The 140,244-nt window shown below is 43.0% G+C and overlaps 1 protein-coding gene across 2 annotated transcripts; it reads right to left on the reverse strand.

The window, feature by feature from the left end:
- Positions 1-2,714: 2,714 nt before the first annotated feature.
- Positions 2,715-119,612, reverse strand: FRMD6 (FERM domain containing 6). 2 transcript variants are annotated; one of them, XM_063440085.1, is made up of 14 exons: positions 119,180-119,612; positions 30,469-30,717; positions 29,416-29,506; positions 25,861-25,940; positions 25,489-25,565; positions 17,165-17,351; positions 14,159-14,314; positions 9,695-9,760; positions 8,472-8,540; positions 6,803-6,977; positions 6,148-6,483; positions 5,500-5,619; positions 4,114-4,205; positions 2,715-3,086 (listed from the first exon to the last, which is right to left on the reverse strand). In XM_063440085.1, the coding sequence occupies exons 2-14, from the start codon at positions 30,565-30,567 to the stop codon at positions 2,802-2,804; spliced, it is 1,833 nt and encodes a 610-aa protein (XP_063296155.1). In that variant the 5' UTR covers positions 30,568-30,717; positions 119,180-119,612; the 3' UTR covers positions 2,715-2,801. The 2 variants fall into 2 exon arrangements, with proteins under 2 accessions (XP_063296155.1, XP_063296154.1); XM_063440084.1 differs by lacking the exon at positions 119,180-119,612 and adding an exon at positions 53,319-53,463.
- Between the last annotated feature and the right edge of the window lie 20,632 nt (positions 119,613-140,244).

Here is a 140,244-nt window from a genome sequence, read left to right on the forward strand (position 1 = left end):
GGTGGATTGGTCCATATTTAGAACTTTGCCATTAATTTCTTTTCATACAGAATTCAGGAAAGCCACATTAAACTTGCCATATTCTGCCACACAGTTACTACTAAACCTTGGATATTGCCATTATATCTGAGAAACAAATGGTTTTTGGATTCATTGCTTCGGTATCATAAATGAAGTACGATAGCCATCATTACACTAGGCTAAGATATAATGAGTGCTGTCCTATCTTTGGCACCCCAAATGTTTGTAAGAACTACACTACCCACAATGCCACACTTCTAAAGCTAGCTTAATTGCACGTTTCTAAATTATATGTGTTTACTTCCTCTATATCTCAACAGGGGGCGCTGTCCCACATATTATGGCAGATTCTCCCATTGCAAAGACCAAAACAAGTTTGCATAGAATCACATCAACTCACATAAAGCCATATGGGCTGAATCACACAAATATGTGATTTATCAAATAATGTTCCCGTTTTGGCCCAAGAGAAACAGATAATTTAACATTTTACTTTGCAAAAGTAGACAAAAAGGATACTGAATTGCAGGAGAGTCTGTAATTCTCAAATTAATCTGTGGAAGTCCATAAATTAGGACTTCTCTAATCTGAGATGCTTTGACACAGTCGCAGTAGAAACATTTTACGGCCATAATGTTTCCAATTGCTATGTGAGTGGCTCGACTAACAAAAACATTCTGATTGAACTTCCAATAATGGAACGCTTGTACATGCAAACACATCATTTAACATGACAGCCATTCATACTATTCCCCAGGGCGCACAGATTGTCTAAAATAATACAAACGCAAAATATATTAACCCCGTCAATGCATCCTGGTATTGAAGGGGTGAAAAAAATAGTAATTTAATAAAGGGTCTATAAGATCCATAGATATATTATATATATACACATATATACTACATGGTTTTAGAAATGTCAAAATAGCATCTTTTAACGCAGACCGCCAAAATTAAGAGCAAAGGTTTTATTTTGTTTACACGCAATCCGGAGAGATTTCAAGACGTGATAAACTAAACAAGTTACATGGATGTAATTACTGGGATACGCGCACAGAAACAGGTAGAGACATGAAAATCTGCGGCCTCTGTAACAGACATTTTATTACGATCGCACTCAGCCTGATGGAAAACTCACTGGGGCTAAAGGGTTAAACATCCGGCTCAATAACGGAGATCTGTATGTAATTTAAATTTACTCTCCGAGTTCCAGAGAGGTCTTACTCACCATATGGCACTCTAAGATATAAACCTTTGGCACTGACATAAATACACTTGTGGCGCTGCCGTCACCTGTCCCAATTCTACGTGCCAGCCTTGTGTTTGATAAAAAATCACCGGCTCATTCCTATAACAAAATGTGGGGCAAGTTATCAACCCTAGAGCCTAACAATGCTGTCGCTTCACACAGGGCATTTGGGGGGGTGCTCTGGCACAATAATTAAAGGGTATTAGGAAACACGATTAATTTTATATATATTTTATATTATATATATTGCCAATATTGTGAAAACTCTACACCTATCAGTATGCATTACCTGTGTCATGTGACTACCAGCTAGTAGCAAAATAATACGCATTGGTTATAAAGATGAATGGGGCAATATTAGACTTCCATTAAACAGTACCTCTAGGCCCGGGTCCAGGTATTAAAAAATAAGAATTTATTTTAATGGTGATATTTTAATATTAATATAAAATGGGAACGGTCAATGGGATTACAAAATATAGCCTAAAATAGCTGAATTGGTCGCAGTTCTCCAAATCAGATATTCTTCCATCCTGTTTTGGTGTAAAATTTACAATTTGGTTTGACACATCAATGGGTCTTTACGCTCTGACTCCTGCATGGCCCACCAACAAGCCAGGATTGATGTATTTCCTCGTTTTATTCCAATGGAGAACCTGGACTGATGGTGGGTCTTGAGGACTGGTTTGGGAAACACGATGTCAAACTATTCATGATTTGTGAGCACGATTCTGGTCATATTGGTGCAAAGTGCAAAATGTAAAACAGTCAACAGAAAGCTTTCTTCTCTATGGAACCTGTTTTTTGTAGAATGTGATTAAGAAACTGATCACTTTGCCCCAAATTGATTCCGGTTTTATACCGTTATACCGTCATTGCTGGAGCCCTCTTTGACCATTTTTGGAGCTATCCTTTGTCAATGCATACCGTAGTGCAAAGGGCAACATTTAATTATTTCCCAATATTGTCATCTCAGTATGGAATACAGAATGTGCTTTATTCATGAGACGACTAGGCAATGAGTATATATAGTGAGTCCAGCCTCGGCTCTTTCTGCTGTCTGTGGATAATACATTTTCCTTATTTCCAGACGAGAGTTGAATGGTGAACTGTGGACACCCCCGCCAGGATACGTCTTCTCTACGGTAAAGATTGTCGTTTCAATTTGTGACAAGTCCCTGGCTTTTTCCATTTGTACTCTTCTTATCCCTTATTTTGTTAGTGATATATTCACTAATCTTTGGCTTGCGAGGTAACACCTCTTATAATAGTACACTCGATCCCCCATATCTCCACCACGATATTCTTAACGTGGAACTTGTGTCAGAACCTTCTTCTCAATCCTGTAAACAAAAGGCGCACCTTTTCTGATACAATGTGTAAAAAAAATACAAAGCTGTAAAAATTTGACTTATGAAAAGTTTAGATTTTTGACTATAAAAAAAAATTCATTGACAAATGTTTGTAAGAAGAGGTGACCTCTTTTTTGATACTGCAGGCAACCAGGCCTGCACATTATAGAGTCTGAGTCTTATACAACAAATTCAGGAACATCATCGTGAGGAAGGTCCAGAGAGAAGTATTTGCTGGCTTTCTTGGCTGAAATAGGTTCCTGAATGTTGACACATTGTTGGGCCAGGCAGCCATTACAATAACGTCCTCTGTCACCTACATCATGACCACAACCAAACGTGTAGCTCTGGGCAGTGTCTTGACAAAGGCCAGCTATCTGTAAGAAGTCCTTTTGATACAAACGGATGTCGTCCAGACTCAAACTGTGACGGTCCGTGGAAGTCTTTGGTTTCCTGCTTGCAGTCTGTAAAATAATTTAGCAAAAGGATATGATCAACGAGAAATGTCAAATAAGATTAAGGCATGGAGACAAATTTTAACATGATCTGGAAGTATCATAAAAATGTAGTTAACTTTATCTGTAAATCTCTTTGAAATGTTTACATAACACTTCTATAGAAAAACCATGATGAAAACACTGCTTGTCAATTAATTCTGATAGACACAGAGTTAATTCTTCTATCTCCCATCATAGAAACTAAGAGGAATATGAATCTGAGGATTAATGTGTGTGGTCGTTGGTGGATCGTCGGCTCCAGGTTAATGTCCACCAGAGGTCATCTATCTCGTATCTATTGTACAGTTACAAACCCCATGATTCTCAGCTGACATTAGAATGAGCATGGAGTCGTGGTGGCTAATGTTGAATTTTTTGAGATATCTGTAGTATCTCTACACACTGCCATTGTGGATACGAATGGGGTTGATACAATCTAATGGTGTATATCTTTAAGGTTTGATTATCCAGTGTTGTCAGATGTGTTGTGTTGTGTTGTCAGATGTTCAGTAAATATTCTAGTTTTGTTATAATTATAAGGAGCATACTGGGAAGTGGAAACCACATTAGGTTTAACACATTCTTTGATGGATGATTTTTTAAATAAAATCTGCAAATTAATCCTGACCATGAAGCAGATCTTGGAATTTGGAGAGTAAATCCAATGGTTATGGATTATACAATAAGAGAGAAAAAACTAACTGCTCTCCATTAACATGAAGATCCGGGTGCTAAACTGGACCAAGGGCCAGCACCAGCCCCAGGGAGTTGATTTCAGTGGTAGAAAGAGGATCCAGGCACTCAAAGTATCTTCAATTGTATTTTTTTGGATAAGTGAGAAACCACAACGTTGCGACTCCTGAAAGGGTCTTTGTTAAGCTTGACAATTGAAGATACTTGGAGTGCCTGGATCCTCTTTCTACCATGGAGTATACAAAACATTAATCTAGCAATCATATCATAATGTCCAGCTTTTCACTGGAGTGAGTCTTACCTGTGGAAGAGAATCGATGCTTTGTCCGCGAAGTTTCACAACCGTTTCCGAAGAGCTAGAAGTCGAGGAGTTTATTTCTTTTACAACCAGCCCTAAAAAACAAAAATTACAATAATCTGTGATATTCTAATTACAGTTATAGAAGCCAACGTTCCTGTATTCTAACACTCTGGGAAACTCGAAATACTAGTGACAAGCCTTGAGATATTATTCTTCATTACGTTTTATTTTATAAGCCTTCTAATGTAACCAGAAAAATAACAATTTTCCTATGAATCATTAGTGACTCCCTGTTGCAAGAACAGAACATATATTAAAAGAGTGTGATAAATCCATGACGAGGAATAATCGCCCCAACCAAAACCCAAATTACACGACAAAGGGCACGTCAATGCACAAAGCACGATGCCCTCTCAAAAGCTCAGAATTCATCTATACTAAAATGCAAATGTTGTTAAACCCATTTTAGCCCACGTGCAAGGGTTAATACCCACAGATGTGAAAAACGGGCCCATTTTTCGACTATTTTCATGAAATCCAAAAGGTCATTTAGTGAGAAAGTGAGGGTGTATCGGTCCCCCAATTCCCCAATCTTTGGCTCACTGCTGCCCACCATCTTGGCCCCAGTCTTCATCACTGCCATCACCATCACAAGCTGCCATCGCCATTTTATATTTGGGGCTCAGAGCCCACTGGGGCGTTGAGTTTCCTTTATTTAAGTTATTCTTAAATTATAAAATTGCCAGAGACATTTATTTCCCAATCTGTGGGAATTGGGGTTATATCATTTTGTTTTCCAAGACCGACAAATACGAAATTAGAGTTTTTTTTCCTTCAGAAAGACACCACATGTCATCTCAAAGGAGGAGTTATTAATTCAAGAGGGCACAAACAGCTTGGAGATCCAATAAATACACACAGCTATCATTATATCACCACGGGATCAGAGATCATTTAGTATCACAAACTCGATTTTACCCAGCAGTGCCATTTTTCAGTTTTCCAGTTAAATGTAAACTCTGGATTTTCTTACACTGTATGGATCTACGAATATTTAGGATATGATCCTATAACATGCTGCCCGGGTGTATTTTCCACATTTTATCTATGAAAACTCTTTGGTTGAGCAATATGTCAGTGCATTAAGATAGGAACTGTTGTTTTTTGTTTTGTTTTTTAGTATTTACACAATATTTCTTCTCCCTTGTTCCCTTTAAATCTCTATGCCTCGATTGTGGCTGTGGAGATTAACACGTAGGTTTGTTATAATATTCAGTGATTATTAGAGTCTGCTCACGTCTGAGGGCACATAACTACAGCACCATGTTTAAATACCTGTTAGACCAAGCCTGGCATGAGCCCGGTACATCTGCCTTCACAACTCACCTGAACGACCATTTATCTGCTGGGAGAGAAGCATGTCCTCCGTGATGTAGATACACAGTTCAGGGCTGACATCCACAGGGAGATCAAGGTCCTTTGGGTCGTCAACCAGCATTTCTATCTCTGTAAGGAATCAGGAGGAGTAAGGGTTAAATATTATAAATGAACTTTGCAGTACGATAATGAATGTTACATTTCATCGATTTATTTTCTTAACGGTGCCCCGGGTCGGTAAATGTTTCGCACGAGCCATTTAGACCCAGCTGTGTTTGGGCTAGAATTTAAATCATAGCTAAATTGTCAAGTTACAGTTTGTGAACTTGTCTAGGTAGACATAGGACATAAGACATAGGACAGTTGGTCCCAGTGCAAAAAGATTTGCAAGAATTTAGGAAAACCTCCAGCCTGATTTGTATTGGGTGTTTAGGTTCGCTATTAGTGACCAGTTTAAGGACAGGGCCGGCACAGGTAAAATCTTTGTTATCTGCCAAATTTATTTATGGTTTCATTGTGTCCGCAGTCCATGTAATGAAGGTGCCAAACAGGGCACTTTACCCCAGGAAGCTCCAAATGGGTCAGAGTATCCCTTTAATAAAACAAAGGATAGGTGAAACATATCGAGATGGAGGATCATGCAATCGGTTAAATTACCATCATCCTGTGAATCATCGTCCAGCCTATCCTTGCCGGCGCTCTCTGCCCCGGAGGTGTGGGAGCTGCTATGGCTGGTCATTGAACTACAGGTATGCAGCTTCCAGTGAAGTGACGACCCAGAGAAGCTGTCTTCTGGTCCGATGTCCCGGTGCTTGGTATCGGCCTCTATCCCAGAAGTGTGTGAACTGCTGTGACTTGCTGTGGAATGCCTCGAGAGACGTTTGTGTTTGACGCTGCCTGCACTGCTGCCACTTGCCCGGGACCTTTTCTCCAGCTGGTCCATATCCTGGTCCAACGTGTCACTGATATACGACTCACGATACTGCTTCTTCTCTGAAAACAGAAAGACAACATTACATCACACGTTAAACAGAACCTCAAACCCTCATAGATTGTAAGCACACCTGATCAGGGCCTCTAAATGCTCTCTTTGTATAATTCTTCAGCGCTGCACAATTTGTTATCACTATATAAATGCTTCTAATAAGAAGGATAATCACCATGCAATATACAACCTGGTGTGACCACGCACCTTGGAACTAATACAGGAGAAGGTTGCTGACACGGGTTCAATACAATATAGGTTGTATTGTGATGTATGCCTATCACAAACTGACTTGGGTTAGAACATTTATAATAAGCCATGATGTACCTTCGTTTTCCTCCAGGGTCCTGACTTGTCGCAGTACCGGCTGCAGGTTCATGAAGAGACGGTGGCTATTGCTGAGGAGCTGAAGGAGATGGCGAGATCGCGACGAGCAGCCGGTATAGTAAATTAACTTCCTGGCTGATGGTAAGCCGTCTGGTAAGATCTCAAACTTTTTACCCTGAGATAGAAATAGAAATAGAAATAATGCAATGTACATATTACTATTACTCCAGCTATTAAACTCTGTAATGGGAATGTGTTAACAATGAAACATGAAACGAAAATATAATTATTTTATCTCCTGCAGTCATTAAAACAGATAATATCAGTGATGTTACCGGACTGTCTAAGTATGATGGGAATTGGAGATCACCTAGATCTGGGATGCCAAGTTAAGATATTAACAGAACGTATATACTGACAGACTCTTACATTGTCCAGCTATTGTTACATTATACATCAATCACCCTGAGCTAGCCATGTGAATGAACAGCCTGATACGAGGGACAGTCCAAGTATAACGACACAGACAAGATACAATATAGCAGAAACAGAAATTTCCAATTTTCAACCAACTATTTTGGATTTTTTTAGGTCAATTCTCTACCGTTCTCAATTCAGTCAATGAACCCCGGTGGGTCAGTAATAATAATAATAATAATAATAATAATAATAATAAAAAAATATATATATATATTTTTAAAAATCTAAGCCAAAAATTCTCATTCTATTTCAAAACGAAAGTCGTATTTGCAAATTTTAGGCCAGACTAAGACAAAGTGTCAAAATGAACTGTTTAGTGAATAAATGTTACAGATACATATTTAGAAGACATGAGTCTGTATTGGCTGACGGACGCCATGATAGATATATTATGTTTCAGATTCGAATACCTCCAACACATCTAATGACCAGCGTGGGTAATCTGGGTTTACATAACAAAATACAAAGCAGAGGAAATAAGGTTGTGATGTAGAGAAGTTAGGTTGCCAAAATGTCATAGACAAGACTTCAAAATCATATCCTTGAGCGAGTCCCCAGTTTTATCTTGTTTTCACTTTTTAGAGCAGAATGGCCAGCAGAGGGGCTAGAAGGGCTGCGTAAACCAGGACTAAAAATGTCCATCTGCCCACTAGCCATTTGCGAGTAATAGTTCAGCTCTGGTTCACCCCCGTTGAGTATGCCATGGATCCTGAAGCCCTCAAAGCTTGCATGGCAAGTAACTATTAGGCCTGGCTAGTAATGTACAAGTTTAAATTAAGAGCCCTGCTCATAAACTATTTCCCATGATGCTTAGCCAGCGCTCCTGGCCTGTACAAAATACATTAAGAGTTCCATCCTCTGTAATTCCAATATCCAGAAGCCAATCCATCCCCTCGAGACAGTGAGGTCAAGAAGACGAGATATATGTAGATATCGACCTCAGACTCATGGAGCCGGCGATGATATAGATCTGTTTAATTAACAGCAACATGGATCTATCACAGAATTAAAACTCCCATAACCCCCGGCCTGCTGGGGCCTACCACTGATTTATAAAGTTATAACAACATAAAACGTATAAAAAGAATATTTGGGTTTCCAGATCACATCATAACCCTTTTTGTCATTTGTAAATTCCAACCATTAACCTGTGATTTACATATTTATTTTGTAACTTTGAGCCACTTACCACAAATATCAACTTCCCTACATTTGTCCAAGGAAAGTCAAAAAGCAGCTGTTTTTCTTCTCCTGTACGCTGTGAAAAAACAAAACAAAAACCAACATAAATAACATGCGCCACAGAATGTGAATCAGAGCTCTCTGAGGAACTTCATCCATTCAGATTTTTTGGGTCTCCAGGATACATCCAACCAAAGTACCAGAAACAGTGAAAATGCTAATAGACTCTAGTAATGGCCAGTCCCTCAAACACTGCTCCCCCTCCAAATCATCAAGGACCCCCCAGCTCACCTCCTTTATCTCGCTCATTGTTCTCCCCATCCTGGCTCTGACTGTTGTAGCTTTCAATTTTTGTTTTTGTTGCCATTGAATCAAACTCCCGACCCAAAAATCGCACACAGAATCTTTCTTATCTTTGCTCCTCTCTCCAAATACTCTCCCCACCCGCCCTCCTTGTTCTGCAGTCCATCGTCTTCGCTCAGAATTTCCATTGACTCCCGTCTCCAGGGCGTCTCCCGTGTTGTATTTATCCTGAGGAATCCCTACATCACTCTGCCAGACTCTTCTCCTCAGCTCTAAATATTTCCTAAAAACTCCTTTATTCACAGAATCTTCAATAATAACCGCCCATACTAATTCTAAAATAATGACCAATTCCTTCATCTGTCTCCCACTGCGACCATCCCATGTCTCCAAGGAATCTCCTTGTGTTATCTGATCTTCCTTCATTGTAGTCCTGCACCCTTTCCTCGTCTATCGTTCAGTGTATATCATGCCGTACTATGGGCAGCACTCTCTGACCATAGTACCAGACAGTATCTATGTATTTTATACGGTCCTACTCGCACATTTGCCTGTCATTAAAATGTTGGGTAATACAACATTAAATTAACACCAGCCGCTTCCTGGTGTAGCGAGAGGCAGCGTCACAAGCTTGGGGACTCGCAGAAGATAACCTTTAAATGTACTTCATGTTTTTTAAATCTGTTAACTCATAAAAAAAAAAATTGGTGAAATTCTGCCCAGAGTGTGCCCTTCGAAGACTGGTTTATAATTTGGATGGTCTTTTTGTTTTAGTGACCCAAAGTGATTCCAAACTGAAACTATCTTGCAAGAGGAGAATGGCGGCTGGGATCCACATTGTACATGGATTATATTATATACAGAAGAATTCTTTAATTCATCACAAATTCAGCAATTTTCCCTCTGAAAAAGATTAAATGTAAGAACCTGAAAAATCTGAATTCCTCGTAGCGTTAACCCAAGAATCAAGGAAGCTTCTATCTCTCTTTTATCCTGAGGGGAAAAAACAAAACAGGAATTAATACTCTACAACCAGCATGTATGACTTTCAGATCTTTATAAAAGTACTGATTTATCATCTAATAAGGGATAATATATCATATTCCAAGGGACATCAAATATCTCTACTTAAATGCGGTCTGCATATTACAGCCAAAATGTTATAATACATTAGACAGATTAATTAGGAAGTAACTTGGGTTGGAGGCAGTGGGACATTCAGAAAACACTTTCAAATAAAATATTTGGGCTACAGTCGGTAATAACGCACCTCACCTTGTACAGTCGGTAATAACGCGGCTCACATTGTAAAGTCGGTAATAACGCAGATAACCTTGTACAGTCGGTAATAACGCGGCTCACCTTGTACAGTCGGTAATAACGCGGCTCACCTTGTACGGTCGGTAATAACGCGGCTCACATTGTACAGTCGGTAATAACGCGCCTCACCTTGTACAGTCGGTAATAACGCGGCTCACATTGTAAAGTCGGTAATAACGCGGCTCACCTTGTACAGTCGGTAATAACGCGGCTCACCTTGTACGGTCGGTAATAACGCGGCTCACCTTGTACGGTCGGTAATAACGCACCTCACCTTGTACAGTCGGTAATAACGCGGCTCACATTGTAAAGTCGGTAATAACGCGGCTCACCTTGTACAGTCGGTAATAACGCGGCTCACCTTGTACGGTTGGTAATAACGCGGCTCACCTTGTACGGTCGGTAATAACGCGGCTCACCTTGTACAGTCGGTAATAACGCGCCTCACCTTGTACAGTCGGTAATAACGCGGCTCACCTTGTACAGTCGGTAATAACGCGGCTCACCTTGTACAGTCGGTAATAACGCGGCTCACCTTGTACAGTCGGTAATAACGCGGCTCACCTTGTACAGTCAGTAATAACGCGGCTCACCTTGTACAGTCGGTAATAACGCGGCTCACCTGGTACAGTCGGTAATAACGCGGCTCACCTTGTACGGTCGGTAATAACGCGGCTCACCTTGTACGGTCGGTAATAACGCGGCTCACCTTGTACAGTCGGTAATAACGCGTCTCACCTTGTACAGTCGGTAATAACGCGGCTCACCTTGTACAGTCGGTAATAACGCGTCTCACCTTGTACAGTCGGTAATAACGCGGCTCACCTTGTACAGTCGGTAATAACGCACCTCACCTTGTACAGTCGGTAATAACGCGGCTCACCTTGTACAGTCGGTAATAACGCGGCTCACCTTGTACAGTCGGTAATAACGCACCTCACCTTGTACAGTCGGTAATAACGCGGCTCACCTTGTACAGTCGGTAATAACGCGCCTCACCTTGTACAGTCGGTAATAACGCACCTCACCTTGTACAGTCGGTAATAACGCGGCTCACCTTGTACAGTCGGTAATAACGCACCTCACCTTGTACAGTCGGTAATAACGCGGCTCACATTGTAAAGTCGGTAATAACGCGGCTCACCTGGTACAGTCGGTAATAACGCGGCTCACCTTGTACGGTCGGTAATAACGCGGCTCACCTTGTACGGTCGGTAATAACGCGCCTCACCTTGTACAGTCGGTAATAACGCGGCTCACCTTGTACAGTCGGTAATAACGCGGCTCACCTTGTACAGTCGGTAATAACGCGGCTCACCTTGTACAGTCGTAATAACGCGGCTCACCTTGTACAGTCGGTAATAACGCGGCTCACCTTGTACAGTCGGTAATAACGCGGCTCACCTTGTACAGTCGGTAATAACGCGCCTCACCTTGTACAGTCGGTAATAACGCGCCTCACCTTGTACAGTCGGTAATAACGCGCCTCACCTTGTACAGTCAGTAATAACGCGGCTCACCTTGTACAGTCAGTAATAACGCGGCTCACCTTGTACAGTCGGTAATAACGCGGCTCACCTTGTACAGTCGGTAATAACGCGCCTCACTTTGTACAGTCGGTAATAACGCGGCTCACCTTGTACAGTCGGTAATAACGCGCCTCACTTTGTACAGTCGGTAATAACGCGCCTCACTTTGTACAGTCGGTAATAACGCGCCTCACCTTGTACAGTCGGTAATAACGCGCCTCACCTTGTACAGTCGGTAATAACGCGCCTCACCTTGTACAGTCGGTAATAACGCGCCTCACCTTGTACAGTCGGTAATAACGCGCCTCACTTTGTACAGTCGGTAATAACGCGCCTCACCTTGTACAGTCGGTGATAACGCGCCTCACCTTGTACAGTCGGTAATAACGTGGCTCACCTTGTACAGTCAGTAATAACGCGCCTCACCTTGTACAGTCGGTAATAACGCGGCTCGCCTTGTACAGTCGGTAATAACGCGCCTCACTTTGTACAGTCGGTAATAACGCGCCTCACCTTGTACAGTCGGTAATAACGCGCCTCACCTTGTACAGTCGGTAATAACGCGCCTCACCTTGTACAGTCGGTAATAACGCGGCTCACCTTGTACAGTCGGTAATAACGCGCCTCACTTTGTACAGTCGGTAATAACGCGGCTCACCTTGTACAGTTGGTAATAACGCGCCTCACCTTGTACAGTCGGTAATAACGCGGCTCACATTGTAAAGTCGGTAATAACGCGGCTCACCTGGTACAGTCGGTAATAACGCGGCTCACCTTGTACGGTCGGTAATAACGCGGCTCACCTTGTACGGTCGGTAATAACGCGGCTCACCTTGTACGGTCGGTAATAACGCGGCTCACCTTGTACAGTCGGTAATAACGCGGCTCACCTTGTACAGTCGGTAATAACGCGGCTCACCTTGTACAGTCGGTAATAACGCGGCTCACCTTGTACAGTCGGTAATAACGCGGCTCACCTGGTACAGTCGGTAATAACGCGGCTCACCTTGTACGGTCGGTAATAACGCGGCTCACCTTGTACGGTCGGTAATAACGCGGCTCACCTTGTACGGTCGGTAATAACGCGGCTCACCTTGTACAGTCGGTAATAACGCGGCTCACCTTGTACAGTCGGTAATAACGCGGCTCACCTTGTACAGTCGGTAATAACGCGGCTCACCTTGTACAGTCGGTAATAACGCGGCTCACCTTGTACAGTCGGTAATAACGCGCCTCACCTTGTACAGTCGGTAATAACGCGCCTCACCTTGTACAGTCGGTAATAACGCGCCTCACCTTGTACAGTCAGTAATAACGCGGCTCACCTTGTACAGTCAGTAATAACGCGGCTCACCTTGTACAGTCGGTAATAACGCGGCTCACCTTGTACAGTCGGTAATAACGCGCCTCACTTTGTACAGTCGGTAATAACGCGGCTCACCTTGTACAGTCGGTAATAACGCGCCTCACTTTGTACAGTCGGTAATAACGCGCCTCACTTTGTACAGTCGGTAATAACGCGCCTCACCTTGTACAGTCGGTAATAACGCGCCTCACCTTGTACAGTCGGTAATAACGCGCCTCACCTTGTACAGTCGGTAATAACGCGCCTCACCTTGTACAGTCGGTAATAACGCGCCTCACTTTGTACAGTCGGTAATAACGCGCCTCACCTTGTACAGTCGGTGATAACGCGCCTCACCTTGTACAGTCGGTAATAACGTGGCTCACCTTGTACAGTCAGTAATAACGCGCCTCACCTTGTACAGTCGGTAATAACGCGGCTCGCCTTGTACAGTCGGTAATAACGCGCCTCACTTTGTACAGTCGGTAATAACGCGCCTCACCTTGTACAGTCGGTAATAACGCGCCTCACCTTGTACAGTCGGTAATAACGCGCCTCACCTTGTACAGTCGGTAATAACGCGCCTCACCTTGTACAGTCGGTAATAACGCGCCTCACTTTGTACAGTCGGTAATAACGCGGCTCACCTTGTACAGTTGGTAATAACGCGCCTCACCTTGTACAGTCGGTAATAACGCGGATCACCTTGTACAGTCGGTTATAACGCGGCTCACCTTGTACAGTTGGTAATAACGCGCCTCACCTTGTACAGTCGGTAATAACGCGGCTCACCTTGTACAGTCGGTAATAACGCGGCCCACCTGGTACAGTTGGTAATAACGCGGCTCACCTTGTACAGTCGTAATAACGCGGCTCACCTTGTACAGTCGGTAATAACGCGGCTCACCTTGTACAGTCGGTAATAACGCGGCTCACCTTGTACAGTCGGTAATAACGCGGCTCACCTTGTACAGTCGGTAATAACGCGGCTCACCTTGTACAGTTGGTAATAACGCGGCTCACCTGGTACAGTTGGTAATAACGCGGCTCACCTGGTACAGTCGGTAATAACGCGGCTCACCTTGTACAGTCGGTAATAACGCGGCTCACCTTGTACAGTCGGTAATAATGCGGCTCACCTTGTACAGTCGGTAATAACGCGGCTCACCTTGTACAGTCGGTAATAATGCGGCTCACCTTGTACAGTCGGTAATAATGAACGGCGACGTCCTCAAGTCTCGCTGCCTCTTTTATATACATAAGATGCGCTTCTGATACGGTCAGAGCAAATTGATCCCGGTGGATGTTAGGAATGTGCTTTAAGATATAGTCCTTTCCTCGCTTCTTTATGACCTGCAGCAACAAACAACACATTTCAGAGCGTCTTTATTACGTAATCTATACATTGATATTGATACGCACAGCCCAATATTATCCAGGGACAGGGCTGTCTATGTGAGTTGGATTACAGCAGCCTGGCGAGGGATTATGGTGACAGCTCGTAGAAGCACATTTAAAGTTACACTACAAGCACCATAACCACTACATCACACTGTAGTGGTTATGGTGCCAGAACTGCCCTGGCATTCTCTCAGTGTAAGTAATCAAACTGTTTGATTGCTCTCAGCCAATGAGATAAACCCTGCACTGCAGGGCTCAGCACTGAGCAGACAGCTCCCAGGCCACATAGAGGCCATGACATGCACCCAGCGGACCCCAGATAGCGAGTCAAACGGTTTGCTACCTATATTAGGAGGGGCGCGGGGGTGTCAGGGTACTTCTGGCACCATACCTCCTACAGTGTGTTGTAGTGGTTATGGTGCTTTGAGTGTTGCTTTAAATGTCTCTGATAGGGTCGTCACAGAAAAAAAAGCAATCTAAACAAAGACAAAAATAATAAGTATAAAATGCAGAGTTTTATGACTGTGGATTATAAGGTTTTTGTCACGCTGCCAAGTACATGCCGTTACGTTTGTTTAAGTCACAGGCAGAAACTGTCCATTGTTAAAGAGACAGGCTCATTTTGTCATTTTCTCACACGTATAGGAAGGGAAGTACAGCTATCAGGGTATAAGGCTAATAGGCATTTTATAATGTAACAAAGTATTGGGGGTTTAGGATATATCTCTACCCCCACCCACCCGAATCCATCCCAGTACAAAGGGTAAAACAATGGACAATCATTGATAAGGGATAAGGTCCCTTGTTCCAGTGTGACCAACAGATTTATATTAGAAATTGCAGCCGCCGTCAGACGATGACTCCCTGTAGCTATAAAGATGAAAATCTCCTGAATTAGAGTAAATTGAAACCATATTTTATCCAGAGAACAAATTACTATTAGATCAATGGCAGAATTATACATCGTGGCCGAATTACCTGCCGTGTAAAGTATCCCAGCTCTGAGAGCCAGAGAAACCGCTTTTAAATCAATTTTCCATTAAAAACAAATAAAATGAATAGATGGCGGTGCGATACTGGAGATTCTCGATACGTTAAATCTCATCACATCAAACAGAATAACACGCTTTACATCGCTTTACGAATCCACCAATAGAAGCTTTAGATACAGAGATTAACATGCAATAATCCATTGTACAGCGCTGCGGAATTTGTTGGAGCTTTATAAATAATAATAATAGTACATGGCAATTAACATTAATGATCATTAACATAAGTGGAACTTTCTCTATAATCTTGCCGTACATCCTTACTTAATAAACTCCAGTGCATTCATCCCGAGTGTCCCGATTTACGAGGGACAGTCCCTAGTTTATTACCATTACACATATAGTGGGGATTTATAAATACATTAGAATTAGAACAGGTCTAAAATGAGATTGTTCAGTGAAAAGGGCTCCAGCTACTGTATCCAACAGGTGAGAAATATTGGGAATTCATCGTGAATTTCAAGGGACATTATAGTCACCTGAACAACTTTAGCTGAATGAAGCAGTTTTGGTGTATAGAACATGCCCCTGCAGCCTCACTGCTCAATCCTCTGCCATTTAGGAGTTAAATCCCTTTGTTTATGAACCCTAGTCACACCTCCCTGCATGTGACTTGCACAGCCTTCCATAAACACTTCCTGTAAAGAGAGCCCTATTTAGGCTTTCTTTATTGCAAGTTCTGTTTAATTAAGATTTTCTTATCCCCTGCTATGATAATAGCTTGCTAGACCCTGCAAGAGCCTCCTGTATGTGATTAAAGTTCAATTAAGAGATTGAGATACAATTATTTAAGGTAAATTACATCTGTTTGAAAGTGAAACCAGTTTTCTTTTCATGCAGGCTCTGTCAATCATAGCCGGGGAGGTGTGGCTAGGGCTGCATAAACAGAAACAAAGGGATTTAACTCCTAAATGACAGTGAATTGAGCCGTGAGATTGCAGGGGAATGATCTATACACTAAAACTGCTTTATTTAGCTAAAGTAATTGAGGTGACTATAGTGTTCCTTTCAGGCAAAGAGTAACCAGTCAGGAAGTATAGCAGACTTTCCAGTTTGGCTACTTTGCCCTTAAATTTAAAATTGACTTTGAATTCTAGACAATTCTCCATTTAGTGAATAACCCTGTTCGCTTTGATTGGTGGCAATGCCAACTCATCCTTTGATCATGGCGAGATCGATTAAGTGAGTTCCATTAATTTGGGTAATCAGACCATCCAGACCCTGGGATACACTTGGAAACTAGCCATGAGATAAATGTATCTTTTGTAGGTAAATACATTCTAACTTCGATCCACTAACCGCTCCCTCACAACAGAGATAGTCCTGGTAACGATGTTACAATATACAAAATAATCAGCCGTCACCCTAAGGCTAGCTTAGTTTTTTAATGTGTGGGAGTGAGTATTTATGCAGACAGGGTTTATCTTATTTAGTTTTGTAGAGCTGGATTGGATTGGAGTTTTGCGGGCCTCCCATTGCCCCTCACTGGGATGACGTATTGGGGTCATACTGTTCATATACTGGAAGCTATGTAGACTCCTGTTTGTTTTGGCAATATTAAATATGCTCGAGTGAAACATAAACAAAGTTATTAATGTGATGCAGCAAACGGTAAAAGATAAACAAGTAACGTAACGGAGAAATCGTAGTAAAAAGCCTTTGTTCTCTCTGTATCTCTCGCCAGTCTGAGAAATAACCCACAAAACGTTAACACAGACTGGAACAAATAACATCAAAGATTTAAAGACCTTACCCACGGAGGAAAGTACGCCTCAGGCTCAAAATATTTGCCGTAGTGTTTATTCCTTTTGTAGTTCCCCAGATCAGCTTGTAGAGCGAAGGCCGCCAGGAGGAAGTAAGCCTCCTCCCGCTGCGTGCACGCAGACAGCACGACTTGTTTCCGTAGGTGGCAATAGTAAAAGTATCGGGCGGTTCTATCGCTGCAATGGGAGACAAAAACACGAGATGTTGGATAAACATTCACATTGTATCGAAAAAAATCAGCATTAATATTCATGGTCAATACATCTCCTTAATGAAGTGAGAGAGGGGGAGATACCCCAATGGGGCATTAATATATATCAATATACCTGTATGGGTGTTACGTCGTGTTACCATACAGGGAGTGATGGAGAAATAAATGAATGGAGCGATTTATAAATGTGTTGCAGTCAGGTGCAGAGAGCCCTAAAAATGGGGCCCAGCCTTTCTAATCACAGAAATGTTATACATCGAACCCAAATAGGACTCATTCGGTCATAACATTACTGCATTGCACGCCCGCATGGTTTGTTTTAAAAAAACTTTGAATGCGACAGTGAAAACGGCCACAATTGGGGTATTTTTGTTTTCGTTGTGACTTTTGGTTTCATGGTGACTGGGATTTATAAAAGGGGATCGTAAAACGAGTCACAGCTGCAAAACGTGAGATATCACCATGGGAACCAGCGTAATCAAAAACATTCCATTGGTTTCCACGACGACTGCTCCACTTTTTGAACGCTGGTCTGAATTTTCGGTGGCCGATCCTTGTAGAAGTCTTCCCGTGGGGACACATAACGCTAGACGCAAGATGGCGGGAAAATGTAGCCCAATAAACAAATTTCAAAATTGTCACATTGTGATCACTTTTATACATTGTAATAATTATTTTAACCCCTTAAGGACACGACATGTGTGACATGTCATGATTCCCTTTTATTCCAGAAGTTTGGTCCTTAAGGGGTTAAATAATAGGTAATTTATTCACACTTTTCACCCTATTCTAACATCATGGTATAAATGTGGAAAACAAACCAATATCCGGTAAAGGTGCGCAGTGTGCATTTGGAATGCGGCTGGCCCCCGGGCTATGTCCCTTGTAGCCGAAATCCCTATCTTAGCCTACAACAGGGCTGTGTTAAAGCTGCAGACGGATTCTCCCACAGAATGAAGTTGCTGGGCGGCCTCTGCTAATGGCGTTTCCTTTATTTAACCATTTCCAGATGTTTGCAGAAATAGGAGCCCTTTGTGTCTTCTATAAAAAAAAAAAGAAGAAAGAAGGGCTGGGCCGCGTGCAGGCCATGGATGGTACAACGTGTGAGCCATCACCGCAGAACATCTGTAATAAGGCCATAATGGGGGCAACACAGAGATTGTGGTATGAGGTCAGAGAGGAAGGGTTAAATCTCAGCATTTATCACATGTGGAGCAGATAGGTTAGACATACAGACTGTGTATTGTACAGCACTACGGAATCTGATGGCGCTATATAAATAATAATAATGTACAGCTACGATGCTCACGCAGAGTATAGGGCACAATGGGAGTTTGCTAGTACGGACAAAAAACTGAGAACTCAGAATTCAATGCAGCAAATTAGGTAAATATCCCATTCTTTGGCACACCGGCTGCTATGGGTACATTGAGCTACTGGTGGATTAGATTCCACGTCTACATTGAGGTATTGGTGGGTTACATTCCGTGCCTGCTACGGGTACATTGAGCTATTGGTGGGTTACATTCCATGCCTGCCGGCTACCACGGGTACATTGAGGTATTGGTGGGTTACATTCCATGCTTGCCAGCTACCACGGGTTCATTGAGGTATTGGTGGGTTACATTCCATGCTTGCCAGCTACCACGGGTACATTGAGCTATTGGTGGGTTACATTCCATGCTTGCCGGCTACCACGGGTTTATTGAGGTATTGGTGGGTTACATTCCATGCTTGCCAGCTACCACGGGTACATTGAGCTATTGGTGGGTTACATTCCATGCTTGCCAGCTACCACGGTATCATTGAGCTATTGGTGGGTTACATTCCATGCTTGCCAGCTACCACGGGTACATTGAGCTATTGGTGGGTTACATTCCATGCTTGCCAGCTACCACGGGTACATTGAGCTATTGGTGGGTTACATTCCATGCTTGCCAGCTACCACGGGTACATTGAGCTATTGGTGGGTTACATTCCATGCTTGCCAGCTACCACGGGTACATTGAGCTATTGGTGGGTTACATTCCATGCTTGCCAGCTACCACGGGTTCATTGAGGTATTGGTGGGTTACATTCCATGCTTGCCAGCTACCACGGGTTTATTGAGGTATTGGTGGGTTACATTCCATGCTTGCCAGCTACCACGGGTTCATTGAGCTATTGGTGGGTTACATTCCATGCCTGCCGGCTACCACGGGTACATTGAGCTATTGGTGGGTTACATTCCATGCTTGCCAGCTACCACGGGTACATTGAGCTATTGGTGGGTTACATTCCATGCTTGCCGGCTACCACGGGTTCATTGAGGTATTGGTGGGTTACATTCCATGCTTGCCAGCTACCACGGGTTCATTGAGCTATTGGTGGGTTACATTCCATGCTTGCCAGCTACCACGGGTACATTGAGCTATTGGTGGGTTACATTCCATGCTTGCCAGCTACCACGGGTTCATTGAGGTATTGGTGGGTTACATTCCATGCTTGCCAGCTACCACGGGTTCATTGAGGTATTGGTGGGTTACATTCCATGCTTGCCAGCTACCACGGGTTTATTGAGGTATTGGTGGGTTACATTCCATGCTTGCCAGCTACCACGGGTTCATTGAGCTATTGGTGGGTTACATTCCATGCTTGCCAGCTACCACGGGTACATTGAGCTATTGGTGGGTTACATTCCATGCTTGCCAGCTACCACGGGTTCATTGAGGTATTGGTGGGTTACATTCCATGCCTGCCAGCTACCACGGGTACATTGAGCTATTGGTGGGTTACATTCCATGCTTGCCAGCTACCACGGGTTCATTGAGGTATTGGTGGGTTACATTCCATGCCTGCCAGCTACCACGGGTACATTGAGCTATTGGTGGGTTACATTCCATGCCTGCCGGCTACCACGGGTACATTGAGCTATTGGTGGGTTACATTCCATGCTTGCCAGCTACCACGGGTTCATTGAGGTATTGGTGGGTTACATTCCATGCCTGCCAGCTACCACGGGTACATTGAGCTATTGGTGGGTTACATTCCATGCTTGCCAGCTACCACGGGTTCATTGAGGTATTGGTGGGTTACATTCCATGCCTGCCAGCTACCACGGGTACATTGAGCTATTGGTGGGTTACATTCCATGCCTGCCGGCTACCACGGGTACATTGAGCTATTGGTGGGTTACATTCCATGCTTGCCAGCTACCACGGGTTCATTGAGGTATTGGTGGGTTACATTCCATGCCTGCCAGCTACCACGGGTACATTGAGCTATTGGTGGGTTACATTCCATGCCTGCCGGCTACCACGGGTTCATTGAGCTATTGGTGGGTTACATTCCATGCTTGCCAGCTACCACGGGTTCATTGAGGTATTGGTGGGTTACATTCCATGCCTGCCAGCTACCACGGGTACATTGAGGTATTGGTGGGTTACATTCCATGCTTGCCAGCTACCACGGGTTCATTGAGGTATTGGTGGGTTACATTCCATGCTTGCCAGCTACCACGGGTACATTGAGCTATTGGTGGGTTACATTCCATGCTTGCCGGCTACCACGGGTTCATTGAGGTATTGGTGGGTTACATTCCATGCTTGCCGGCTACCACGGGTACATTGAGCTATTGGTGGGTTACATTCCATGCTTGCCGGCTACCACGGGTTCATTGAGGTATTGGTGGGTTACATTCCATGCTTGCCAGCTACCACGGGTACATTGAGGTATTGGTGGGTTACATTCCATGCTTGCCAGCTACCACGGGTACATTGAGGTATTGGTGGGTTACATTCCATGCTTGCCAGCTACCACGGGTTCATTGAGGTATTGGTGGGTTACATTCCATGCTTGCCAGCTACCACGGGTTCATTTAGGTATTGGTGGGTTACATTCCATGCTTGCCAGCTACCACGGGTACATTGAGCTATTGGTGGGTTACATTCCATGCTTGCCGGCTACCACGGGTTCATTGAGGTATTGGTGGGTTACATTCCATGCTTGCCAGCTACCACGGGTACATTGAGGTATTGGTGGGTTACATTCCATGCTTGCCAGCTACCACGGGTACATTGAGGTATTGGTGGGTTACATTCCATGCTTGCCAGCTACCACGGGTTCATTGAGGTATTGGTGGGTTACATTCCATGCTTGCCAGCTACCACGGGTTCATTTAGGTATTGGTGGGTTACATTCCATGCTTGCCAGCTACCACGGGTACATTGAGCTATTGGTGGGTTACATTCCATGCTTGCCAGCTACCACGGGTTCATTGAGGTATTGGTGGGTTACATTCCATGCTTGCCAGCTACCACGGGTTCATTGAGGTATTGGTGGGTTACATTCCATGCCTGCCGGCTACCACGGGTTCATTGAGCTATTGGTGGGTTACATTCCATGCTTGCCAGCTACCACGGGTACATTGAGGTATTGGTGGGTTACATTCCATGCCTGCCAGCTACCACGGGTACATTGAGGTATTGGTGGGTTACATTCCATGCCTGCCAGCTACCACGGGTTCATTGAGGTATTGGTGGGTTACATTCCATGCCTGCCAGCTACCACGGGTTCATTGAGGTATTGGTGGGTTACATTCCATGCCTGCCACGGGTACATTGAGGTATTGGTGGGTTACATTCCATGCCTGCCGGCTACCACGGGTACATTGAGCTATTGGTGGGTTACATTCCATGCCTGCCACGGGTACATTGAGCTATTGGTGGGTTACATTCCATGCCTGCCACGGGTACATTGAGCTATTGGTGGGTTACATTCCACGTTTGCCACGGGTACATTGAGGTATTAGTGGGTTACATTCCATGCCTGCCACGGGTTCATTGAGGTATTAGTGGGTTACATTCCATGCCTGCCACGGGTTCATTGAGGTATTGGTGGGTTACATTCCATGCCTGCCACGGGTACATTGAGGTATTAGTGGGTTACATTCCATGCCTGCCACGGGTACATTGAGCTAATGGTGGGTTACATTTCACGTTTGCCACCGGTTTATTGTGTTACAGGTAGTCTGCCTGTTTTCTGGGTTCAGAGATACTTTAAGCGCAAATGTAACACTTCTCACTTCAAGTTTTAGGCTGAACATCAATCCATATTTTTCATTGTTGTCTTTTTTAAAATATATTTTTTATACATCACATCTTCATTCTCTAATGGCAATAACCAGACCATTTTAACGTACTTCCCACAATTCCAAGTTATTACTGAAGACAAACTCATCTTCTCAAACAGGAGAAATTATGAGAAAACGACGTGGATTTTCATAAACAAAAGGGAAATTTAAAAATCCCTTGTTAAAAATGGCGGCCCGATGGGTTTATACAAGATCACATCAATAGTGTTTAATTTGGGAGTATTCAGTCATTTCATTAAGTGGATGCACAGCTGTATGGCTATATGTATAGATTTTTGGCGATATATGGTTTTATTTAGTCTCACAGACACAATGTACACATTCAGGCTTGAACCAGTCGAACCCCCATTAAAGGCACATTACGGCCGGCCGTACAGCTGTTACATTCATGCAGTGACACATTGTGTTTTCCTTAGCAGTAAACATCTTGTGTCACCTTGTAGCAGACCTCTCTGAGTGTTTATCTTGGGCTGTCCCCAGCAGGACACAGAGAGACCATATTGAGGTCTTACATGGGAACCAAGTTATCCAAACAATCCCTTAACGAGGTCATTTAAGAGATTCGTTCAGGTCGAAATTGATGCAAAAGGAGTAATTACTACAACAGTCAAAAGAAGGAATCTTTCTGTAGATAAATATCTGGAACAGTGAATAATCCAAGCAGATATTACAGAAGATGAGCTTGTTAGCTTGTTTGTTTAAACTCCTGTTATCTTCTTGTGGTATTATTGTTTTAATGGATCAATACTTCACGTATGAAGAGAGGGGATTGGGGGCCCATTTATTGGCAATAGAGGACAATGGGATTACGTCCTAAATTAATACATTTGGAAACAAATTGCTCAGATTTCAATTATAGGCCAAGTAAACGGCCAGATTATTTTTACTTTCCTAAAAATACAGTATTTCATAAAGCCATGATATTAAGATTATTTAGCACGTCATTTTATAAATTAACGTATTTTGTATTTTAGATTTACTGCCATCGCAAAAAAAGAAAAAGGAACATAACCCGTGTGGACTTGCTGTAGAATATATATATAGATACAAGTCCTAAGGGAATGTTTGTAAGATGTAGAAAGGATAAGGTATGTGTGGTGTGTGCATGACTTTGTGATAATAGTATGTGTAAATAGTTCGGTTCTGTCATAATAAAATACGATGTCATTGTTCATACATGTTTGGTGCCTGAGTGCGTTTTGGGGTGCGTATGTGTAGGTACACGCGTGTGGGTGCCGTTGCTGGTACAGCCACCTCCCTGAAATTAGATTTTGCATGTTGGGATGTCTGGTTTTAACCTGCACACTGTGTGTATGTTACAAAACAGGACCGGTTATTCATTCTCACCCTATTAACCTGCACACTGTGTGTATGTTACAAAACAGGACCGGTTATTCATTCTCACCTTATTAACCTGCACACTGTGTGTATGTTACAGAACAGGACCGGTTATTCATTCTCACCCTATTAACCTGCACACTGTGTGTATGTTACAAAACAGGACCGGTTATTCATTCTCACCTTATTAACCTGCACACTGTGTGTATGTTACAAAACAGGACCGGTTATTCATTCTCACCCTATTAACCTGCACACTGTGTGTATGTTACAAAACAGGACCGGTTATTCATTCTCACCTTATTAACCTGCACACTGTGTGTATGTTACAGAACAGGACCGGTTATTCATTCTCACCTTATTAACCTGCACACTGTGTGTATGTTACAAAACAGGACCGGTTATTCATTCTCACCCTATTAACCTGCACACTGTGTGTATGTTACAAAACAGGACCGGTTATTCATTCTCACCTTATTAACCTGCACACTGTGTGTATGTTACAGAACAGGACCGGTTATTCATTCTCACCTTATTAACCTGCACACTGTGTGTATGTTACAAAACAGGACCGGTTATTCATTCCTACCTTATTAACCTGCACACTGTGTGTATGTTACAGAACAGGACCGGTTATTCATTCTCACCTTATTAACCTGCACACTGTGTGTATGTTACAAAACAGGACCGGTTATTCATTCTCACCTTATTAACCTGCACACTGTGTGTATGTTACAAAACAGGACCGGTTATTCATTCTCACCTTATTAACCTGCACACTGTGTGTATGTTACAAAACAGGACCGGTTATTCATTCTCACCTTATTAACCTGCACACTGTGTGTATGTTACAAAACAGGACCGGTTATTCATTCTCACCTTATTAACCTGCACACAGTGTGTATGTTACAAAACAGGACCGGTTATTCATTCTCACCTTATTAACCTGCACACAGTGTGTATGTTACAAAACAGGACCGGTTATTCATTCTCACCTTATTAACCTGCACACTGTGTGTATGTTACAGAACAGGACCGGTTATTCATTCTCACCTTATTAACCTGCACACTGTGTGTATGTTACAAAACAGGACCGGTTATTCATTCTCACCTTATTAACCTGCACACTGTGTGTATGTTACAAAACAGGACCGGTTATTCATTCTCACCTTATTAACCTGCACACTGTGTGTATGTTACAAAACAGGACCGGTTATTCATTCTCACCTTATTAACCTGCACACTGTGTGTATGTTACAAAACAGGACCGGTTATTCATTCTCACCTTATTAACCTGCACACTGTGTGTATGTTACAAAACAGGACCGGTTATTCATTCTCACCTTATTAACCTGCACACTGTGTGTATGTTACAGAACAGTACCGGTTATTCATTCTCACCTTACTAACCTGCACACTGAGTGTATGTTACAGAACAGGACCGGTTATTCATTCTCACCTTATTAACCTGCACACTGAGTGTATGTTACAGAACAGGACCGGTTATTCATTCTCACCTTATTAACCTGCACACTGAGTGTATGTTACAGAACAGGACCGGTTATTCATTCTCACCTTATTAATCTGCACACTGTGTGTATGTTACAGAACAGGACCGGTTATTCATTCTTACCTTATTAATCTCCCATTTTCGACATAGTATTGCACTCGGAAGTGTATGATCATAGGTGGACCGAACTGGTCTATACCCTGCAGGGAGAGGGGGAAAGGGTTAGTAATATTAAAATATGGAACCGTGAAAGATAAATGGATCTTGTTACAATTTTCCAGGTACATCCTGGATTCTAGATCACTATTATTGGAAGTTATTCAGTAATAATACTTGTATTAGGATTTGTGTTTTGCCAGAGATATACAGCCGAGGGGCTGACTTCCTGCAGAATAATAATAATAATAATAAACAGATCACTTTCTCTTATTACAACTGCGGCAAAAATTCCTAAAGAGCAAGAAATCTATTGAGTAAAGACAGAGAGGGACGTACCTTGCTGGCCTCCTTCTTCCACTCCTTGGGGCAGTATTTGTAGACTTTCTGCAAAGGTTCCATGTAAACATGTTCATTGTCTGCGAGACAGAGAGAGAGAGAGAGAGAGAGAGAGAGAGATTCAGCCAATGTACACAAACTCCATTCTTAGACAGCCCAGTGCCAGCGGAACTCTGTCTTTGGGAACTGGGATCGCTCTGGGTTAATAAGAAATCCTCGCCAGCTCCAACACAGAGAATCGCATTTATTCAGATGGGCAGAGCATGAAAAATGCTGGCTGGCAGTATGCAGAATTCACATGCCGCAGGAGGGAAATCAGCTGCTTTCAGATTTTACCTTCACTTACTAATCTCTCCCAGGCAGCGTATGAATTCTGTATATCACCCAACAGCATGAAGTGATGACATTACTGAAATGCGAGATGCATCACTAACACGTCCGGCAGTTAAGGGGTTAAATCAGAGATTGCGTACACTCATATCTTAACTCGACCATTTAGGAGATTAGAAGCGGCCAGTAAATGTGCAAATTGGATGCTGATTGCTAAGCATTAAGGGGTTTATTCGCTAAACTGTGGTTTGTAGTGAAATTCTGCAAATTCTCTATAAAATTAGCTGATTAAGAAGCACTCTCTGAGTCCGCTGCGGTCTCAGCTCGGCTGGTTTATACTGCAATATGCCATTGGGAGTTTCTTTCCCCTACGATTCAACGTTTAATGAATAAACCCCAAACTGGACAAACGTTACATGGAGACCGGTCACTGGAAACAGGGCAAACAGGGTATATATCAAAATGCAACCTTTAGGATTATTAATAAAATACATCAAAAACGTGTCAGGAGCAGATTTAGAAAAAATGCTAAAAAAGTCACGCAAAATCACCATGGAAACCAACGCAATGTCATAGCTAACCGCACTGCTAATAGCACTTTGCCGTTAAGATGGTCCTGTATAGAAAATCTCCATTATTTGATGTACACCTTGATCTACTGGAAGCATATTACTTTCACGTGTCGATGGGCAGCACAGGAAAGGTTCTGCCCTGCAATGTGTACCTGATACATGACTGAGAAACAGCTAAGTCTGGAAATCCTAGTGAGAACAGGGGGCCACATATGGACAGATCAGGCAGGCCCATCCAGTTAGGCTGGAGCACAGACTGGATGATGGGGTTAATGAGGGTGTGTCACTCAGACAAGTCATCTCTGGAAAATCAGACACAGTGCACCCAACTCCCAATACTCGCAGCCAGCCTAGTGAGGATATTCCAAGATCCCAAGTTTTCTTTTTATGGCTCTGATTCTTGAAATACATGAACTATTATTGCAATACGCCACATATAGGGGCACAGGACCAGCCCTGCAATATGATTATTTCGAGGGGCTCCTATTGTGTATTGCAGACGCCATGCTTACATATTAATGGGTTTTTGGTTACGTTTAGCTATTCATTTCCAGGATTTTTTAATACAATGTTTGCTTATGTAACAGCTTAATCAAATTGAACTAAAAAAAATGATATTGCGGTTTCTTCTCCTACAGTGTAACGTTTGCCGTGGCTGAGACGGGAATGAACCGGATTGTCAGAACAAATAGGAAATCTTTGATATAAATCGAATAGATTGTCACACATTACGCCCGCTAAACGTTTCTCATAGAAAGCCTTCGATTGGAGGAAATCAGCGCTTATTAAGTAAGCGATTCTTATCCACAGACAAATCCTGAAACCCACAACGGCTGCTGGGACTGGGCAAAAGATGGTCTGCTTTAAAACGTTTTCCCTGAATCTAAACAGTAAAGAGAATACGTTTCCATTCCTAACGCTATCGCGTTCCTTTAACCCCTTAAGGACCAAACTTCTGGAATAAAAGGGAATCATGACAGGTCACACATGTCGTGTGTCCTTAAGGGGTTAATACAGAGTAAATTCCAGAGAAGTCATAGTTCCTTCTCTGAATACAATCATTGTTATATTACTGCCAACGAATGGAGGTTTCCAGTGAGCAAGCTATTTGGAGATTCTTATAATTCGGGTATTTCTCATTCAATGTAGGCGGATGTCTGCAGTCTTCATATAATCTGAATAATGTGACAATCTGCTGCTGTGTTCAATGGGCGATCGGATACCCCGGGAAACCCAAACTAAGGAATTTATATCAAACAACAAGAATATTGCAGGTTTCAGGCTAAAACGGCAACATTCCTCCAACTTGATTAGTTTGACCTAAAATGTGCGATTTCATAATCCCATGAACTGGATGGCATTGTTTAACGGTGACCCTCACGCAATACATGTTCTAGTCACACGGTGTACATTGAGATGGAGTATTCTCATGCTGTTGTGTATCACATGAAAACTGCTGCCCACTCCATTCAACCAACGTGTTATAGATTGTGGATTCCACAAACTCAGATTCTTCTGGCAGACCTGGAACTGAACATACTTCAGGGAAGCACTTTTCATGCACTGCCCCTCAATGTGTACATGTATTATAGATCCAGGAAGACACGGTGAACCCCAATGTTATATAATACAGGGCAGCACTTTTCATGCACTGCCCATCAATGTATATATGTAATATGGATGTAATATAATACAGGGCAGAACTTTTCATGCAATGCCCATCAATGTGTACACGTATTATAGATCCAGGAAGACACGGTGAACCCCAATGTTATATAATACAGGGCAGCTCTTTTCATGCAATGCCCATCAATGCATATATGTAATATTGATGTTATATAACACAAGGCAGCTCTTTTCATGTACTGCCCACCGCAGGAATGCGTATTTGGGGAAACCCGTCACGAATATCTGGAATTGCTGTTTTGCATGGCGCGTTCTGATCCCCGCAGCTAATTTACTTCTTCAAATCGTCATGTTTCTTGTGTTCTCTGAAAGAATCGCAGAGTCTGTGTCCATCTTGTGAGTGAGCGCCATTAAGTGACGCCCCGGTTGGTGGCATTTTGTTCAGTTTGTTACACGCTCTCTGTGTAGAATATTCTCTGAGTGTTAGCAGGAATGCAAGGAGCGGCTCATCAGCCTCGGCTGTGCTCGTTTATCAGAAACACCGCATGGGACGCTGCCGGTTTAACCCCCTGAGTGCCAGCATGCAGGCAACGCACAGCTAACACTTCGACACTATTTATAGTGCTTTATTAATTATTCACTCTGTGGGGCAGGACTTCGAAAAGCTTCCAGACAGTATGCGGAATTCTTATACTCCTGATGGGAAACTAATTTAGTAATCACAGAAGGAAAACCGAAAAGGAACTACAGCGATAAATTGATTTCACACCGGGAGCACAATAATTCCACATACTGCAGGGCAGCACTTCAATCCCTGCAAACACAGAATGCAGAATTCATGAATGACATGGAAAAAAAAACAGCAACATGTCAGAGTTATAAAGTCGTTTCTTTAAACGGGTGCGGACTTCTACCTTTTTTCATTTTATTTTTCACACCTCACAAACACATATTTATTAAATATAGAAATAAACACAATATAAACAATCCTGAGACGTGACAGCTGCTGTTTGCTGCTGCTACTTACTCTGTATGACGCTGAGCCCGAAGAGATGACAATCTTTTAGCCGGAGCAGGTCACACACCTGGACTAGTAACTCCTGGCAAAGTGCTTTAACCTGAAACATACAGACATATCGTTTAGCAGGAAGAACGATGCGCATTTTAATGTTTAAATCATTGTCAATAAACTCTGCGTCAGAGCTCAGTATTTCCAAAACCCTGCACTCATACAGTCTGCTTCAGTCCCACAGGTATATACTAAAACATGGACTGCCGAGAATTATTAGTACTGACATTTATAAAGCGCCAACATATTCTGCAGCGCTGTACAATTGGTGAAATGGACAGTAAAATATATAGAAAAACAAGAAAAAAAACTCACAGGCACTTCAAATGTGAAGCCGCAGGCAGATTTATTGCAACAAAATGCGCAGCAACGTTTCGACCTGACTAGAGGTCTTTGTCAAACAGTACAATATAGAGACACCAATAAATCTCGCCGCTGAAGCTCTTTCATACAAAGTATTGTGGTAGACATCCCGTGAGCTTACACTCTCAAGGTTCAAAGGATTCAAAGTAAATGTCACGTTTTATGCCAAAATACATGAATTCGAACACCAGGTTTGACTATATTGTCCTAAAATGTAAAATTCTTTTCAAACAAACTTTGAATTTGTGAGTATCGGTACATCTACTCCAGAGAGACAGATACAGTTACTGTTCCATTTTGGCTTTATATTTGTTAAATAAATCACGACGTGGTGTAATATGCCATGTGTTGTTCATCTCAGGTTGTATTTACCCAATTCTACGACCTGCTAAGGAACTGATGAATGTTAAAACCATAGAATTCAATGAGAGTGTACTTTCTTTTTCCCCCTGTACCTTCTGCCTCACACAACGCATTAGTGTATGCCACGTTTGTTCACAATTTGATTGCAATTTACAATTAGCTGCAGCAGGTGTGGGCATTCAGTAAGCACAATGTTCTGCAGACATTCTAATAAAGTGTGCAAAATCTCTAACCCACAGAGCTTACAATCTACACACTGGAAGAGAGGTTGCAGAACATACTTACATTTATGATGATATTTAACGTGTCATCATTGGGTAGGAACACGCAGACGCTCCGTCGATCCTGCATAACTCTGTTATTGTGGAAGCTCAGTTGGCTCATTTTGCAGTGGGTGCTATTAGGGTGTCACTGTGGCGCTCTTTGCCCACTCTGGCACCTCACATTCTCAGAGCACCCCAATACCGCTCGACTTTCCAGAATCACCATCTTCATTCTAGGTACAAGCTCGGCCCTCTGAATCCAGAATAAATACTGCAAATAAAATAGAAGGGAAAAGCGTAAGTCAAGTCAGTCAGTACATTTGCCACAATGCTCAGCGAGATACGGTAAGAGATCACTGGTTTACAGCCGCAGCCAGAAATGGCCACAATACAAGTACATTTATTAATCCTTTATCTCGGATATCACGGACTCTCAATCACAATCAGCTTGCCAATATCGAGAAGTTAAGACTGTTTTTTACATTTTTTTTTATAGATTCATCTAAATAAAGAAAAAATAAATAATTGCTATTGATTTTTCCTGTCGTTCAGCTAATCAGAAAATGTCAGAGAAGGTTTCCTGAATAATTGATGATTGGAAGAATCGGGGAAAATGCAAATGAAGTCTAATGGGATCACAATGTGAATGGAATATCACTTTATCTGCAAAAGATTTTTTAAAAGTACATTTATTTTTGAATTTGTGGAACTGAAAATCTGCAAAAAGCCTCTTTGTGTAACAAGGGAACGTTTTACCTTACAAAAATGCACTATTCAAAATTCGACCTTTTAAAAACCAGCTATACGTATCTCTACATGTATTTCACAGATAAATAGAACCCCCGAGGAGTTGGCCATGGGGCTTCTGACATTGCATGACTTCGCACGACTCATAACTTGGAATTTTGCCCATCTGTGGTAGTGAATACCGGAGTATAAACTTCTCAGTCCCAATGTCTCATTAGATGAAGATACATGTTACCATTTATATCCATTCATAAGAAAATAAACCCCCTCCCCCAAGTAAATAGCAATCCTGATCGTGGTTACACAGAAAGTATTCCAGCCCTGCAGTACTTGGCCGTAGTGATGTCGCGGACATGAAATTTTCCGTTCGCGGATGGCGAACGCGAACTTCCGCAAATGGGCGAACCGGGCAAACCGCCATTGACTTCAATAGGCAGGCGAATTTTAAAACCCACAGGGACTCTTTCTGGCCACAATAGTGATGGAAAAGTTGTTTCAAGGGGACTAACACCTGGACTGTGGCATGCCGGAGGGGGATCCATGGCAAAACTCCCATGGAAAATTACATAGTTGATGCAGAGTCTGGTTTTAATCCATAAAGGGCATAAATCACCTAACATTCCTAAATTGTTTGGAATTACGTGCTTTAAAACATCAGGTATGATGTTGTATTGATCAGGTAGTGTAAGGGTTACGCCCGCTTCACAGTGACAGACCAAACTCCCCGTTTAACGCACCGCAAACAACCGCAAACAGTCCATTTGCACAACCGCAAACTCCCCATTTGCACAAGGTTGGATACCAAGCTAGTCATGTCCCCTTCCTTGTCCTCACTGATGTCATTGAAGGTCTCTTCCTCCACCCAGCCACATACAACACCAAGGGTCCCCGAAAGGTGACAACAAGCCCCTTGTATTTTATTTTTTTTAATGTACACTACTGTTACACCAGATATGAGTTGCACTGGTGTGACACTGTGCCCTGGCAGGCCCTGAAACGCACACGTGTGAAGGAAACTGACTGCTATTATATTACAGTCAAAAACTTTTTTTTTTTTTTTTTAAATGCAAGCTATTGTGCCCCCCAAACGTTCGTGTGTGGGGGTGCTGGAATTACGTGGGCCAATGGGAGCCTGAATCAACTTTTGGCTCCCACTGCCCCTTTAAGAGTTAAGTCAGAAGAGGAGATCAAGCCGCATGCAGCTCGTGTGGAGGCAGGAGTGATCCAGCCACGCGCGGCTCAAGCTTAGGAGCCAGGTCGGTCCCAGGATAAGGTAAATACAGCCACAACCACTTATCCCAATCACACACCTTTCCTAACGTCCTATCCCATTAAAAGCATATTACCGCGTATTTAATAAAACAGATAGACCCCCTACTTCATCCAGGTTACCGATAGATGGTTCGATATTCTGAGCCCTCTCTAATTTACTGTACACGACTATTCGATATTCTCACAAATTTTATATAGCATTTTATGTTTGTTTGAGACCACCTTAAAAATATTGGATATCGCTAAAAATCATGATCACTATATACTTTCTCTACAAACCTCTAAAACGAACCAAACTACTCATCCATCCGCTATACCACTTTATCCCACCTAGAACTTGTGCCCAGTTAAAATACTTGACTCTTACTTACCCACACTCAGTCATGCCACACACATTTCACCACTACTCTCACTGAATCCCTCTGAGTACGGCTAAATTCATCTTCTACATCAGAACACTACTCCTAAGATTGGGTTGTATCCATGTCTCGGGTCTTTCATTTAGAATAGGGGCAGCTTCGGTCTCCTTCAACACTGACACTCCAGTGCATATTATTAAAAGATTGGGCAGATGGAAATCCTCAGTCTACAACCGATATATTCCTCATCCCGAGAAAGAAATGAGGAAAGCTTTTAAAAGTTTGGCTTTGTAAATTTGATGCAATAAGTGTGTTTTTCTTTAATACCTTTTCACCCTCTTTGCATGAACCCGATTTACATATATTACTAATATGTTTCTGATCATATATATTATATTATTCACTCACTCACTCTCTGGGCCGGCCAAAGACATCATGCTGCCTAGGTCCAACGATAAATGACTATGGGGGATAATGTATAATAAACACAGGTTACTGGCTATGGGGGGATAATGTATAATAAACACAGGTTACTGGCTATGGGAGGATAATGTATAATAAACACAGGTTACTGGCTATGGGGGGATAATGTATAATAAACACAGGTTACTGGCTATGGGAGGGATAATGTATAATAAACACAGGTTACTGGCTATGGGGGATAATGTATAATAAACACAGGTTACTGGCTATGGGGGATAATGTATAATAAACACAGGTTACTGGCTATGGGGGGGATAATGTTTAATAAACACAGGTTACTGGCTATGGGGGGGATAATGTATAATAAACACAGGTTACTGGCTATGGAGGGATAATGTATAATAAACACAGGTTACTGGCTATGGGGGGGATAATGTATAATAAACACAGGGTACTGGCTATGGGAGGATAATGAATAATGAGCACAGGTTACTGGCTATGGGAGGATAATGTATAATAAACACAGGTTACTGGCTATGGGAGGATAATGTATAATAAACACAGGTTACTGGCTATGGGGGATAATGTATAATAAACACAGGTTACTGGCTATGGGGGATAATGTATAATAAACACAGGTTACTGGCTATGGGGATAATGTATAATAAACACAGGTTACTGGCAATGGGGGGGGGATAATGTATAATAAACACAGGTTACTGGCTATGGGGGATAATGTATAATAAGCACAGGTTACTGGCTATGGGGGGGATAATGTATAATAAGCACAGGTTACTGGCTATGGGAGGGATAATGTATAATAAACAGAGGTTACTGGCTATGGGGGGGGATAATGTATAATAAACACAGGTTACTGGCTATGGGAGGATAATGTATAATAAACACAGGTTACTGGCTATGGGGGGGATAATGTATAATAAACACAGGTTACTGGCTATGGGGGGATAGTGTATAATAAGCACAGGTTACTGGCTATGGGGGGATAATGTATAATAAACACAGGTTACTGGCTATGGGAGGATAATGTATAATAAACACAGGTTATTGGCTATGGGGGGGATAATGTATAATAAACACAGGTTAATAATGTATAATAAACACAGGCTACTGGCTATGGGAGGATAATGTATAATAAGCACAGGTTACTGGCTATGGGGGGATAATGTATAATAAACACAGGTTACTGGCTATGGGAGGATACTGTATAATAAACACAGGTTACTGGCTATGGAGGGATAATGTATAATAAACACAGGTTACTGGCTATGGGGGGGATAATGTATAATAAACACAGGTTACTGGCTAAGGGGGGGTAATGTATAATAAACACAGGTTACTGGTTGTGGGGAGGATAATGTATAATAAACACAGGTTACTGGCTATGGGGAGGATAATGTATAATAAACACAGGTTACTGGCTATGGGGGGATAATGTATAATAAACACAGGTTACTGGCTATGGAGGATAATGTATAATAAACACAAAAAAAATTAAAAAAAAAGGAATGCAGCTTCAGAATTAATCTAAATTGTATGCTGTCTAGGAGGTGGGAGGGTCTGCTGCTGATTGGCTGGAATGTGTCTGCTGCCTGTGAGGTACAGGGTAAAAGTTTACTCAATGATGACGAATAGGGGGTGGACCGAACATCGCATATGTTCGCCATCCGTGGCGAATGTGAACACGCGATGTTCGCCAGGAACTATTCGCCAGCGAACCGTTCGGGACATCACTACTTGGCCGTTATAGGATTGTAGGAATTGTAGTCCCAGCAATGCTGGACTGGGTTCTATCCAGAGAGCCTTGAATGTCGGAATGTTCCTTAAATTTACCCTGAAAACTTTCCATGAAATATACCGGGTTATGTAATAGAGGGAGAATTCAAAGTTAATTTAAATTTAAGGTTAAAACAGCCAAACTGGAAAAACTCTCGACACCAGCTATGCTCTCGGTTCGACTAGTCTGGCCTTTATTTGAAATTCACCCTGAATTCTCCCTTTAGTAAATAACCCCTATATTATTTTACACGGTTATTACAGATGAGATCTTGCTTGAATTGTTTGTCCTGATAGTGCGCAGTAAGTGCACGTTGGACTCACAGACTCCTTTCTCCCAGACTGCTGCTTGTGCAGACCTCGCATTCTCCAAACCCTTAATGGTAGCAGCCACGTCTTTTTATGGTCCAGGGACAAACGTGACTTGTTTAGTTCTCATACATGGTACAGATGGAAAACATACAGTATTGGTTTAATAAATAAGCCCCCAGACCCTCATTCCCACAAGTATTGCACTGCAACATGTTCCTAAAACACCTGCCTGATGGGTTACTCGGCTTAAAAAAAACCCTCAAAGGAATCGATCTAATCATTTCAGGGATGGTTGTGGTGTGAATGTGTTAATCATTTCGGCAGAAATCTGCAGGTCAATAGGAGCCAGGAATGCCCGCCCTGAATTATATCTCAAAACTTTCTCCCAAACCCTAAAACCCAATGCCTTCCACCGACACAGGGCAATAGGAGCCAGGAATGCCCTGAATTATATCTCAAAACTTTCTCCCAAACCCTTAAACCCAATGCCTTCCACCGACACAAGGGAATAGGTTGGGCAAATCCCATCACAGCAGTCTAGGCAAATTGAATCCCTCACTGCCAACCCTATTGCCACTAACCTTTATCCCACTAAACTCTGTCTATTCTTAACCCCTAATTAAAACTTCTAACCCTAAAGAATGTCACCCGCTAATTGTTAACCCTAACTACTAACCAATACACCTCCAGGCTACAGTAAAACACCCATCCTAGAATCTCCCGTCCCGGCCATAGACACCCCATTATAACAGACTATAACATTTTTCATGGGGCACGCTGATAATTCCTAAAACTAAACTCTGTACCCACTCAATGAGCAAAATCCCCCAAACCAAAGAGGGCACCAGGTTTTGGCTTTTTATTGGTTTTATACCCAATGATCAAAAGGTAAAAGGTGGACGTGCAACTTTTTACATTATGATTTATAAAACACCAACATACTCTGTGGTGCTGTAGCTGTACAGTGAGTACAGGAGACCTCCAACTAGCATAATCTGAATGAAGGAATTATGACATTTAAACTCCTTTTATCTAGATAATTGGTTGCGGTTTAATTACTCCCATGATTCTTTGTCCAAGGTCCAAATGACAAAGGTTTGCCAAGCATTGTGGGAATTGTAGTCAGTTAGCATGTTGGTGTCACAGTTAGATGCCCCAGTCACAGACAGCGCTGCAGGTGGACATATTGGTAGCTACCACAATAGCGGTCATTTTTAATGAAATGTTTTGGTTTTTCAATCACGGATGATGCATTGCAGAGTAAGGCATGGCCGCAGACTAACAGTTCCAGAAAGCACTGAGCACACTGTGAGCTGAGTTTAACATTATCTGAAGGCTCTCTTCTCTGCACAGCAGGATGCCCTGCGTGTGTTTCATCCAATAGCACATGAAATGGAATGAAATAGCGCCATCAGAATATTCATGATCTGATCCATTTCAAAGGAAGGCCAGCAGTCAGATCACCAGCCATGTTCAATTATGCTTCACGGAAACACAGGAGGAAACTTAACTTCTGTGAATATTACATTCTCTCTGGACAGATCCAGGTTAACAGAGTTTTTGGAAAGAAAAACTTTTTTCTGGTGCTATGTCATAAGTATATTTAATTCCCGAAAAGAAGATTAAATTATTATATGTTTATACACACGCATACAATAGGCAGATATCGTGGCTGCTAGCAGTTCGCACACAGCGAGGTGCACAGTTAAGTGGTCTGGCCATGCTAAGCTCTAGGCAGAGATCGTGGCTGCTAGCAGTTCGCACACAGTGAGTTGCACAGTTTACTGGTCGGGCCACGCTAAGCTCTAGGCAGAGATTGTGGCTGCTAGCAGTTCGCACACAGCGAGGTGCACAGTTTAGTGGTCGGGCTACGCTAGGCTCTAGGCAGAGATTGTGGCTGCTAGCAGTTCGCACACAGCGAGGTGCACAGTTTAGTGGTCGGGCCACGCTAAGCTCTAGGCAGAGATTGTGGCTGCTAGCAGTTCGCACACAGCGAGGTGCACAGTTTAGTGGTCGGGCCACACTAAGCTCTAGGCAGAGCCGTGGTCTGTGCAGGTGCAGTCCGTGGCACCGCGCTCTATTCTCGGGAGCGTTCAGAACACGCAGAGTATGTGGCGTACTGTGGTCAGAGTAGTCGGAGATTTCAGAAACTCACAGGGTTATTATCTATAATCTGAGAATTGTTATGAAATTAAAGAGAATTTAAGATTTAAGGTCATAATAGCCGTACTGGAAAATATATCTCCAAATCAGCTTGGCTTCCAGTTTAGGTACTCGGGCCTCACCAAGAAATGTCACCTTAGTAAATAACCCGGACAGTGACCTAGCCAGTGAGGTTTCAAAATATGGTAATACAGGGTCAATGATTTACAGATCAACTTCTGAATCATATCGCAAATTACCAGTGTGATACAAAATGGTAATTAACGATAAAATGTCCATCACGTGAAATGCCGGTATAGCGTCAAAATGTCCTTTAATGAAAATCATTAATTGTGCGTCTCATTCACAAGGGTTTTAATAAATCCCTATAACACACAGTTTACAGGGTTATTTACCGAATTAAAACCTGAGTTAGAACATTTAGGGTTCGGTAGCCAAGCTCAGTTGGATAATTTGCGATTTTAGTTTTCATTTTCCATTTAGATTTTAATTAGTTAAAATGTAGAGTTTAGTGACTAACTCATTGTGTTAATTCAGAAAGTTAAGAAAATGGTGCCGTAGAAGGTAGAGATGGCAGCTTGAGAAATGTTTAACTTTATTAGAAAGTACGCATAGGGGAGGTTGGTTGGTACAATCAGGACTACTCCTCAATTGCTACAAATTCCCATCCTTGGGGAGCAGTTGACTCACTCCAGGTTCACACTCCTCTCCTTCGGGCCTACTTCCAGACCGTTACTCACTATTCCCAGTTATAAACTTGCAGCAACATTCCCAAACATACCCCCGTAACAGTGGACAAATGTTCCGAACACCTTCAGATCTTCCACTAGTCTGAAATTCTCTGTTGCTACTTCGAAACAGCTTGAAATACCTACAAATAATAATTGGTTTTATACCCACATGAAATATTTAACCCTAGAGTATTTATTTGCTCTCTGATTCAATGATTGAACCCAGGACAGAATCTTAAAAGCCCACTTGCTCCTGGCATAGTAGTATAGATTTGTTTTCGAGCCAGTTATAGTTAGTCATGCTTAGTGTATCAACTTATCCAAGTAAATTCTTCCTCTGCACAAATGTCAATCTCATTGCTCCCAAAATAAAGCTGAATGCTTCAAAACATGATAAAATTGTATTTTAAGACTAAAGTCAATATTCAAAGGCATTCGAGGGCACTTCATGCAAATGACCTCAACCCACATGACTTTTTGAATGTATGTAGACCACTTATAGGGAATTCGAGTGCAAGCAATGATTTGAACAAGGTGCTTTAAGATAACATACCCCATAGTCAAGGTAAGTGGGCGTTTCTTACTAATCACTGTGTGTTTTGTTCAGATTGGCGATAGTCTCTGTGTACGTGGCTCCGTCTTTCACAAAATGTGTGCCTGACAGATTCAGCTTTAGGTGGGTTATAAAATGTAATCTAGACATTGTACTAACAATGTACTATGCATCTCATTTACATTTTATCTCAAGAAACAGTAAATGAGGTCAGGATTTCACCTTGCAACTGCCTATCAGCCTGACATGTGCTAACAGCTATGAATAATCAGACGTTCTATGCTTTAATATTCAGAGGACATAAAATCTGAGCATTTCCATTCCCCATTCATTGCTGGCTGTAATCTCCGGACATGTGAGATTCGGCAAGTAGGCATGAAAGTTCTTTGACGTGTAACGTGTTAAGGCCCTCAGTCTGCAGAGAATGGAAGTGCTTGTGTAAGAGAGTCTGGGACACAAAACCTTAACAGTTTGCATTGCTACAAAGGAGCCTTTAAAACGATCGAACAGTGACTTATCGGACAGAACCCAACACACCTCCATCAACAGCTAGATTTCACACTGCCCCTGTTTAGATGTGGCATTCCCCATGGTTCAATTCTTAGCCTGATCTATTCTCCATATTTACTAATGACCTATTACTAGGTAGACAGCACACGTGAATGCAGACCCCGCCATAGTGAAAACAAAGAAGACAAACTTATAGGATGAAGAATAAGACAAGCAATACAGGTGTTCCTTAAATACTGCCATAACAATTATAACCTAAAATTGCCCAAAATCGATCTGCCACCTGACAGACGAGCAATAATTAAGGCCATATTTACTACAAAGTCCTATAAAGACATTTTCTCCACCAGCTCTTAGAGGTCATGCTAGCTGGAGACTGTGTCACCAAAATGGACAATTCTGTGACGGACTCCAATGGAAGGGCTTAGGTGATACCAATGTACATGAAATATGAAACACTTGCATACACAATGGGGATGCTATAAATGCACTGTATTGGAGCAGTTCCATAAAAACTGTGGATCTTCCTGCCACCCATAGCCCCGCCCCTCTGCTGCCATACTGATAATGTGGAAATTACACTTCCTCTTTACCAAGTAGGAATGTGTCCAACCTGGACTGCAGTGATAGGCTGAGCGCACTGGGGGCGGGTCTCTTCCTGCCACCCATAGCCCCGCCCCTCTGCTGCCATACTGATAATGTGGAAATTACACTTCCTCTTTACCAGGTAGGAATGTGTCCAACCTGGACTGCAGTGATAGGCTGAGCGCACTGGGGGCGGGTCTCTTCCTGCCACCCATAGCCCCGCCCCTCTGCTGCCATACTGATAATGTGGAAATTACACTTCCTCTTTACCAAGTAGGAATGTGTCCAACCTGGACTGCAATGATAGGCTGAGCGCACTGGGGGCGGGTTCTTTCCTGCAGATTTTCAGTTTTCACAATTCATTGCTGAGTGAATAAACTCCACAGAGAGTCAGAGATCAGAAATAAAAATGGCCGATTAACAGAGAATATTTACAACTTGCTCACACATTGAGACTAGTTAACTAAACTAGAAATTATGGAAATCACAGAGGTTAATCATTTATTTCCATTTGAACTTCAGTTTTTATGCCAAAACAGACACTTAACAGTTCTCCTTATTTCTAGATGTTACTGTACTTTTCTACACACATAACACACTAAATATATCACTGTTTAAAGAAGGAAAACTCCCTTTACCTTCGATACATAGAAAAATAGATCTATTTATAATAGGCAACGCCAGGCAGGACACATTGAAAGGTGTAGTAAGACAGTGTTATTTATATATAATCTATATATATTCTGTATAAAGAGCACTCTATGGAGCCTGAACACAGTTCTGTCCCCAATTTCCTGTGATTTAGCTCTAACTATGATCTATTAGATTATTCAATGGATTCTAGGTTTCGAGTAGACCAAGATGGACTATCAGTGGATCTCTGGGTAGCAGAAGATTGGGCCGCATAATGTCAGGTTCTGCTCCTCTTGGAATGGAGGAGCTGGAAAAATTCTCAGAATTCTCTGTTTTTCAAACGTGGCTATTTTAGTCTAAAACTTCTAAATTCTCTTGCCATAATTTGCAGGATAGCGAATAACCCATGTCTGACATAAGCAGAGGAAATCGGACGTCATAAATTCACATTTCATTCCCTCCTTGTACGGCCAAGATAAGTCACAGAAACAGCGTATCGATTCGTTACCTGGAGCTCTGGTGTAGCTCGGACAGACTGGATGTAAATGTGATAAGTCAAGGAATCTGCAATACGTCACATGGAGCTCTGGTATAGCTTGGACAGACTGGATGTAAATGTGATAAGTCAAGGAATCTACGATACGTCACATGGAGCTCTGGTGTAGCTCGGACAGACTGGATGTAAAAGTGATAAGTCAAGGAATCTGCGATACGTTACCTGGAGCTCTGGTATAGCTCGGACAGACTGGATGTAAAAGTGATCAGTTACTGAATCGACGATACGTTACCTGGAGCTCTGGTGTAGCTCGGACAGACTGGATGTAAAAGTGATCAGTTACTGAATCGCCGATATGTTACCTGGAGCTCTGGTGTAGCTCGGACAGACTGGATGTAAAAGTGATCAGTTACTGAATCGCCGATATGTTACCTGGAGCTCTGGTGTAGCTCAGACAGACTGGATGTAAAAGTGATAAGTTACTGAATCGACGATACGTAACCTGGAGCTCTGGTGTAGCTCAGACAGACTGGATGTAAAAGTGATAAGTTACTGAATCGACGATACGTTACCTGGAGCTCTGGTGTAGCTCGGACAGACTGGTTATGATCCGGGCTGAGCTGAATATGCATCAGCCAAGATGTGGTTTAAGGTTAATTTCCAAGAGCAACACTATTAAATCTTCAGGTCCCAAGAGAGTGAGGATGGTATTCACACAGCGGTGTATAAACATATTTCCGGATCTCCAAAATAAAATGCACAGTATGGAGGCTTCCGAGAGCCCTAAATCTAGCCCTATAATAAATCCTATAAGTTGGTGAAGTTTTCAGTTTTCAACAGTTTTTGCCTAAACTTTGAGCATTCATGGTTTACGAAATAAACCCCAAGGATGTATCTAAACATCAGACAGAGATACAGGATCCAACAGAAAGAAACGGCTTCGCACTGATATTGTTCAGCGATTAAAGTCCTTTTAGTGAAGCCCCATATGCCGTGTATTTGATTTGTGCATTAGGCCATATGGGGCTTCTACGAAAGGAATTTTATCGCTGGATAATCTCGATGTGATGCCCGTTTCTTCCTGCTGGATCCTGTGCTGAGCAACCCTGCGGGGAGCCAGAGTGAGTGCAGGGGGCAGTTACTACTTTCTGAGTGAGTGCAGGGGGAGCCAGAGTGAGTGCAGGGGGCAGTTACTACTTTCTGAGTGAGTGCAGGGGGAGCCAGAGTGAGTGCAGGGGGCAGTTACTACTTTCTGAGTGAGTGCAGGGGGAGCCAGAGTGAGTGCAGGGGGCAGTTACTACTTTCTGAGTGAGTGCTGGGGGAGCCAGAGTGAGTGCAGGGGGCAGTTACTACTTTCTGAGTGAGTGCTGGGGGAGCCAGAGTGAGTGCAGGGGGCAGTTACTACTCCTGAGTGAGTGCAGGGGGAGCCAGAGTGAGTGCAGGGGGCAGTTACTACTTCCTGAGTGAGTGCAGGGGGAGCCAGAGTGAGTGCAGGGGGCAGTTACTACTTCCTGAGTGAGTGCAGGGGGCAGTTACTACTTCCTGAGTGAGTGCAGGGGGAGCCAGAGTGAGTGCAGGGGGCAGTTACTACTTCCTGAGTGAATGCAGGGGGAGCCAGAGTGAGTGCAGGGGGCAGTTACTACTTCCTGAGTGAATGCAGGGGGCAGCTACTACTTCCTGAGTGAATGCAGGGGGAGCCAGAGTGAGTGCAGGGGGCAGTTACTACTTCCTGAGTGAATGCAGGGGGCAGCTACTACTTCCTGAGTGAATGCAGGGGGAGCCAGAGTGAGTGCAGGGGGCAGTTACTACTTCCTGAGTGAGGGCAGGGGGAGCCAGAGTGTGTGCAGGGGGCAGTTACTACTTCCTGATTGAGGGCAGGGGGAACCAGAGTGAGTGCAGGGGGCAGTTACTACGAGTGAGTGCTGGGGGAGCCAGAGTGAGTGCAGGGGGCAGTTACTACTTCCTGAGTGAATGCAGGGGGCAGCTACTACTTCCTGAGTGAATGCAGGGGGAGCCAGAGTGAGTGCAGGGGGCAGTTACTACTTCCTGAGTGAGGGCAGGGGGAGCCAGAGTGAATGCAGGGGGCAGCTACTACTTCCTGAGTGAATGCAGGGGGAGCCAGAGTGAGTGCAGGGGGCAGTTACTACTTCCTGAGTGAGGGCAGGGGGAGCCAGAGTGAGTGCAGGGGGCAGTTACTACTTCCTGATTGAGGGCAGGGGGAACCAGAGTGAGTGCAGGGGGCAGTTACTACGAGTGAGTGCTGGGGGAGCCAGAGTGAGTGCAGGGGGCAGTTACTACTTCCTGATTGAGGGCAGTGGGAGCCAGAGTGAGTGCAGGGGGCAGTTACTACTTCCTGAGTGAATGCAGGGGGAGCCAGAGTGAGTGCAGGGGGCAGTTACTACTTCCTGAGTGAGTGCAGGGGAAGCCAGAGTGAGTGCAGGGGGCAGTTACTACTTCCTGATTGAGGGCAGGGGGAGCCAGAATGAGTGCAGGGGGCAGTTACTACGAGTGAGTGCTGGGGGAGCCAGAGTGAGTGCAGGGGACAGTTACTACTTCCTGAGTGAATGCAGGGGGCAGCTACTACTTCCTGAGTGAATGCAGGGGGAGCCAGAGTGAGTGCAGGGGGCAGTTACTACTTCCTGAGTGAGGGCAGGGGGAGCCAGAGTGAGTGCAGGGGGCAGTTACTACTTCCTGATTGAGGGCAGGGGGAACCAGAGTGAGTGCAGGGGGCAGTTACTACGAGTGAGTGCTGGGGGAGCCAGAGTGAGTGCAGGGGGCAGTAACTACTTCCTGATTGAGGGCAGTGGGAGCCAGAGTGAGTGCAGGGGGCAGTTACTACTTCCTGAGTGAATGCAGGGGGAGCCAGAGTGAGTGCAGGGGGCAGTTACTACTTCCTGAGTGAATGCAGGGGGAGCCAGAGTGAGTGCAGGGGGCAGTTACTACTTCCTGAGTGAGTGCAGGGGAAGCCAGAGTGAGTGCAAGGGGCAGTTACTACTTCCTGAGTGAGTGCAGGGGAAGCCAGAGTGAGTGCAGGGGGAGCCAGAGTGAGTGCAGGGGGCAGTTACTACTTCCTGAGTGAGTGCAGGGGGAGCCAGAGTGAGTGCAGGGGGGCAGTTACTACTTCCTGAGTGAGTGCAGGGGAAGCCAGAGTGAGTGCAGGGGGAGCCAGAGTGAGTGCAGGGGGCAGTTACTACTTCCTGAGTGAGTGCAGGGGGAGCCAGAGTGAGTGCAGGGGGCAGTTACTACTTCCTGAGTGAGGGCAGGGGGAGCCAGAGTGAGTGCAGGGGGCAGTTACTACTTCCTGAGTGAGGGCAGGGGGAGCCAGAGTGAGTGCAGGGGGCAGTTACTACTTCCTGATTGAGGGCAGGGGGAGCCAGAATGAGTGCAGGGGGCAGTTACTACTTTCTGAGTGAGTGCAGGGGGAGCCAGAGTGAGTGCAGGGGGCAGTTACTACTTCCTGATTGAGGGCAGGGGGAGCCAGAGTGAGTGCAGGGGGCAGTTACTACTTCCTGAGTGAATGCAGGGGGAGCCAGAGTGAGTGCAGGGGGCAGTTACTACTTCCTGAGTGAGTGCAGGGGAAGCCAGAGTGAGTGCAGGGGGCAGTTACTACTTCCTGATTGAGGGCAGGGGGAGCCAGAATGAGTGCAGGGGGCAGTTACTACGAGTGAGTGCTGGGGGAGCCAGAGTGAGTGCAGGGGACAGTTACTACTTCCTGAGTGAATGCAGGGGGCAGCTACTACTTCCTGAGTGAATGCAGGGGGAGCCAGAGTGAGTGCAGGGGGCAGTTACTACTTCCTGAGTGAGGGCAGGGGGAGCCAGAGTGAGTGCAGGGGGCAGTTACTACTTCCTGATTGAGGGCAGGGGGAACCAGAGTGAGTGCAGGGGGCAGTTACTACGAGTGAGTGCTGGGGGAGCCAGAGTGAGTGCAGGGGGCAGTAACTACTTCCTGATTGAGGGCAGTGGGAGCCAGAGTGAGTGCAGGGGGCAGTTACTACTTCCTGAGTGAATGCAGGGGGAGCCAGAGTGAGTGCAGGGGGCAGTTACTACTTCCTGAGTGAATGCAGGGGGAGCCAGAGTGAGTGCAGGGGACAGTTACTACTTCCTGAGTGAGTGCAGGGGAAGCCAGAGTGAGTGCAAGGGGCAGTTACTACTTCCTGAGTGAGTGCAGGGGAAGCCAGAGTGAGTGCAGGGGGAGCCAGAGTGAGTGCAGGGGGCAGTTACTACTTCCTGAGTGAGTGCAGGGGGAGCCAGAGTGAGTGCAGGGGGGCAGTTACTACTTCCTGAGTGAGTGCAGGGGAAGCCAGAGTGAGTGCAGGGGGAGCCAGAGTGAGTGCAGGGGGCAGTTACTACTTCCTGAGTGAGTGCAGGGGGAGCCAGAGTGAGTGCAGGGGGCAGTTACTACTTCCTGAGTGAGGGCAGGGGGAGCCAGAGTGAGTGCAGGGGGCAGTTACTACTTCCTGAGTGAGGGCAGGGGGAGCCAGAGTGAGTGCAGGGGGCAGTTACTACTTCCTGATTGAGGGCAGGGGGAGCCAGAATGAGTGCAGGGGGCAGTTACTACTTTCTGAGTGAGTGCAGGGGGAGCCAGAGTGAGTGCAGGGGGCAGTTACTACTTCCTGATTGAGGGCAGGGGGAGCCAGAGTGAGTGCAGGGGGCAGTTACTACTTTCTGAGTGAGTGCAGGGGGAGCCAGAGTGAGTGCAGGGGGCAGTTACTACTTCCTGATTGAGGGCAGGGGGAGCCAGAATGAGTGCAGGGGGCAGTTACTACTTCCTGAGTGAGTGCAGGGGGAGCCAGAGTGAGTGCAGGGGGCAGTTACTACTTCCTGAGTGAGGGCAGGGGGAGCCAGAGTGAGTGCAGGGGGCAGTTACTACTTCCTGATTGAGGGCAGGGGGAGCCAGAGTGAGTGCAGGGGGCAGTTACTACTTCCTGAGTGAGGGCAGGGGGAGCCAGAGTGAGTGCAGGGGGCAGTTACTACTTCCTGAGTGAGGGCAGGGGGAGCCAGAGTGAGTGCAGGGGGCAGTTACTACTTCCTGAGTGAGGGCAGGGGGAGCCAGAGTGAGTGCAGGGGGCAGTTACTACTTTCTGAGTGAGTGCAGGGGGAGCCAGAGTGAGTGCAGGGGGCAGTTACTACTTCCTGAGTGAGTGCAGGGGGAGCCAGAGTGAGTGCAGGGGGCAGTTACTACTTCCTGAGTGAGTGCAGGGGAAGCCAGAGTGAGTGCAGGGGGCAGTTACTACTTCCTGAGATTTTTAATGCAGTCGCTTAGTGCAGAATTTAGCAGACTGTGTAGCCATCACTACTCGCTCGGGTTCTAAAAGTGTTTTTCTAAAGGCCTAAATCAGCACAAGAAACCAGTTTAGCACAAATCAAATCCTTGAATCTGCAGATTGGGTAACCACAGCTATAATCTGTATATTCCATCTGGGGTCCCTGCACTTACAGAAAACCAGCTGAGATCATCGAAAATGTCGGAGTCACATAGAACTCTGCATCTGTTACAAATTACGGCTAACGTAGGACTGACTTTCCACAAACGCTCACTTTTTCCAGATCTTATTTGATACAGTTCATGCCTACAGGACAAATGAAAAACTATTTATTTTGTGCCAAGTAATCCCCCCCCCCCCCCCCCCCCCCATGTCCCAGTGAACATAGCGCTCCAAGTAACACAATATGGCAAACATTCCTAAGTAGGTACATACCAGCGCTATGGAATTTACTGGCGCTATATAAATAATAATAACAATAATAATAATAATACCAGTGACCATAATAAAGTTACTCTGTAAGGCCTGCAATGGCTAGTCTTGGCATGATAGCTGTGGTGGGCTATGTATCCAATGGGGCTCTACAAGACCAAATGGATTAAGGGCCACAATTTCTGTCTAATTTGGACCCGTCCCTTTCCGGTTATTAAATACTAGTCGAGAGTTTGCCGCACTAAGCATTCACTAGAACACGTTGAAGATACCGGGTTGGAGTGCCACTAGCAGTTGGTGGTTCTATGAATCCAAGAAATAGTTGGCACACGGTTAGTCGCCGGCTTTGAATCTTCTGGCATTCTTTAGAATTTCTTGGCAAGAAGCAGAAATTAAACACTTTCATATCCTGGTGGAATTAGTCTTCGCCCAGGCACAGTATTGTTCCCGGGACTCTGAATTGCCTCCAATTAATATATTTAACAATATGACAATAATAGTTACTGTAATATTGGGGGTTCCCAAATGTCTAATCTCCTATAAGACAGGCATTGTTGCACAAACGCTTCTCTAACAGGACACAGTAATATGGATTCTACGCTTGGTATAATTCCTTCAAGCAAACTGGTCCAACAAAGATTACCGGGAGTCAATACGGAACATGCCAGTGGGATTCAGTAACGCTTATTTATAGGGATTTGGGGCCATAACCTTCATGGGGACCCTGTAAGGTCTGTATATTCTAACGAGAAAGACAGTCACGCCTCCCCAACAATCATTCTGTGACACTCAGTGGCGGATCCAGAGCCTGATCTCGGGAGGGGCACTTGTAGATTATTTAAATAAATAATCCAGACACAATAACCACTACAGCTCAGTGTAGTGGTTATTGTGCCAATAGTGCCGAGACCCCCTCCCAGAGTAAGTAGTCAAACTGTTTAAGAACAGTTTGACAACTTACCTGAGGTCCTCTAGAAAATGGGGCTGTAGTAGGCTGGCACTTGGGCAATGCCAGCCCTGCACTAGCCGGCGGGGGAGAATCTCGGGGGGGGACAATTGCCCCGTTGCCCCCCCCCCCCTGGATCCGCCACTGGTGACACTCAATGGATACAATGTCCAATGGTTTCCAACATTCTCATTCTGCTTTCTAGACAGATACATTAACACGAAGAAACAAATACACTCATTTACAACGGCTGGTAAACTGCAGACACTTCCAACATCACACGCAGGGCGGGAGGAAAGTTATATCACAGGGGAATAAAATGAATGTGACAAACTTCACAGCTCACTAACCTTTCGCTAATTGGTTTAGTGCATTAAAATAATTGCTATGACCATGTCAGGGTAAGTGATATGTCGACACCAATTAAACAAACCCAGAGTGAGTAATGCCAATAAACCCATTCTCCACTTCAGTAAACTTGTAATAGAATTACAGTAACTAGGTTTAATATCCAGAGCCGGGTAATTCACAGCACTGCAGGCAGCCGGGAGCTCGCCTAGTTAATATGCAGCGGATGGTTCCTGTATCCGAATCCATCCTGACATATTCCATTCTACAGTCAGAGCCTCGATGGAATGTGCTGCAAAACTGCTGATGTAGGAGCTGAATGCAGCCATGGTCTGGACTGCCTGTACCATCACTACACCCTAGGTTCTCCTGACTTCATGTCCATGCGCAGTGTATTCTCAAGCATTGTATTGGCTAATTACAGCAATAGCCGCACATGCGCAGTGAATTCTCAAACATTGTATTGGCTGATTACAGCAATAGCCGCACATGCGCAGTGTATTCTCAAACATTGTATTAGCTAATTACAGCAATAGCCGCACATGCGCAGTGTATTCTCAAGCATTGTATTGGCTAATTACAGCAATAGCCGCACATGCGCAGTGAATTCTCAAGCATTGTATTGGCTAATTACAGCAATAGCCGCACATGCGCAGTGTATTCTCAAACATTGTATTGGACAATAGTCATCAGGATTGAGGATTTCAGAGATAGCGGATCGGGTTGCTATAAGGAGTCTGACTTTGTGCGAGATTACAGGAAAGTTCAGCTGTGATTTTATTTATTTATTTTAAGTTGAGCTTGTAAATCTTAATTGATTAAGGAAAACAGAGAGAGAGAGAGAGAAAAAAAGTATTTAAAAAATTTTTTATTAGCGTGTTTTTTTTATTAGCGTGATAATTCAGCCTTTTAACTGGAAACACTCATCCCCAATAAAGGGCAAAAACAAATAGAAATGGTTGGATAAAAAAAATGGAAACTATTTTTATTATAAAGGAGAATTAAAAAAAAAAAAAAACAATATAACTTGGTATTAGCAAAGCGTTTCTGCTAGCCTACTCATTGTAGTGGTTATGGTGTAAAACGTCTATGGGCACTATCCTTATAAACCCATTTGGGAATGGACTGGCACAAAGTGGGGTTCACCCAGGCACTGCCCCCTCTCCAGCTAACCAGGTTATGTAGAATTCACACCTCCTAATTACTAATATCAATACAGTACAACATGGACGCAGTTATAGGCTGGGAGCGCAGTGGGCACCATTACCACTACACGCAGATATAAATAGTGATTGGTTGGTTAGAGAGTCCTTTTTATAATAATATGTCCCACCATCCCTATCCATTTCCTAGCGTATTTACAGCTTTCTATGTTCTTACAAATCATTACTAACTTAGTAACAGTAACTCAATATGAATCCCTCTTCCAATTCACCCAAATATTCTGCTGGATCACATTGAGCTGGTAACCCCAAAGATCCCTTTTATTCTCCTCTTGGCATCTGTAAAACGTTAACTAATATATTCAGTCTTTGATGTCACAACTTGAGAAAAAGGAAAAATGTATTCTCTTCGGTAAAAAAACACAGTAAATGAATTGGGAGCAAAAATCACAAACTAAATTGGAGGCTGTGAAATTCTGGCGTATGATTCGCTATATAACAAACATCAGATATATATTGTAACACGGCCGGGGAAAGGTTTGTTATAGATTCTGTTCAGTAAGTGGGATTATTTGTGCAAAACATTAAAGGGTTAGTTTAGGAGGTTTAATTGGGTAGCTATGGGGGGTTACCTAGGGGTAGCTATGGGGGGCTTCTTGGAGGTAGCTATGAGGGGGTTACCTAGGGCTAGCTGTGGGGGGGGTTACCTAGGGCTAGCTGTGGGGGGGGGGTTACCTAGGGGTAGCTATGGGGTGCTACCGTGGGGTAGCTATGGGGGGTTAATGACGGCCCTAGATTCTTTAAGCTGTAAAACTCTTCATTCTTAGCTCGGTGACCTTGAAGTTAAATTCCCCACCATCAGCACTGCATATAATGGTTATTGGATACACTGCTGTCTTACCCCAACACATGCAGTTAATGGGGTACCACATGGGCTCTGCGCCCCACACTATGAAGATGCAGTACTGACACTACACCCTTATAAACACCATTATGGTTTCACCACTGGAAACCCTTCAACATCTTGAAGTTAAGTTTTTTGCATTTTTTTTGCCTTAAATTTTAAAACAGTTTGTGAACTCACTATTACTAGTCACCAAAACAGTTATTAACGCACAAGAGACTCAACGTGACATTCCTGATATACAGAGCCAGAGCGTGTTATAAACAAGATCACGTAGAAAAAAACTCACTAAAATATACAGTTATCAAGTAAAAATACGTTCTTGTTTGCCTTCTAGCAATCTGTATAAATATTCTTTAAAATGATGGGGGGTTTTAAGGAACCAGCCATGAGCCATACCGGATTCTAAGTGTGTTTTGATCCCCAGATGTTCATCTGAAAACACTCTGTTTGGACTTAATGTCTTTAAACACAAGCGACCAGAAAGGAAATTACTAACATTCTTGCGCAGTGAAACAGTATTCTCAGTGCTTAGTAATCCTGCAAACTTCACCCTGTGGCTAAAACTCAACAGTTGATGCAATAAACATTACATTGAAATACACAACTAAAATAACACCAGAACTCGGAGGGATTTATAAAAAAAAAACGGGACAGGAAATGGCTCCTAAACCGGCAGATTCATTCTCAGCACAAATTCAACTGCAGATGGCTACAGGGTTATTTGGAAACCAGTGATACAAAAAGAAAACAAACAGAAATCTCAGGAAAATTTTATATTTTGTTTTTTTGTTTTTTTTTATACCATAAAAAAATGGCTTTAGGAATTTGTATCCAAAAAGTAGTTTTTCTATTTATATATTTTTAGAGGGTACTCGGATCTACAATTCTGGTTTTTATTCGATTATTGAAAGATAACAACAAACAGAAGATGGAGAGTTTCTTAGAAATCGTGATAAACTTGTCCAGATCCCATCAGTTGTGAACATGTAATCCTCGTGACGTGCGTGTTTAGATAGGAGTGTGCGTGGCGTGATTATTATTATTTAATTATTTATATAGTGCCATCAGATTCCGTAGCGCTGTACAATGGGGGGTAATGTAAGATCCAAGTTAGGCTCGCTGTCCTAGGTACGACCTAATGCAAACACATTCCCAGGCGACAAAATGTAAACCAGAACACCAACCAAAAGCTGAAACCCGGATCAAAGACGGCTCATTCTGGAGTCAAGTCGCAGACCATGATAGAGACATTGTTTACAGTATAAAGCCCCTGCTTTGCCTCACTTTCTCCAAACATCTAATTCTCTGAGTAAACGTTACAGTAAAGAATCCAGTCTGTAATCTGTCGCCACCCACAGCGCATTTCATAAAACAGTCTTTATTTCATAAATAAAATAGCACTTAAAAAAATAAAAATAAAATAGAATACATTCTTTATTTCCCTGGGAATACTTTGTATGTAAAATATTTCAGGTGATAAAAACTACTAAAGCAAGTTAACATCTGACTGAAAATTAAGATTAGTTTTCATGCAGGCTGTCAGTCACAGCCAGGGGAGGTGTGGCCAGGTCTGCATTAACAGAAACAAAAGTGATTTAACTCCTAAATGGCAGAGAATTGTGCAGTGAGACTACAGGGACAAGATCCATACACCAAAACTGCTTCATTAAGCTAAAGTTGTTTTGATGCCTAAAATGTTCCTCTAAGGGAAATGTACAGTTATAATTATTTGTATAGCGCCAACATATTCTGCAGTGCCGTACAATAGGTAAACCAGGACACACAATGAATTATATTAATTATAATTTTATTAAATAACACTGTATACCTCCCAACCCTACAGCATGGGGTACACAGGGATTGGGTGTCAATTTTGGGTGCTAAGTTTAGTAATCAGATCTAGGTATTTAGATATCTAGCGGGAGCAAAGCATATTAAATGGGTTAAGTCTACATTAGTTCTGTAAAATTAATCCCAATCACCCTTCACAGTCTGTGCAATACTACATAGCAAGAAAATGCACCCTCTAGTCTACATCATTGCTGAAACTGGGATAATACACCAGCCGTGATGTCATACACCAGCCGTGATGTCATACACCAGCCGTGATCTCATAAACCAGCCGTGATGTCATAAACCAGCCGTGATGTCATAAACCAGCCGTGATGTCATACACCAGCCGTGATGTCATTAACCAGCCGTGATGTCATTAACCAGTTGAAGAAATAAAGTCATGATGCAGTGAAATCCACTGCTTTGTATCTGGTTTTCCAGTAAACAGAGCAGGTCGCACAACGTCCATATATAACCAGTGATATAAAAGGAGGGGATTAGAATGGACTGTGATGTCCTCTATATCCCCCTACCCCCCATTCATCGCAGCCAGTGGCAAACAGTAGGTACATCAGTGGATGCTCTGTGCTGCCAGTATACTATTCCAACAGACTGTGTATTACAAGTGGCAAGATTATAAACCTGACTCTGTATTACAGCATGCTAGGGGAGAGCAGAGAGCCTGACTCTGTATTACAGCACATCACAGGACAGACTGACTCTTTATTACAGCACATCACAGAACAGACTGACTCTTTATTACAGCACATTATAGGACAGGCTGACTCTGTATTACAGCACATCACAGGGCAGACTGACTCTGTATTACAGCACATCACAGGACAGACTGACTCTGTATTACAGCACATCACAGGACAGACTGACTCTGTATTACAGCACATCACAGGACAGACTGACTCTGTATTAGAACACATTACAGGACAGACTGACTCTGTATTAGAACACATTACAGGAGAGGCTCTGTATTAGAACACATTACAAGACAGGCTGACTCTGTATTACAGTACATTATAGGACAGGCTGACTCTGTATTACAGCACATTATAGGACAGGCTGACTCTCTATTACAGCACATTATAGGACAGGCTGACTCTCTATTACAGCACATCACAGGACAGGCTGACTCTGTATTACAGCATGCTAGAGGAGACCCCCAGCTGTCTCCCAGACACCCCTTGTTTTTCTGCCTTGCTGAGAGTTAGTTGATCCCTGGGAGACTTGCAGGGACTTCATAAATCCCCCAAAATGGTAATAAATTCCTGAGCCATACAGCAGGACAGACAGCAAAACCAGTTTAAAACCTGTTTAAAATCGGTTTACAAAGCACCCGGCGATAAGAATCAGTGCCCCCCACCCCAGCATCACACATTAAATACTCACTGGACTCCTTGCTGCAGCAGATTGGGGGCTCACACTCTCCAGGTCCCCCAGCAGGATCTCACAAAGTTCAGCAATCCCCAGCCTGTCAGTCCCTGTGTCTGAGTGCTCAGTGAGCCCTGCTCTGTGTGGAGCTCTGATCTGCTCCATCCCACTGCCCTCCCTCCAAACTGGAGCTCTGGAATGAAGACAGGAGGTTTTTTTTCCATTTCAAAAAATGCTTTATTGATAAACAACAGGGGGAGTAAGCTCACACTGTTTGAAGATATTGTTACATTTAGCAACTTTACACAGTGTGTTAGTAAATAGGAGAGCAACTAAGTAACTATTCTACATGAGATACTTTATTAAGAGGTACATCTGGGATATTCTCCCTCATACATTAGTGCTTGGATTTACAGTGTGAGGTGATAATCATTTTAAATCTGGCACTGAATGGGTTAAATGTGCTACTAAAAATAAATCTAATGTTAATTCTAAAGGTAATAAGGGTGAATATGATAAACCTTCCTAATATTTAAAACCCAGAATATCCTGAAATGTTTTACTGAAGTTAAAATGCAAAGATATCAGGTAATATCATAGAAGGTTCAGCTGTAAAGCAGGATAATAAAATATCTCTTCAGCCAAGCCCACATGGGCAAAATACACAGCACTGGTGGGGCAATGTTGGCTTACACTTCATATGACACTCAGCCAGCCCTTACAAGCAATGTCTGCCCTGGACTGTCTCATGTTGGTCCCCTGAGGGCTGGGTGCAAGAGGTGTTCCCATCTGTCATCAGACAGAAACATATAGATTGTTCTTTTTTTTTTTTTTTTTTTTTTAAATTCTTTATTTTTGGTTTGACGAAGCAGATGGTAAACATTGTAAGTGGTTACATTTATGCAAGTGACAGCGCAGTGTCATATAATGGTTTACAGAAGGCAGATGACATAGATTGTTCTTTTTAAATTAAATTATTAGGTGTATTATTGCGTAGTGTATCCCTTTAATATCACTGCTGTCTGCAGGACACATTGCTAGAAGTATCTTATCTGAAAATCTCCCCTTGTTTCCTGAATAGGCCCAACCATTGTACAGCGCTACGGAATTTACTGGCGCTATAGAAATAAAATAATAATAATAATAATATGGTAACCCTCATTGGAACCAACAGGTTCAGATAATACAATAAAATACAGTTTAAATAAGCACTATACATAAATATACAGTATATATATATATATATATATATATATATATTATGATGTATTGTAAGATCCATTGTTTTCAGCTAATAGCAGGCGCAGGGAATGTGTGCTGGAGAAATCATGGGCACAGGAAAGTATTTATTCCCAGTGGATCTATTTAATGCTGGAACAAAGCCTCCCCTTCTTTTAACGCCTTACCCAAACAAACAAAGAATTCTGCTCATATCAAGGAGCCTTTCATACTGCACTTACTGAGTGTCCCACACACAAGGAGACCAAGTGCACAACAGGCCCACAATTCTACAGAATGGTTCATATAATATTAACCCCTCGCATGCCATGCTTTAAACAGAATGGTTCATATAATATTAACCCCTCGCATGCAACGCTTTAAACAGCATGGTTTATATAATATTAACCCCTCGCATGCAACGCTTTAAACAGCATGGTTTATATAATATTAACCCCTCGCATGCAACGCTTTAAACAGAATGGTTCATATAATATTAACCCCTCGTATGACGCGCTTTAATCAGAATGGTTCATATAATATTAACCCCTCTTATGCCATGCTTTAAACAGAATGGTTCATATAATATTAACCCCGCGCATGCCATGCTTTAAACAGAATGGTTCATATAATATTAACCCCTCGCATGCAACGCTTTAAACAGAATGGTTCATATAATATTAACCCCTTGCATGCAACGCTTTAAACAGAATGGTTCATATAATATTAACCCCTTGTATGGAACGCTTTAAACAGAATGGTTCATATAATATTAACCCCTCGTATGGAACGCTTTAAACAGAATGGTTCATATAATATTAACCCCTCGTATGAAACGCTTTAAACAGAATGGTTCATATAATATTAACCCCTCGCATGCAACGCTTTAAACAGAATAGTTCATATAATATTAACCCCTCGCATGCAACGCTTTAAACAGAATGGTTCATATAATATTAACCCCTCGTATGGAACGCTTTAAACAGAATGGTTCATATAACATTAACCCCTCGTATGAAACGCTTTAAACAGAATGGTTCATATAATATTAACCCCTCGCATGCAACGCTTTAAACAGAATGGTTCATATAATATTAACCCCTCGCATGCAACGCTTTAAACAGAATGGTTCATATAATATTAACCCCTCGCATGCAACGCTTTAAACAGAATGGTTCATATAACATTAACCCCTTGTATGAAACGCTTTAAACAGAATGGTTCATATAATATTAACCCCTCGAATGGAACGCTTTAAACAGAATGGTTCATATAATATTAACCCCTCGTATGGAACGCTTTAAACAGAATGGTTCATATAATATTAACCCCTCGAATGGAACGCTTTAAACAGAATGGTTCATATAATATTAACCCCTCGTATGGAACGCTTTAAACAGAATGGTTCATATAACATTAACCCCTCGTATGAAACGCTTTAAACAGAATGGTTTATATAACATTAACCCCTCGAATGGAACGCGTTAAACAGGATGGTTCATATAATATTAACCCCTCGTATGGAACGCTTTAAACAGAATGGTTCATATAATATTAACCCCTCGTATGGAACGCTTTAAACAGAATGGTTCATATAATATTAACCCCTCGAATGGAATGCTTTAAACAGAATGGTTTATATAATATTAACCCCTCGTATGGAACGCTTTAAACAGAATGGTTTATATAATATTAACCCCTCGTATGGAACGCTTTAAACAGAATGGTTCATATAATATTAACCCCTCGTATGACGCGCGTTAAACAGAATGGTTTATATAACATTAACCCCTCGAATGGAACGCGTTAAACAGGATGGTTTATATAACATTAACCCCTTGTATGACGCGCTTTAACCCCTTAAGGACCAAACTTCTGGAATAAAAGGGAATCATGACATGTCACACATGTCATGTGTCCTTAAGGGGTTAAACAGAATGGATTATATAATATTAACCCCACGTATGGAATGCTTTAATCTGAATGGTTTATGTAACATTAACCCCTCATATGGAATGCTTTAAACAGAATGGTTTATATAATATTAACCCCTCGTATGCAGCACTTTATAAAGAATGGTCTCTAAATCCTGTATAGTTACATTTTATAATAATCAAAGTATATAATAAGAATGCTATATTTACCATTTCACTAAAGTTCACGTCTTTCTTTTTTTCCCCTCTGTAACCCACAGGCAGTGACCTATCATACCCATTGCTCTCCATTCGCTGTAACCCATAGGCAGTGACCTATCATACCCATTGCTCTCCATTCGCTGTAACCCATAGGCAGTGACTGATCATACCCATTGCTCTCCATTCCCCATGATCTCTAGGCAGTGACCTATCATACCCATTGCTCTCCATTCGCTGTAACCCATAGGCAGTGACCTATCATACCCATTGCTCTCCATTCGCTGTAACCCATAGGCAGTGACCTATCATACCCATTGCTCTCCATTCGCTGTAACCCATAGGCAGTGACCTCTCATACCCATTGCTCTCCATTCCCCATGATCTCTAGGCAGTGACCTGTCATACCCATTGCTCTCCATTCGCTGTAACCCATAGGCAGTGTAATGCTCAATTATTGACAAGATGGAACACAACTGCAGATAACTGAAACTGAGAATTTTTATTACTTTAAATAAAGGAATAATCAATTTGAACTGTCTCTTTAATTCCTGGCAAAATTAAGCAGCAGTAGAATTGCGGAGGATACACAGTAGAGGTAATAAGCAATTGCTGTTTGAAGTTCGCGGGAGCTTTCAAGTTGATCCAGCACTGTGGCGTTGACGCGGTCTCCCTATGTATCCTGGGAACGACTGCGTCAGAGGAGGGGGAGTGGCCGCGCTCCGTCTACCCGGAAGTCTAAGGGTAGCGGATGCCGGAAGGTCTGACAGGCAGTGACCTCTCATACCCATTGCTGTCCATTCGCTGTAACCCATAGGCAGTGACCGATCATACCCATTGCTCTCCATTCGCTGTAACCCATGGGCAGTGACTGATCATACCCATTGCTCTCCATTCCCCATGATCTCTAGGTAGTGACCTATCATACCCATTGCTCTCCATTCGCTGTAACCCATAGGCAGTGACCTATCATACCCATTGCTCTCCATTCGCTGTAACCCATAGGCAGTGACCTATCATACCCATTTCTCTCCATTCGCTGTAACCCATAGGCAGTGACCTCTCATACCCATTGCTCTCCATTCGCTGTAACCCATAGGCAGTGACCTCTCATACCCATTGCTGTCCATTCGCTGTAACCCATAGGCAGTGACCTCTCATAACCCTTGCTCTCCATTCGCTGTAACCCATAGGCAGTGACCGATCATACCCATTGCTCTCCATTCGCTGTAACCCATAGGCAGTGACCGATCATACCCATTGCTCTCCATTCGCTGTAACCCATAGGCAGTGACCTCTCATACCCATTGCTCTACCAGCACCATGGTTTACAGAGATCAGGTTCATCTTTAAAGCATAAAATGCTGGCATCACATGAAATATTGTAATTAGGCCCACGGCAATATTTATCGCTGGACCCATAACACCCCAAACCAGCATTGAACACAGCTCTCACAGCTAGATGATACGGCAATTAATATGAATTTGGAGCCTTCCTCAGCCGCCTGGGTGGTGAGTAATTCAAATCGCTGATCCCCAGCAAACAGATTAAAGAACAACACTTCATAAGCATTTCTGCTTCCTATTCAGCCCATTCAATGCTTCCCAAACTGCAATCATCAGTTTCTCCGACACACAACTGTCTGTCGTACTTTGTAAGTAAGAACCAAACATATAGAATAAAATACATTGACAGACAGACAGTCAGACCAAGAAACAGACAGATAGGTAGATAAACAGACAGACAGGCAGACAGAAAGACAGGCAGACAGACAGATTTACACATGCAAAGCTGATTCGAAACCCAAAAGGTAGATCCCCAGATGTACAACTCCCATGATGCTTTGCATGCCTTTTTAATGCCTTTGGAATGACAAATCTGTAGTGTTAAAACATCTGGGAGTCTTTAAAGAATCATCACGTTGGTTTTGCTTTATAGCTGGGGGTGACATTGTTTAATGATGTATTAATAGGAGCCCCTTTCTACCCATGTTAGAACACAATAAATAAAAGGCTGGTGATTATATTCAGGAGAGGGCAGAGGCTGAAGTGCCCGTGGGTGAGTTTTTGGCCCAGACCTGCTTCCATCTCATACTAATAATTAGCATAATTCCATCATGAAATTCCAGCTGAGCCGAAACCCAAGATAAGAGATATGTTCTGATACTCTGTAAATATGAAGCCACTTGTTATCAGTTACACTGTATAGATCTACTTAGGAAGCATTACATCTACACGCCCAGTAATAATATCGTTTCAGGAAGTGCAGTACGGTGAGGGTCAGAGGCAGCTGAAGGTAGACCCCAGCTATTGTAAAACTACATCTCCCATCATGCATTTCTGTTATGAACTGCACAGCATCATGGATCATGTAGCAGGGATAGGCAACCTTCGGCAATCCAGATGTTGTGGACATAATGCTCTTACACCCATAATGCTGGCAAAGTAGTCCAAAACATCTGGAGTGCCGAAGGTTGCCTATGCCTGATGTAGAGCATCATGGGTGATTTAGTCTTCCAACGCCTGCAAATTTCCCTTTGGTCTCTCCTGAATTTTGCAGTGTATTCCAGTCATGTTATCTCTTATTATAAATGTGGCTCGTGAAGGGATACGCTGAACCATGAATGTAACTTTCTTCACTTTCTTCAGTTTTGACAATAATGAATTCATAAAAAGGTAGAGTAATCCCAACAGATTAATTGAACATTCCAAGCACCATAACCACTACTGTGTCCTGCTCCCCGTCTCCACTGCTGACTGAGTAACGTTTCTTTCTAAGCTTTACAAGAAAAAAGTAAAATGTTGATATTTTTCAAATTAATTTTCCTCATATTTTTGTTTCTGAATAAACCTTCTGCAGAGCAGTTTGTTTTTCCCCGACGCGTTTTCATTTAATAATATTTTCTCAGTGGGGATTAGAATTACTAAGCAGAGTTTAACAAGCACTCTGCCACATGGGCATAATTGCTCACAACGCAGCCTTTCCTGAATAACGAGCAACAACAATTAAGGATTTTTCATTTTTTAGACATAGTATTTTATTTTTATTTCTCGCCATTCGGTGAGAGGTTAAAATATTTAGTAAAATTAGCATAAACCTCAATATTAATTAGCGAGAACTCCAAATTATTATGATGCGAAATCCTAAAACATCCATAAGAATTGTCATCCTTCCAAATGATTCATTCAACAATAATGTCCTCTAATTAGGATAAGCGCATTGTTTTAATCAAGGGGGTTTTAACAGAAAGTATAATTAGAGGCGGCAATCAAGAAGATTCCATTTTACCCCTTTCCCAGTCCATGGAAGACTATCCGGGTAATTCACTGCTAAACTACAAATCCTGGGATTTGGGTCCAAAACAGGGACTATCCCTCCTAAATTAGGACACTTGGGAGGTATGAAACGCCACCTGCCTGTAGCCTGATCATCCCTTTCTCCATAAACTTATCTAAAGCCCTTTCAAAACGTAAAAACACTCTTTTGCCTTAATTCTAGGTTTAACTCTTCTTAAAAACTAAACACCCCAATGAAGACCAAAACGAAATTGACCCCATTCTAATCTAAACACCCTGGACCCAAATACTAAATGTAACCCCTCTATAACAGTAAACCCAATAATCCTAAACACACCTTATACAACAACGATGACTCCACTCAAGTTTCACATTTTCTTAACTCTAATCACCCTAACTCACCCATTACCATTATCCCCCCTCTACTATAACCACTTCTAACATTATCTTTAACCCTTTTACACAGCCGCAGACACAAACACAATACACACATTTACATTTATACATATTCACTTATCATTATCCTTCACTGCCCAATTAATTCATTCACAAAACTCACTTTGTCTGCCTTTTTTTTGGAGGTGGGAGCGGGGAGAGGAATGGGGGGAGGGGAGAGGTGGGGTGATGTGTGGCTCCAAATGACTACATACCCAGATCCACACCATTCTCTACCTGTCCTTTGCCCTTTCCAGTTACCATGTTATTTAGGGGAAGTGGTCATGGTGCCTAGAGTACACCTTTAAGGATCCATGATTTATCCCCTCCCTCCCCTCACCCATTCAGGTTACTTTGTTAATGATTCTATGGTGCAGTAACTGTCTCTTTCATTGAAAATCCCCGATATATTTCCCAAGAAGACACCTATGTGGAATTCGAGAGGAACAAATGTTTTCAGCAGATGTAACCTATAAAAAGTGAGAACAAAAAGGGATTCTTTCATTTTCGGACATCAAATCCATGTGTTTTCTTTGGCAAATCTATGCAACCATTGAGCCATAATATAGAACATGTTCCACAGTTTCAGATTGCAAAACGGCTCTCTTACTTGGAGGGGGGGGGGGGTTACCATCTGACTTCACAATATTATAAACTGCATGTATCACGTACAGGGTGGCGGTTTAGTTAGTGGTACTAGATGCCTCCATTTACGTTCTGTGCAGTGAAAGAAAGTGTTGTCCATAATATGTAGCATTCATATGCTATATCACTAATCAAGGTGGTTGCTTTAGATCAGAGGTGCCCAGAAGGTAGATCCCCAGATCAGCTTCCATGATGCTTTGTCACTCTAAAGCATTCTAAAGGCATGCAAAGCATCATCGTTAGAAGTCCAACCCCCAACTCAAGTATCTTTCAGTGGAGTTCTGTGCTTCCTCCTGGCAGTACAAGTAGTTGTATGATTTGTACCTGCATAGCCAAGTCAGTTATATCCTGATCCAACAGGATATCTCACACATTTCTACAAATAAACCAGTGCTTCCACCATGACTACTTCCATTTATTCAAAAATATAAATGGAGCTATTCGCCAAGCTTAAAGAAGCCATATTGCATCTTCTGTGTGTTGGCCGTTAATTTGTCTACAAAACAGAATTATAACAAAACAACAGAAATGTATTATTTAAACATTTTAGGCCATGTCTATATATTAAAAGGAAGTAAAAAAAAAAAGACTAAATCGATGGATCTGATCAACTTTGTTGGTCGCGGTGGAGTTCTCGGTCTCTGATTAGGCAGAAGGTTTAGTGCCGTTTTATGAATGTGCTAGACCAGTATTTGGTGACCCTTTGAACAGGCAGACAGATTAAATAGGATTTTATCATTGGAGCTACAACCCTTTATTGTAGTCAGTTACCTGCAGCTTATTGAGTATAATATGTCTGTTCCCACTAATTGTGTGTGGATAGAGAACCCAGTTTTGCTTCTGGATACCCAGTAAATAACTATTTAGGACGAATAGGAATTATCAAAATATTGCAAAGTATTTTTGGGTCTTGTGATTATTGGCAGAAATTAATCAGACCCCAAACTCCAAAAACATGATTTATCACAATTTATGTATGCTGGTTTGAGCAGGACCCTGAGCACTCTCTGTTCTTGTGTGTCCAACTCGTCTGCTTGCAAATACTTGTCTGTTAGTACATATATTGTACAGCGCTGCGGAATTTGTTGGAGCTTTATAAATTATAGTAATAGTAATAATAATGACAGATTAGAAAAAAAATGTTTTTTCCCAAAGCTGTGATTAGCTGTAAAATCTTCTCAGTTCATTAATTGTAAGAATTGCCATTCACTGGGGGTAAGGTGGGTTAACCCCCCTGAGTGCGATAGATGACAGCATTAGCCCCTGACTGTCAAAGCTTAGAATTTGCCCATATGTAAGCAGTGTTGGATCGTAGTTGCAGTGGAATTTTTCCTAACTTACAAACTGAGTGGAAGCTGAAGACATTTCTAAAAATGATAATTTTTATGACACAATTCAAGTCTGCACATTTTGACCTTATTTAAAGCACACACATGACAGCGGATCTTGCCCCTAGCTATCACTTCCACAACAAATGACAATTAAAGGAAGGACACTTTCTTTCCTGTGAGTGCCCTGCGGCAGCGCATGAGGATCTCGTCTGCAAGGAAATGACTACATCTTTAATATTTCCTGGAAGCACAATAAATAAGAGCATTTAACAGGACAGGCTTGGTTAAAAAAAATAAAAAACCATAGGCTTTTATTTGCTCGGACTACAGACATACACACGGTCAATGCAGGCTGTAAACTTTCAAGCAAGGTGAATGGTTAGTGTGGGACCCGCCTGAGAGGTCTGCCTTGACGTGGCAGGTGGGCTAAACGCTCATGGCCATTGGAGAAACTAAATAGCCTCCGTTTGTTTAATTATACATAAGGATTTGGGAAGAGCGCAGGTAACTTTTTTCTTTGGTTTTTAGCCCGTAAACTTGCAGACATCACAGAGGGGGCTGACACCATGGAACAAATAACATCTATTCTCAAATTTCCCTTCAGAACCCTGTAAATACAATAATATTGATTTCCCATTATGTGTTTTAACTTGACTTTACTTGTCCTCAGCGTGCGATGCAGTTAGATAGTTTAGCTCAATCGTTTGGTCATTACGCATTTTTTGAACCCGAACGACAAGGCCAAGACCAGGCATTTAACCGGCGCTGAAAAACCTTCTGTCATTTATCCATGATCATAAACATTTTCATTACCATTGTCTATGACAAGGTCAAACGTGCGACCTTCACAGTCAAGCAAATCCTGGCCTTTAGCATCCGGTCAATAGCAAAAGTGTTTTCCCTCCTCAAGTAGCGATGAAAGGCGATGTGTCAGCTGGAGTTACTATGGTAGAGACAGACAACAACTCAACTTATATCCAGGCAAAAATGCAAGCAATGCTAAACCCGCCGACCCGTCATATGTGTGCTAGAACCTAATGTTAATAACCGACACAACAGGGGAGATGCAGACAAGTGTCACAGAAGAATCTGTACAATGTTTCTGGTGTGAATTATCATGTTTGGTCTTTTTTCACACTATTTATGACTTTTGAGTTTATTCTTTTTTAAATTATTTTTATTTATTCCGCATTCAATTTATTAATATTTATAATAGAATTTCCTCCCAAAAAAAATAAATCAATTTGCAAGCGTTTTCTTAGGTTTACATTAGATTAGAAAACCCGCCAGAATATTTGAATGGTAGACTTATTGGGACAAACGTTTGGAGGTGCAAAACCTGTCGTAATAGACAAAGGATAAAGGCAAATGTTTGCAGAATACTTTTAAACCACTTTTATAAATAGGAACATATTTTATATCTCAAACAGAATAGATATGTTTCAGAACAAATTGATCCATTTCCCATTTTGTATCATTGGTAACATTAATTGGTTGATATTGGGGTACGTGGTGTGGGTGTATGGAGTTACACTGAAGATAGATTAAAAATGGTTCTGCTTATTTCTTCTCCTGCATCATTTTAATGTTGATATTAAAAGTCAATGCATGTTCTGGGTGTGCCCCCAGATTCCTGGAGAAATAGAAATAGAAGGGTTTTGTAACATGTAATGCCTGATCATTAAAAGCCAAATCTTACACTCAATTTGGCAACACATGTAACAAACAAATCAACACAAATGTGGGTGTTTCTGGGACGGAGCGCAGTGTTTGGGAGTGACCGCATTTTTGGGAATTTGGAACAAAAATCATGGTTTCTATGTTCACAAAGGACATTGTGCATGAATCAGGCTATTCACTAAGCTGGGAATTGTCAGGATCCGGGCCAGGGAAATTTACATTTTACACCAAAATAGCTGAGCAGGAAAAATGAGATAGAACATTTTCATTTAAGCATTTCTGTAAAAAATAAATAAAAAAATTGCATTTGTCTTTCTCTTCAATCCCCAGTTTAGTGAATAAACCTCCAAGTCCCTGGTGACAAGGCAAGTCATTTATCCCCCCACTCAATCCTGAGCTGTTATGCAAATCATCATCCTTAGACATTAGTCCCAAAATAGCTTTTTCTTTAACCCCTCGCTCTCAGTGGGGAAATAATTCAAGATTAGTGATAGTCTATTAGTTTAGGTCTCTAATCGTGACCTTGTAGAGGTCGTTGTTGGTTAAAGTTTAGCTAAGTCCCCCAGAGGATTGTGGGAGATTCAGTCCAACCCCTGACTTTCCATATTTTACACGTTGTGTTCGCTTACTGTTTCACTAATCTATGAATTGACGAAAGAGTTGTAAGATTTAGGCCAAGATAGGCGAAATGATCCATCGGTGCCACGTTTCTGATTGAGCTATTTTGGCAATGAGGTTATCATTTCACAGTTAGTAACACCCGAATAAGTAAAACAAGGTCGAGGGGAGTAATACGCTGCTCTCCCCTTGTGAAGTGTCAATAAATGACCTTTAAGGCTCATGGTGTCCAATGTTTTGCTCACCCTTTTGGCAGTTGAAGGGTTAAACGCCATGTTTATTTTCTGGGCCTGGAGTGAGATACCACTGAAGCGTTGTGCCGCACATAATGCCTGTCTGTGTGACTTTGTCATCGCCCTCCCTGAGGGGATTGAAATCATTCCTTTCTATTTCTCGGTGTTACCCGGCTGAGTCACATCTATAAACGTCCCCGGAGCTATAAATAAACTCCTGATACAGTGTTACATTGCAGTATCCCCCCTCCTGTTAACGCACAGTCATGTTCTACTTAACAGAATGAACACGTCCCCAATAAAGACCATCACTCTTGTACGTGGTTTAAAGGGTTACTCCAAGCTCCAAGCGCATTTTACTGATTTGAAGTGGTTATGGTGCCTGAAATGCTGCACGTACATATATTAACCCCTTAGCTGCCAGAAGTGAAACCTAGCCTTCGGCAGTGTCATAACCCAAATTGGAACAAGAGTTCCCGGTGGCTAATGTCAGTTCTGTGCAAAATTGTCCCCCTCTCTGTGCCACCCTCCCTGACCTCCCAATCCCTCCAGCTAGGATTAGCAATGTCAGCCGAGGAGGGTCAAGCTTCAAGGATAACTTGGCCTCAGAGCTGTAATGGAGGTAAGGTTTAGCATTTTGTTTTTACATTTTTGGGGGGGAGGAGGCGGACCACCTCAAAAAGGGTTATTCTAACCAACACCAGTGTTTAATGAAAATGTTTGTTTGAGACCATCTCTCCTGTATTGGGGCCAGGAAACACATGCTTTTTGCAGTAAGTGATGGCTTTACAGGAACAAATTAATTCTTTTCGGAAGATGTTCTCAGACACAGATAACATGCAATCAGAGCTGCCCATACACCGAGGGCTGCTGACGGATTTACACATAGTTTTCGCACAAAAGGCAGAGCGCGCACATTTAAACATGCGCCGCACTGCACGTTGTCCCAGTCTTCCAGACACCATGCGACATAGCGGCTCTGCCACACGATAAAATCCTGCGATATAATGTGTCTAAACTTCTTAGCAGAGGAATCAGCTAATCATGGTTGTTCGGATAAGATTGAGGGATTTACATTCTAAAAATCGTACAGATATTAATTACATCTCAGTTACAGATCCATGACAAGTTCCTCCAATTTGAAAGCTCCTTCTAGAGTTAAAGAGCCCTCGGATGGCCTGCGTCCAATTACCCGCTGTTAGAGTTTGCTGGTATGGAATAGGGTAACATGAGATGTACAGGCGGTGAGGGAGGGAGTAGTTACAAGCTTGGCATAGCATGGATACCAAACCCAGCCAGCATGTGTCGCTCAGTACACTGCTACATTGGCTGCATTCATTAGCTTAACCCTTTCAATGAGAGGGAAATATCTGATTTTTTTTACCTGTACAAAAATCCGCATAATAAATTTGTAAAAAAACAAAGCGAATATTTTATGTTTAAAATAAGTTTTCAGCAGGAGACAAAGTTTTACTGTTAAAGAAAGTGTGTGCACACATGTATAATAAGATGCTTGATCGCAGTTTGTCTTAGCAGATGCATAGACATAGATATATCTCAAAATTCACCATACCAATCAGTCTCCAAATCCCTCATCCAAATCTGTCCCCAAATCCCTCATCTCAAACTGTCCCCAAATCTATCCATCTTAATCTTTCCTCAACTTCCCTCCATCCCAAACTGTCCCCAAATCCCTCCATCCCAGTACGTCTTCACGCCCTTGCCCCCGGCAATCCAAGGCGTCCATTTAGAAGATTTTCAGAAAGTGGATGTTGGAGGGGGCCAGAGCGAAATAGTGCTAATAAGACTTTGGTGTTAAACCATTTGTGAACCGTTTAACCCTAACGGGTTAATCTCGTGCCAGCGACCTCCTAGCACCATAACAACTTCATTTTGAGCATTCCTTTAAGTTTGTAAATGTAAAATAAAACATTACACATGCAATTGTTTTCCATATAATTTCTTCTGGAGTTACTTTATTTCAAAGCACTTTGTACGTACCAACCTAAGAATGTGTGCCCCCCAAAGTCACAAGGGTCATCCTTTAATATATTCATTAGATGCCATAGAGTGCAACAGAGTTTAAAGTCATGCTGAGTATACCCCAACATGACAAGGATGGGGCAACCGGCCTATTTTTCCCCATAAATTTGGCATTAACCCCTAAATTGTCAGATTTTTCTGGAAAACTCTGGCACTTGGTAATTTCTCGCAATCTTAGTAGCAGAAAATGAATTATTTTGGAGAATGTGTGGTATTCCTATTGCAAAAATCTGTTCCTATTCTGGAAATAGTCTTACATCCTTCTCATGATGAAACAAAAATATGGGTTTAATTAATTCTCTAATAAAAAAAATTATAACCAGACTAGCAAACCTTCCAAACCATTTCTTGAAATTCGCACAATGAAACAACGCTTCACAGAAAACAAAAAACAAAAAGTATGAAATGTAATTCTCTCGCCACTAGAGGTATTTAAAAAAATATGTCGATAAGTAAAAGAAAATATATTTTAAAAAATCTACATTTTAAAATATTACAAATTTTTTCATAATAATAAACCATTTTAAAAGTGAATCCAACAATATTAAATCATTTGAAAAGTTTAATGAAAAACATGAAATCGAGGTCATAGCCAGATAAAAGCGGGGGGGGGGGGGGGGGGGGGTTATGAATGCAATAAATGTGGATGCAAATATTCTCAATTCAAAATGGCAGCAGGAAGACTTTCTGGGGACTGTTACCTAACTTTGGTTCTTTTACGGCACAAGCCTCACTGAACAAACGCATGTAGTCAGCTACTCATCCAAGCTCACCCGGGTTAACCACTCATCTGACTAGCTGATCCCTTGTTGTTTCAGGCACATTTAATTTACATGTGGCTTCTCCCCCATGCATAACTTGCAGTCTGACCCCTCTTGCCATAGACCTAAGCCTATCATAACCTGTCTTATGTAAATCCCCTTATTCATATCAGCACACCAGGCAGACTCCTGTAGGCATATTCTTAAAGCCAACTCACAAACACATCGAGGTTCTCAACATGCTTCCCATCAAGTGAGGATAGATATTATAAAGCCAAAATGCTACGCCCACACTATTATTGCAGGTATCGAACCCTGCTATCCCTAGCCTGCAACCCCTCGAGCTGACATTGCATGCCACAAAGTGTTTTAACTGTTCTTCTCTTTGCTTGCACCTATTGATGTGGTAGCACAAGCGTGTTGTTTAAGTATGCATTGCAAATTATCTGTTACTTTACTTTATGCTCCTACAGATGACGAATCGCCTCAGTTGAGATTATATCTTACAAGAAATGCCTTTTAGTACTTGTTAACTAATTTAAAGCACCAGCTGTAATCAACCTGTTTTCCTATGTACACAAGCTGACTATAGTTTGCCTAACTATTACTCTACAAAAATTGTGCAGAATATTCTACATGCTACCCAATGGTTAAATATTTCGTTTATGTGCTTGTCAAGCTGTTGGGGCATGGCGAGCCCACTTGTTATATTTTCATGCACGCAAAAATAAAGAATTGGCAGCAGGAAGTAAGCAGGGGGTCATAAAAATGATTGACTTTTGTAAATTGACAAGGAAATGTAACTTTTTCATGTTAAATTACCAAGCTGAAAAAATACTCAAGCTGCCTACCAGTACTAGCACTTTACTTAGTCTACCCCAATACAAAAAGAAAGCAGCCCGATCCTCCTTCTCCTACAGAGCACCGCAATTGTGGAACGACCTCCCGCACAAATTAAAATCTTCCCCAAGCCTAAAGTCCTTTAAGAGATCCATCTCTACATACCTCAAAACAGAAGGCACCTGTCATGGTTGATTATATATTTCCTACCTGCTCTTTGTTAAATTTTGTATATATTGTGTATTAATATTGTTTTTATATTTTATTGTACACTAACTGTAACAATGCAATGACTTGTGGACCCAGGACATACTTGAAAACGAGAGAAATCTCAATGTATCTTTCCTGGTAAAATATTTTATAAATAATAAATAAATAAATAAATTTACAATCCTATCCTATACATTACTGACATTTTTTATAAAATTCCTTAAATTTGATCTTATAATTTGTAGTACTCTTGTCAGTTCTCCACAGTTCGGTTTGTTGAATAATTGTAGATAAGATGTTTATAAATAAAGGATTAATGGAAACAATTCAACAAAGGACATTGTTATCATTTGGTCCAATACAATGTTTTAGAAAATGTGCCGCCATTTATTGGGATCGATCTTATTCATAGAGACCAGCCATTGTACTCTCCCAGGTAGACATGCGCAAAAATGTGTTTTAAGTGATTTGTCCAAATAAAATTCCAGGCAATCGTTTTCGGGTATCGATTAAAAGGAATATCATTCAGACAAATCGCTTCAAATTCATTTTTGTACAAGTTACTGTCAGGGGAGAGATTTATGTAGCAAGGATAATACAGAGATTAACAAGGCTGGTCACTAAATTGTCAGGAATTGACCAGTAAATTTGACATTTTAGATGAACATAGGCGATCAGAATAATTCTTGAAATGGGTTGTTTTTTCATGTTATCTATAATTTGAAATTCACATATCGGTACCTGATAATTTAACATTTAGAGAATAAGCCTAAAAATTGCCCTGGAGACCTCATTACAATAACAAACGAGGGTCTCAAACAAGCGAAAGTGTCTATTGTATTTCTTTGCTTACCACATCTAATCATATTAATATAAAAATATTTAACCAGAATAGATACATTTAGCTTGACGCTGGTTTACAGATACATCCCATTGTTAAAGGGACACTATAGTCACCAAAGCAACTTTAGCTTAATGTAGCAGTTTTGGTGTATAGATCATGTCCCTGCAGCCTCACTGCTCAATCCTCTGCCATTTAGGAGTTAAATCCCTTTGTTTATGAACCCTAGTCACACCTCCTTGCATGTGACTTGCACAGCCTTCCTAAACACTTCCTGTAAAGAGTCATCTAAAGTTTATCCTTTCTTTATTGCATGTTCTGTTTAATGAATTAATTTTTGTATCCCCTGCTATGTTATTGTTTGTTAGACCCTGCAAGAGCCTCCTGTATGTGATTAAAGTTCAATTTAGAGAGCAAGAGATAAAGAATGTAAATTACATCTTATTAAAGAAGCAAAACCAGTTTTTTTTTTCATGCAGGCTCTGTCAATCATAGCCAGGGGAGGTGTGGCAAGGGCTGCATAAACAGAAACAAAGTGATTTAACTCCTAAATGGCAGAGAATTGAGCAGTGAAACCTGAGAGGCATGATCTATACACTAAAACTGCTCCATTAAGCTAAAGTTGTTTAGGTGACTAGAGTGTTCCTTTAATACCAAAGATAATTTTACTAATTTTATCAGCCTTAAATAAGTGATTCTGTGATGCTTCAACAGGAGCCCTAGCCACGGTGCTGTCTCACCAGCTCCATAAATTATTAAATCCAATTAAACTCAGTAAAATACAATAACCAATACAATACAAACACAGTAACCTCAATCCGACTCATTGCTACTCCTCTGTAGACATGAATGATATTAGGATTAGATTATAAAAACAACTCGTACATATTACGTTTTATTAATTGTGTAATATTGAAACGCACACAGGGAGCCCTTTGGAACTTAGATTATTGGTATAAAGAATCCAGAAAAAGAGGGTTTATTAAAGCACGCTTCAGATCTGCTCCAGAGTAACCATCTACACAGAAAACGTTAAGAGGAGACAGATGGAAGAAAAAAGTTCATCTTTGAAATATGACCCCGTGTTTCACTTCATAAAATCAAAGCCATTAATAATTTATGTTGGCGAGGGAGCCAGCAGTTCAGAATCATGGAAAATATTCCGAAAATACAGAGAGAACAATCTATGCGGGTTAATAAAAATCCTGTGCATAATAAATATAATGAGAAATAGGAGCAGTTTAATATGGATCTTGTGAAAATGAACTTTATCGGGAATATACAGAAAAATAAAATATTCACTAAATGGCACCAAAGAAGATTATAAATCACTTTTTCAGTACAAAAAGACACCTCACAGATGGCAGGCACCACTTGTGCTCGCAAATCACTGTGTCATGCCGGCATGCCTGACTTCAGAGAGATCACAACATACAATGAAACGAGATACAGCGTATAGCATTATCTACTAAACGGGGACATGCGCTGAGCTGACAATCCACGTACAGTTTGGGTTAGAATGGATAAAAAACAAAATACAAAAAAAATCACTGATAATAATTTGATTTTTTTTTTTTCTGTCTGGTTATGCAAACATACTGAGCGAGCGCATGTCCATGGTGCAGTAGGCGCACATGCTCTTATGCATAAAATAGTATATTAAAAAAATATAAACAGGCGAGAATTAAAGAAAAATAGCACAACACACAGCCAATGGGAGGTGTAAAACTCTCATCATGAGGGAATACTATTTTAACCCCTTAAGGACCAAACTTCTGGAATAAAAGGGAATCATGACATGTCACACATGTCATGTGTCCTTAAGGGGTTAAAGGAACGCTCCAAACAAGCACGCTGTAGTGGTTGTGGTGTCAGGAGTGCCCTGCCCCCATTGTAGTTAGTAAAGTCATTTTGCAAATAAAACCTTTTTGTTGGTAGCATCCCTTTAATTTGCTGCTCTCCCTTATAAAACCACCAAGCCTGTGATAGTCGGATAGTATACCGTCTGCATTGAGTGAATGGAATACATTCTGATGAGACATGACTTACTCTGTGTTTTCCAGATCGGTTGTGATGCTGATTCTGATGGTCCGGTTAGATAAAACGTACAAATTCATTCACATGTGGGTCAATTCATTTCAAACATACTGAAGACAAAACAGTTACACCCAGCTAGCGACCCACATAAACAGGAATGTTGTGTCTTTGGAGGGAATGTCTGATAGAAATAGTGATTACCAAAATGGTGTCATATCAAAGAATGGTGCTCGGAAAATGTTCTCATTAACGTGTGTTAATTCTCCTTATCCGTACTTTCATTAGACTAAGATATGAAGATAGAGAATATTTGTGCTACTGTGATTACTATCCCGTAAAGAGGCTCATAGAAAATCGGACTTTACAAAACTCTTAATGTGTGGTCAACCAACTCTCTAAAATACATTTTTACCTTAAATTACTACCTAGTGCTAATCTCGAGGAAAGGAGACATTGTGTAACGTCTATTCTTTCTCTGAATTAGTACATTCCTCCCTAAACACAACGTAAATAAACACAGCCAGCCATTAAACTCATGTGGAAGTCATTGTTAAGACACTGAGTATACCGCAGAGGGCGAAAGGGCGTGTTAAAGGGCCTTTATAGGCACCCAGACCATGTCATCTCAATAAAGTGGTGTTGGTACCATTCCCCCTGCCCGATTTAACCAGGAAGGTTTACATTACAGGTTTAACCTGTTTTAAGTGGCTGTAATACCGATAACCACTAAAGAGACCATCTGATTGGCAGAGCACGGCATTCTGCTTGGCATGTGCACTAGCCTTCCAATGCTATCCCACTGGAATCTTAATGACTTCAGTCAGGGTGCAAAGGAGACACGTAAGTAAATGCCCCTTTTTCTCTCCATGCAGGATGGGGGCCAGGGACCTAAATGTGACTAGTATACTATAACATTAGGAATACACAAAAACAGACACAATCGTAAAATTAAGGCTGAAAGAACATAGTTGATAATTGTATCAGATATGACGGAGCTACGTCGGCCTACATTTTCTTATTCACTGGTCGATTCAATGTATCCCACTGCTTAGTGAATGGACTTATATTGTGTGGTGTTTGTTCCAAGAATGTGTGTTAAAATGTGTTTAACTTAATCCACGTCACAGTGAAATGAAACATTTTCCTGTTTTTCTCTGGGCTGTGCGAGGGTCTCGTCACCATGTTTAGTCTGCTCTCAGAAGCTGAGGCAACTTCCAGAGATTGAACAACAACAACAACAACAGATGAAAGTCCCTTAATCAGAAAGGAGATTTTACTAGAGAACACAGGAATCCCGATAGCAATGAAATGGAAAAAGTCCACCGGGCATTTGAGGAAAACCAAGGAAATTCAAAATCCCCAAAAAAGATAAAAGACCAGAGTCCAAAATATAACTCTGCATAGGGAAACAAATGATATAATGTGTATCTATACATACTACATAGGTATATAGATATATAGTCACTCAATAGGCAGTATTTTTCTAGCAAAAGTGACAAAATGACTTATTATGGTCCTTAGAATGGCCGGAGTGATGGCAGAAGCCGCCTTGAAGAAATTAGTAAATACATGTGCTAAAAAACTAGTCTATAGAGTAGTGTAGGCCGGGAATTCAGAGAAATAAGGAGACTCGCCAAGTCCAGAAATACCTAGTCAGTCAGACAGCCACTAGAGGTGCTTCTTATGTCTTTGTTAAACAGTATGCAGCACTGGCATTCAGTGTCTCCACACTCGGCATGGAGGCGCTAAACACTCAACCTAGAGAGGCATTGATTTAATGTATCTCTCTGAGGAGATGCGGATTGGCCAGGGCTGCATTTTGCTGCACATGCACAAGAGCTTATTACCTACAGGGACATATTGGATTACCTGAAATAATCAAGATTGATCATCTCAGCCATGGAGGGAGGGGCGGGGGAGTTGCAGAGGTACCAAAGATATGTTTATCAGTTTAGATAGAACTATTTTATCATTTTGCAGAATTCATGTTATTATTATTATTATTTTATTATTTATATAGCGCCAACAAATTCCGTAGCGCTGTACAATGGGTGGACTAACAGACACATAATTGAGATCAGACCACTGGACGTACAGGAACAGAGGGGGTTGAGGGCCCTGCTCAATGAGCTTACATGCTAGAGGGAGTGGGGTATAGTGACACAAACGGTTAAAGTAGGGGAATTAAATAGTTTGTTAGAGAAGGGTTTATTGAGTGCTTGGTAGGTCATTTTTGACAGTTGCAGGAAAGGAGTCATGGGGTGGGGGATGAGAAGCCTGCTGACAGTTTAATTGATACGCTTTAACGAAGAAGTGAGTTTTCAAAGATTTTTTGAAGGAGTGGAGGCTGGGTGAAAGTCTGATTGAGGAGGGAAGGGAGTTCCACAGAATAGGTGCAGCCCTAGAGAAGTCTTGAAGGCGAGCGTCAGAGGTGGGGATCCGGGCAGAGGATAGGCGTAGGTCTTGGGATGAGCGCAGGGGTCTCGACGGGACATACTTGTGTATGAGGGAGGATAGGTATGTTGGAGCAGCATTATGTAGGGATTTGTAAGCAAGTGACAGAATTTTGAATTGGGCCCTATATCTAACTGGAAGCCAATGCAGGGACTGACAGAGCGTGGAGGCGTGGGAGGTGCGACCGGACAGGAAAATAAGCCTCGCAGCCGCGTTCATTACAGATTGCAGCGGTGCAAGCTGGGAACATGTAAGACCGGTCAGAAGGGGATTGCAGTAGTCGAGGCGAGAGAGAACAACAGCATGAACCAATATCTTAGCCGCGTCCGGCGTTAGATATGGGCGGATGCGCGCTATGTTCTTGAGTTGGAAGCGACAGGATTTGACTATCGATTGGACGTGGGGAGTAAAAGAGAGGTCAGAATCGAAAAGAACCCCTAGGCAGCGAGCCTGCGAGGTAGAGGTGATAGTAGCGCCGTTGACTTGGATGGAGACAACAGGAGTAGCAGCACTTGAGGGAGGAAAAACTAGAAGTTCTGTTTTGGACAGGTTGAGTTTAAGGAAGTGAGCAGCCATCCAGTTGGAAATAGCAGAGAGGCAGTCAGAAACATGAGTCAAGGTGGGCGGAGAGAGATCAGGGGAGGACAGGTAGATTTGCGTGTCATCTGCATATAAATGATATTGGAAACCAAAGGAGCTGATGAGTTTACCAAGGGAGGCAGTATAGATAGAGAACAATAGGGGGCCGAGGACAGAACCTTGGGGGACGCCAACAGAGAGGGGTTGGTGAGAAGAGGCAGAACCAGAGAAAGAAACACTGAAAGAGCGCTGGGAGAGGTAGGAGGAGCACCAGGAGAGAGCAGTATCCCGTAGACCAAAGTTACGGAGAATGTGAAGAAGCGGTTGATGATCAACAGTGTCAAAGGCGGCAGAAAGATCAAGGAGGATTAGGATAGAGTATTGGCCGCGAGATTTAGCAGCAATTAAATCGTTGGATACTTTGGTCACAGCACGGACCAGCGCGGAATCCAGACTGAAGGAGGTCAAGCAGAGAGTTGGATTCGAGAAAGTCTGTCAATCTGGCGTACACAACTCTCTCGAGGATCTTGGAGGCAAATGGCAGTAGCGAGATAGGGCGGTAGTTGGATGGGGAGTTGGGATCAAGGTTGGGCTTTTTCAGAATCGGGGTTACGGTTGCATGTTTGAAGGGTGAGGGAAATGTGCCAGAGGAAAGGGAGAGATTGAAAATGCTAGCGAGAGGAAGAGCAAGAAAGGGAGACAAAGTGCGGATGAGATGCGAGGGAATAGGATCGAGAGAGCAGGTGGTGGGGCGGGAGGACAGGAGCAGTGCAGAATGTGACCAATACTTTAAAACAATCAGCGCATGACAGATATTTTCTCAGAATTATTCACTAAAATGAGAATTGTCAGAAATTTGCAGCAAAATTAAAATTGAAGCCAAAAATATCTGAATTTGGAAAATTCCTTTACTTTGGCATCCAGACAATTCTCACTTTATTGCATAACCCTGTCTGTGTACATATGTCTCCGCTCTCTGTCATTATTTAGAATTTTATTTGTTATGTTGCATTTTTGGGAGTTAAAGAGCTATTAATTAAAAAAAACAAAACAAATTATAATAAAAAGGTTGGACCGTCGTCTCTTTATCATAAATTCTTTCGAATATGCAGCTGCACTTCTTCTGAATCTCGAACAAATAATCAGACAGTGTGTCGGTCTTTGTAGGACCCATTCCTGGTGACAGGATCCCATTGCTTTGACAATGAAATGGCAATCAGAATTGTGACTATCAGTCGCAGACTGTCTCCCGCAGAATATTTCAAATCACCGATCACCATCCGTTTTGTTACATTATCCAGCACGCCGTGGAGATTAGACAACAAATCAGTTGAAACAAGGAAATGGAATCAACATCCGATTGTCTTTCTCTCCTTCTCTGATTCTACTTCCCCTGATAGCAAATTACGCTTTGTTTTAGAAAATGTAGACGGTTTCTTGCTGATGTCTAGGGGCCCAGAGTGGAGTTCCGTTATCTTTTTTCTCTGGTTTTAAATATCACTTTTATAAGAAGCTTTTGTAAAAAACGAACTGTGTTACTAAATGTTTAGAAAATGTCACTTCCTTCCGACATCTCTCATCACGTTACATTGCAAAGAAAATATGTGCTTTCCAATAACGTTATAAATCTGAAACCAGATCCCAATTAAAAATATTCCATAGCCAACCAGACTCCACGCAATGGGGATCGTGCCGACCAATACGTGCTGGCGCTGCGAGGCAGATGAGGGAACCGACCTTCACATCTGGTGGACATGCCCCCCGATTGCGGCCTTCTGGCGGCAGATCCACAACAAGCTCACCGAAATACTAGACTCCGACATGCCTTTTGAACAGCTACCCATGCTCCGCAACCACACGCATGCTCCACTGGCCACTTACAAGAAAACTATAACAAGACACCTACTCAATGCCGCCAAAGGCCTCATTCCTCCCAGGTGGAAATCGAAAGACATCCCGACCTTGCCACAATGGATGGTGAAGGTGGAGGAGATCTTTGCGATGGAGTCCCTGACGGCTGAGATACGGGGAACTCAGGAACGCAACGCTCGGAGATGGGCACCCTGGATCGTGCATGTGGCCGGGCGGGGGCCGGGGCGGACACCGCCGGGGCCCGGACAGGCAGCTGAGTAGGGACCCGTGGGGCTCTGGCCGGTGATGGGGTGGGACCCTTCCTCCTTCCCTCGTTTTTTTTGTTTTTTTTTCCTTGTCCCCCCCCCCCCCCCCCCAACTCGCTGACCACCTACTGACTGATGGACCTAGTAGACTCTCCCTTGGACAGATACCCACGCACACGCACAGCTACTTGCCTATGAACATCCACACAGACCACAACTGCAACATGCCCTTGACTACTGACTCACGTTTTCGAGTTTAGACACCCACTGATACAACGAACGACTGTTCCCGCGACTCCAAACAAAACAGACCCACAAACATAAGCCCCACGAACAAGAGACAGGCATACCCCTGTTTTACCAGCCTGAGAGAAACTCTCGGTGACTTAGAGGACGGAAGACAATTGACACGGAGGGGAGGCCCGAAGCGACTTGCGTATCGGAGAGAGGGGGCGTACATAAACGAAAGGACACTCGCCCACCACCGCCCCTCGTCCACTGAAAGAGACGCCAGGAGTGGGGGAACAGTCAAACCCTCACATGATAACACACACACATCAGCTAACTGTAGACAAGGTCCCCTGCCCTGCAAAGGGCTGGCCCGGGATGGGAGGCGAAGAGGCAAAGTAGTCTCCAGCAGCCTGAGGGGCAGAGAGCTGGAACCCTCCTCCGACCCACAAAGGGGTCATAAGCCATCCGTCCCAGTCATTAGCGATAACGCTTAATTATCTCCCCCCTTTCAGAGACAACGTCACACAGAAAGCAAACCCCTGGGTATGGGTTGTCTCTGAAGCGCACCCTGGGGGGGGGCCCGAACAAAGAAGGGAACCCCCGCTGGAATAATGGGAGGCAGTGGGCGCTGTTACCATGACTGGACTATACATTGTTTCTAGTAAACTGTTGTATCCCGAATTGTCGGCAACTTGTATACCATTATGTACTTTGGAAAACGTTAAAATAAAGAATGTCAAAAAAAAGAAAATATTCCATAGCATAGAGACCATAAAAAAAAAATCTAAGTAATCATTTTTAGACCATAAAGTGAATCTCAGACTGAAAATGTTTTTAACAGTTCTTAATGCAGCTTAGTTAAAATTCCTGGAAATTCAAGCTAGCTATAATCAGGGCCAGACTGGGACATTTTTTTTAATCACAGCGGCCCCCTGAGAAGGATGCGGGGTCAGAGAGGGTGTGTTTTGTCATCACTAATGACTAGCACGCCCCCTCTCCGAGTGAGCATGTTGGTTCAATGCGCAGAGCCCCGCTGAAGAGCTATAGCATGAGAAAATGGCCCCGTATTTGTTCTGCGCCGTGCAAGCAAATGTAATAACAAGCTTGCGCTGTGTTGGCTTTTATATTGTCTCTGGTGTCTCCATAAGTGGGATACCAGAGGGCAAAAGGGCCAGGTAAGTGTATGGTGCATGTGTTTGGAGCCTGTTTGTGGGATTGCGTGTGTGTAGAGTGAGCTGATTGTGGTATTTTGTAATTAGGTTGATTTAATTCGTGTTTGTGGTGTAATATGTGTGGCTAGGGGCTGTAGAGAGTGTGTGTATAGGGGGCATAGCGTTATAGGGGTTGTAGAGAGTGTGTGTATAGGGGGCATAGCGTTATAGGGGTTGTAGAGAGTGTGTGTATAGGGGGCATAGTGTTATAGGGGTTGTAGAGAGTGTGTGTATAGGGGGCATAGCGTTATAGGGGCTGCAGAGTGTGTGTGTATAGGGGGCATAGCGTTATAGGGGCTGTAGAGAGTGTGTGTATAGGGGGCATAGCGTTATAGGGGCTGTAGAGAGTGTGTGTATAGGGGGCATAGTGTTATAGGGGTTGTAGAGAGTGTGTGTATAGGGGGCATAGCGTTATAGGGGCTGTAGAGAGTGTGTGTATAGGGGGCATAGCGTTATAGGGGCTGTAGAGAGTGTGTGTATAGGGGGCATAGCGTTATAGGGGTTGTAGAGAGTGTGTGTATAGGGGGCATAGCGTTATAGGGGCTGTAGAGAGTGTGTGTATAGGGGGAATAGTGTGAATAGGGGATGTAGCGGGTATGTGTGTGTAAGAAGGGTGCTGTGTGTGTGAGGGTGTTTTTATCTGCCATCATATTCTATGTTTCTAATTTTCTTTGTTAACTCAATAAGGTTTTTGTATATATTATATATATATATATATATGTGTGTGTGTGTGCTGTGTGTGTAAGTGTGCTGTGTGTGTGACGGGGGGGGGAGGGGAAAGATTTAAATATATGTTTTTTGTTTTTTTTATTAAATAAAAAATGTAAACAAAAAACTTTATATCCCCCCTCCCTTCTTACTTTTAGCCTGGGAGGTGGGGGGGGGGGGGGGCGGGAGGGGGGAGGGCGGGGGAAAACCATGCTGCCATCCCTGGTGGTCCTAGTGGTGAGAGTGAACTCTAGCCTGCAAGACTAGCGTTCACTCTTGCGAGATCTGAGCGTTGCCGCGGTAATCGCGGTAATCGACCTCGAGAGAGAACCCGGCGGAGTTGCAGGTTAGAGCTCCACTGGGTCCTCTCTCTCTCCCTCCCCAATCCAGTGGCCATTTGTTACTGTTAGTGGGCCGGTGAGGTAGACCTTTGATCTCCCCACTGGCCCATGAAGGGGCGGGCCCTACATGGACTGGCAAGGGAGATCCTGTGATCTTTTCTGCTGGCCTCGCCCATGGCCAACGTGGACCACCGGGGAAAGAGAGAGAGAGAGTGTGTACAAGAGATTGTGTGTGTGTGTATTGGGATTTGATTTTCATTACCGCGCCATGGTTGCGCTGTCTAGAAACCGAGAAGTGATTGTCCCCTTATCATTAATCCCCAGTCCTTCGCCCTCCCTCTCTCCGCTTTGCTTTGGAGAGTCAGTACAAACAAAGTAAAAAAATATTGTAATTAATCACGAGCTGCCATTCTGACTACATACACATTACACATACAGGGAATCATATTACACATGTGACCAGGATCTGCTCTGTTTTATTTAGTACCAAGTCATATTTACGACATGTTACACTTACAATGGAAGGCATTGTATACTGATCATCAAGAAGGCTGGAATTTATACGGTGATGAAAGAGCGGGGTTTGAATTAACGATTGCAAGGGGAAAAGTCTAAATATTCACCGACAAAAGAAGTTTTTTCATTGATTCAAATATCATATAGGCGGTAGATGTAAAATAGTAACAGTGGTGGTTCATGTGTTCGGCTGGGTGCAAAATATATACAATTTGTTATTATTATTATTTATATAGCGCCATCAAATTCCATAGCTCTGTACAAGTGCTAAAAAATCTGCTTCAAATGCCCTGAATGCAAAAACTGGGGCAAATGTACATCATGTGTATTGTGTGATGAGAGGACTATGGCCGGGACATAAACTATGTATCGAGTAACGTCTGCTGGTCAGGAATCTATGGGATAGCATTAGATAGAACAGAATGAGGGGCTTGTGATTTGCGCCACTTCTTCCTGGTGATGCTGGATTTAGACTGTCCCATCTGTGCAGTATTAGGATATCTGGAGGTAGATCTGTTTTATTTATTTTTTCATTTCCCTTTCTTTCATTTCTCATGCATTCTAAATATGATGCAGGTAAAACCGCACTGTCAGCACTCAGCAGTAGGTATCAGGAGGTAATCTATAAATTGCTCTCCCGGTGGTACCGTAAACCCGAGAACCCTCATATTTCCATCTGTGTAACCTACTGCTGGAGGTGCGGAAAGGAGAAGGGTCCATACGACATATGTGGTGGGACTGCCCACTAATTAGACCATTTTGGAAACTGATCAGGGATACTTGCACTGAAATTCTGGAAACACCATTTCTATTTGCATTTGACAATGTCTTGTTTCACATTACCCCTTCGCCCAGTTTGGTTTACGTCACCTACTGAGTGCAGTAAAGTCACTTTGCTAAGTCTAAATGTCAATTTTTATGAGCTTTGTGCTGGGAGTTATTTTGATCCCTTTGCTGTGTTGGTGTATGTAACTGAAAATCTAATAAATAAAAATGGTCATAAAATAGGCGCCATAGATCATAGACAGGGTATGAGACTGTGACTCTGATAATGGCGCAGTCAGTTTGTCAACTTTTCCAAAAATTGTGCAATTAGATTTTTAGTTAAAAAATTCAGTTTTATATCGGAATATCTTTTTTTTTTTTTGCATTTCAGAAAAATGAAACATTTGACAATTACTCTCTGATAACTTACCGCTTTAATCCAGAGATTTAAAAAACAAACAATGTTAATAATTTATCACAATCTTTCAGAATGAGGTTAAGACATAATTTAAAGATCTGGAGATCAGCCATGGAATAACAAGACCTTAATGTTTAACATATTAGTGGTAATTATTCTATAGTGCAGAAGCTTGGACGGCACTGCCGATAATATCAGCGTTATCAGACAATGATTCGTCCACTGGCAGCAGGGCTGTAAATGTGCCATTATTATCAGTGGTTATTTTTTATTAATATTAGTCCGAATCGCACTACACAAGGTGGAAGTCTACCCAGTTTTGTACTATCATCGCTGGCAGATAAGTTGGTGTCCAGATAAACCGGTACTGTCTTCGGTTAATAAAATGAAATGATCTAATAAGGGAGGTATGGGGATTTATAATTTAATTATAATTCCAAAATGAATTGTATTTCTTTTATTGACCTGTGAAAGATTAAAGTCCGAGTTAACCCTTTGTGCAAACTGATCGTGCCGTATCACCCGACTCAGAGATACAGTTCTTATTATTATTGGTATTTATATAGTGTTAACTAATTCTGCAGAGCTTTACAATATTAGTACGAATTACTGAACTCAGGAAAAAGGATAACAGAAATGCTATCTTTTCCCCTAGGGAACCTTTGGCAAGCTTATCGTGACTGATAACGTTGATGTCATTCTATAAGGGATGCTGACATAAGCAGGATATGACATCACAGATTGTCATGGCAACAGACTGCTAGACACATACAATAGAATGCTGAGTCAGTGATGATGGCTCGGTGAATAGACTGCCTGGGTTTGAAATGTTGCTTAGCCATTCCTACCTGGGACCTAATAAAGAGACATTTAAAGAACCCATTGTTATGTTACCTGTTTGAATTAGTTACCAGAAAATATAGCGTCACAATAATTACCAGTGCTTTGTAAAAGCACATTGGAGGAAAAGCGGTTTTGGGACTTTTTGGAACTGTTTGGTGTATTTCTCAAGCTGTGGAAAGTTAGGGAGCTGAGCTTCGTCGTTGACATGCCTTTTACTGTGTGTTCTGCATTGTGGGTTGGTTTCCATGCCAGATACATTTTTCCTTTTTTCTGACCTCCAGAACGGATTCATTGGTTTTCAATGCATTTCTATGGGAAACTGCGTTTCGGTTTACAAAGTTTTCCCAATAAGAAACGTTCCCGGAGAACGCAATAAATTCGTAAACCGAGGTCCCACTGTAATAGGAAGGTGACCCTTCCCCCCCCCCCACACACACACACAATGCCATTAAAAGTAAACTATATACAAAGTTGTTTTCCTGGCACTATAGCTCCCCCTCTGCTCAGATTCCACCCCCGCGCTTCCTGCTAACATTAGCCGGCGTGGGAGACCTAATGTGCATGCAGGCCCGCATTAGGGATTCCCCCATAGGAAAGCATTATACAATGCTTTCCTATGGGGGTTTCAGGCGACGCTGGACATCCTCATAGTTTACCTGCATAGTTTGAGGATGCCCAGCGTTAGGCCAATCAACAGTAATCTAACGACCGAGAAATCTCTCTAGTGGCTAACTATTGCAGTTTCTCAATAACTGCAATAATTACCTTTGCATGGTTAAGGGACCTGGGACACTGCACCCAGACCACTTCAATGAGCTGGAGTGATCTGGGTGCCGATAGTGTCCCTTTAATGCAGGTCCAGTAGAACATGAAAAGTACTTAATTTTATTAAAGACACGGAGGCTCCTATTATGCATATCTCTTTCTTTATTTCCTCAGCAGCAAAGATAGAGGAATATAAATATTATCAAAATGAAAGAAAAAACTGTACAGGCATAACGAGTAGCCAATCACATAACAGAGGAAGTAGCTATATAAGTCCTGTGTCTCCCACAATCCCCCTCTTTCTTTGCTGCTTCCTCAGACAGCTAAGTATTTTACTTGAGCTCTCCTACTCATTGCATTTTGTTTACTTGTGATTCATGTTTTGCTTATGCTTGTTTCATTATTGTCGTTTTTATTTATTGTTGATTACTATCTAGTACCTACATCGTTGGTGTATTGGGGGTTTCCCCTAGGGGCTTTACCCGCCGCCGCGGGCTGTTTTCCCTCATACCGCCCCTGTTGCCGCTTCTCGGCGCTATCTCAGCCGCGTGCCCCCTTTCTCTGTGGACGCGACTGAGTGTGCTCGTTTTTTCCCCTCTCGCGGGCTGCCCACGCGGGTAGGTGCACGCGCCCCTTCCCCCGCCTGGAGCCGGTCCACGGGCACACCCTGACACGTGCGGCGGCCATTTTGGGCGATCATTCGTTTCACCCTGCTGTGCCGTGCGGTCGGTCCCTTTACTACGGGCCCCCTTACTACACCAACGATCAGGTTTAGCTTTTTCTCTGTTCTGCTGGGTTAATCAACCCATTTCTAGTATTCAGTTTGCTTCTCTCATACCTCATTATGCAGGATAGCAAGGATGGGCCTACCGTCCCCTCTGGGGATTTTCCAGTAGATAATCCTGAGGGCGCTATGGCCTCTCAGGAGCTCCAGGCCCTGTTAGAAGCTACTATGGCTTCCTCCCTTGAAAAGGCTATTGCCTCCGCTATGGGGACTGTCTCATCCTCTTTTGCCCAGTCCCTTCAGTCTGTGCTCTTGCCTTCTATGACTGCCCCTAACCCTCTGAGTGTGGGGTCCCCCTCCCCTGCCCTAACTGTGCCGGGTGCCCGTAAGGCAAAGGCAAAGGCTAGACATATCGGGTCCCACTCCTCGATGCAGGCTTTGCCTGTCATGATTGACACGCCTCTGGCGGTCGCAGATAGCGCGCATCCCACGCGCACAAGAGCCCCTGGCCGGGCTAAAAAGGCTAGATTGTGGAAACGGGCTAGAGCCCTGGATGATGGGTCGGATACCGACCGGAGTGTGGACAATGATTCCGATGTTATGGAATATGACTCCTATGAGGAGGACGAGTCTGGCGAGGATCAACCCCTTGCGGGTGTAACCCCTTCTGGGTCCTCTGCCGTCCCCCGTAGAAAAGTGCCAGACCCCGCTGGGGATAATGGAAAAGGGCTTTTAGACCCACAGGGGAACCCCCTGTTTGACCCGGACGACCTGCGTCACCCGCGGTCTGCCGAATGGGTCCCTCCGGACCATATCGCCCAGTATGTGGCTAAGAGGATTCGCACACCTCTGTCAAAGGAAGGCCGCAATAAATTGCGTGCCGAATGCCCACGACCTTCCCTCCCTGGCGCTGCCTGTAAGACCCCTGAAGTGGACCCTCAGATTGCCCAATTTCTTAATAAGTCTGGGTGGAAGCCTAAAAAGGGTCTTGATCACTCCCTAAAAGGGTGCCAGGATAAAATTCTGGATACGCTGGGCCCCCTGTCTAAGCTGTACGAGCTCCTTGAGGCAGCCCGTAATGGCGACTCAGTTCTAGATATGGATGTGGCCATCGGGTGGGTCCAGCGAGCTATATGCCTTGTGGGGAATGCCAACACGGCTATGTCTTCCGAGAGACGCAAGGCTATTCTCTTGAAAATAGACCCTAAACTGGCTGCTATGACCGTAGCTGAACCTGACTCAGCCGATGAGGGGATGTTGTTCGGCACATCCTTTGTGAAGGACATGGGGTCCTATGTAAAAACCTTTACGGCTATTGACAAGGCGCAGGCTAATATGAAGCGCGTCTTCGCGCCCAAGGTTTTCGGTGGGGCCGGGCGTAGCAGGAACCGTCCTCCCGGCCGTGGTTTCCGAGGCTCATTCAGGGCCAACAGAGGTTCCTTTTTCCCCTCTCGAGGGCTCCAGGACCCGAAAACGCCTCCTTTCTTCCCGGCTAGAGGGAGATCGTGGGGCTCTAGATACCCCCGTGGTGGGTCGTCGGGCAGACGCCCTTATGGTGAGTACCCCTTCTTCCCTTCTCGATCAGGTTCGGGTGGCGGGGAGGCTAGCCTTATTTTACCCAAGGTGGGCAGTTATTACCTCAGATACTTGGGTTCTGCAATGCGTAAAGGGTTACCAACTAGATTTTGTTTCCCTGCCGGTCCAAACGTATACCCCCAGGGAATTGTCCCTCCCACGGGAGCAGGACGCGATGATCTCCGCGGAAGTCGCGGAGATGTTCTCAAAGGGCGCCATCGAAGAATTGCCGTTCGCCACTCCAGGCTTCACGAGCAATCTCTTCCTTGTACCCAAGAAAGGGGGCGGTGTCCGCCCAGTGATAAACCTTCGCCCTCTCAACGCCTTCCTACGCTACCAACATTTCCAGATGGAAGGCATCCATTGCCTCAGAGACCTTCTGAGACAGTCGGATTGGATGGCCAAATTGGACCTGAAGGATGCGTACTTCACGGTTCCAATAGCGATAGAATCCAGGGACTACTTGCACTTCACCTGGCACGGACGGCGTTGGCGTTTTACATGCCTTCCGTTCGGCCTCTCCTCGGCTCCTTGGTGTTTCACCAAGGTTATGAAGCCGGTGGTGTCGTTCCTCCGTACCCGAGGGGTTCGACTAATTATTTACCTGGACGACATCCTGATCATGTCACAGTCGTTGGAATGCCTGAAGTTGCATTTAGACTGGACGATCAACCTCTTACAGAACCTAGGTTTTCTGGTAAACTGGGACAAGTCGGTCCTGACACCCGCCCAGTCTATGGAGTTCCTGGGGTTCCAGGTGGATTCCGTGCGGCAGTTCCTGTACTTACCAGAACCCAAGATAAAAGCCATCCAGAAGGAGCTCCGTCGAGCTCTTCGTGCTTCGGACTTGTCAGTCCGGCAGTTGGCGAGGATCATCGGCCTACTGGCCTCCTCCATTCAGGCGATATTCCCAGGCCCCTTACATTACCGGGCCCTCCAACGGCTCAAGGGGTCACACCTACGTTCGGGTCGATCGTACGAATCCCGACTTTGTCTGGACGAGGAGTCCAGAGACGAGCTGGTATGGTGGTTGGCACACATGGAAGCCTGGAACGGAAGAGCAATTTTCGGTTCCGTTCCGGACGTGGTCATAGAATCAGATGCCAGCTTGCACGGCTGGGGGGCTCGTTGTGGCGACATCTCCACGGGGGGCAGATGGTCCGACGCAGAGAAGTCGTTACACATCAACTGCCTGGAACTCCTGGCGGGGGCCTTTGCGATTCGCAGCCTTACCCCTGGAAAGGCGAACTGTTGTGTTCTCCTCAAATTGGACAACGTATCGGCAGTCCGATACATAAATCACTTGGGCGGAACCAAGTCCAAAATGTTGGCTCTGCTGGCGAAGGACTTTTGGCAGTTCTGCCTCTTAAACAACGTCTCGGTGACGGCGGAACACATTCCGGGTCTGGACAATTCAGGTGCGGATTGGAACTCCAGACATTTGAGAGACTCGGGAGACTGGCATTTGCACGCCTCGGTCTTCCAAAGCTTAAACAGGCTGTGGGGTCGGTTCGAGATGGACCTGTTCGCATCTCGACTGAACACTCAGTTACCGAGGTTCTTCAGTTGGAGACCGGACCCGGCGGCAGTGGCGACGGATGCCTTTCTTCAAGAATGGCCTCCAGGCCACCTGTATGCCTTTCCCCCATTCAACATGATCGCTCGTACGATCTCGAAACTGGTTCGTCACGACTGTTGTCTGACCCTGATCACCCCTCTGTGGAGATCACGGCCGTGGTTCCCTCGTCTGATGGAGTTGTCCATAGACTTCCCTCGTCTGTTGCCGAACTTCCAGGACCTCCTTCTGGATCCGGATGGGAACTCGCACGAATTGGTGCTTCAGCACCAGTTGCCCCTGGTAGCATGGTTCCTTTCAGGGGACGCTGGCTTGTCCCTGACGTTCCACAGTCGACTCTCTTGCTCCTCGATAACGCCTGGGCTCCGGGCACACGATCAGCTTACCGAGCTGCATGGAAGTCTTGGTCTGATTGGTGCATGGAACGGGCAGTGGATCCCATATCTGCCCCTCTCCATTTGATACTGGGGTTTCTTACAGCCCTGTTCGACTCAGGCAAGGCGTACAGGACTATCAATGTTTTTCGATCGGCCATATCGGCCGGTCATGGTGGTTTGGAAGGTGTACCCATCGGCAAACATCCTTTTGTATGCCGTCTTCTCAAGGGTATTCGCTTCGTCCGTCCGCCTAGGTCGCGGTTTTCGACATTTTGGGACGTCAACATTGTGTTGCGTTTTCTGTCGGATTGGTACCCTAACCAGGACTTGACTCTTAAACAACTATCCTCCAAGATGGTTATGCTGTTTTGCCTGGTCTCTTGTAAGAGAGTCTCCGATGTTAGGGCTCTTGACTGGGGTGCCTTTGTGTTTACGCCGGATGGCGTTACTTTCACCATATCTAGGAGAACTAAGTCGGCGTCCAAATCCTTCGTATATCCTAGATTCCCGTTGTGTCCGGCGCTCTGCCCGGTGGATTGTTTGAAGGCCTATCTAGAGGCTACACGTGCGGTGCGCTCATCTGAACGCCATCCCCTATTCATTTCGTTTAAGGCTCCTCATCGCCCAGTATCGACTCCGACGCTGGCGCGTTGGATTCGTTGGCTTTTATCCCTAGCGGGTATAGACACATCTGTCTTTACGCCTCATTCTGTAAGGGGTGCTATGGCCTCGAAGGCATCCACAGTTGGTTGCCGCCTAGAGGACATCATGCGCGCAGCGGACTGGTCCCGAGAGTCGACCTTCAGAGACTTCTATTTCAGACCAATTGAACACGTCGCATCTCAGGTGATAGCACAGCTTTAAACTTGCATAATAGGAGCCTCCGTGTCTTTAATAAAATTCCTAGATTTTACTAGTAACATGACGTAAAGTCATGATTTTATTAAAGACACGGAGGCGAGTATTATTCCCTCCCACCCTCCCGGTGTGGATTTGGGATTGGAGATGCTTCGGTGCAATACAAGTACGTGGGCAATTGGGTCTGTATTGAGTTCATGTTTTTTGTACTGTGCAGTTTTTATCATGCTTAGATGATTTGACAGTTTTATATTGATTTCTAATCATGTATATATTCTATTTCAGAATCATGTTTCATGTAGATCCCTCACGTTTATGTTTGGTAAGTCTACAGTTTGAGTTTGGAAATTACCATATTTTTCTATCTTTTTTAGCTTGAAGTTCTCGTTTTGTTTCCCGTTTCCTGTTTGGATCAAGTGGGACATCGTTTATCTTACCTGGTCTTCGGTTGCGCAAGAAAGAGGGGGATTGTGGGAGACACAGGACTTATATAGCTACTTCCTCTGTTATGTGATTGGCTACTCGTTATGCCTGTACAGTTTTTTCTTTCATTTTGATAATATTTATATTCCTCTATCTTTGCTGCTGAGGAAATAAAGAAAGAGATATGCATAATACTCGCCTCCGTGTCTTTAATAAAATCATGACTTTACGTCATGTTACTAGTAAAATCTAGGAATTATTCTACGAAGGAGCCCTAACCTCCGGGAACTAACATGGCCGTTTCTTTCATTATCCTCCTTGATCGACTCCTATCTTTCTTGTAACATATGAAGTGTAAATGATGCAGGGCAATACTTTTCATGCACCGCCCAACCGCACACAAAAACAAAATATGCTTCTAGGGAATTATGGCAACCACACTATGCCCATACAAAATGTGTTGGTCGTTTCCTTTTTTTCTGCCTTTAAAAAGAGAAATATGGCTGAATTACGATCTTGGCGACATGTACTTCACGTCCACAGTGATGTCATTCTCACAAACTGCAAATAATAATAATTACACCCAGCTCAGGTTACGGTGGTTTTCACAGAGGGCTCTCGGACCCCATTACAAGGTTTTTGTATCTCCGCAATCTATAACAGTTTTAGCTTTTGTCCATTTCCCTTTGTTACATATTAACAGTCCCAAGGTGCATTTTTGTGGTTCACAATTACGTGTCACTAATTTAAATAAGGGTTTTGTGTTTTTTTTTTTTAATGGCTCCATTCCAATGATTCCCAAGCAGAAACAGAACCAGCATTTGTCATTTAAAAATTCTTAAAAATCAACCGGAGAACAAAGATAGCCAGTTTGTTATTTGGAGGAGGAAGTCAAGCCAGGTGTTTCTTGTTAGCCGCTGTAATTGCTCATTGATTGAAGCTATGGAGCTGGACTGAGCGGTTATTGTGCTGAAACCTGCGCTGTAATGCACGTTACCGCTCCGCAGAAGGCTATTCCCTGGATCATATTTACGTCACCTTTTCTTATATCGTGATATGTCGTATTTACTAAAGTCTGACTTGTCAGGAATTCAACATTTATTTCATATTTAGGCCAAAATCGAAATATATCTTGGGGTTAATCACTGGGAATTGTAGTGAATTAAACCCTGAGCTGCAGAATTCAGGATATATTACGCGAGCTGTGACTATAGCTGCATGGAGATATAGAAATCCTCTAAATGAGCGATTTTACCCGAATTTCTGCCAGATTTCAATTTACTACAATTCAATCAATATCTTTGGAATCCTTTATATCTGACATTCACTCTGAATTCTTACTTTAGTATATAACCTGTTTGACTGCAGTTTGCTAGAAAGCCCCCCTGCTGTTGAGCAGTCAGTAGATTGTGCAATATACAGTATTCAGGGGGAGGGAGGAGTCATCTCTGATTAATTATTGCGAGAATTCTGGCAGAAGGTTATTTACATACTGCTGGGTAGCACAATTCATGCACTATACCTCCCAAGTGTCCTGATTTAGGATGCGGTAGTCTCTATATTTTTTCTCCACATCTCTCTGTCCCTCTTTTCTGCATAACAGAGCTCCACAGTAATAATACTCCCAGTAATGTGTCTGAGTGTATAACATAGCTCCACAGCAATAATACTCCCAGTAATGTGTCTGAGTGTATAACAGAGCTCCACAGTAATAATACTCCCAGTAATGTGTCTGAGTGTATAACAGAGCTCCACAGCAATAATACTCGCAGTAATGTGTCTGAGTGTATAACAGAGCTCCACAGCAATAATACTCGCAGTAATGTGTCTGAGTGTATAACAGAGTTCCACAGCAATAATACTCCCATAATGTGTCTAAGTGTATAACAGAGCTCCACAGCAATAATACTCCCAGTAATGTGTCTGAGCGTATAACAGAGCTCCACAGCAATAATACTCCCAGTAATGTGTCTGAGTGTATAACAGAGCTCCACAGTAATAATACTCCCAGTAATGTGTCTGAGTGTATAACAGAACTCCACAGCAATAATACTCCCAGTAATGTGTCTGAGTGTATAACAGAGCTCCACAGCAATAATACTCCCTGTAATGTGTCTGAGTGTATAACAGAGCTCCACAGCAATAATACTCCCAGTGATGTGTCTGAGTGTATAACCGAGCTCCACAGTAATAATACTCCCAGTAATGTGTCTGAGTGTATAACCGAGCTCCATAGTAATAATACTCCCAGTAAGGTGTCTGAGTGTATAACAGAGCTCCACAGCAATAATACTCCCAGTAATGTGTCTGAGTGTATAACAGAGCTCCACAGCGATAATACTCCCAGTAATGTGTCTGAGTGTATAACAGAGCTCCATAGCAATAATACTCCCAGTAATGTGTCTGAGTGTATAACAGAGCTCCACAGCAATAATACTCCCAGTAATGTGTCTGAGTGTATAACAGAGCTCCACAGCAATAATACTCCCAGTAATGTGTCTGAGTGTATAACAGAGCTCCACAGTGATAATACTCCCAGTAATGTGTCTGAGTGTATAACAGAGCTCCACAGTAATAATACTCCCAGTAATGTGTCTTTAAACTACAATAAATGTGTTTAGAAACCAGTCTGTGTAAACATGGTACATTTGTTTTGTAATATGTTTATTATTATTACCAAGTCACCTACATTTTCTCAGGACAGCCCCACACCTAAGATTAAAGGGAATCTCCAGTGCCAGGAAAACGATCCGTTTTCCTGGCACTGGAGGGTCCCTCTCCCTCCCACCCACCAATCCCCGGTTACTGAAGGGGTGAAAACCCCTTCAGTCACTTACCTGAGGCAGCGGCGATGTCCCTCGCCGCTGTCTCCTCCTCCGCGATGCTCCTCCTCTGTATTGCGTCGGCCAGTGGGCAAGACTGATCCAGCCCACCGGCCGAGGAGACCTAATGCGCATGCGTGGCAATGCCACGCATGCGCATTTCGTCTCCCCATAGGAAAGCATTGAAAAATAATTTCAATGCTTTCCTATGGGGATTTGAGCGACGCTGGAGGTCCTCACACAGCGTGAGGACCTCCAGCGACGCTCTAGCACAGGTTTTCTGTGCTATAGAGCAGGAAGTGACCTCTAGAGGTGGAGTTAACCCTGCAAGGTAATTATTGCAGTTTATAAAAAAAAAACTGCAATAATTACACTTGCAGGGTTAGGTGTAGTGGGAGTTGGCACCCAGACCACTCCAATGGGCAGAAGTGGTCTGGGTGCCTGGAGTGTCCCTTTAACGTGTCCTCTTTGTCCATGTGAAATGTTGGGAGCTTTGCTGGAACTTGCTTTATGATGTAACCATCATGTTATTACATCACAGCTCCAGCCCCTCAGTCATAGTTACTGTTACTAAGGCTGCCAGGTGCACCTGATGAGGTGCTAGCTGCTGATTAGATCCAGCTGCCCATTGTGCAGGACATGTTCCAGGAAGTACCCAGTGAGCAGGTTAGCTACAAACTTATTTCATTTTCCTTGTAACAAATCTAACAATCCACTGACTGTATTCATTCCCAGAGTCCAGGCAGTTTTATTGGCCTGTATGTTGTTATCACAGGCTCATTGTATTAAGTGGTGTATTAAGGGGAGTGGAATCCACCGCAGTTTGCAGTTTAGTGAATAACTGACTGATAGAAATGGAACTGAACCTGGCAGGAATATTCTGTACCAGTTATTTACTAAGGTGAGAATTCAAAGGGAATTTCACATTTCAGGCCAAAGTAGCCGAACTTGAGAAATTCAATGCTTCAAGTTCGGCTACCTTGGCCTGAAAATTGAAATTCCCTTTGAATTCTCACTTTAGTGAATAGCTGTATATCTTGTAATGTGGTGGCTAACATGCACCCATGATTTTTCTCACTGCAGGGTTCCAGTAAAGTCAATCCTACCCTGCAGAGTGACGTGAATAATGATAAGCTGCAGTGCATTCTGGGTATCACTCTATACAATGTTTGTTAACGCACTTTATAGTGTTACAGCACGTGTGTATTGTCTTTCCAGAAAAGAATCATATTGATATAAAGAAATGTTTATAAAAGATGCAACGCTGCAGGGCTTGACTTATTGTAACTCTTTCTTCCATTCTACATATTTCATGAACGTCCATTATACCTTATTATAATGCTTTGTCATGTGAAATCACTCTATTATACGCTGTCATTATGTTATCAATAGATTGTACAGCGCTACGGAATCTGATGGCGCTATATAAATAATAATAATAGATCCTGAATGTATAGCGATTGTAGGACTCGTGTTATTACAGGTGTCTGTAAGTAAAGTAACAGTTTATCAATCATAGTTTTCACTGGTTTCTGCGTCCTGTTGGCTCTACTTATTGGCCATAAATGGGCTTTTAATGTCTGCTTTGTGTACATTTTATACATTTCAATCTCTACATTGTGTCAGAGATCAAACGTAGTTTCTACCTGCTGCTGCTTTCCCAGCTAGGCTTAGCAGACTCACCCTGTGTTGATGGGCTTCACACGTAAAGTGCTGCCCTGTAGTATATAGAATTCATACGCTGTAGGATTGCTGGTTAATGATTTTATTACCTACCTGCACAGTTTCAGTGCTACATACTACAGGGCAACACCTTCATCTACTGTTCTTCCATTTGTGTCACAGAAAATATGGTGGGACTGGCAACCTCACTGCCAGAGGAGACTACCGGTCCAGGAGTCCTCTGTCACAGACAGAAATATCCTGCAATTGCCTTGTGCACTCACTAGTATATTTACTAAGGTGGGAATTCAAAGTTAATTTCAAATTTAAGGCTTAATAGCCGAGCTGGAGAAGTTAACTATGCTGTCAGTTTGGCTACTCTGGTCTTAAATTAGAAATTCATTTTTAATTCACATTGAGTTAATGATACGTTGCACTTGTTATAGATTTTCTCTGGGAAACTCGAGTAACACAACAAAGAATCATTCCTGGAAAATTAGATTGGCATTTCCACATTGGGACTGTCTCACCAGATCCAGGTCTGTTGGGATGTGAGCAGCACCAGACTTCCTCGCACAGCATGGTGCAATAATGTTTATTTGGTATGGTGGGGGCACACAAATGGTTATGTACAGGGCGCCATGGCCACCACTTTCCCAAGATTTAGTAGAAATATGTCCTACAGGAACAGACAAATCTTTTAAATTATATGTTTGCTTTGACTCGTCTTGTGGAAAATAAGGGTAATAAGTGGTTTGGTTATACAAATATGATTCAAAATATTGACTTGGCATTTTAACTTTGCTTAATTGAAGGTGTCGAGAGTGTAAATTAGTAAGGTTTTATAGTAAACATGGTATCGTAAGGCAGGGATGTAGCCGAGCGCCTCCCAGGGTAGAGAACGACGTTTTAAAATGTAACTCCTGTAAAACCCTAGTTCTGGGCTGCCTAAAGGTGTTGTAGCACTACATCTCCCATGATCCTTTTCCTGCCTTTAAAATTATGAAGATTTATGGAAGCTGTAGTTTTATAACATCTGGGGATCTATCGTTTGGGCACCCCTGCCCTAGTTAAATTCACTACAGTGAGTGGAGCTGTAATGCCAATAATATCCGCAGTGCAACTACTAACAGATTAGACAGACAATTCATTCATGTTTTTCTATCAATGGAGCCACTTCCAAGTGCTGAACTACATATCCCATAATCCTCAGCTGAGCAGGAGTTTGTGGGACATGCTAGGTTAGTTGAAAAGCGTGGAAGGGTTGGGATTGGCTGACAGGTTTCAGCTAATTCCAAGTCAGGGGGGTTCACACTGCAGGAAGCTGCAAATCCTGACATTTGTTTTAATGTCTTCTTTTCTTTTCTTTTCTTTTTTTTTTTTTTTTTTTATAACCTTGATGAATGATGACGTTTTTGCACAGGCAATATGATCCGAAAAGCATCTGAGTAAAAGTGCACGTTTACATTTAGAGAGGTGCAAGATTGATCAAAATGAAACGTGTATAGAAAACAAACCATGCAAGATCTTCAGAATCCATAGTAAGGCATCCTAGTTAAACCTTGTGGTTATTCGGGGATATCCCCAGACGCTGTTAGTGATTGGGTATCTCAGGGGTCCTCTCGCCAGGTTGGGTAGTTTAATAAAGTACTAGGTGTTGGAACCTTTGGATCGCCAGTTTTTGTGGAAGGTTATAAAGGAATCTGAAATATGTCAGACTGTCCATTTGTTTGCGATACATTACAAGTAACTTCAGTTGGAATTCCAGGCCCATCAGATCATCCCCCCCCCCCCCAATAATAATAATAATAATAATAGTACCAACTACCAATCTTCAGTATCTTCTGAATTAAACGTATATAAGTATAGCGATATCTGAGCATTAATGGGGTTTGTAACGTACATTTAATTAACTCTCCATCATTTTTAATTTAGTGAGTTTTATATATGATGGGTTAGTGCATAGCTCGCAGGCTTCTTTAACGATCAGAACTTTTTAAAGAAGGGGTGAAACCGAGCGACACATGCTAACAAGTCCCATGATGTGGGACAGCTTAGAACAAGTCTCGTGGCCATTAGAGAGAATATCTGACCAGGAAACGACATGGTCATAATGAAAACAAATGCAATATAATGGTTTGGGATTTATTCTCCATATACAGGTTTATTTGTATGTAACCTGTCCTACTGATGTTTTGAGACTCTCAATGAATGCAATTACACATGAACATGTTAAAGGCTAAAAGATAGCAATCTGTGTTTCTCCACATTAATAGATTGCAAGCTCTTGTAACACCTTTAGTGGCTGATGGAAGGTTAGACTCACTAAGACAATGGATCCTTCTTTTTATCCTCACCCTCTATCTATGACTGAGTGTTTGTGTATTTGGCCCAGGGCTGTTGCCCCTTCTCCTCTATGTTAACAAGAACCATATGTTGCAAGACTGAACAAGTCAACCCACAATTAGACATGTGAGTTGCTTTAAATGAAATGGGTTCTCCATTGTAGGCAGGCTTCGGGCCTACGTGTAGGCCTGCGACTGGGATGTTTATCATGGAATGCATGTTTTAGTCTGTACATCCTGGACAGCTCGGAGTTACTGTCAGCGCCCCATTCTATGGCCAAATCTAGCAATGTTTACATCACCGACTGAATTACTTGGAAACTGCCTCCAACAGCCAGCCTTTCACTGTCACTGTGAAAACCATTTATAGGACATCCACACGTTACGAGTCATTCTGAGCAACTTTAACCCTTTCTCAAACCTCGAGAGGAATGAATTGTGGGGGGATAACAATAGGTTTCTAAACATGAGTTGATGGGTTTCTTCACCTTTATGTTTAATTGTACGAGTAACGTCTGCAGAAATCTTCATGTATATACAGGGCAAACGTGTGGTGGTGGGATTTATTTATTTTGGTAATTTGATTTGGGGTCCAGATATGTCACACCAAAGCCCTATAATGGTGTGTGGGTGGGTTGGTTAAAATATCCAGTAACCTCCTATACCACAGATTTTAGTTTAAAATAAAACAAAACAAAACTATTTACTCGTTCTGTCTTCTGGCTGTTCCTCTTTTATTTTTACCTATTGTCCAAATATCTGTGCATTCATGAGCAATGCGTTTTTTTCAATATTCCGATAAATTGTTTTAAAGAAGTAAGACTACGCAAAGAAGAGAATAGTTGTTAGTTTTTTCCTCCCTCTCGATCTGTGCGTTTTTACTCAGACATTTACTCATGTTTCTGGTAGTAATATTGCTGTCTGTCGAATATGAAAGCTTAGTAAAGACCTTTTTATACCAGGGACTATGCTTATGGCCCTGATCTTTAGGTTTGTCAGCTGTGCCCCTAACGGGCCCCTTTGTCCCTAATATTACTTTAGAAACAGCCGAATTTGCTAAATCTTTAGCCCACCCTTCATAAGCAGGTAGGAGAGCAGAGAACTTTCCTAAAAATACGACTGCGGTTTGTTTTGAAAGGGAACAGATCAGCAGCTGTGAGCAGAAACGCGTTGGCGTCCTGACAAGACGCATTGAACAGCTGGCAGCAGGAAAAGCTCAAACTATCCCAAAATGCTTCCTTTCCAAAAAACATCTATTCTTCCCTGTCCGTGACCGCATGACACAACTCAATAAAAGCTAAAAAAAAATGCTCTTTATTGGATGAAAGCATAATTTCATGTCGTGAGCTGCTGCTAGACTTTGAAAAGGTTTCTCTGCAAAGTAATGGGAAGATGTTCTTTATTGATATACAAAACGATGATTCCTCTCTTTCACATCGATGCATAGAGCGAGATCCCGACTTATCGAGAAACGACCGTCACTGTAGAGTCTAGACCAGGGGTCCTCAACCTCGGCCCTCCAGATGTTGCTGAACTACAACTCCCATGATTCTCTAGCTATCTTTGTAATTCAAAGAATCATGGGAGATGTAGTTCAGCAACATCTGGGGGGCAGGAGTTTGAGGACCCCTGGTCTAGACAATAGTCCTCTGCCAATGCGGCGAAGAAATGGCCTACGGGGCGTTTTGTCCAAATATGCTTCTCAGAAAATGCTGCCTCAGACATTCTTGGCACTAAAAACACAAACATTTCTCACGTTTTTTTTTTTTGTTTTTTTTTCTTGAAAAATATTTTGGTGTGAGAAACTCTGCTTCTAAATATTTTCTTAAACTTGAGACCAAGAGCTTTAAATCTTTCTGTTTCTGATAACATGTGTTTAACACAGTTCCTTGAGGACCATAGCGTTTTATATGGTTCTACTTTGGATATTGTTAGCTGACACACAGTTATATAGTAATTTGTTAACGAAGGACAATGCAGGAACCAGGTCCAGATATCTTGATCCCATTTCTTGCATTGGACCCTACTGCTCTGTTTTTATATTCTGAATAGCATCCATCGTGGGTGGCTAAAGTTGTTTTTTTTTTTTTTTTTTAAGGACATTTCTAATAAACCAGTAATTACCAGTAATATCACTCATTATCTAGAAACCTATTTGTATCTCACCTTTTGATGACTATACTTTACCAGCTTAATTATTACTGACTTTTTACTCTACATATAGATGTTATAGTTTGAGCTATCTTCCCCCAAAGCATCATGGGAAGTGCAGTCCACAACAGATGGAGTGTCAAAGCTTGCCCGCTGATCTGATTGCTGCTGCAGCCCATCTGCATGTATTGGATTATCATTTCTGGCTCAGGTTAATAGGAGTTGTGTTTCCCATAGGCTGCCCCACAGACATAGTTGGTTCACACATTTAGCCTGAATCCATGGGAAGGGAAGGCTGTCTCTGAGCCTTGGGAGTTGCAGTACGAATGCTGGAGTAGCTGCCAAGGTGACAGATATGCCAGTAAACCCATTCCTTGATTTTTAGACTCAAACTCCCCAACGCTGGGAGGCATATCACTAAATGTGGAGCTATCACCATGGAAACCAATGAAATCATCAGGAATGTTCTATTGGTTTCTATAGTGACTGCTCCCTCTTCCTGCTTGTAACAAATCCTATATCTTTCACCCGCTGCGTCTAATCCTGTTTATCCATCGGACGCTCACTCTCTGTGTCACAGGACAAGTCCAGATCTGCTCCAATTCTGAGAAATTCCGCATTCTTTGGTGTAAACCCCCCCCCCCCCCCCGCTTTATTTCCTTAATATTCACGGTGACCTCAAACTGAACTGAAAGGGTGGGTTAACCAGAAAACTATTTAGATTTTCAGCTAATTTCCAGATCTTCTTCAGCCTTACCACGGCCTCAGACTGTGCTTCCTCATACTCCTGGAAGTGTGTACACAATATATGCCTGTGGTCAGACATATTATTGTGAGCGTTTTTTTTAATTTTACATTTTGTTTTTATTCTATAAAGGAACTCAATGTTATTACAGTTTTATATTATTTATTTTATTTATTTATAATAATAGTGTTTTTTGAAGACCCTGTCTGACCAAACCCTGCACTGCCATCTTAGCCACACATTGCCCCTTTTATTTAAACTACCCACAGACCCCCATTTTCCCATTGTATTACTTTTTTTTCATTTATATCTCCATGGAACAATAGACAGTACAGACTAGAAAACCCCTAGTAAACAACTAGAAAACCAAGGTTAGTCGTCATACTGTCTATTGGTGAGACCCTGGGGCTCGGTGTTGGTCATAATGTCCATTGGTGAGACCCCAGGGCTTGGTGTGGGTTGTACTGTCCATTGGTGAGACCCCAGGGCTTGGTGTGGGTTGTACTGTCCATTGGTGAGACCCCAGGGCTTGGTGTGGGTTGTACTGTCCATTGGTGAGACCCCAGGGCTCGGTGTGGGTTGTACTGTCCATTGGTGAGACCCCGGGGCTCGGTGTTGGTCATACTGTCCATTGGTGAGACCCCGGGGCTTGGTGTGGGTTGTACTGTCCATTGGTGAGACCCGGGGCTTGGTGTGGGTTGTACTGTCCATTGGTGAGACCCCGGGGCTTGGTGTGGGTTGTACTGTCCATTGGTGAGACCCCGGGGCTTGGTGTGGGTTGTACTGTCCATTGGTGAGACCACAGGGCTCGGTGTGCATTGCACTGTCCATTGGTGAGACCTCAGGGCTCAGTGTGGGCCATACTGTCCATTGGTGAGACCCTGGGACTCGGTGTGGGTTATACTTTACACTGGTGAGATCCTGTGGCTTGGTTTTGGTCATACTGTCTATAGAAGAGACCCCAGGACTCTGTGTGGGTCATACTGTCCATAAAAGAGACCCTGGGGCTCAGTGTGGGTCATACTGTCCACTGGTGAGACCCCAGGACTCGGTGTGGGTCATACTGTCCATAGAAGAGACCCGATGCTCAGTGTGAGTCATACTGTGCATTGAGCACTTCAAACAAACCATTCATTATATGTGTGTCTGCAAGTTTATCTTCAGAATGCACCATTAATACAAGCACGGAGCATGACTGACCCTCATGGCTAATGGGTGCCCCATGCATCTTCATGAGTTGACTGTGTAGATGCCCTAGATCAGGCTGTATGGGGCAGCTTGGGTGCTAGGTCCTGTTTTTTAATATCTGACGTTCTTGTAGAGGCTTTACTTTAAAACCTGCTCGTGACGAACGCCCCCTTGCCTGGACATTTGCCACGGGCTCCTGGAAGGCTGTGGAGGCTAGCTTCCTGCCCACTGACTATGGGCCAAAGAAAAGGCTGGTAAAAAGACTTGGTTCATGGGATTTATTTGTACTGTTCGGGAACTGAACAAACTCATGAACTGTGGACCACCTCTAGGCTTGTTCCCCTGGTAACCTCTCTTGACACTTCAATTATCGTGTATTCTAATTGTGCAGCTGTGTGGCCGCCATTTGTATGCACAAACACATGGGAACTGTGTTGGCGGCCATCTTGTTCGCGGGAATGCAGGCAGCGATGTTTGGGCATCGATCGCATGGAATAAAATCGGACAAGGAAACTCCTGAACACCGCTGAACTTTGACGAACGCCTGCTTCCTTCCCACACATGTCAGGAGAGCGTTGTTCAGTTGGTTTGTTCGTATGAACCATACGAACAAACCTTACTAAATAGCCAGAGTGTGCGTTCAGTATTTCTTCCATATGGAACTCCTGAAGTTGACCGGCAAAAGCACAAAACGTCCTGGAACTGTTTTAGGCATAGGACCATGTGTGCAGCCGGTCAGAACTTTACCCGGGGGCCGTTTCGGCTGTGTTCGTGAGATCTGAGCACTTTTCGGATATGTGGAACCTCTGCCATAATACCAGCGTGGAGCCTCCTAATTTCCTTCTAGCAGGGATTTACAGGAACGTAATTTGGCGAAATCGAGATTACCCTCAATGTGAGCTAAACCTCCTTCATGTTATTGGTGAGTGATGAAGGCGTTTGGGTAAATAATGGCACAGCCTAATTTCATTCCTGATCTCCCTTAACTCCCATGGCCGTGCATAAAATATTTGTCTTTTTTATATTTAATGGGACCGTGACAGCTCTTATTTACTTGACTCTTGCTTCCTGAGGTGTAAATTCAAATTCAAATCTACAAGTTGTTGCTAAACCCTCTCTGGTCCAAACACCATTTATTTTTGTTGTTTTAAATTCCATAACTCATTAACAGAATGTTTGCCGATGATGCACAGTAGAACTCTGTACAGGTGTGCGGTACCGGTGTGTGGTACAGATGTGCGGTACAGGTGTGCGGTACCGGTGTGAGGTACAGATGTGACGTACAAGTGTTTTTTTTTCAATAAGTTTTCCAGCATCAAAGTGGTTAAAGGAGGGGAGGACACAAAGCATCATTTACAGGTGTGAAGACCTCTGTTAATATTTTATACGCTCCCCATCTATAATTCAGTGCGCTTTGTGTGCTATTTGTTGCTGCAGCTGTTAGCAGAGAGATAAATAAACCGAGGAAACAAATATAAAGAATGAAAATAACTAATCAGCCAAAGAGACGAGCACATAGTCTTTCTTTCTCATACTGAGAATGTGAATGGAGAGAGGGTTCATTGGAATCAATTCTGCTGCCAAAACATTTATTTATTTTATCTACTTTGACCACTATGATAATTATCTAATTATTTATTTAACTTAGAAAAAGGGGAAAGGGGGGGGCACAGCAAACCCCCCCTCCTCCCCCCCCAAGTCTGTAGTTAAATCTAATTCAATGCATAACATTTTAAAATGTCAGGTTAGCCAACATAACTACCCGGAAATGTCGTGGTTATGGTGCCATTAGGTTGAGTCGCTGTTCCCCGGTTCTTGGTGAAACCTTCCTTGTTCTTAAGACATCTGCTGCCATTCTCTTGCTCCTCTATTGCTGGCATGAAAGTTCTATTTATTATCAATATGAGACGTGAATTCGTTTTCCGTGAAAAATGTGGTTTTCTTTAATTTAATCCAAAAACAAATATCTGTAGATTTTGAAATAATGACCGACTGATCGAACACCAAACTATTTTTTGTTTGGTGTCATTCTGTCATGCGTTGACCGCCTGTTACTCTTCTGTATGTGTGAATAAGTTAAATTTATGGATAACTTTTGGATTCATTTATTTCCCATATTGTTGAATTAGTGAAATTCTTTTAGATTTTCAGATCAAAGTGAATTGGTTTTCCAAATAATGTTGGCCGAAACAAAAATAATAAATTATCGACTGGACTGATTTTTTTTTTCCCTGCAAATCTGTAAGCGATATAGCACTAATCCAAATTATTAAAGCTCCTTATTGGCTGACTGAAAATACCGACAAATGGATCAGCGCTGTTTGAGCAAACCAAAAAAAAAAGAGTATTGAGTAGGTAGGCAGCACGCCTCAAAAGGCAGGGCTCCCTCTTGGCCCTACACACATAAATACTATGGTAACAAGGACAGGGGGAGGAGCAGTGGTGTATCCTGGTTTTGTGCTGCCCTAGGCATTTATTTACTCCCCCAGCCTCCTTACCTTTGGGAATGCTGGGGAGGCGGGGGGGGGGGGGTTCTCTACCTCCCTGGGGTCTAGTGGGGCTGCTGGGCTGGTTGCAGGGTGGGTGGCGCTGGCTGGCGGGCAGGCGGCTGGCGAGGGAGCACTTCCCCTGAGCACTCTGCTCAGCTCCCTCGCGGGCCGCAGAGTGAGGCTGGGAGCCGGAATAAACTTGGGAACTGCTCCAACTGTTTGACAAGAAACTGGGGATGGTGCCCACAACTTGACAACGCATCAATCACTACATCTGCAAGTCATTATTAGAATGCCAAAACTGACTTCGGCCTATTTTGGTTTTTTTTCTCATATAAATCATTTTGCACGACTGGTTTCATGCACCATATAAAATTTCAATCACAGACTACGTCCAGGCCACTTTAAATATTGCTCCTCAATTAGAATGTAATCTGTTTGCTAGATTTACAAACCTAGAATTAACATTCTTTCAAAGTTGGGGCAATGCCACCGACAAAGATGGCTTGGCAGATAGAAGTACATCTGGCTGGATGTGCAGCTCGGTGAATATTAAGGAATCTCGATCACAAACGCATAAATAGCAGCAGGTGATATCAGACGCAAACTCGACGGAGGGGGGGGGGGGGGGGGTGTCAGAAAATAACTTACTAACAATCCCACACTCCAGTTCACTGTACTGACGTATTCATGCAATATGCGCAGTGTTTTGCGATCATTTTTTTTTTTTTTTTTTTATATATAGCTTGCCTGGTGTGTGTATTTGTGTTTAACATTGCATTTATTTATCCACTTATTTCAGGTGAATGGGGTTTTCATCCACACTTTTTCCCCCCAGCAAAACATATTTGGTATCTATCTATCTGTCGATCTGTCGATCTGTCTGTCTGTCTGTCTATCGGTCGGTCTATCTATCCATCTATCCCTATTTCAGTGTTGGACATCTCACAAAACCGCAGACAAAGAAACCTGTTCAGAATGCGTTTAAATAAAATATTTTATATGTTATTTGTCCTTCACAGTATCGTTTCTTTACTAAACACTAAATTGCCGGGAATCGAATACCGAATTTAAACCGATTTGATGAAATTATCCAGCAACTCTATGGTTAATGTTTGGTATTTAGTGAATAAGCCCCTATCGGCTGTGTAGAACGTGTTCCATCTTGCTGCCTTCGTTACTGAGTTCTAAGGGAAGTTACATGAAGTACTAACCTGTTTTATAAAATATAGCACCAGTTATTTATAAAGAGTGAACGCCTGGGATAGTTTTAAAAGTATGGCAATCGCTATGGAAACCAGGAGAGCGTGCCTGTTGATTGCTCCACGTTTTAGAACATTGTCCCACAATGACTCGTTATCATAAATCCACACCAGGCTCTGTGTTTCTTGTGGTTTTTATATTCTGGTCCAACGCTGATACAAATGAGTTTCAGATAACTTCTATAATACATTTAGCGCTGATTCGATAATCTAAAAGGCTGCGCAGCAGGGAGCGTTGCCTAATGGGAGCCTTAGCAGCGGCAGGTTTAATAAAACACATCTATAGGAATATTAGGGCTTTCTAAACACAAGCACGCTCCTGTAATGAACGCACGGTTTAAGCAATTTGAGAACTTTGTGGAATTTTGTTATTATTTGCAGACAGAAGTTAAGCACTGTGTAAGAAATTTGTAAAAAAAAAAAAGACTTTATTCACAATCGGGTGCTGTGACAAAAATTATTAATTTGTGGTGTGAAACCCTAGCTTGGTTTAAAGGGGAAGCCGATTTTCAATACAATTGGCAATCCTTGTTAAATAAAATGGAGGGATTGTGTGCGCAATCAGTAACTATTCATAAATCTTGCTGTCACTCCCATTCTGAACATTGCCGTACATAGAAAGTGCTCTCTGTGCATTGTGGGACATCTCACCAGATTGTGATTACCCGGTTTGTGGCAGCTAAAGCTTAAGGAACGGGATTATATCTGATACAAGGAATATAGGAAGTTACCGTGCCGATACATGGAATATAGGATGTTACGAACCGATACACGGAATATAGGATGTTACCGTGCCGATACATGGAATATAGGATGTTACGGAACCGATACACGGAATATAGGATGTTACGGTGCCGATACACGGAATATAGGATGTTACCGTGCCGATACACGGAATATAGGATGTTACCGTGCCGATACACGGAATATAGGATGTTACGGTGCCGATACACGGAATATAGGATGTTACGGTGCCGATACACGGAATATAGGATGTTACGGTGCCGATACACGGAATATAGGATGTTACGGTGCCGATACACGGAATATAGGATGTTACGGTGCCGATACACGGAATATAGGATGTTACGGTGCCGATACACGGAATATAGGATGTTACGGTGCCGATACACGGAATATAGGATGTTACGGTGCCGATACACGGAATATAGGATGTTACGGTGCCGATACACGGAATATAGGATGTTACGGTGCAGATACACGGAATATAGGATGTTACGATGCCGATACATGGAATATAGGATGTTACGATGCCGATACATGGAATATAGGATGTTACGGTGCCGATACACGGAATATAGGATGTTACGGTGCCGATACACGGAATATAGGATGTTACGATGCCGATACATGGAATATAGGATGTTACGATGCCGATACATGGAATATAGGATGTTACGATGCCGATACATGGAATATAGGATGTTACGATGCCGATACATGGAATATAGGATGTTACGATGCCGATACATGGAATATAGGATGTTACGATGCCGATACATGGAATATAGGATGTTACGGTGCCGATACACGGAATATAGGATGTTACCGTGCCGATACACGGAATATAGGATGTTACCGTGCCGATACACGGAATATAGGATGTTACGGTACGGATACACAGAATATAGGACGTTGCGGTACGGATACACAGAATATAGGACGTTGCGGTACAGATACACAGAATATAGGACGTTGCGGTACGGATACACAGAATATAGGACGTTGCGGTACGGATACACAGAATATAGGACGATGCGGTATGGGTACACAGAATATAGGACAGTTACTGTACAGATATACAGAATATAGGACGTTACGGTACGGATACACAGAATATAGGACGTTACGGTACGGATACACAGAATATAGGACGTTACGGTATGGATACACAGAATATAGGACGTTGCGGTACGGATACACAGAATATAGGACGTTGCGGTACGGATACACAGAATATAGGACGTTGCGGTACGGATACACAGAATATAGGACGTTGCGGTACGGATACACAGAATATAGGACGTTGCGGTACGGATACACAGAATATAGGACGTTGCGGTACGGATACACAGAATATAGGACGTTGCGGTACGGATACACAGAATATAGGACGTTGCGGTATGGATACACAGAATATAGGACGTTGCGGTATGGATACACAGAATATAGGACGTTGCGGTACGGATACACAGAATATAGGACGTTGCGGTACGGATACACAGAATATAGGACGTTGCGGTATGGATACACAGAATATAGGACGTTGCGGTACGGATACACAGAATATAGGACGTTGCGGTACAGATATACAGAATATAGGACGTTACGGTACGGATACACAGAATATAGGACGTTACGGTACGGATACACAGAATATAGGACGTTACGGTATGGATACACAGAATATAGGATGTTACGGTACGGATACACAGAATATAGGACGTTGCGGTACGGATACACAGAATATAGGACGTTGCGGTACGGATACACAGAATATAGGACGTTGCGGTACGGATACACAGAATATAGGACGTTGCGGTATGGATACACAGAATATAGGACGTTGCGGTACAGATACACAGAATATAGGACGTTGCGGTACGGATACACAGAATATAGGACGTTGCGGTACGGATACACAGAATATAGGACGATGCGGTATGGGTACACAGAATATAGGACAGTTACTGTACAGATATACAGAATATAGGACGTTACGGTACGGATACACAGAATATAGGACGTTACGGTACGGATACACAGAATATAGGACGTTACGGTATGGATACACAGAATATAGGACGTTGCGGTACGGATACACAGAATATAGGACGTTGCGGTACGGATACACAGAATATAGGACGTTGCGGTACGGATACACAGAATATAGGACGTTGCGGTACGGATACACAGAATATAGGACGTTGCGGTACGGATACACAGAATATAGGACGTTGCGGTACGGATACACAGAATATAGGACGTTGCGGTACGGATACACAGAATATAGGACGTTGCGGTATGGATACACAGAATATAGGACGTTGCGGTATGGATACACAGAATATAGGACGTTGCGGTACGGATACACAGAATATAGGACGTTGCGGTACGGATACACAGAATATAGGACGTTGCGGTATGGATACACAGAATATAGGACGTTGCGGTACGGATACACAGAATATAGGACGTTGCGGTACAGATATACAGAATATAGGACGTTACGGTACGGATACACAGAATATAGGACGTTACGGTACGGATACACAGAATATAGGACGTTACGGTATGGATACACAGAATATAGGATGTTACGGTACGGATACACAGAATATAGGACGTTGCGGTACGGATACACAGAATATAGGACGTTGCGGTACGGATACACAGAATATAGGACGTTGCGGTACGGATACACAGAATATAGGACGTTGCGGTATGGATACACAGAATATAGGATGTTACGGTACGGATACACAGAATATAGGATGTTACGGTACGGATACACAGAATATAGGACGTTGCGGTACAGATATACAGAATATAGGACGTTGCGGTACGGATACACAGAATATAGGACGTTGCGGTACGGATACACAGAATATAGGACGTTGCGGTACGGATACACAGAATATAGGACGTTGCGGTATGGATACACAGAATATAGGATGTTACGGTACGGATACACAGAATATAGGACGTTGCGGTACAGATATACAGAATATAGGACGTTACGGTACGGATACACAGAATATAGGACGTTACGGTACGGATACACAGAATATAGGACGTTACGGTACGGATACACAGAATATAGGATGTTACGGTACGGATACACAGAATATAGGACGTTGCGGTACGGATACACAGAATATAGGACGTTGCGGTACGGATACACAGAATATAGGACGTTGCGGTACGGATACACAGAATATAGGACGTTGCGGTACGGATACACAGAATATAGGACGTTGCGGTACGGATACACAGAATATAGGACGTTGCGGTACGGATACACAGAATATAGGACGTTGCGGTACGGATACACAGAATATAGGATGTTACTGTACTGATATACAGAATATAGGATGTTACGGTACCGATACATGGATATTAGGATGTTACGGTACTGATACACAGAATATAGGACGTTGCGGTACCGATACATGGATATTAGGATGTTGCGGTACCGATACATGGAATATAGGACGTTATGGTACCGATACATGGAATATAGGATGTTACGGTACCGATACATGGATATTAGGATGTTACGGTACTGATACACGGAATATAGGACGGTACACGGAATGTAGGATGTCAAGTTTAAAAAATAGCTGGATGAATATGTTAAGTTGGTGTCTGCATGTAGCGTGTGTTAGTGTCTGTCTAAAAAAAAATGACACATCGCTTTCGATGCTTCAGTTCTCTATTCCTCAAAGTGCTATTTTACCTGAGAATGGACTCTGTAGCCATCAATATGTGATCTCTTCTAGGAGCAGAGTGTGAGCATTTCACTAACGAAACTGGATAATTACAATACGCATATTAACATTTCACCCGCGGAGGACAAAGTTCAGACAAATTGCAGCTTACGTACAATTATAAACACTTTAGCACTGATCTGAATTTTTTTTTTAAACAAACAAAAAAACATAACAAATATATAGTACACCTTGCACGTTGGTATTCCTCAACAAGATTCGAAGAAACAAACGAAAAAAATTGATCCGTTCCGCCTTACTGTGGCGTCTTTTCTCAAGTTGTTGTGAGCTGTCTCTCCAGCATGTGATCGAACATGACTTCCGGCACTAAAGCACTTTAATCTGATATTACTGCAATTGCGAAAAATCAAGCCAGACTATATACGATCACCCCCCCCCCCCCCCCAAATCTTCTGTACTCTGGGATCCATACAGCTGCATACCTCCTAGTAAAGAATGCCTTCTGTCATTTCTTTAGTTCAGTAAAAGATCATTGAGTAAATTCACTTCCAGAACATTTTCCTAATAGAGACCTGCTTTTAAGGTTCTATTCACTGGAATAAGACCGTCCTGTTGGCCTTGCTAAAATATCATTAGGTGATGACCATTAGCTTCATGTGTAAGACTAATTTTGGGGTCAGTTGACCTAGAGAGCTAGCAATCACTGCATACTTGTGTCTGGCCACAGGTCCCATTGCCACCAATTTTATCTTCTGTATTGTAAGAAGATTGTCTGAACACTTTAAGGGCGTTGCGCTCCTTATTTAAATAGAACTGTGCACCTAACACTGTTTCTTTACCCAAAATGCAGTCCCTGTGCAATGGCCCCCCTTTGGTGCCTCCTTTGGCATTAGGAAGAGGCTAATCAAAGTCATTGATTCAGTATTGCAGTTGAAGAATGGGTGGTCTAGCTATCTCCAAACACACAATATGGATCCTGTGAACAATTGCTAATCTAGCATGATGCTCGTCCACATTGCTCACCTGAAATGAGCAAATAAGTGATGGGCTACCAATTGGATCTCGTTAAAAAGTTATAAGCCATATTTTATTTGGAATGAGTTGGGGCAGTCTTGGGTGACTTTGAAGCCGGACACGATTTATTTATTTAGTGCTCTGACATAAGACGAGTAAGAGTAAACGGTGGCATAAATCGTGGTAGTGGTAATGACCCATGTTTATCATGTCTGAGTTACATGAGACTCTACCAATTAATCCAATCATCCTTTCAATACAGGAAGTAGATTCAGGAGAACAAAGAGCCATGTTAGCTCCACTGTAGAGTGGACATCCAATGTTATCTCGTGATTTATCCCCCTTTCATTTATTGGCTGAATCCTGGTTGGATGCCCCTTCCCTCTTCTGCGCCTCCCCCCCCCCCCTCCCCCCCATTCCTTGGCACTGCGGAAGCTGCCTTGAAAGGTAATTTTGATAACTTTGATCACAATGAGATTCTAGATTTGCCTCGAATTAGCATTATCAGGGCTAATTTTCTGAAGTGAAGTGAAACGAACATAGCAAAACTGCGAAACTGAAGTGAATTCCATAAAAGTATTTTAAATAATTAGATTTTATCACAGGAATTAGAAAATGAGTAACACAATACGTGATCACTTTTTAAAGGTGAATATAAAGCAATATTATTCCAACTAACACCCACAGAGCAATTACATCCATCAAACTGTGAAAACACCCAAAACAGTAATTCTGAAAACTGCTCCATTGTCAGGTTTACTTCCTCCGACCTAATCCGGATCATAATCCTATTTTAAAAGAGATCCTTTCTTAATCTGCCCTCACAGAATGTAAGCAAATGGTGACGAGATGAGCCTCAGGAGGATTGGATTGTTTGGCAGAATGATTGCGACAGGGGGAGATTTATATATGGTCACATTTCTAAAAATGTAGCAATCAGCAGGAGATCCTAAATAATGCTCCCGTTGTTTCCTTGGACATTGCTCCACTTTTTGGACTTTGCTCCATTTCCGTCAGTAACATTGATAAGAAGTCTAAGAAGTTTTCCATTTCCAGTCTCGGTTTACTGACCAAACCTGGACCTTTGGTGTTCCATGAGAACGGAGGACCATTGGGCAAACTGTGTGTAGTGAACAGCAAGGCACAATTGGTGTTTACCGGCAGTCACATTCTGTATCGTACCAACAACGTCTTCAAAAGTCTGTTCAAAAATCGATTATTTGGGGCTTTAACACAAAGTACAAATAAAATGTAAAGTTTAAAACAAATAATAATAAATGGAATCCTCCATGCTAAAATGAATTCCTGTGCCAGTCATGTCTATTACAGCTATTATTTTGTTTGCTGTGTTTAAGTATGTTTTATGTAAAATAGGTTCAATGTAATTTTTATATTCTGTTTAAAATACAATTAAGCACTGATTTCTCAATAAAATGTATGAGGCATAGCTATTATTACAGCCGTTTTAAGTGGGTCTGTGAGTAGTTACTTTCACAGTCTTCCAATAAAACGGTTTCTGAAGAGTTATATTCCCAGCATTTTTGCTGCCAAAAACAATACCTCCCTCATCTGTACATAGTTTGCTGCTTTGTGGCTTAGGCTAAATGTGGAGTTGAATATTCACAGTAAACGTCTTCCCACTGCGTTATTTGAAAGATTGACTGTGTCTCCAGGAGGACGCTAGAATTGTTGAATGTGCAAGTCTTTCCTTCTAACACAATTACAGTCAAATTTAAATTTGCTGAGCGGCTGAGATAGTCTATGTTTCTTAAGAGAAATTATCTATCTTACTGCAATTCCCATGTCGTCTTCCCCGGAACCCCCCCCCCCCCTCCCCCATGGAAACCTTGCATGATGCTGTAGGAATATGAAAGAACCCATAAATCAGATAATCAGATAACAGATTGTGTTTATCCGTCCTTTTATTATATAATGAGACAGCAGTCAAAGTAAATTGTCTTGTGCGCTAACAGAGATATACGTCTACCTGTCCTGTCCTACCCTGTGCAATATGTAAAGATTTATTGACTAAACGTGAAGACGTAAGGTGTGGAAATCTAGTTTATAAATACTACATCAGAAGAGACAAGCTGATCATATCTTGGTTCAGTTTTAGTTATATAATTAAAACATGAAAAAAAAACCAATCATTAGTTATTGTTAATTTATTTCGCTATCTTATGATAACTTATATCGACATTTCCTATCATGGACTACTGATTGGGCAATAGAGATAGCTGTCACAGTTCTTCAAGACACACACACACTGAACACACGTGACCCGGCTTGTATATTGACTTGTGTATATCTGGTATTGTGACCCGGCTTGTAGATTTACCTGTGTATATCTGGTATCGTGACCTGACTTGTATATTGACTTGTTTATATCTGGTATCGTGACCCGGCTTGTAGATTGACCTGTGTATATCTGGTATTGTGACCCGGCTTGTATATTGACCTGTGTATATCTGGTATCGTGACCCGGCTTGTTCATTGACCTGTGTATATCTGGTATCGTGACCCGGCTTGTCTATTGTCCGGTGTATCTCTGGTATCGTGACCCGGCTTGTAGATTGACCTGTGTATATCTGGTATTGTGACCCGGCTCGTATATTGACCTGTGTATATCTGGTATCGTGACCCGGCTTGTATATTGACCCGTGGATATCTGGTATCGTGACCCGGCTTGTATATTGACCTGTGTATATCTGGTATCGTGACCCGGCTTGTATATTGACCTGTGTATATCTGGTATCGTGACCCGGCTTGTATATTGACTTGTGAATATCTGGTATCGTGACCTGGCTTAGTTTTTGCATATCCGTATCTCTGTATTTCTGACCTCAGCTACTCCTGACTTTAATTCTATCTTTTAGAGCATTATGTCCGGCCCCTCAAAGACCTGTTAATATGGCTTTTGGACCCTTATTTTGTTGGACCCTTATTCCTGTGTGTAAGGGTAACTGCAACTGTGACACAAGGAACTCTGGGAAATGTTGTCCAAGAGCAGTTTAAAAGACAAACTTAGGTGTCGATATGTTGGGGTGTAAATATGTATTACTGTTTTACTAATGGCAAGCCCCCTGGTTCTGGCCCATCTGGAGGATGCACCATCACTTTTCTACCCATGATCCATCATCAAAAGATTGCCAACAGGAGCAAATCGTACTTTGATGCTTTGAATGCATCCTGTTCTCTTTGCATGCGAACACACTTTCCATGTTGAACTTGGCATTTGGATTCTGTCTCCGTATAAATAACGGTGTCTAGATTACCACCAAGATATGTGCTTGGGTAACTCCTTCCCAGATATTTATAACTGAACCTACTTCCTGTGGAATAATTCACTGCATAAACCAAATCCCCGGCTATTAAGTAAAATAAATCAAAAAGTGAATCACTGAGGAGCTCTCATTTTGCAGCCAAGTAACGCTGTATCTCTGCATTAGGTCAGGAAGATGGGTCACACGGCTAATAGACCAAGTGATGAGCTCGGTAAATCCTGAGGATAGTAGGTTTTGATCCCAGCATGGTGAGTTTAGGATTTCATCCTTTCTAGGTAAAACGAGGACCATTGAGATGGGTTAATAGTAACCCCTGTGTCTGCATTGTACGAGTTAATTATTAATGTTGGCTCAGTTAACACATACCTAAATTCTTACCTAAAAAGATTGAAACAACAGATTACAGGACATTTTGGCTAAGATACTATACAAATTACTTCCTCCAACCCTACACATACTGCTACTGTATTAAGATTATCCTTATTTGTCCTGTTATGTTTCAAGCAAATGTTAAGCCAACATCCTCTTGCGGTCTCTCTCTCTTTTCCAAAAACCACAATTGCTGTCTTCCTCTCTTCCAAAACCACCATTACTGTCTCCCTATCTTTTCCAGACCCACCACCGTGGTCTCCCTATCTTTTCCAGACCCACCACCGTGGTCTCCCTATCTTTTCCAGACCCACCACCGTGGTCTCCCTATCTTTTCCAGACCCACCACCGTGGTCTCCCTATCTTTTCCAGACCCACCACCGTGGTCTCCCTATCTTTTCCAGACCCACCACCGTGGTCTCCCTATCTTTTCCAGACCCACCACCGTGGTCTCCCTATCATTTCCAGACCCACCATCACGGTCTCCCTATCTTTTCCAGACCCACCACCGCGGTCTCCCTATCTTTTCCAGACCCACCACCACGGTCTCCCTGTCTTTTCCAGACCCACCACCGAGGTATTCCTATCTTTTGCAATCTGTCTCCGCGGTCTCTCTGCTCTCATCCTGTTTCTTTCATAATATTCATCACAGTCTTGTTGCATCTTAGCAGTCTCCCAACACTGTCTTATCTCTCCTTGAGGACCTCCAGTGCTAGCTCATCAATCTTCCGTAACCACTATGGCTGCTGTCTCTTCACCACTCGCTTTTTACCATCAGCATCACTCATCGGTTCTCAATTGTGCAGCAAATTCATAAACACATGTAGTATAATAAACAAACAAACAAACAAACGACAAACTATAGACTTTAACCTTTGTACGGTGTGAGCACTGTATCATAGTAAAACTCTGTCTGAATGCGCCGTACCTCCACTAGATAAGATACAAGGAAATAAGTATATATTAATCATCCCGTCTTTAAATAAATAATATAGAGAAGTTCACCCGGTGAAGAGCAGTTGTAGTCATACCATGTGGAACTCGAAGACACACACACTGTATTGTGAGCACATTATTCATTTAGATGAGTTAATAAGAGCAAACCACACCTTGTGTTGTGATTCTCCCACGATTAGAAGTATTGTTGTTCAGAAGGGTGCACCGTCTCCAGCCCTTTCACCATTTGTTTCACACAGGGGGACCAGCCCATACCGTGTGAATGGGCAGGGCCAGACATGTACAGAACATGCAGCCATTAATGGAATGCCAATACCACCCTACACTGATCCCAAACCAAGGCTGAGCCTGGCAGTGATGGCCAAGGATAGTGTGTGTCTCAATTCATCCGTGTGAAGTGTGTATCTAATGGTGTCTCTTTAACCGTTTCATTGCTGGGGGATATCTGGATGTGCTGGCGGTCCCCATTAAGTCCCCAAATAGTTTTCTTGCATTTAGTTGTGTCTATAATCTTTGGCATGTTCAGCAGGCTTTTCACAAAAGGGGCAAATGTAAAAACATAGCTAATTATTCAGGACGAATTGATGGTTTAGTTCCCCCTGTGTGTAGTACTTCCAGGGCTGTACCTTCTGCTGTCTGCATGGCTTACAGTTATAACGTTTCCCTGGCCCAGATAGTGATGGGATCATGGTATTAAACACTGAGCAATGACTGACAGGTTTGATTCCCTACGGAATTTGTTGACGCTTTATAAACAATTATCCAGGCATAGAAGGGATCACAGAGTTTTTGGTGTGAAACGTTGCATTACGGGGGCAAGTGTCCCCTTTAGTCCCATCCTCTGGACAGCGTGTATCTATTCTCCAGGACAGATTATTATTTATAAAGCGCCAACACATTCCGTAGCGCTGTAGGTGCGATGAGATGGGTTGGACGCATAGGAATAGAGGATGTCGAGGGTTCTGCTCTATGAGCTTGCATTCTAGATCTGACCTGAACGCTGTTCTGTGGCTATTGCTAGCCGTCAATGTCTATTTTACGGCTAATTCAAGGAAACTACTCATAGAGTTACAGCTTGTTATGCAATGTATGCATTAGAAATCCTATGTCCAGATGGATTTAACCCTTTCAGGGCCGATGTCCTGTGATAAAAGCATCTTGTGGTTTGCTCTGGCCTCTGATCCCAGATAGGAAACAGCGCTCTCTAATATGTCAGTTAAAGCACATAGAGGTCAGGCAGACATCCTCCCGCAAATCCAGCCAGAGACGGCAATTTGTACTTAAGAACATTTTCTAGTTTGATGGGCTATTGATCTGTCGGGACAGTAGTTCTGGTAGCTGTCAGTTCATTGATAGGCATATCCATTCTAAGTGTGGTGGTGTTGGCGGACGGACTTTGTTTTAAAGTTTTCTTTGAACTTTTCTTGTTTTAATCTGTTAGCAGAATTCTCTAAGCATTGTGTTATCTGACTGGATCGGCCGCAAATGTAGAGCAGGTTAGAAGATATTTAAAAAAAAAAAAGTAAGTCACCCCACTGTCTGCTTTGGGTGTCTGGCCACACAGACACAAACTTAGATTCCTCGCCCTGTAGCCGGCCCACGAAAAGCAGATTATAGGCGACCAGGGAGGAAAACAGGGAATTTTTCTTTTTAAAATGGCTATTAACATAAATATTTGCTGGCAGTTAGAACAATGAATAGAGAAAATCATTGGCAGAATTAAATAGGATTGGTGGAGTGCCTGTAATCGTAAATGTTTTTTTGGGGGGGGTGAGGGGTGGGTTTGCCAATTAGCCGAAAACATGCCCTGTGAGAAAGCCAGATGTTTCTGAACAATATTTCCTATGATGCAACGGCAGGTGGCCATCACCTGCTTTAGACTTTGAATCCACTTTTAAAGGCTGTATCGCTGCACTTCATGCATTTAAATGACAATATTACTACTTCTGATTAGTTTATATTAACCAGCACACAGCAATTAGCAAGGAACACTTGATGAGTTAGATCACATAGACCGTGGTCACCATGTGACTAATTGCGGCCAAACATTGATGGGATTTGTATTTTCTTATTTCATGTTCCGGAACAGTGAGCACATCTTCTGAGAGTAAGGTATGAGTTGTAGGCTAAGGAGTTGTTTTGGGGGAGTTGGTATGACTTGGCATCATGTACGGGTTGAAGAAATTCTGCAGCACCCCATTTTAGCTCATAGTTCACAGTTTAGTAAATAGGTGCCACTTTTCAATTTATTTCATTGTACATTCTTTGTGTTTACAAGTCCTCAACATTTTACAGGCTTTGCCCACAACTGGATATTAAAATGTTAAAAATATCCGGCATCATCAGAGTGGCAATTAAAAGACTGCGTGCTCTAATGAGAGCAATCTTTGATGTGTCCATCAGGTCCACTCTTTGGGAGGGGTGAATGGGACTCCCACCCAAGCCCTCGTCTTCTGGGGTCATCCGAATTTAAGAACATCTGTAGGGGCGTGTGTACACTGAGCCCAGGGAATGAGAAGGGTAGCAACAATAAGTGGACTGGGGGAATCGTGGGAAAAGGATGATAAGCCAGGTTTTGGCCTAACAAGGTTGGTCTGGCCACATGTGATCTATTCTTTAACTTCTGAGGAGCCCATCGCTGGGTGAAGGTTTCCCTACTAGGAGCTATGTTATCTGTAGAACTTTTATATATCGCTGTGTCAGTGGAATTACTCCAGTTTGTACACTGTTATCTTCACCGGTTGGGGGTAGGGCAATCTGCAACGGAGGTCTAATATGGGAGAAGAAGGGTACCGCACTCACTCGATGAGGCTGCACTCACATACACATTGACACGACACTAGTACTTCATATCCACTGCTCACACTCACATTATACTCCCGTTAACACTGTGCATGCAAACACTGCCACGCTACCACTAACACTACACATGCAAACACTGCCGCGCTACCACTAACACTGCTCTTGCAAACACGGCCATGCTACCACTAACACTGCTCTTGCAAACACGGCCATGCTACCACTAACACTGTGCATGCAAACAGGGCCACGCTACCACTGACACTGCGCATGCAAACACGGCCACGCTACCACTGACACTGTGCATGCAAACAGGGCCACACTACCACTAACACTGTGCATGCAAACACGGCCACGCTACCACTAACACTGTGCATGCAAACACGGTCACGCTACCACTAACACTGCGCATGCAAACACGGTCACGCTACCACTAACACTGCGCATGCAAACACGGCCACGCTACCACTGACACTGTGCATGCAAACACGGCCACGCTACCACTGACACTGTGCATGCAAACACGGCCACGCTACCACTGACACTGTGCATGCAAACACGGCCACGCTACCACTGACACTGTGCATGCAAACACGGCCACGCTACCACTAACATTGCGCATGCAAACACGGTCACGCTACCACTAACACTGTGCATGCAAACACGGTCACGCTACCACTAACACTGCGCATGCAAACACGGCCACGCTACCACTGACACTGTGCATGCAAACACGGCCACGCTACCACTGACACTGTGCATGCAAACACGGCCACGCTACCACTAACATTGCGCATGCAAACACGGTCACGCTACCACTAACACTGCGCATGCAAACACGGTCACGCTACCACTAACACTGCGCATGCAAACACGGCCACGCTACCACTAACATTGCGCATGCAAACACGGTCACGCTACCACTAACACTGCGCATGCAAACACGGTCACGCTACCACTAACACTGCGCATGCAAACACGGTCACGCTACCACTAACACTGCGCATGCAAACACGGTCACGCTACCACTAACACTGCGCATGCAAACACGGCCACGCTACCACTAACATTGCGCATGCAAACACGGTCACGCTACCACTAACACTGCGCATGCAAACACGGCCACGCTACCACTAACACTGTGCATGCAAACACGGCCACGCTACCACTGACACTGTGCATGCAAACACGGCCACGCTACCACTAACATTGCGCATGCAAACACGGTCACGCTACCACTAACACTGCGCATGCAAACACGGTCACGCTACCACTAACACTGCGCATGCAAACACGGTCACGCTACCACTAACACTGCGCATGCAAACACGGCCACGCTACCACTAACATTGCGCATGCAAACACGGTCACGCTACCACTAACACTGCGCATGCAAACACGGTCACGCTACCACTAACACTGCGCATGCAAACACGGTCACGCTACCACTAACACTGCGCATGCAAACACGGCCACGCTACCACTAACACTGCGCATGCAAACACGGCCACGCTACCATGAATTTTCACACCTTGGAAAACATTCACTGACACGGCACACGCTAACACGTGCCATCTCTAGGACACTAAGTGTTCACAAACACCGGCTTATGTACTGACACTGCACACAGGCAGCCATTCATTTCACTCTGCCATTGCATGTGGAAACACTGTGTGCATTTGATCCTGACACCACACTCAAGAAAACGTTTTGGCATTAAAATGGCTGCTTTGTTTTCTATTTCTTTTTTTAAATATACAGGATGTTTACAGCAGCGCTGAATGTGTGTTGCCTAAATAGCAGCCCAGCAATGCATCGTTGCATGTGTGGGGAATACGGCGGATTAACCTTGCATTCTACATAGCTGCTCATTCATTGCACCAAACCCCCTGCAGCCAGAATGTTTTATTACCCCTAACTCGTGTTAAGAAGTGTTTCTCCAGGGACAATCCCAGCACGCACAGAGAAGGATCCTCTCCACCCCATACATCCCACCTGGGTGAGGAGGGCTTGCCCCCAGACATCAATAGACCCAGGAGAGTTAATTTCTTTATTGCCCCATGTCCTTCCCACATGTGGCAGCAATTTGCAGGGATTTTCAGCCCCTCATTAACCCTTACACGTCCACAGTTCCCTTGATGGATTTTCTTGTGACAGCCCATTGTTGACGGCAGACAGAGAGGGTCGTGGCGCATGATGCAGTCATGTACTCACTGCGCAAGTCACCCCGGGCTACCGGTATTAGTAATATCTTACAAAAATCACGTATTGTGCGACATTGCTTACAAAGGGCAGCGCTAATTCAATAGTTTAAACTCTATACAAATATGCCCAAACTCTGTATAAGCATATAAGCAATTATATGCAAGATTTCCTAGAGATTATACATATTGTGTGTGTGTGTGTCTATGTGAATATTAATTTAGACAAGTAATCTCAGATTCTGAACAGTGCTTAATGTAAGGCAATATGCTTTCATTGTAAATAGTAGTCCGGTAAAATGTGTCCATACAGTTACATTTGTCCATATTTCCCATATCTATGTATCAACGTAGCAAAAGGCAGATCCCACCTCAGCGATGCCCATTACAATTCATCATAATTAGAAAAAATATTTTCATCCCCTGAAGCAATTCTAATATCGAATGAATCCACATTTCTCATTGGTAACATTGCTCTACCACTATATCTGCTATAAAGACATTGAATTCCTTCTTTTCCCATTTCTTGAAGCGACACCTAGAACCTCAGATTCTGAATCTTCGCTTTGCCCTGCAAGTTATAACCCTCCTCTCCTCCAAATCCCATTAATTGTATTCTGACCATCTGACTTCAGGAGCGGCCAACATGCCACCAATAGGATTATTAACAATTTGACTCCTTGTATTCATCGATTATTATACATAAAGACCTATTCCAATCACCCTTAACATATACATATTTTTCACATCATCATATATTATTATACAGTAAAAGAATCAGAATGGAAACCAACGGGGGGATTATTGGTTTCCATGGTAATTGCCCCACAGAAATTTGCCCTATTTGTTTGCAACATTTTTGGAAACCACCCATCCCCATCATTTTGGAGATACAAATCCATTAAACTATTCTGGAAACACAACATGCAGGTTATGTACAAAGAAGAATAAAGCTGTAAACCAGCAAACTGTACCTTCAAAAGTCTCTGCTTTTAGAACTTTGCTCCAAAATTGGACTTTTTAGACCCAGTTCCTACTGTTGGCGAGCATTGTGCAGTGCCCGCACCTTCCTGAAAACAGAATTCTTTAACTACTGACATAGAGTAAGACCTACTTAACATTTTACAAAAAAATTAAATAAAAATGACTTGTTTGCCAAGTGCATCTATTTATCCAAGAGAAAAAATCTATGTGCACGGATCACAAATCTCCATAATTAATTGGTACAAAATGAAATAATTCCATCTTCTTATTTGTTCACACATTGATGGAACAAACGGACTCCGAGATAAATGAAACCCGACGGGCGCTTCTTACCTTTTTATCTGCTTCGTCTATCCAGAGTCCTCTGCCATTATTCCATATTACACGTCCGATCCGGGTTCTCTCGCTAAATGTCCCTCGGAAATTTATTTTTCTCTATTTCACGGTTTTCCCAGACAGACGATGGATTAAAAAAAAAAAACCTTGATGCGATATTTTTTATCTTTTTAATCGGCACGTCTCCTGTATCGTCTGTGGTGCTTTCCTCGTGGTGTTTACAGTTCGTATTGTGCAACAGAAAGAAGGTATTGACAAGCTATGTTCGACAGAGCAGACAAGCCCTGTTTAAACGTAGACACATGTCCTTACCTGTCCACGAGCTGATGCTGAAAAATGTTTCTTTACATTGTGAACAGCCAAATTCTTTTAAAACCTGAGCTAAATTCTTGGGGGAGAAAAAAAGCGTTTCGCTGGTCTGTACTCGCTACACATGCACGTTATATTTAATATTATTTTTGTTTTATGAATCTATTTTTGGCTGTTTCTCCGGCGTTCTATAGTTTGGGATGAGTCAAGCAATGACATGAATCCTGGTAAAGGAGGAGGCTCACGGATTAGTTGCATAGCTGGAATGTGACTTTCCTAATATGGGCACCGGGACGCGCCATTGCGCAAAATAAATGGCAGATGTTTAAACACCTGTCTGTTAAAACTAACCGTTTTGTTGCCGGAAAGATATGCGAGCTATTCTTCTGGGTTGATACACAAATCTTTATTTGCTGCAAAATGGCAAGAGGGCTGGGGACATTGCTGGCGGAGGATATATTTTAAAGGTTAAAAACTAATTGAATAATATAGTCATTGACGCACACTCATTGTAGGAGAGTCGGCAACTGTACCGGCAATGAAAGGGTTAATAAAGTAACATCTGTCAGAGAGATAAATGCTTGTGTATCGTCTTATGAATGCTAGAGAAATGGACTGAAAGATATTGCTTCTACTTGGGAATTGTACAAACTCTGTCCTCTCCCCCCCCCCCCCACATCTCTTAATATTTACCAACCCATTACAGGGGCAGAGGACTTTCTATTAGCTCTGTAGACACTCGGTATATAAGATGTTCACTGTCTTTTATCATCGAGAAGATGGTGAAATGGAATATCAATGCTCTTTAAAAAAAATTTAACTTTTTGTCTGTTGAGAAGAGCTGTGTGATGGTGCATGCGCAATATGTGCATATTGATTTCTTTTACACAAAAACCGAATGTTCTTTTCTAAGTTTCACAATTTCTTAAAATTCTTTTGCCCTAGCCATCAATTGAACTTAATTAAAATGATGTCATTTGTGATTATCCCGCATATACATTCTTGTGTATGCGCAATGACCCAGGGGTGATACACAGTTTGGCAAATAGGATGGTGATATTGAAAACCGCTCACCGTAATGGGTTTAGGCTTTATCATGTCTCTTTCTGTTACTTTTTTGTGTGTGTTTTGTTTTTTCCCCCTACACTCTAATCCTTTAGTGTTGGGTTTATTATTTTTATATATATATATATATTTATTATTATTATTATTAGTTTTATTGCGCCACAATATTCCGCAGCACTTTACAATGATAACATGGAGATATTTGACAACATGTAATTAACAAACGGAATATAACCGAGAGAAGAGGTGAAGATTCTGCTCAAACAAGCTTACTGTCAATAGGTTAAATATGTTCAAATGGTCTGCATAAATTCTAATAAGAAGCTCGTGATAGCTACGCCCTAGATTTAGTACAGCTGAAGGCTGTAATCTATACAAGCCATTAACGGGATATTTTAGGCACCATAAACACTTTTATCTCACTGAAACTGACTGACATTTCTGAATAGTTTAGCAGTAAGTGCAGGTTGTTTAATCCCTGCAGGCCGTCCTCTTCCTTATGCAAGTCAAGTTGGACCGGCCATGGACTGATGAGAATGGTCATCATTGCCACTCGGACCGAGTGTTAAAACTTTAACACTGACCATCAGCAGGTTCTAAAGGACACCAGGCATCATAACCACTTCAATGAGATAAAGTGGTTTTGATGTCTAGAGCTTCCATTAAAATTGGTCAATTCCAATCTGGAGGGCTCTTTTTAAAAAGTTTTAAAGATGTCCTCAGCAGCGTTCGTTCCAAATGTCTAAATTTCTGAACTCCTGATCTGGATTTAAAGTCGAGTAGCTCATAGCTCACAAGAAGCCTCAGAATAAGTAAATGTATCCCAGCCTGCACAGAGACCGCAGACTACCTGGTGGGGATGAAGTAAGTAAAAGCAAACATATTATTATCAAAGTAACTACAGGATATTGGAACTTCACGTTGTAGAGAAATCTGCTTTTCCTGGAATGCTTTTGAAAGGCACATGATAAAATAAATCAGACCTGTAGGAGCAGCTTGCTATTGCATTGAACAGTTTTTAAAAATTGCTTTAATATGTGGAAAGGAATTTGGCTTCAAGCAAGCAATAATAAATATCCGAGAATGATATCGAAAGCGGGAACATTTATCAAAAGAACAATGCAATTTCCAGATTAATGGTTTGATGTTTGTTTGTGTTTCGCCAGCAAATTCCACGGAGCTGAATATGGTTTGTAAAGGGATTGCAAAACGTTGTATGTACAGCAATAATCTAAAATACCCGGAATTTACAATTTCAGCTCACTCTGTAAATACATTACACTTCCTTCTGGCACTGAATGTGTTAAAGGGACATTTGTAGTGTGTTAAATTAAAGATTACCTGTATTACAGACTCTGTGTGTATTTTTAATCCAACTGCACATGTATTTAAAAATAAATAAATAAATAAATAATGCCTGGCTGCATTCAGCCCAAATTCTGTCTTGTTGCTGCTGTAACGGGGGAGCCATCTTTGTCTTCTCTAGTCAGACGTAATTTGTATCTGACCTAAGACCACACAGGTTATTAAGATCTAGAGCACGTGTATGATCAGAACATCGTGTGCCCAGTTCTATCGGTTGAATCTAACACACACACTGGGCAAGTCCTGGCTTTTTAGGTTGGTCGCGGTTTGGAAAGATGGGTAGGGTGTCTGAGAAAAAAGGGCTTAAAGATGGCTGCCCCGTGGAGCAAGGGTGAGCCAAGAGATGTATTTAAAAAAAAAAAAAAAAGTATAACTGAGCTGTACACGTTAGAAAAACATAAAAGGGGATATAATGCCCTTTTTTAATTTTTTCTTCAATAACCAGTAACTATGACAGTTTTCTTTTTAAATAATTGGGTCACAAACAGTTGTACATCATTGCAGACACTCTGGGTTACCCCCAGAATGACCTGGTGTATTAGCATGCAGGCAGGATGTGTTTCACACAATACAAAAGGTATATGTTGGAGCTCTGTGGCAGGTACGTTGGAGCTCTGGGGCAGGTACGTTGGAGCTCTGGGGCAGGTACGTTGGAGCTCTGTGGCAGGTACGTTGGAGCTCTGTGGCACGTACACTGGAGCTCTGTGGCAGTCGGATATCACAGTGTAGTGTGAAAAGGAGGAGAGTGTTGCTTTCATTCTATTTGAACGGAAGCGATTCTAGTTACTGTCAGAATGACGGCCATTATAGGCATTTAAACCCCGCCATGTAAACATTGCCATTTCTGTGGAAGGGTAAAGTTTGCAGCCGCAGGCTTAAAACTTCAGGGAAACGGCACCCTTAGAAGGACACTAACAGACCACTAACAGACACCGAGACCACTTCATCTTAGTGAAGCGTCCTTTAAAGAGTGCTGCTACGCAAAATAAAACCTCAGGGTCTTCCTACGAAGGCTCACCTAGCTGGTAATACAAATAAGGAGTGATATAAAATGAGAGAGAAATGAAAACTACAAGTCAAAGCCAGGGAGAGTGCGCCCAACCGTTAATAAAATATCCCCAGCTGTGTGTCGTGGTACGGGCACCCCAGACCAGATAATGTTTTGTTGATTTCCAAAGTGAAAAGAAGTTAACACGACCTCTGCCAAGAATGAACTAATGTGAAGGTGACCTATTTTAACCAAATTTAATGTAGTTATTTATTACCTGAATTTAATTGCTAAGAAAATACATAATGGTTAAATCTGTGCACCCATTCAGTTTTCTTTAAAATGTCTCAGAACCTTAATTTATATAAACTAACTCATTTCTTGATCACAGTTTAACCGCGACATATCATCGATACATTCTCAATGCCGCGAGTCAGAGACCCCACACTCAGAGTGTAACCCTGAAATGTACCATGACGTACAATGGGCTCGTAAATGGGAACCAGAAATTGGGCATCTCTAAGCAGTTAACGGAGGGTCAGAAAATAAAGATAATTGCCTCTAACGGAGTAGAGGAAGGTTATAAAATATCTACATGTTTGCACTGTTCGAAATGAAGGTAAAGCCAAGGCAGGATCTGTAACAAAAAAAACACCTCCCATAGATTTGTTTAGACTGGTCAGCAACACCTGCATATCCTTGCTTATGATCTAATTCAGCCCGCGCTCGAGTAGTTATGCACCCGCTCACTGTGCGGGGTTGCTTGCAGGACATGACTTGGAAAGGTCAATAGATGTCAACACAACGTCTCCACTATGTAACAAAACAGATGAGCCACGAGCATTTTGGCAGCCGGTACTGTGGTCTGACAATTTAGAGAGTGTGCAACAATCACAAAATCGAGGAAAAGATTCTCTTTCCAATGAAGATACTGTAGATCTGTAACGATTTGGGTTTATTGACCTATTGTAAAGACAGAGAGAAGAATAAATGCCAATTAATTTCAAAATCAGAAAAAGAAAGAAACAAAACCAACTCCCCTCCACCCCCCGTTGATAACATTGTGCATACAGCTAATTTTCATGACTTTTATCTCTAACCAGAAATAATCTAACCCAAACTGTCACAAAGTGCGTTGGGGTGCTAATGCGATGGAAGTTGACCTGGACACACCCCTTGCGCACACCTATGACCGCGGGACAGAGTTTTCACTCAGTCAGAGAATATTCTGGATCTGAGCAAAGTGATTGCAAGCATTCCGTTTGTGCAAAGCATTTCCTTCAGCAGTAAATGTTTTACCCTAAAACAATCTAATTCTGCCGTGACCTACAGCAATGTGAAACCGGGAATATCCACTCTGCTGCGGTGACTCACATTAGCCTTGGGCACGTTGCCTACATGCATTAATATGGTCATATTACATGGCTCTGACTCATTCTGGCATTGAAGGGGGTAACAGAAAAACGCGCACACTCTTTCACCATGCACGGCTTCAAACACACTGCTTTATCATGATAAATGCCCAGACCTGCTGAATTAGTCAATATATATTTATCCTCAATTCTGTGACTGCAGCTGAATGTCACATTAATATAAAGGATGCAAATATCCATCTTTTTGTCCATTGTTCTACTGGACACAACCTCACTTTTCAAAGTCGATCTGTTTGATTTTAACAGATATTTACAGTTTCCAAGTCACGCTAGGGGAGAACGAGGTGATAAATCTCTGCGAGATAAGCCAGGTAATAATTAATAACCACAATGACTTGAAAATGGGATTTAAGATGAAGTTGTTACATGGGTACCTGCAGAACAAACCTTTCTGAAAAAAAGTATTTGATCCCCTCCTGATTTTGACCGTTTGCCCACTGACAAAGAAATGATCAGTATATAATGTCAATGGTAGGTGTATTTTAACAGTGAGAGACAGAATAACAAAACAAAAAAAATCCATAAAAACTAATCTGGCTATCGCTGGAATCCCGACGCACCCTTTATCTCTCCATCCTTGTGTTTAAGAGCTTTTCTGGGAAACTCCCACCCTACCTGAGCAAAATGCTTTCCCTGGCTGTTCCCACTTCCTATAACCTCCGATCCAGTACCAACACTTTACTTAGTCTACCTCAATACAAAAAGAAAGCAGCCCGATCCTCCTTCTCCTACAGAGCGCCGCAATTGTGAACAACCTCCCGCACAATTTAAAATCTTCCCCAGACCTAAAATCCTGTAAGAGATCCCTCTCTACATATCTCAAAACAGAATGCACCTGTCAGGGTTGATTATATATTTCTTACCTGTTCTATGTTAAATTTTGTATATATTGTGTATTAATATTGTTTTTGTATTTTATTGTATCCTATTGTAACAATGCAATGATTTGTGGACCCAGGACATACTTGAAAACAAGAGAAATCTCAATGTATCTTTCCTGGTAAAATATTTTATAAATAAATGTCAAAAAAGTTATAAACTGATTTGCATGTCAATCAGTGAAATAAGTATTTGACCCCTTCGACTTAGTACTTGGTGGCAAAACCCTTGTTGGCAATCACAGAGGTAAGACGTTTCTTGTAGTTGGCCTACCAGTTTTGCACACACCTAAGGAGGGATTTTGTCCCACTTCTCTTTGCAGATCCTCTCTAAGTCATTAAGGTTTCGAGGCTGACATTTGACAATTCAAACATTCAGCTCCCTCCACAGATTTTCTGTGGAATTAAGGTCTGGAGACTGGCTAGGCCACTCCAGGATGTTAATGTGCTTCTTCTTGAGCCACTTCTTTGTTGCCTTGGCTGTGTGTTTTGGGTAATTGTCATGCTGTAATACCCATCCATGACCCATTTTCAATCCCCTGGCTGAGGAATGGATGGTACATGGCCCTATCCATTGTCCCTTTGATGCTGTGCAGTTGTCCTGTCCCTTTAGCAGAAAAACACCCCCAAAGCATATTGGTTCCACCTCCATGTTTAACGATGGGGATGGTGTTCTTGGGGTTATAGGCAGCATTCCTCCTCCTCCAAACATGTTTTAAGTTGATCCCAAAGAGCTTGATTTTGGTCTCATCTGACCCCAGTTCTCCTCTGAATCATTCAGATGTTCTTTAGCAAACTTCAGACGGACCTGTACATGTGGTTTCTTGAGCAGGAGGACCTTGCGGGTGCTGCAGGATTTCAGTCCCTCACGGCGTAGTGTTTTGCCAATTGATTTCTTGGTGACTATGGTTCCAGCTGCCTTGAGATCATTAACAGGATCCTTTCATGTAGTTCTGGACTGATTCCTCACCGTTGTCATGATCATTGATACTCTACAAGGTGAGATCTTGCATGGAGCACCAGACTGAGGGAGACTGACCGTTATTTTGTGTTTCTTCCATTTGCGAATAATTGCACCAACTTTTGTCACCTTTTCAACAAGCTGCTTGGCAATGGTCTTGTAGCCCATTCCAGCCTTGTGTAGGTCTACAATCTTGTCCCGGACATCCTTGGGCAGCTCTTTGGTCTTGGCCATGGTGGAGAGTTTGAAATCTGATTGATTGCTTCTGTGGACAGGTGTCTTTTATACAGATAACGAGCTGAGATTTTGCTGCCAAATGAATTTGTTTTGGCAGGTTCACTCAATCCCTCCAAGGAAAAAGGAAGACATGTTTTGTAATGAAAGCAGAGACACAAAGTTACTAGCAAATATGTCATCAACTGACAAATTCCAAACTCTTTATTTTCTCTGCAAGTAGGTTTCAGTGTTTTTTTATTTATTTTTTTGTACGTTATTCTGGAAAGATAACGATGGGTACTTCTCAAAGGTACAGTGTATACAAACACTGGAGAATGATGACAGACAGAGTTACTGTGCGCCCATATTTTTTTCTATATTTTTTTCTATGGCGATTATTCTGAAAAACATTCAGCACCTGAAATATATTTTCTTTGTTTTCATTAACACTAATTTATTAAAGAATTATTCGATTACAAGATATTGTCAATTTATAATACTTTAAACACTTTGTATGAATAAATCCTATAACTAGCATGTGATTCAGTACAGTAACAATGCAGCGGGGGATTATTTATTAAAATGTCACGTTTCCACTTAGTAAGGACCATCTTTATGCCACAGGAACAAATTCTGAGCTTTTCCTGCTGGATGATTTAATCTTAAAGGATCACTATAGGATGAGGAACACAAACATGAATTCCTGACCCTATAGTGTTAAAACCACCATCTAGCCCCCTGGGCCCCTCATGCCTCCATAAATATAGTAAAAATCTTACTGTATTCAAGCTTGAAGCTGTAACTCTGCATGCTGTTAGACTCAGAAAAACAAGCTGTCTGCTGACATCATCAGAAGTGGCAGCCTGATCCAATCACAGTGCTTCCCCATAGGATTGGCTGAGACTGACAAAGAGGCAGATCAGGGGCAGAGCCAGCATGATTCAAACACAGCCCTGACCAATCAGCATCTCCTCATAGAGATGAATTGAATCAATGAATCTCTATGAGGAAAGTTCAGTGTCTGCATGCAGAGGGAGGAGATACTGAATGTTTGGATGCATTTTAGGCAGCTATGAACCAGGAAGGATCTCTAACAGCTATCTGAGGAGTGGCCAGTGAAGTTATCACTAGGCTGTAATGTAAACACTGCATTTTCTCTGAAAAGACAGTGTTTACAGCAAAAAGCATGAAGGGAATGATTCTACTCACCAGAACTAATTCAATAAGCTGCAGTTGTCCTGGTCACTATAGTGTCCCTTTAAACATATTTCTGTTCTGTAATTTTGCCATCAATGCTTTGTCCTGGCCTTCTTAATGTCTTCCCCTTTATCTATTTTACCATTACTCCTTTACTGTAAATCATAATAGTTGTGGCTCCCAGTGGGTGTCTCTGCCCCATAGTTCCCTGTGCGTGGCTCCCTGCAGGTGTCTCTGCCCCGTGGCTCTTTGCAGGTGTATCTGTGCGTGGCTACCTGCAGGTATCTCTGAACCATGGTTTCCTGCGCGTGGCTCCCTGCGGGTGTCTCTGCCTCGTGGCTCCCTGCGGGTGTCTCTGCCCCGTGGCTCTCTGCTGGGCTCTCTGCATTCCCAACATTTTCCTCCTCTCCTATTTAAAACATCTCCCCTTTATTCACCTACCGATGTAGGGGGTGTTATTGCTACACAATGTAACATAAATGTGGAGGCAGTGTGGTGGCAATGTGAAAGGTTATTGCAAGCTATCTGATAAAATATAGGGATTAGATGGGGATATTGTCAAATGACACAACAGGACATCATATGAGGCAATGAAATAGTGACGCAATTCTGCTTCTCTGTACAATATAACAAGGTTACAGACTGATATTTAATGAAACAATGTGGCAATCAGGTTCTTGATAATTGTGTGGGGGGTTGTATGTGAGAGGGTTGTGGTATGTACGCGTGTCACATGAAGAGGACATTAGCATAATATAGGGGATTAGGTGTATATCCGTGTGTGTGTATTTATAATATTTATAGACTGTTCTATTTACACTGATCAGTCACTACATTAAAACCACCTTCACAATATCAGGTAGGTTCCCCTAGTGCTGCCAAAACAGCTCTGATGCATCGAGGCATGGACTGCACAATCCTGTGGGATCTGGCACCAAGACATTAGCAGCAGATAATGTAAGTCCTGCAAGTTGCTAGATGGGGCCTCCATGGATCAGGTTTGTTGTTCCAGCATATCCCACAGATGCAAAACCTTTAACTCTTTGTCATATTCCTCAAACCATTCCTGAACAATGTTTGCAGTGTGGCAAGGTTCATTATCCAGCTGAAAGAGGATCCTGCCATCAGGAAACACTGTTGTTATGAAGGGGTGTACGTTGTCTTCAACAATCTCTAGGTGGTTGCCCAGAGCAGAACCATGCCTGCTGCCATCTCTTCCCCAGGTAACGATGCACACGCACCCGGCCATCCACCTGATCTAAAAGAAAATGTGATCCATAAGACCAGGCAACCTTCTCTCATTGCTCCATGGTCGAGTTCTGATGCTCATGTCCCCATTGAAGGTGCTTTCGGTGGTGGACAAAGGCCATCAACAGCACTCTGATCAGTCTGCAGCAAACTACAATACACTGTAATTCTGTGTGATCGCACCAGAAGCGCTAGCCTTCACTCCCCAAATGTGTCAATGAGCCTGGGGCACTCATGACCCTGGTGGTGTTTGACTAGTTGATCTTCCTTGCACCACTTTTGGTAGGTACCAAACACTGCATACCGGAAGCACCCTACAAGACTAGCTGTTTTGGAGATGTTCTGATCCAGTCTCTGGCCATCACTATGTGGCCCTTGTCAAAGTCACTCAGATCTTTTTGCTTGCCCATTTTCCTGCTTCCAACACATGAAATTCAAGAACTGACTGTTCACTTTCTGCCCAATATATCCCACCCCGTGACAGGAGCCATTGTAACGATATAATCAATGTTACTCACTATATCTGTCAGTAGGTTTAATGTTGTGGCTGATTAGCGTACAATGTTCATCTTTTGTACTTTTTCTGATCCTGCTTGGATATTTTCCTGTCCATAAACTAGAATCAACATAGATATTTATATTTGGTTATTAAGAACTGTGCAAATTATGGACCCAGATGTAGAAAAACACATTTCTTACATAAATCACAGATAATTTTTCTTTCTTTTTTTTTCTTCTCACAAATCACGTGTTGTTGAAGGGTTTCGGACCGGGTTAATGCTTACAGATGCACTTTGTCTAAATTGAGACTGATCCCAATTGTCTGATGTGAACAACCTGACATGACGGGATCTCTGAGCGGTACTGAAAGGACGACTGTGGGAAATAATGGGAAAACCAGACACGTCTCTGAAAGTACATTACACAAACAAACAGAGGACTTGTAGATAAAAACATTATAATATCCAGACACTCTGACCATGCATCATTATCTCTGATCACTCACTAGCTTTGTGTGTCTGCGTGTTTGTTTGTTTATGTGTGTGTCTGTCGCCTGTTAGTGATGTCAATCGTTCCCCTATAAAGATTAAAGGGACATTCAAGGCTGAAGTTGACACCCTTTTTATTACATTAATTGGGGATTTAATTGTATTTTTTATAATTGAGCAGTTTTATACTTGGCTATTATCTGGAGCACATTATAAAATCTAGCAATTAATAGTGGAGTGTAGACTTTTTAGACTTTTTTCCTTTTTTATTCTATAAGCGCAGAAAGAGAGACATAATTCTTAGAAAATGACAAAATGTAACAAACATACACGACAAGTTTGTACAAAAGTCAAATTTCTGCATAAATTCAGCACTTTTATCCAAAATGCAATGATCAGGATTCACACCTTGATCTTTAATCAGAGCAGGAGGTCTCTCTGTTAATCTGATCAGTGCAATATGACGCCGTGCAGATCGATATTAATTTATAAGAGCAAAACAATGAATTATTGCATGTTTCAAGGAGGGACTTATATTGTACATGTTACTACAACCACTATTACCATTTCTGCTTTTAGAAGTGGTTATGGTGCAAGCATACGTGCAACATTTCAGCTTGAAGCACTTTCTATACAGAAAAATGAGTACATGTGAGCTGCAGAGTAGTCACACGTGACCTAATCGACTCAGAACCGCATCCCAGACTAACAATGTGATTTCTGTTATTGAAAAATTCCCTTCGTCGGCACGCACTGGGCACTCGAGGCAGAAATAATGAGCTTCCTGACTAGTAGGCAGGGCTGTGAGCCCACTGGAAGGAGGAACATGTTGCAAATAATACATTTTCTCCACCCTCAAAGAACCTTATAAATCCTCCCTTACACCCAGACCTAGCACTCCCGCCACCTAATATTATATTTCATCCCTTGTCAAGCCCTCTTCAACACCCTCGGTGCAGCCCTTCCTCTGTCCCCTCCTTAGCGTCTGTAGAATCAGGAGATAGGTGGGTTTTAGCGGTAAGATAAGCGGTCACTCAGCTTGTGATTGTATGTACCATGTCAACGCACCGTGTACTATTAACTACTTCTTATATTGGATGTTGGATTCAGTGATTCTCAGACGGGAATAGCTACAGGTGGGTCGATGCGCAGGCACCCATAAGAGTGCTTATCTATGAGCATGATGTGATTGGGATTAAGTGACCGCTCCACAATCAGCCATTTAACAGCACAAGGAACACAAGCTGAAAAGAGGATTGGAGTAACTTGTAATGGCAAACGAATAAATATATATTATTCCATTTATTCGAAACATAGGATACATAGCTAGCGGGTAAATGAAGGATAAAATACACATTCATCTATAGATTGCTGTTCAGGGACTTTCATTATCTTCTTTCATTTCTTTTCTGGGGAAACTTGTGTGTGTGTGTGTGTGTGTGTATATAAAAAAACATAGTGTTCAAGTAGAGATTGTAGCCGTACAATGGACAGGAGGTGGTCACGGGCAGAACGGAGAGACCGAGAAGGGACATACCTATGGATCTGTGAGGAGATATAAGAGGGGCTAGAGTTGTTCAGTGCTTTATAGGTGTGAGTTAGTACCTTGAATTGACTCCTATAGCATACAGGAAGCCAATGTAAGGACTGACAGAGGGGTGAGAGAAACGACTAGAGAGGAAAATCAATCTAGCAGCAGTGTTCATTACGGACTGTAAGGGTGCAGTACGGCTATTGGGAAGACCAATCAGGAGAGGGTTACAATAATCCATGCGGGAAATTACTAGAGCATGGACAAGCTCCTTGGTAGTATCTGGTGCAAGAAAGGGGCGGATGCGGGCTATGTTTTTAAGATGGAATCTACAGGATTTGGCAACATGCTGGATGTGAGGCTCAAAGGTGAGACCAGAGTCAAGTATGACGCCAAGACAGCGCGCTTGCAAGGATGGACTAATGTTGGTACCACAAACTTGGAGGGAGAGCGAAAGATGAGGATCAGTATTAGGAGGAGGAAAGACAAGGAGCTCAGTTTTTGAGAGATTGAGTTTCAGAAAGCGGGAGGACATCCAGTCAGAGATGGAAGAAAGGCAAGCAGTGACACGTAGCAGTTTAATGGGATAGGACGTTAGGAAAGGTGTGTGATTGGGATAAGTGGTTGTGGCTGTATTTACCTTATCCTGGGACCGACCTGGCTCCTAAGCTTGAGCCGCGCGTGGCTGGATCACTCCTGCCTCCACAGCCGCGTGCGGCTTGATCTCCTCTTCTGACTTAGCCGCGTGCACTGACCGCAGTGATCGGTCACGTGGTCCGCCTGGCACTAGAAGCACGGCTCGAGTCACGAGCTCGCTCTTAAAGGGGCAGTGGGAGCCAAAAGTTGATTATGGCTCCCATTGGCCCACGTCATTCCAGCACCCCCACACGTTTTGGGGACGTAGGCATGAAGTGGGCCAGTCACTGGTGTAACAGTAGTGTACATAAAAAAAAAAACTATGAATTTGACTGTGAAATAATAGCAGTCAGTTTCCTTCACACGTGTGCGTTTCAGGGCCTGCCAGGGCACAATGTCACACCAGTGCAACTCATATCTGGTGTAACAGTAGTGTACATTTAAAAAAAAAAAATACAGGGGGCCCTTGGTGTTGTACGTGGCTGGGTGGAGGAAGAGACCTTCAATGACATCAGTGAGGACAAGGAACGGGACATGGCTAGCTTGGTATCCAACCTTGTGCAAATGGGGAGTTTGCGGTTGTGCAAATGGACTGTTTGCGGTTGTTTGCGGTGCGTTAAACGGGGAGTTTGGTCTGTCACTGTGAAGCAGGCGTAACCCTTACACTACCTGATCGATACAACATCATACCTGATGTTTTAAAGTACGTTATTCCAAACAATTTAGGAATGTTAGGTGATTTATGCCCTTTATGGATTAAAACCAGACTCTGCATCAGCTATGTAATTTTCCATGGGAGTTTTGCCATGGATCCCCCTCCGGGATGCCACAGTCCAGGTGTTAGTCCCCTTGAAACAACTTTTCCATCACTATTGTGGCCAGAAAGAGTCCCTGTGGGTTTTAAAATTTGCCTGCCTATTGAAGTTTATGGCGGTTCGCCCGGTTCGCCTGTTCGCGAACATTTGCGGAAGTTCGTGTTCGCCGTTTGCGAACGGAAAATTTTATGTTCGCGACATCACTACTTATCATTAAAAAATTCTTAGTCCAATAAAAAAGGTATTACAAGATACAAATTTTATCTGGTTTTTTTACATAAAAATGCATATATGCTATGATGAGCACATCTCAAGCCGACGTAAAGGGAAGATCCGCCATGCTTCTAGAAGTGTTCTGAAGAAGGACCAATCGTATTGAGGAGTGCATTCTGGGACCTCATGAGACAGCCAGGGTCTGCAGAGTGCATTCTGGAACTTCATGAGACAGCCAGGGTAATTAGAGCGCATTCTGGTTACTTCATGAGACAGCCAGGGTCAGCAGAGTGCATTCTGGAACTTCATGAGACAGCCAGGGTCTGCAGAGTGCATTCTGGAACTTCATGAGACAGCCAGGGTAATTAGAGCGCATTCTGGTTACTTCATAAGACAGCCAGGGTCAGCAGAGTGCATTCTGGAACTTCATGAGACAGCCAGGGTCAGCAGAGTGCATTCTGGGACTTCATGAGATAGCAGAGTGTACTCTAGGGACCTACGAGACAGCCAGGGTCAGCAGAGTGCATTATGGGACTTCATGAGATAGCGGTGTGCACTCTCGGAACATGCGAGACAGCCGGAGATAGCAGGAGAGTGATAGAGTGCATTCTGCGTGTATGTCATAGAGAGAGAAAACTTCACTTTTCCATTTATTTTAAACGTTAGGAACTTCATTTAAATAAACTCAAATCTCCAGTGAAAATGAAGATATGTGTGATTCCCAGTGAATGCCCGAGAATCCAGGTGAAATGTGTGGCCTGTGATCAATCACCCTCTGACACCCTCACAGCAGTGTTCATTTTAAAACTATTTTAGGTCATGGACAAGTTGGTACAAGTTTTCTAGCAGGTTTTGCAAGTGATTTATTATTTCAGATTCCTGGGATGTTAATGGCACATACACTAAATATAATTCAATATATGCTTCTGGGCAATAACTTTGTATAGACTGCACAAGTTGTCTGTCCATGATATTTCTTTAATACTATCATCAGTTTTTTGTTTTTGTTTTCTTTAAAAAAAAAAAGTTGAAACCAAAGGAAAAAAAATATTTAGCAGTAACTTTTATAGTAAGAAATTGGAGCATGTGATGGATCTGTCCAACTGCAATCTTATTCTGGGTGCTATAAAGCTTAGCTTCCATCTCGGGACCCTTTAATGCAACTGATGGAATCCAAGTACATACTGGGGCATTCTGCCAAGAGTGGCGACTTTCCCACCATATCAAACTTTGAGTCTCAATAAATGTCCAGGGGTCATGAAGAGTTGATGCTTTGAAATTGGTGAAATATTGGATGATTGCAAATCTTTAAGTTTAACTTTAAAAATTCTGACTACAGGGGACTGTTTGTGATCCTGCAGAATAAAGAGGAGGCAGATTGTGGACCTCCAAAAATATTTGGATGATAAATATGTGGATTCCTAAGCAGGGATGTTAGCCAGCCCAATGTGCACCAAGGGTCCACACTTCACAAAATCTCTAAATTGACCTGACAAAGGCCACACACCCTGGGATTAAATCGGCTGAATTACTGAACGTGGAATAAGTTCCATCTGTTCAAACGGTTTCCTCTGCCTTTACAAACAAAATAAGATAATTTTCCACTTTTTACATGAAGTGAGATAATAAAAAAAAAAAATGTAAGAAAACTGGGGAATACACAATATTTTCTGTAGTGTTGCCGAATATCGTGTGTTCTTTACTTATTATATTATAGTCTACAGTGGCTGCGGTAACAAATCTGTCACCGATACCTGTTTATAAATAACTCTTACAGCTGATCGCATAGCCGACCGCAGAAAGTACAGATTGTGCAACGTTGTTACACAGCGCGCCGTGTCTCATTCATAACTAAAAATATCCTTCATTCACAACCATTTCATTCCTGGCTACTTCCACAATCGTTAGAATAATACATTGCCACAATGAGACAATCAAAGCTTTTTTTCACGCTAACGTCAAAATTATCAAGAAAATTGAACTTAACTTACATATATATTATTATTATATTACAATATTATAAAGGGTGAAATTTAACAATAAATGAGACCAGTACAAAATGTTACGGGAACCATAGGTGAGCATACAGTCCAGTTCTGTGAGTAAATCACTACTAAAACTAAGTAATCTGCAAAGTTCAAGCTGCCCCCCGTGCCATATTAAAAAGGACGCGTTTCGCAGTGAGTTTGGTAGGTTCGCACACCCCCACCGCCATTACAGACAGAGAAATTACAAATTGCAGTAATATCACAATTAATATAATAAAATAACGAAAACAGACACGCTGTGTGTTGTCGGCCAGTGACCAAGCAAAAACCGCATCCACCCAGCCATCCGAGACTACTGACACGAACTCTCCTTATTAACGGGAGTCAGATTCTGGCACATTAAACATCTGGCTGTAAAACAAGAATGTCAACACATCGGATCCCTCCCAAATCCCTCTGGCTCACGTTCACCCATCGAGCGTTTATCTCTGACTTCAACTAAATTCTATTATCTGCCTCTCGTCTCGTGCCGCAAGAAAACCTTACTTTCCATGCAAGAAAACATGGAGATAAAAACCATCTCCACGTAATGGAAAGGGCAAAGTGTGTGAGCAGCTCCTTAAAGTACGCAATGGGTTTGTTTTATAAATGTTTCTAAAATTGCTTAATTTTTATTTTAATATTGCAGCATTTGATGCATGTTGGTTCTATGTTGCGAGGTGCCTCTGTATAAGATATTGGGGGTTTTATCCACCCCCCCCGCCCCCGTCTCTCTATTGTCAATGAGTGAGGGTCAGAGTTCTCCTCTAAGCCATGCAGATCATTCTGCTGCCATTGAGCCAAACAGTTAGACAGACTGACTGCTGTCTGTAGAATAATCAGGAACTCCGCTCTATAATCCTCAGAACTGCACAGCTTCTCCTCTGCTTCTTTCTTACAGTATAATTATTGCCACACCGGTGTCAACTACAAACTCCTACCATTGTCAGCCAGACTCGGGCATCATCCTGGGGCTGCCCTGACGTGCACGCTGAGCATTGCAGAGTCCGTCACATTGTGCATTACAAAGAAAGATCCAGGACGGTCTCCCCACCATGAGGTTCATGGTTTGCGTGCCTGATTTTCCCATTAAAATAATGGCGCTACATCACACAAAGCTCGATTTGCTGCTAGTTTTTATGATTGCAGGGTAAACGTATTTGTAAAACTGAATTTACAAATACCAGAGATTGGTCCGCAGCAAATTGACCACAAAACAGGAGCTCACACAGAATGGCCGGGTACGATGCAACAAATCACTCTGCAAACTGTGTCAACATAAATGTGGCAATACCACAGCCAGACACAATAACAAATCGTACGACATTAACCCCTTAAGGACACATGACGTGTGAGACACGTTGTGATTCCCTTTTATTCCAGAAGTTTGGTCCTTAAGGGGTTAAGGGATCATATTCATGCACATCTGCGAATGTGGTGTACATGATACAGTGTACAGTGTGTGACAAAGATTGCTACATTGGAAAAACTGTAAACACAAGATTAGAAATGTATACACCTTAGGCACATAAACACAATATAGATACCTATCCCTGTATAGCGATTGGACAAGGTAGATCTAAAAAGAAATACATAGTAAAGTATAGGAGGAATAAAACTCACAAAGTGTAGAGCCGTATCAGGCTCTATATACTGCGTTTTCTGGGGGCCTAAGCAGGCTTAGAGATGTGGGTAGTTCTTCCTTCTGTATACTGAAGACGGAGGCTCCAGTTAAATGGTAGAAGTTTAAAGCTAAAAACACAATAGGGACAATAATCAGTGATAAGTCACCGCAAGGGTGCAGAAAGGGTAATTTGTGAAAATAATAATTTTTTTATGAAGCGTGAGTACCTTGAATGCGCCCCCTGGGAATCTGTCATGTAAATGCGTAAACGGTGCTGTCCTGTTATGTTTTTGTTTATTGTAAGTTAATGTTACTAAATTTTTATAACTGTGAAGAGCAGGAAAAGCAAAGGGAAGCAACAGAGTGGAAAGGGGTGAAAAACCCCACAAATTGCAGTCACTGTAAATAGTACATCTCACATCAAGCAGGACTGTAAGTGAAGCAGCACAATAACAGCGTGCAGTAAAAGTGAAATGCGTTGGTTAAATAATCCGATAAACCTCGATAACCTGTCTGCGCCAAGGGTTGCCACAGTCAAGTTTAATGAATCTGTTGGATCAAACTTTTTAGTATTTGTATCCTAAAGAGTCTATTTGATATTTAATGGTATAGCTAAGGAACCTCCTGAAATGTAATGTATGAATGTACCATAAGTGGCCGACAACCGCACCTTCACAATCTGAAACTGCGTGGGTCATATGGCGAGCTATCATAATGTTAAAGTAGAAATAAAAGCTATAAGGCAAGAACACCTAGTTTGTTACCATCTGACATAATTTGTATTCATTCATAAAAAGCGGTGTAGAACAACATGCGCAGCTTGTGCTGGGTAATTAGAAAGTCTTCCTTTAACAATGGGTCACATTTAATCCATCGGTCTCATAAAGGCTCTGCACTCCAAGTCCATATGACCATGTGCTGCAAAGATACAGACAAAGGGCATTTCCACATCTAAACCCTAACCATCCATGACTTCCTTGAATAAATGTCCAAATGGACATCCCAACAGATAATTCAAGAATCCGTAACCGCTTCAGAAGGTAAAGTGAAATCCGTGTATATGAAGAACATGGGTCAGAGGTAAAGTGAATGCCAAGATAGAGATAAAAAGGACAAGTTGAGAACTAAATTATGAGATTTCGGTTCCTTCATTTGGCATTACTTTTTTTTTTGTGCTAAATTATAGTGATTTTGCTAAATAACCCACATTTTGTATCGTCATGGTCTATCCCGGTTACATGTTGTTCAGTTTAAATTGCAGATTCCGAACATGGAATTATCCGTTACCCTTTGCTCTCCTTAGATTCACCATCATCAGGCGTTCTGAAAACTCATGTTTTGTCTAAACCACAGAAAGAATTCTCACAATTATTATGACCGTAAGAGAACATTTTGCATAGACCTACCTTCAACTTCCAAAAGCGTAACTTGAATATTTCAAGAAAAATGAAATGAGATAAGAAACTATTGTTATGAAAGGGAATGAAAAAAGCTTTCACCAGCTCCTTTGCTGAATTGCCCGACTTGAGCATTGGAGTCGCAGGGAAACCGCCATCTCCAGGCTCAAAGGACGATCGGGTGGTCCCCACCTAACGCTATACCCCCCCATGGACCATCAGGGGTTATCCAGGTCCCCACTGACCCACTCCACATGCCTTGCTCGGCTACCAGCAGCCTACTCAGCACGGATCCCTACCGCAGCACAAGCCTCCAAAATGGCGACCAAGCACACCGAGCACGAGCTCCCGCAGCCTACACCAGCTCATCTGCTCACAACAGACAGCCTCACGCAACGTATCAATGTGGACTTCGACCGCTTCTGGGCGCAACTAGAGGTTCACCTTCCGACGGAGCCAGCTCAGAGCAGGGGGAAGGAGCATGGTGGAGGAGAACAGGGTGTGAGCAGGCCCCCTCCAGACACACCGAATAAGCATAAGCGTGCACCAACCTTCAAAGGCCCATCCAGAACCCTAAGGGGAACACTCCCCCGGCATCACCCACAGAGGCCGAAGTAACACCGGGAGCTGCAGCAACTCCCATTCTGGGAAGAACCTGGACTCCGACATAAGATCCCAAGTCAGTGGAACCAAGATGTGGGCCCTCATCACGGCCTGGGCAGGAGGGAGGCCACTCTCTAGGCCTATGTGGCAACGTTCCATCAGTGGCGGATCCAGGGGAGGGCAATGGGGCAATTGCCCCCCCCCGAGAAAACCGAGGGTCTCCCTCTTCCCTGCCAGCACATGCAGGCGCCAGCTGAGGACCCAGGAGCTCAGCCTGCAGCTGGACTGGAGGGGAGTGAGAGAGGACCAGGGAGCTCAGCCTGCAGCTCCTACGGGTCCTTCTCTCACGAGCAAGGAGTGTTGCCGCGGTTACCACGGCAACGCTCCAAATCTCGCGAGAGTGAACGAGAGCCCTGGAGCGCGGGCTAGAGCTCACCTCACCACCACTGGGACCACCAGGAATTCCTCAACGGAACACCAGGGATGGAGAAATGTCCCCCCTCCTCACAGTAAAGATAAGAAGGGGGGGGCATAATGTATATTTATTTTAATTAAATTTAAAAAAAAAACAACACACATAAAATAAAAAAAAACTACCCTTCTTAGCACACACACACACGCACGCACACACTACCCCCTACACATACTGCCCCATACATATACACTACCCCATACACATACACTACCCCATACACATACACTACCCCATACACATACACTACCCCATACACATACACTACCCCATACACATACACTACCCCATACACATACTGCCCCCATACACACACAAACTCTACTCACATACACTACCCCATACACATACTGCCCCCATACACACACACACACACACTCTACACACACACACTACCCCTACACATATTGCCCCCATACACATACACTACCCCATACACATACTGCCCCATACACACACACACACACTGCCCCCCATACACACACACACACTGCCCCCCATACACACACACACTGCCCCCCATACACACACACACGGCCCCCCATACACACACACTGCCCCCCATACACACATACACTGGCCCTACACATACACTGACCCCCATGCACATACACTGACCCCCATACACACACACTGCCCCCATAAACACACACTGCCCCCCTACATACACATGGCCCCCATACACACACTGCCCCCCATACACATACACTGGCCCTACACATACACTGCCCCCCCCCCATACACACATATTGCCCACACTCACACATAAACTGCAATCCTCACACACACACTGCAACTGTTACACACACATACAGTCCCACACATACACTGCATCCCTGACATACACTGCCGCCCTCCCTCACACACACTGCACCCCTTACACATTGCACCACTCACACACACCACTGCTCCTACAGCCCTATTTCCCAGTAGACCTCAGGTAAGTTGTCAAACGGTTTGACTACTTACTCTGGGAGGGGGTCCTGGCACTATTGACACCAGAACCACTACACTGAGCTGTAGTGGTTATTGTGTCTGGATTTTTTCTTGGAGAGAAAAAACAGGTCGCAAGAGTATTCTGAGAACAGACAGCAG

This window comes from Pelobates fuscus, chromosome 13, assembly GCF_036172605.1.
Source record: "Pelobates fuscus isolate aPelFus1 chromosome 13, aPelFus1.pri, whole genome shotgun sequence".
In the NCBI taxonomy this organism is placed as follows: Eukaryota; Metazoa; Chordata; class Amphibia; order Anura; family Pelobatidae; genus Pelobates; species Pelobates fuscus.

What these genes read in the sequence shown, in the direction of transcription:
- FRMD6 (XM_063440085.1), bottom strand. Translation starts at nt 30,567, where the DNA reads ATGAGCCAACTGAGCTTCCACAATAACAGAGTTATGCAGGATCGACGG. An exon ending in CGTTAAATATCATCATAAAT is followed by an intron (nt 29,507 to 30,468) that starts GTAAGTATGTTC and finishes TGTATGTTTCAG; the next exon opens with GTTAAAGCACTTTGCCAGGA. An exon ending in GGAAGAAGGAGGCCAGCAAG is followed by an intron (nt 25,566 to 25,860) that starts GTACGTCCCTCT and finishes CTCTCCCTGCAG; the next exon opens with GGTATAGACCAGTTCGGTCC.